This window comes from Salmo trutta, chromosome 12, assembly GCF_901001165.1.
Source record: "Salmo trutta chromosome 12, fSalTru1.1, whole genome shotgun sequence".
NCBI lineage: Eukaryota > Metazoa > Chordata > Actinopteri > Salmoniformes > Salmonidae > Salmo > Salmo trutta.
This window is the reverse complement of record NC_042968.1, coordinates 51485981-51630159: the sequence shown is the minus strand read 5'-3', so window position 1 is coordinate 51630159 and position 144179 is coordinate 51485981. Positions and strand designations below refer to the sequence as shown.

General features: G+C 42.8%; 3 protein-coding genes across 5 annotated transcripts; all 3 read right to left on the bottom strand.

Annotated features, from left to right (window-relative positions):
- Nucleotides 1-25242: 25242 nt before the first annotated feature.
- On the bottom strand, nt 25243-34698 carry LOC115202725 (uncharacterized). Its single transcript, XM_029766785.1, has 4 exons — nt 34460-34698; nt 33264-33306; nt 28241-28294; nt 25243-25837 (listed from the first exon to the last, which is right to left on the bottom strand). The coding sequence occupies exons 1-4, from the start codon at nt 34559-34561 to the stop codon at nt 25425-25427; spliced, it is 612 nt and encodes a 203-aa protein (XP_029622645.1). The 5' UTR covers nt 34562-34698; the 3' UTR covers nt 25243-25424.
- Nucleotides 34699-61884: 27186 nt separating this feature from the next.
- LOC115203764 (glutathione S-transferase theta-3) lies at nt 61885-66551 on the bottom strand. Its single transcript, XM_029768739.1, has 5 exons — nt 66292-66551; nt 63854-63941; nt 63509-63659; nt 62833-63009; nt 61885-62383 (listed from the first exon to the last, which is right to left on the bottom strand). The coding sequence occupies exons 1-5, from the start codon at nt 66401-66403 to the stop codon at nt 62186-62188; spliced, it is 726 nt and encodes a 241-aa protein (XP_029624599.1). The 5' UTR covers nt 66404-66551; the 3' UTR covers nt 61885-62185.
- A 13789-nt stretch (nt 66552-80340) lies between these two features.
- On the bottom strand, nt 80341-139712 carry LOC115203763 (protein zer-1 homolog). Of its 3 annotated transcripts, none has more exons than XM_029768737.1 (16): nt 139340-139712; nt 136213-136554; nt 135747-135897; nt 102510-102955; nt 101965-102132; nt 98555-98669; nt 97051-97197; nt 96559-96732; nt 92031-92246; nt 91854-91895; nt 91430-91549; nt 91113-91228; nt 90603-90791; nt 82246-82343; nt 81837-81939; nt 80341-81600 (listed from the first exon to the last, which is right to left on the bottom strand). In XM_029768737.1, the coding sequence occupies exons 2-16, from the start codon at nt 136377-136379 to the stop codon at nt 81543-81545; spliced, it is 2310 nt and encodes a 769-aa protein (XP_029624597.1). In that variant the 5' UTR covers nt 136380-136554; nt 139340-139712; the 3' UTR covers nt 80341-81542. The 3 variants fall into 3 exon arrangements, with proteins under 3 accessions (XP_029624597.1, XP_029624596.1, XP_029624598.1); XM_029768736.1 differs by having other exon boundaries at nt 136213-136557; nt 139340-139711; XM_029768738.1 differs by lacking the exon at nt 139340-139712 and having other exon boundaries at nt 135747-135920; nt 136213-136289.
- Nucleotides 139713-144179: the final 4467 nt, after the last annotated feature.

Sequence of the window (144179 nt, the reverse complement as noted above, 5' to 3'; positions counted from 1 at the left end):
GGTTCATGCTCTCATTTCACAGGCACGTACTGCTCACCTCACCCCAGCAAGGCTGCTCCATTACCACATGTGCTGTTAACAATGTCTCATGTCACACTGAAGCGCTGTAGCGTCCTCAACCCTGCCACTCTTTATCAACTGATGATGATGGTGAGCCCTGTAACTGTGCTGTCTTAGTTGACCAGGTCTGTAAGCCACGCCCTGATTTATCTGACATGCCTTTAATGAACTCTGATTTGGAACTATTTGTTGATGGTTCCGCTCAAAAATCACCTCAAGGTGAACCATTAGTGGCTTACGCAGTAACTACAGCTGCCACTACCTTAAAAAGTGCTAAACTACCACCCCATCTGTCAGCTCAGGCTGCGGAATTGTTTGCTCTTACTAGAGCATTTATTTTGGCTAAAAATAAAACCGATACAATTTATACTGACAGCAGGTATGCATTTGGGGTTGTGCCTGACTTCGGTACACTCTGGAGCAACGTAGGTTCCTCACCTCATCTGGTAAGACAATTTCACATTCTAAATTGGTTGAAAACTTGGAAACTTGTTGCACTTCCTGTCTCTGTTAAAAACATGTTTTTCCCTACAGCTAACGAAAGAAGGTGCCCCACAACCTAGACGAAAATGTACCAGCCTATGAATTGTCATAGGCAACCCCAGTGGCCATGGGAGGGCTAGGACCGGACTCAATGCATCATGTTTGTTGCTTTTGTGGTCAGTCTTCTCATTGCAGCTGTTGTAAGGGCCCTGGGAGAAGTGGCCACAATGCAACTGAAGAGTAACAGCATAGTCCCACGACGGGACTTTAATAACAGCTGAGCCAACAGCAGGCTCAGGACGGTAGTCCAGCAAACCATATCCACCACATTGTTTAAGAAGACAGAGATCGATGCATCAACGGATGAATGTCCTCTTTGTACAGATGAAGAGTGTACGTCTGTATAACTTTTCAATTGTTTAAATGATTCCCTTAAGAATGTTTTGCACCATGTGAAGGTGAAGTTAATTGGAAAGTTATTTAGAAAGTAAGAATTCACATTTTAAGTGGTTTGGACTGATTAAGATTTAGCAAAGTGAAAACGAACTAAATGTTTATGTTGTAAATATTTGTTAATGGTGTTAATACCGTGTTTGACTTATTGTGTGGGGTCTTTAGGATTTTATTTGAGTGGATTTTTCACAGGATAGAAATTATACACCTTAAAGGGCACACAAATGACATTTTCTGAAGTTTCTATTGCCAGTGTTTTGCTTGCACACGTGTTATTTATCCTGATAACAAATGTACTGACAAACCCAATGTAAACCTGGTACACAAATTGTTTGAAATGTTTTTAAATAATGTCTGAGGGTTTAGGGTAAACACCAAATGATTAGGAAAAAGTTTATAATTTAGCAATAGTCCTATGTGTGATTCGCAACATGACAAGGACAGAGTATGAGGGGCACCTGTCTCTAATCAATTTTACTATTCCTTGAATTACCTTATAGGATATAATTAAGTTAAGGTAGGAGCAGATTTGCCACTTGTGGGAGTTCCCATAGGGGTAAATACGACTATGCAAATGGACTTACCATTCTTAGTGGAGATACCATGTAACCCTGACCCCATGACATTCTATCTATTACACAACCACACAGGCCCACCGTCGTTTGCTAGGACAGGTAATACCGGGTTTGGAGGATGGATCATGCAACTGTGTCTGACCGTTGTTCTAGTCATTTTATTGATTTTGCTGCCCATCTTCATGTTGAAGTTTTTCTGCAATATGTGTTGAAAATTAGTAACAAATTCAAGGCCAAATGTAATGTTAACTGTTGCCATGACCAGGTCCAGAATGCAGGATGTGAAGGATTAGCTGAGCCACCCTTTACTGCTGAAGACAGTGATGTTTAACTTGTTGCATACTTAGAAATGTACCTGTTGTAAACAGAGGTTTGCTCTCACAAGGTCGGCTCAATGGGAGTGGAATATTGGCTGAACGCTCAGACTCTGTGATTGTCAGGTGTTCTCTCCTATGCAGCCGCACTCTGGGAGCAAACACTTTACTGAGAAAGAATACACTTGGCTATCTTTGTTATACCTAATCAACAGCAGACACTAGCGAGTTAGAACTGTACATGGTATGTGTAGAAGGTTCAAAGTTTTACTCATCTCAATGACCCAAAGGAAGGTTACTTACTTGGAAAACTAAATACCACCTGGAGGTTTTTGTCTTTTATAAAAGTTTTATAATGCTTAAGTGCTTATGTTTAATGTTGTATACAGTTTAACAATTATTTTATAGGAGACTGAGTCTCCTAAGGGGGGAATGTGAGAAATGATGTATTTACCTGCTTTGTTTAATATTAATAGTTAACAATTACAGTTGAAGTCGGAAGTTTACATACACCTTAGCCAAATACATTTAAACTCAGTTATTCACATTTCCTGACATTTAATCCAAATAAAAATTCCCTGTCTTAGGTCAGTTAGGATCACCACTTTATTTTAAGAATGTGAAATGTCAGAATAATAGTAGAGAGAATGATTTATTTCAGCTTTTATTTCTTTCATCACATTCCCAGTGGGTCAGAAGTTTACATACACTCAATTAGTATTTGGTAGCATTGCCTTTAAATTATTTAACTTGGGTCAAACGTTTTGGGTAGCCTTCCACAAGCTTCCCACAACACATTGGGTGAATTTTGGCCCATTCCTCCTGACAGAGCTGGTGTAACTGAGTCAGGTTTGTAGGCCTCCTTGCTCGCACACGCTCGTTCAGTTCTGCTCACAAATGTTCTATAGGATTGAGGTCAGGGCTTTGTGATGGCCACTCCAATACCTTGACTTTGTTGTCCTTAAGCCATTTTGCCACAACGTTGGAAGTATGCTTGGGGTCATTGTCCATTTGGAAGACCCATTTGCAACCAAGTTTTAACTTCCTGACTGATGTCTTGAGATGTTGCTTCAATATATCCAATTAATTTTCCATCCTCATGATACCACCTATTTTGTGAAGTGCACCAGTCCCTCCTGCAGCAAAGCACCCCCACAACATGATTCATGGTTGGGATGGTGTTCTTCGGCTTGCAAGCCTCCCACTTTTCCTCCAAACATAACGATGGTCATTATGGTCAAACAGTTCTAATTTTGTTTCATCAGACCAGAGGACATTTCTCCAAAAAGTACGATCTTTGTCCCCATGTGCAGTTGCAAACCGTAGTCTGGCTTTTTTTATGGCGGTTTTGGAGCAGTGGCTTCTTCCTTGCTGAGTGGCCTTTCAGGTTATGTTGATATAGGACTCGATTTACTGTGGATATAGATACTTTTGGGGGGGGGGGGTGGATCAGCTTAATATTGCAGAAAGAATGTTGATTCCATCAATGTAATTGTCTGCATCATTTCCAATCACTCATATTTTGAGGGTAAATACATGTATCCATATACATACACGCATGCATACATATACACATATATACATACACATACCTATATAGACATACATACTTTTTTTAGAATATACCTTTATTATTCCCCGCAAACCCTACCACCCTTCCCCCAAGTGGAGTAAACCAACTTAGGCTTCTGCCTTCAGTTTATATATCTTATACACATTTTACAGACACAATCTATTTTGCAATAGTTAAATTTTGTTTGTTTTTACTCCTTCCTCTATTTCTGATGTCCGTCCAGTTTGATTTCTATTTTCAACTGTGCCATTTCACAAAAGTTCTGAGCCTATATACATTTTACAGACCCCATATGTTTTACATTGGTTATCTTGTTATTGGTCCCACCCTTCAGCTCCATTCAACCCCTCCCATCTATCTCTCAACATCTTCCGTTTTGGATTTCTATTTGGCATATATTTTTCAACTGTGCAGTGATGCTTCACAAAAGTATTGAACCTTTCTATTCTCATAGCGTCTACAGATTGTAAATTAAAAATACAAAATGTTGCTAAAATAATTATTATATTATTGATTGATTGACTCTGGCTTTTCAAATCACCCAGTATTGCTATCCGCAGCGTTAGTTCTAGGCAAATGTTGCAATTCTTCAGCCATTCCTGGACCTGTGACCAAAAACGAGCTACATATGGACAATACCAAAATAAATTATCTAATGACTCTGCCTCCTCACAACAGAATCTGCAGAGCTGGGAAGATTGTACCCCCCATATATGTAACATTCTATTGGTTGCAAGAATTATGTATAGTAATTTAAATTGAAAAATGTGAAGTTTTGAATCCGTATCAATGGTTTGGCGGTGGGTCAGTCATGGTGTGGGGTGGCATTTCTTTGGGGGGCCGCACAGCCCTCCATGTGCTCGCCAGAGGTAGCCTGACTGCCATTAGGTACCGAGATGAGATACTCAGACCCCTTGTGAGACCATATGCTGGTGCGGTTGGCCCTGGGTTCCTCCTAATGCAAGACAATGCTAGACCTCATGTGGCTGGAGTGTGTCAGCAGTTCCTGCAAGAGGAAGGCATTGATGCTATGGACTGGCCCGCCCGTTCCCCAGACCTGAATCCAATTGAGCACATCTGGGACATCATGTCTCGCTCCATCCACCAACGCCACATTGCACCACAGACTGTCCAGGAGTTGGCGGATGCTTTAGTCCAGGTCTGGGAGGAGATCCCTCAGGAGACCATCCGCCACCTCATCAGGAGCATGCCCAGGCGTTGTAGGGAGGTCATACAGGCACGTGGAGGCCACACACACTACTGAGCCTCATTTTGACTTGTTTTAAGGACATTACATCAAAGTTGGATCAGCCTGTAGTGTGGTTTTCCACTTTAATTTTGAGTGTGACTCCAAATCCAGACCTCCATGGGTTGATAAATTGGATTTCCATTGATTCTTTTTGTGTGATTTTGTTGTCAGCACATTCAACTATGTAAAGATAAAAGTGTTTAATAAGATTATTTCATTCATTCAGATCTAGGATGTGTTATTTTAGTGTTCCCATTATTTTTTTGAGCAGTGTATATTTCACCCCCCCCCCAGTCCTTTTTCCACAAAACTTCATCTAAAATTGTTGAATGAGTTTCCTGTAAACAATAGATATTATATTCCTTCTCTTTTAGCCAGGTAAATACTGATCACCTTTTCTTATTATCTGCTAGGCCATTACAATTATAACTGGCTACACTTATTTCACCACTTACCATAATGAGACACAACTTTCAATTCTATTTATCAAAATATATGTTTGTAAACGTACCATTAAAAAGTAACATGATGATTGAGTGTCTATATAGCTGTACCATGATATTTGCATTGCTACTAAGTAAACCTCCAATTGGTCCCCACTATTCCACCCTCTAAAAGCCCTCCTCATCCCAAGTTGGGTTGTCATCCCAATGCCCGGCAGACCACCCCCAACCCCCCGTATCCCATAGCCCTGAAAAGACTGGGTTCCATCCTTCAAAAAGAGCACAGAGTGCCATTTACAGAACAGAAGTACATCAACTGCCAAATGCATTTCCATCGCCCTCACCTCGATTTGTATTATATATAGCCATCAAAAAAAAAAATATATATATATATTTTATTAATATTTGTAGTAATGTAGACAATTTCTGAAAAGGATTTTACCTCTCACCAGTCTCGCCATTATCAAAATTACATTATTACAAGCAATTATTATATTAGCAAACAATTGTTGTGAATCATCCTCTATTGTCCCTGACATCTTTTACTCCTTCGCAACAGTTGTGGGATAGGCACATTCACCCACACACTTATATACACTCAACCCTTTCCCCCCACACAACCATAGGCTTACATTCTCAATAGTTGCACCATCCCAGAGCCCAACTCAAGAAAGGTATTGATTTACAAATGCATATACAGTTGCAGCTGTATGAGAAGGCCTGCAAGACCGTGCAAAAAATGGGCAGAAATGGAGAGATTTTATTAACCATTGTCATGTCCTAGATGATGGAAGTCAAATGTACACCTTTTCCCTGAAACACCACAACACGGTCCCCCGTATTGACCATATTCCCAAGTGTAACAGTTGTTAAAGTACTGTGTGAATTTCACCAGGTTCATATATTAATATGGCATGTTGATTTGTTATTATGCATGCCTGCATCCTGGGAGTAGGGGAGTGTGTACTTACGTTTTGCCCTGCGTGCTCAAATCATTTTGATGCACTATGAGAGGTAGGCACGCTTTTTCTGTCGTCTTCAGAAAAGTTTGATTCTTTTAAGCACAAAGTCATACACACAGTGTTTTGTTCATGAATGATGTTGTATATTTAGAGGTTACTCATAAGTGGATGGTATTGTTAAGATGCACTTGTAACTGTACTTTTTAGGATGATATTAACATTCTGAATTCAACATGTGGTTAATAGCTAGCTAAGGTATTAGGAGGCTATTGTATGTGTGAACGATGGCTAGCTCCTCGAATGATCCCAGTCCCTTGTATTGTGCATCTGTTGTAGAAAGAGGCGACAATTCGCAGAACATATGTGCTCTACAAATGTTTTATTGTCTTTTGGATGCAGGCATGTGGTTTTATCTATGTAAAATATATGTTATGTGTTGATGCATAATAAGGAGAGGCTGTACTAATTTTTGTATTCTAAAATCATTTTGATGCACTATGAGAGAAATAGGCGATGATTCACAGAACATATGTGCTCTACAAATGTTTTATTTTATTTTGGATGCAGATGCAGGATGCAGAGAGGGAATTCTGCTTAATTAAAACTACCTGATCTCCAAAGTCCACGTCTATAGTCTCAATCAACCACACACAAAGCAGAGTTACAGCGGTGCAGTACAGCACTGGTTAAACAAGCATTTCCATGCAGTCAGACTTTTGATTTTGTGCCACCAGGGCCACAATAACATACCCCCTCTCTGAATGTCCGAGTGTGACCCCCTTCCCATGGGTTACTGCAGCTAGTGTTGCCAGCACTGCCACTGCCTGGGTGGTGGCACCCCACCGGAGTCCCCACCGGCTAGGTACAAGGTCGTCAAGGTTCTCATTAGCAGCTTTGAGAATTTCCTTGTATATTATGCTCTCCCTTTAGGGGGCTTTGGCTTTGCAGGACCAACCCTGCCAAGCGGGCTCAGAATCTTGAGGGGGCAGTGCTGCTCTAGGTCTCTGACCACATTTTGGCTGCATACAGACCGCTTACAGCAGGCCCATAAAACAGTTAGGGACTTCTCCTTAGTATCTGGGTCATTCAGGTGTGTGTCTAGGGTATAGGGTTGTGGACCGTTCCATCGATATAGGATGATAAATAAATAAATTAGATATAATTTGTTTTAAAAATGTAGTTCCCCATGATAGGACAATAAATAAATTAAATGTATAATTTATTTTAAAACTGTTCCACCATGATAGGACAATAAATAAATAAATAAATAAGACGTATAATTCATTATAAAAAGTATAAAAAGTATATCCATCATCTGAACAACATTGAAAGCTCTCTCACACCCCTGCTCACAGCAATACATTGGTTCTAGGATATGCAACCATTTCATTTCTCACTCAACGCCACACTTTCCCAAACATAACAAATAAAATATAAAATAAAACACACACCACACCATCCACACATACTGTGCCTTCTGCTTACTGAGTTTTTATCTTCACCATGTTGAATTAGCGCTTGTGTGTTCCAGTTAGTTATATTTGAAGATATATAGAAAAGCTGTAATTTTTTATTGTATTGTGACAATCCATAACCGGGCTAAAATTGTGTTTCATTATTTCCCTCATCTATGAAGACTTTGAACAACTGGTTATCAATATATAGTTTATCGACGATGAGAGCTACTCGTTTCCCTTTAATCTATTTTCTTTGAAAATTGGATACAGAACTTTACGTTGTTCTGCAATTTTCTTTGGGAACTGATCATTCATGCCAATTTTGGTCCCAGCAAGTCTTTTACCCAGGCTTTTAAACATTATTTTATCCTTTAAAGGAAGCAAGTTCGTACCTCTGTCCGAAGCGGTGTACACAATCGAGTTGGATTTTGTTGATAGCTTCGTGTGGAATCTGAAGCGCTGTAAGGAGGAACTCTCTAACTACAGATTCAGGAACTTCTTATTTCTTACCTGTAAGTACCAGATTCTCTCTCATGGATCTAGTCTGTATGTCAAGTAAGGCTTCTCTCTGGATATAGTAACTTTCTACCTGTTTCCTCCAGCATCTTCACAAGGTCCTTTGCTGCTGTTCTGGGATTGATTTGCACTTTTCGCACCAAAGTACATTCAATTCTAGGAGACAGAATACGTCTCCTTCCTGAGCGGTATGATGGCTGCGTAGTCCCATGGTGTTTATACTTGCGTACTATTGTTTGTGCAGATGAACGTGGTACCTTCAGGTATTTGGAAATTGCTCCCAAGGATGAACCAGACTTGTGGAGGTCTACAATTGTTTTTGTTGGCTGATTTCTTTTGATTTTCCCATGATGTCAAGCAAAGAGGCACTGAGTTTGAAGGTAGGCCTTGAAATACATCCACAGGTACACCTCCAATTGACTCAAATGATGTCAATTAGCCTATCAGAAGCTTCTAAAGCCATGACATTTTCTGGAATTTTCCAAGCTGTTTAAAGGCAGTGTCAACTTAGTGTATGTAAACTTCTGACACACTGGAATTGTGATAGAGTGAATTATAAGTGAAATAATCTGTCTGTAAACAATTGTTGGAAAAATTACTTGTGTCATGCACAAAGTAGATGTCCTAACCGACTTGCCAAAACTATATTTTGTTAACAAGAAATTTGTGGTGGTTGAAAAACTAGTTTTAATGACTCCAACCTAAGTGTATGTAAACTTCCGACTTCAAATGTATATGCTTAACAATAGTAGGACATTTTCTTAACTATTAATGCCATGCTTCTGTAAAGGGATGGTTCCTCTCTAGCTCCCTGCAGCTGGTCTGTGAGTATAGTCAAGGACAAGGTGTGACCCGAGATAGAGATAACCTGAGGAGTAGAACAAACCCCTATTTTTTTCGAATCATCTTTGCTTCTGAGAAACTAGGCCGGGGGGGTAAACAACACCCGGTGCACATAACCACAAGATAACCACAAGATGAACACAAGGTAGCTCATGATGCCCCGATCTGCATGGGAGGGGTGGAACCAGCCATGGCTAAGCATTTTTAGGTCTGCTATATAGGACCTCTGTGTTTTCTGTATTGTGAGCTCTCAGCCTTACACTCGAGTGTGGGGTTGACCAGCTACATTATTGCAATTCTTATTAAATAAAGATGATTGTTTGAAGAAATGACAGTCTCACTCACTTGGTTAGAATTTCCACCACAGCGGGCACCACACATGTGGAGATCACCCATTCACCTACTCTGCGTCTCACAAAGACATGGAGGTTGAAAGCAAAAATCTCAAATTTGGACTCATCAGACCTAAGGACAGATTTCCACTGGTCTAATGTCCATTGCTCGTGTTTCTTGGCCCAAGCAAGTCTCTTCTTCTTATTGGTGTCCTTTAGTAGTGGTTTCTTTGCAGCAATTTGACCATGAAGGCCTGATTCATGCGGTCTCCTCTAAACAGTTGATATTGAGATGTGTCTGTTACTTGAACTCTGTGAAGCATTTATTTGGGCTGCAATCTGAGATGCAGTTAACTCTAATGAACTTATCCACTGCAGCAGAGGTAACTCTGGGTCTTCCTTTCCTGTGGCAGTCCTCATGAGAGACAGTTTCATCATAGCGCTTGATGGTTTTTGCGACTGCACTTGAAAAAACATTCAAAGTTCTTGAAATTTTCCGCATTGACTGACCTTCATGTCTTAAAGTAATGATGGACTGTTGTTTCTTTTTGCTTATTTGAGCTGTTCTTGCCATAATATGGACTTGGTCTTTTACCAAATAGGGCTATCTTCTGTATACCAACCCTACTTTTTCACAACACAACTGATTGGCTCAAATGCATTAAGAAGGAAAGAAATTCCACAAATTAAGAAGGCACACCTGTTAATTGAAATGCATTCCATGTGACTACCTCATGAAGCTGGTTGAGAAAATGCCAAGCGTGTGTAAAGCTGTCATCAACTCAAAGGGTGGCTACTTTGAAGAATCTCAAATATAAAATATATTTTGATTTGTTTAACACTTTTTTGGTTACTACATGATTCCATATGTGTTATTTCATAGTTTAGATGTCTTCACTATTATTCTATAATGTAGAAAATAGTAACAATAAAGAAAAACCCTTGAATGAGTAGGTGTGTCCAAACTTTTGACTGGTACTGTATATATATTTTATATGTCCAAAAAATGGATGTAGCAACTACAGATTTCCCCTTTAAGTCTTTCAAAAATGGTGCGAATTTGAGCATGTGTTCATTTTTTATCAGCATGAATTAGATTGAGCAATAAAAGCCCCACTTTTATATCATAGGCTGGGATCCGCACTATGCAGCTGTTGCAAGAGCACATTTTTCACTGGCTGTCCACTGGTTTCAAAAACAATGATTGATAGGCAGCCTAAACTTCTTGAATTCAACCACTATACACATTTAGATTTGTGATCAGTCATCCACAACAACCCCAATCCGTAAGGCGCAAATAGCTAAATGAGAGAGCAGCAGTGTGATTCCCATCAATGCGCTGTGTAGATATCAATAATAAGTGATATACGTATCACCGTAGACTACATCAATGCTGTCATCCTTCCCTCCAAGCATTTATTCAAGTTGGATAATCTTTGGATGCCGACAGCAGTCGCTTGTGTTATTGACTGTACGTTTGTTTATCCCATGGGTAACTCTGTCTTGAGGTTTTTGTCGCACTGCTTTGCTTTATCTTGGCCAGGTCGCAGTTGTAAATGAGAACTTGTTCTCAACTGGCCTACCTGGTTAAATAAAGGTGAAATAAAAATTAAAAAATACTAAAAATAGCTTGGACTGTAGCCTACAAAGCATATTTCTGATTTCTGATTCCATGTGTTATTTCATAGTTTCGATGTCTTCACCATTATTCTACAATGTAGAAAATAGTAAAAATAAAGAAAAACCCTGGAATGAGTAGCTGTGTCCAAATATTTTGTGCCACCGACTTAGTCTGGTTTTAATTCCAATTTGTCTACAAATTAATAATTGAAATTGAAAAAGTGTGCCACCACCTAGTGGTGGTCTCAAAGACATGCAGATTTGGAATATAGTTACAACTGTCCCAGTGTCCTGGTAAGAAGATGGAAATGACCAATAGGAGACAAGTGTACAGAACACATGTTTATTGCCATGCTCAAGACAGGCAGACAGGGAGTGGACTAGTGAAGGTGTATAGTGTTGTATTGGTTTCTGTAATGGAACAGAAGAAATGAGGAAACAAATATTAAGCATAGGCAATAACTGTAGGTAGCATAGGCCTCAGGCTATAAGCGTTATAGCAAGTGTACATAGAGTATCAGCAGTTAGCGGCTAGAGGTAGCATGCTATGGGCTAACAATGCTAATAAGTAAACAAACAGCTGTCTTGGTAGAGGCTAGGGACATATGAGGAAGTGACATCACCGGTTGGTCATTTTAGATGAGTAACAAGAAGGACTAGCTGGTAGCCATCTTGGGTTATATTATGAATAAAAAAATATATAACAATTCAACAATAGAATTCACACATCGTATAATAAAATCTTGGTGCAAGTAATGGGCTCTGTTGAGTTATATCAGGTATGAAGGTAAAACCCAGATGCAGACAACGTCAAATTAACAAAGGTTTAATAATCCAACAGGGGCAGGCAATAGACAGGTCAATGCAGGCAGGGATCAGTAAACCAGAGGTGGGGCAACGGTACCAGACGGCAGGTAGGTTCAGGGTAGGCAGAGGTCAATAATCCAGAGGTGGGGCAAAGGTACAGGTCGGCAGGCAGGCTTGGGGGTGGGGGGCAGGCAGAGTGGTCAGGCAGACGGGCTCAGAGTCAGGACAGGCAAGGGTCAAAACCAGGAGGTTGAGAAAAATGGAAAAGCAGGCGCTGAGACAAAACCGCTGGTTGACTTGACAAACAAGATGAACTGGCAACAGACAAACAGAGAACACAGGTATAAGTACACCGGGAAATAATAGGGAAGATGGGCGACCTGGAGGGGGGTGGAGACAATCACAAAGGCAGGTGAAACAGATCAGGGTGTGACAAGTTACAAATAACATAAACACACCTCAACTGTCTAAATCTCAACGCTTGTATTGAGCAATTCCAATGATTATGTGAAAGTGCATATCACTTTTGAGCTATAGGGCGTCTATTCGGCGTTAGCATTTTCATGTTGTGATGCACCCCTTCAATTCGAGATATGAGCTTTTCATTACGAGGCACCCGATTAGACTACAATCACACCATTAAACGGTGGAAATCATCTTACCAATTACATCATTCACATGGTGATATGTGGTGCCACATATGGGGTACGTGATACCTTTGAATGGTGATTCAGAACCACACGTCGGACTGTGAAAGGCAACTCTTTCAATGCTGATTTTTTATGATTTTAACTGACACTGAGTGCACATGTCCATCAAAGAAGTCCATCTGTCACAGCTGTCATGGCCGGTAAGTTTCCATTTCTTTCTGCTCTGGCTAGCTAGCAAGCTTTTTTATTATTTGAAATGCTTTTTTTGGAAACTATTGTCCAAGTCATTATTACCAGGAGATTGATATAAGTGTAACCAACTTCCGCTACCAAAATCCTTTAGGTAAAGTTATTTTGCAAGCTAGCATAATCATTAGAAAATTAATAATTCACCTGCTCAGACCTTGCAATTGACATGATTTATTGATCACCCATTTAGATCTGTCTTTTAGTAGAAGCACGACAGAAATGAGAAAATTATTTACTTTGGCTGCATTTATAAACCATATAAAATTGCCTGTCTCCACTCCCCAGGATACTATTCAGTCCTAGTTAGGCGGGGTGCATACAGGCCTCAGTCATATATCCAAAAGCCTGTTTATTTTAAATGCTTATTCAGTAGCCCTCTCTCCTTCTCCCTTTAGATGTGAGGCTGGTCGAGGCTGAGATACAGTGTCCCAGAGGAGGAGTGCGGACAGGGAATAGAGCCCCCTCCACATGCTCATGGATCTGAACATCGGCCAGCTCAAGGAACACATTGGCGAAATGGACAGGAGAGTGGGACCAGGTAAGACATACTGATAGAAAAGTTATCGTCATTTTCCAAAAATGTTGAACTGTGAAAATACTATCCACTACAGGAGGGTTCACTCATCCCGTTCTCTCTCCTGTTCTCTCCAGTGTATACTCCTTCCTCTGAGCACAAGTTCAGACAAGGAACAGAACTCCCAGGCCACTCTGGTGGACATCAGGAGCGGACGCATCATCAAGCCTATCGGAGAGATGGAGAGAACTGACATCTCAGGGTCAGAAAGTGTGTGTTTTTGTGTGTGTGTTGGTATACTGATGGGGTCTGCTTGCTGTAAAGCCCTATCTAAAGCATTTACAATTTTCTGTCACCACTCTCCAGGCTGCCAGCAAGTCCCAGTGAGATAGGGCACGTACAGGCCAGATATCAGCAAGGATTGGAGGTAAAGCATCAAAATCATTGAAACCTGAAGGACATAAAATATGCTGGGATGCAACAGTCAGCTTGCCTCAGCTGTGGAGACCCTGAAGAATATTTTCAGGTGTGTTCAGTTGCAACATAAGCTGCCACATTAGTGGGAACTATTATTGTTGGCTTGCATTGCATTTGATGCAGGGCTCTTCAACCCTGTTCCTGGAGAGCTACAGCCCTGTAGATTTTCACTACAACCATAATCTAGCACACCTGCGACTAATAATTAGCTGGTTGATAAGCTAAATCAGTTAACACTGGGGTTGGAGTGAACCTACAGGAGGGTAGCTCACCAGGAACAGGGTTGTAGAGAACCTACAGGAGGATAGCTCTCCAGTAACAGGGATGTAGTGAAAACCTACAGGAGGGTAGCTCTCCAGATACAGGGTAGGAGTGAAAACATACAGGAGGGAAGCTCTCCGGGAACAGGGTTGGAGTGAACCTACATGAGGGTAGCTCTCAAGAAACAGGGTTGGAGAGCCCTGCTGTACAGTAAGTGTATTTGTGTGTTAATATTCTTCTTCCCTTCCTGTTCAGTGTTTAAAATGATGCCAGACACCCTTTTTCCTCCAAACATAACGATGGGCATTATGGCCAAACAGTTCTATTTTTGTTTCATCAGACCATTTCTCCAAAAAGTACGATCTTTGTCCCCATGTGCAGTTGCAAACCGTAGTCTGTTTTTTTATGGCGGTTTTGGAGCAGTGGCTTCTTCCATGCTGACCAGCCTTTCAGGCTATGTCGATATAGGACTCGTTTTACTGTGGATATAGATACTTTTGTACCTGTTCCCTCCAGCATCTTCACAAGGTCCTTTGCTGTTCTGGGATTGATTTGCACTTTTCGCACTAAAGTACGTTCATCTCTAGGAGACAGAAGGCGTCTCCTTCCTGAGCGGTATGACGGCTGCGTGGTCCCATGGTGTTTATACTTCTGTACTATTGTTTGTACAGATGAACGTGGTACCTTCAGGTATTTGGAAATTGCTCCCAAGGATGAACCAGACATCTGGAGGGCTACAATGTTTTTTCTAAGGTCTTGGCTGATTTTCTTTTGATTTTCCCATGATGTCATGCAAAGAGGCACTGAGTTTGAAGGTAGGCCTTGAAATACATCCACAGGTACACCTCCAATTGACTCAAATGATTTCAATTAGCCTATCAGAAGCTTCTAAAGCCATTACATAATTTTATGGAATTTTCCAAGCTGTTTAAAGGCACAGTCAACTGAGTGTATGGAAACTTCTGACCCACTGGAATTGTGATTGAGTGGTTGAAAACAAGCTTTAATGACTCCAACCTAAGTGTATTGTAAACTTCTAGGAATAAATGTCAGGAATTGTGGAAAACTGAGTTTAAATGTATTTGGCTAAGGTGTACGTAAACTTCTGATTTCAACTGTTGGAAATATTACTTGTGTCATGCACAAAATAGATGTCCTAACTGACTTGCCAAAACTGCAGTTTGTTAACAATACATTTGTGGAGTGGTTGAAAAATTTGTTATATGTGTAACTTGATAACATTTGGAGAGCCTGACACAGAATTGCACACTCACTTGTAAATTGTTGTCATTGAAACTCCTGTAAACCATGAAAATTGAGCACTGTTATCATATGCCATATCAGCTCCACAAAGGTTTAATTAACAATCTTTGGGGTGTAACATGTTGGGAAAAGTGATATTAGATAACCTGACATGAATACTCAACCCTAACCTGAGTTCTGTGTAAGCAGAAATTCCATGTGAGAATCACTCCATTTCAATGCATTTGGCAGGTTTTAGTACGGTATCATAATAAAACAAGTCATATCAGCTTTAAGGTTTTACAATCTTTGGGGTGTAACATGTTGGGAAAAGTGGTATTAGAGAGTCTGACATGAAATCTCAACAATAATCCTAACCAGAGTACTGTGTAACCAGTAAATGTGAGAATCGCTCCATTTCAGTGCATTCGGCTATGGGGTTTAGTACCTGATCATAATAAAAGTCATATCAGCTTAAAAGGGGTTCATTAACAATCTTTGGGGTGTAACATTTTGGGAAAAGTGGTATTTGAGAGTCTGACCTTTTTAACACATCACTGACCCTTTACCTTGAGTTCGGTGAAATTACTGTTTCAAGGCATATAGCTATGGGTTTTAGTACCCTGATGTTCGACTAGTACACCTTCCTACCATCAAGGTGCAGGACACCGTCTTTGCCAATGACAACCAAGAGGGGCATATAGCTTTGTGCCTGCCTCCAGTAGGCTACTGGTTGAGAGGGGTTGCATTCTGTTCTACTAGGCCCATCTGCACCACCAACTCACCCGACGTTCCTTTAGCAGGCTGGTGTTCAGGTCCACCAACGCTCTTAACCGCTAGGCTACCTTCTGCTCGCAGAGACCTTTCGATGCAAGGACCGACAGTTTTAAACATATGGCTCAGTTGGTACGAGCAAAACAAAAACGAAGAATGGGTTAATATTTTTATTTGGATTTATGATGGGGTAAGACAGCTGTCCTAAGGACAGACATCAATAAAAATGAAAAAAATAACTAGGGTTAAAATCAGTATCAGTAAATTAGTCTCAATTCAAGTTGATCCAACAAGTTGTGTGATATCCACTACTGAATTTAGTGTCAATTGGCAGGGATTACACCATGCATACAGTTAATAACCACATACATACATTGAAAGGGGAAATCTCCTGAGGACCTACCAGCTGACCAGGAGCACCATACAGTCCTTGGGATCTGACACTTGAGCAAACAGTCCATCACTGCAAGTGGCAGTAAATTGCCAACTTTGGCTTTATACCTGTTACAACAACACAGGTGGCAGTATGCACCATTTGAGCTTGTTTGCCAACTCATATAAGTAGTAGAAGAAGAAAATGGGCTACTAAAAATGGAGATTGCCTCAATGGTCCTGCCCGTGCGGTTACAGACACTATAATGGGAACAATATATGGATGCTTTCTCTATCCATCTCTGTGAGGAGAAGCCTATATCCTGTTTCTGTAGCCTGAGGCAGCCTGATGTACAAGTACAGGATGTTAGTATATCGCATGGTTGTACCCCCAATCTAGCTCCATAATGCTGCGTGCCATGCAGAGATGTACTGGGTCCCATTTTTTACAGTCTTTGGTTAACATGGCCGGGGTTCAAACTTCCAACCTTACAATCAGGGCGAACAGGGCGAACATTAACCACAAGCCCACTGATTTGGTCCCCCTGTCCATGCTCTATCATGGAGTGTCTGCCACCATCTGAGGAAGGGATTGTTATATTGTTACTGTACAGTAGGGCTCTCCAACCCTGTTCCTGGAGAGCTATCCTCCTGTAGGTTTTCACTCCTACCCCAGTGTTAACTTACCTGATGTTGCTTATTATCCAGCTAATTGTTAGAATGGCAGGTGTGGTAGATTTGGGTTGGAGTGAATGTCCCGACTTCCGCCGAAGTTGGTGCCTCTCCTTGTTCGGGTGGCGTTCGGCGATTGTCGTCACCGGCTTTCTAGCTGCCACCGATCCACGTTTCTTTTTCAATTTGTTATGTCTTGATTGTTCACACCTGGTTCCCATTACGTTATTATTATTTCCCTATTTAACCCTCTGGTTCTCATTATGTTTTGTGCATGATTGTTTCCTGGTTTTTGTGTTAGTCTTTCGTGTTAGGGTTGTTATCCATGCGTGGATTATTGGTTAATTATTTTTCAGAGTAAAGTACGTTATTTTACTCAGTTCTGTGTCCTGCGCTTGACTCCATCCTCACCTCCACACAACTGACACTTGACAGTGAAAAGTTACAGGAGGGTAGCTCTCCAGGAACAGGGTTGAAGAGCCCTGCCGTACAGTGTCACATCAAATGCAATGCAAGCCAACAACAATATTTCCCACTAATGTGGCGTCTTGTGTTGCAACTGAACATACACTACCATTCAAAAGTTTGGGGTCACTTAGACATGTCCTTGTTTTTGAAAGAAAAGCATTTTTTTTTTGTCCATTAAAATAACATCAAATTGATCAGAAATACAGTGTAGACATTGTTAATGTTGTAAATGACTGTAGCTGGAAATGGCAGATTTAAAAAAAAAATGGAATATCTACATAGGCGTACAGAGGCCGATTACCAGCAACCATCATTCCTGTGTTTCAATGGAACGTTGTTGGCTAATCCAAGTTTAACATTTTAAAAGGCTAATTGATCATCAGAGAACCTTTTTGCAATTATGTTAAATAAGCATGCCCCTTTAAAAATGTTGAACTAAGAACAGATATAGCCCTTGATCACTCCAGACCTGACTGCCCTTGACCAGCACAAAAACATCCTGTGGCGGACTGCAATAGCATCGAATAGTCCCCGCGATTTGCAACTGTTCAGGGAAGTCAGGAACCAATACACGCAGTCAGTCAGGAAAGCAAAGGCTAGCTTTTTCAAAGAGAAATTTGCATCCTGTAGCTCTAACTCCAGTTTTGGGACTCTGTAAAGTCCATGGAGAACAAGAGCACCTCCTCCCAGCTGCCCACTGCTCTGAGGCAAGGTAACACGGTCACCACCGATAAATCCATGATAATCGAAAATTTTAATAAGCATTTCTCTACGGCTGGCCATGCTTTCCTCCTGGCTACCCCAACCCCTGCCAACAGCCCCCCCCCTCCCCCCGCAGCTACTTGCCTGAGCCTCCCCAGCTTCTCCTTCACCCAAATCTAGATAGCAGATGTTCTGAAAGAGATGCAAAAACTGGACCAATACAAATCAGCTGGGCGAGATAATCTGGACCCGCTCTTTCTAAAACTATCCGCCGCCATTGTTGCAACCCCTATTACCAGTCTGTTCAACCTCTTTCGTATCGTCCGAGATCCCCAAAGATTGGAAAGCTGCCGCGGTCATTCCCCTCTTCAAAGGGGGTGACACTCTAGACCCAAACTGCTTTAGACCTATATCCATCCTGCCCTGCCTCTCTAAAGTCTTCGAAAGCCAAGTTCATAAACAGATCACCGACCATTTCGAATCCCACCGTACCTTCTCCGCTATGCAATCCGGTTTCCGAGCTGGTCACGGGTGCACCTCAGCCATGCTCAAGGTACTAAACGATATCATAACCGCCATTGATAAAAAACAGTACTGTGTAGCCGTCTTCATCGACCTGGCCAAGGCTTTCGACTCTGTCAATCACCGTATTCTTATCGGCAGACTCAATAGCCTTGGTTTCTCAAATGACTGCCTCGCCTGGTTCACCAACTACTTTGCAGACAGAGTTCAGTGTGTCAAATCGAAGGGCCTGTTGTCCGGAACTCTGGCAGTCTCTATGGGGGTACCACAGGGTTCAATTCTCGGGCCAACTCTTTTCTCTGTATATATCAATGTCGCTCTTGCTGCGGGTGATTCTCTGATCCACCTCTACGCAGACAACACTATTCTGTATACATCTGGCCCTTCTTTGGACACTGTGCTAACTAACCTCCAAACGAGCTTCAATGTCATACAACACTCTTTCCGTGGCCTCCAACTGCTCTTAAACGCTAGCAAAACCAAATGCATGCTTTTCAACCGTTTGCTGCCCGCACCCGCCCGCCTAACATCACTACCCTGGACGGTTCTGACCTAGAATATGTGGACAACTACAAATACCTAGGTGTCTGGCTAAACTGTAAAGTCTCCTTCCAGACTCATATTAAACATCTCCAATCCAAAATCAAATCTAGAATCGGCTTTCTGTTCCGCAACAAAGCCTCCTTCACTCACGCCGCCAAACTTACCCTAGTCAAACTGACTATCCTACCGATCCTCGACTTCGGTGATGTCATCTACAAAATAGCTTCCAATACTCTACTCAGCAAACTCGATGTAGTCTGTCACAGTGCCATACGTTTTTTTTTTTTAAACCAAAGCCCCTTATACCACCCACCACTGCGACCTGTATGCTCTAGTCGGCTGGCCCTCGCTACATATTCGTCGCCAGACCCACTGGCTCCAGGTCATCTGTAAGTCTTTGCTAGGTAAAGCTCCGCCTTATCTTAGCTCACTGGTCACGATAACAACACCCACCCGTAGCACGCGCTCCAGCAGGTATATCTCATTGGTCAGCCCCAAAGCGAACACCTCCTTTGGCCACCTTTCCTTCCAGTTCTCTGCTGCCAGTGACTGGAACGAATTGCAAAAATCGCTGAAGCTGGAGACTTATATTTCCCTCAATAACTTTAAACATCAGCTATCTGAGCAGCTAACCGATCGCTGCAGCTGTACATAGTCCATCTGTAAATAGCCCACCCAATCTGCCTACCTCATCCCCGTATTGTTTTTATTTACTTTTCTGCTCTTTTGCACACCAGTATCTCTACTTGCACATCATCATCTGCTCATTTATCACTCCAGTGTTAATCTGCTAAAATTGAATTACTTCGCTACTATGTCCTATTTATTGCCTACCTCCTCACGCCATTTGCACACACTGTATATATACTTTTCTATTGTGTTATTGACTGTACGCTTGTTTATTCCATGTGTAACTCTGTGTTGTGTCGCACTGCTTTGCTTTATCTTGGCCAGGTCGCAGTTGTAAATGAGAACTTGTTCTCAACTAGCTTACCTAGTTAAATAAAGGTGAAATAAATAAGAAAATGTAAGCACAGCTAAAAATTGTTGTGCTGATTAAAGAAACAATACAACTGGCCTTCTTTAGACTAGTTGAGAATCTGGAGCATCAGCATTTGTGGGTTTGATTACAGGCTCAAAATGGCCAGAAACATGGCCAGGGCTTTACTTGGCTCATTGCGCTCTAGTGACTCCTTGTGGTGGGCCGGGTGCCTGCAGGCTTACACCGATCGGCAGTTGAATGGTGTTTCCTCCGACACATTGGTGCGGCTGATTTCCGGGTTAAGCTGGCGGGTGTTAAGGAGCGTGGTTAGGTGGGTCATGTTTCGTAGGACGCATGACTCCACCTTCGCCGCTCCCGAGCCCACTGGGGAGTTGCAGCGATGATAAGATCGAAATTGGATATACAAAAAGGAGGGTAACAAAAACATATATAAAAATATTAGGAAAGTTGAGAAATAAATATAGTAGGCCTAGCCTATAGAAAGCTGATTGGATCCTCTTCTTTTTAATAGAGGCCATCAAACCGATGTTCTCTCATGCAATTGCAAAGCCAATAGAAATGTTGCGCAACATGAGCTCATGGGCTCTCATGAAGTGTTTGATTAGATCTTTCGATGACATTTGCATTGATGTCAGAGTGATTAGAGGGACAATAGAGTGCTAAGTACCAGGCAATTGGCAAGTTTGATAGGCTACTAATGACCATCAGCAGCATCAGAGCTTGGAGAAGCCTAATTACCGTGACTAAACGGTCAATCCATGTCTCAATTCTCTCAAGGCTTAAAAAAATTTCTTTACCTCTCTAGGGTAAATCGTCCCACCTACTCAACAGCCAGTGGAATCCCGTGGCGCGATATTCAAATACCTTAGAAATGCTATTACTTCAATTTCTCAAACATATGACTATTTTACACCATTTTAAAGACAAGACTCTCATTAATCTAACCACACTGTCCGATTTCAAAAAGGCTTTACAACGAAAGCAAAACATTAGATTATGTCAGCAGAGTATCCAGCCAGAAATAATCAGACACCCATTTTTCAAGCTAGCACATAATATCACATAAACCCAAACCACAGCTAAATGCAGCACTGTCATCAGAAGACACTCCTAGGACATTATGTTATACAATACATGCATGTTTTGTTCAATCAAGTTCATATTTATATCTAAAACCAGCTTTTTACATTAGCATGTGATGTTCAGAACTAGCAAACTTCCGGTGAATTTACTAAATTACTCATGATTAACGTTCACAAAATACAGAACAATTATTTTAAGAATTATAGATACAGAACTCCTTTATGCAATCGCTATGTCTGATTTTAAAATAGCTTTTCGGCAAAAGCACATTTTGCAATATTCTGAGTAGATAGCTTGCCATCACGGGCTAGCTATTTTGACACTCACCAAGTTTGGCACTCACCAAACTCAGATTTACTATAAGAAAAATTGGATTACCTTTGCTGTTCTTCGTCAGAATGCACTCCCAGGACTTCTACTTCAATAACAAATGTTGGTTTGGTTCAAAATAATGCATAGTTATGTTCAAATATCCTCTGTTTTGTTCGTGCGTTCAAGACACTATCCGAAGGGTGACGAAGGGTGACGCGCCCGACACGTTTCGTGACAAAAAAAAATCTAAATATTCCATTACCGTACTTCGAAGCATGTCAACCGCTGTTTAAAATCAAATGTTATGCGATTTTTCTCGTAAAAAAGCGATAATATTCCAACCGGGAAACCTTGTTTTCGTTCAAAGACTAAAAATCTAAAATGGACTCTTCTCGTGCACGCGCGCCCCTGTCTCATTGTTCTCTGATCGACCACTATCCAAATGCGCTACTGTTTTTCAGCAATGGGCTGCAAAGTCATCATTCAACGTTCTGCCGCCTTCTGAGAGCCTATGGGAGCCGTAGGAAGTGTCACGTTACAGCAGAGATCCTCTGTTTTCAATAAAGAGTGTTGAAGGCCAAGAAATGGTCAGAGAGGGCACTTCCTGTAAGGAATCTTCTCAGGTTTTTGCCTGCCATATGAGTTCTGTTATACTCACAGACACCATTCAAACAGTTTTAGAAACTTTAGGGTGTTTTCTATCCAAATCAAACAATTATATGCATATTCTAGTTTCTGGGCAGTAGTAATAACCAGATTAAATCGGGTATGTTTTTTATCCGGCCGTGCAAATACTGCCCTCTACCCTAGAGACGTTAACCTGTCTCCTCCCCTTCATCTACACTGATTTGAAGTGGATTTAACAAGTGACATCAATAAGGGATCATAGCTTTCACCTGGATCCACCTGATCAGTCTATGTCATGGAAAGAGCAGATGTTCCTAATGTTTGTACACTCAGTGTACATCAATCATTCAAAACATTAAGTTGTGTAGTGTGGACAGGCACTTTATTTCTCTGCAGCATATTCCTTTGTTGAGTATATAAAAAAAAGTTACCAGATATAATATACAAAATGCATGGTTTGATTTTTCAGCCCACATAAAATCCTGGCTTTACTGTAGTCTTCCTATTTAGATGCACTGTGCTAGAACCCTAACATAACTCTTTTGTCTTCAATGCAGACATTCAGTTTTGGGAAGACAAATTAGTCAGAAAATTTAAGAGGAAGAAACTTAGCTCATTGGCTGGTGGACATCCTATACACCCATCCCGCTTGCCTCGTGCCAGTGACTATATTCATGTCTATCACCACCACTGATCCTAACTACATTTTCTCTGTCACACATCATAAACAAGCCAGCAGTGTAACGCTGTCGTCGGAATGAGACCATAGCGCAGCGTGGAAAGTGTTCATGATGTTTATTTTCACCAAAACACTAAAACAAAAATACCAAAAATGAAACGAAAGCGCACAGTTCTGTCAGGTAAGATACAAAACAGAAAACAACTAACCACAAAACACAGGTGGGAAAAGGTTGCCTAAGTATGATTCCCAATCAGAGACAACGATAGACAGCTGCCTGTGATTGGGAACCATACTCGGCCAAAACAAAGAAATAGACAACATAGAATGCCCACCCCACATCACACCCTGACCTAACCAAATAGAGAAATAAAATGGCTCTCTAAGGTCAGGGCGTGACAAGCAGTGACCTATTGACAGCTCATAATAAGAGCACAGGTTTTTAAAAATGCTTTGATTGCCAGTGTACTGAAGATCAAAGCCATACATTCACCTATAGTTTAGGGTCTGGATACAATCCGTATCGCCGAAGTTCAGCGGTATAGAACCTGAAATTTAAAGGTAATTTCTTATTGAGCCGACATATGCAGTGTTTACCATGAATGCAGTCTCTACGAACGTGGGAACATTGCCTTTCAATTTAAATCATGCTGAAAAGGCTGTCGTGTCTGGACCATCATTAAATGTGAAGACTGTATATTATCAAATCAATTCTCTGTGTAATTTAATTACACAATTAAACTAATCATGTAACTTTAACTAGGAAGTCCGGGCACCATGGGAAAATGTTGTTTAGAGTGTTAATTTCCCGACTATAACTCTTCAGACATTTTCATATCTTATCAAAACAGTCGCTTATTAATGAATTATTACCTCATCAGTTCTCATTACTGAATGTCGCAAACCCTTGAATATCTGCACAAACCCTAGCATAAATTATGAATCAGTGGTTGAATTGGTTTAATTATTTATTTACTAAGTAATCAAGTCACAGAAATACAGAAATACATAAACACACTGTCACGTCCTGGCCAGTATAAGGGTTAATTGTTATTGTAGTTTGGTCAGGACGTGGCAGAGGGTATTTGTTTTATGTGGTTCGGGGTGGTGTGTTATTTAGGAGGGCATTTGATTGATGTATTCCGGGGTTTTTGGGCACTGTTTGATATTCATGTAATTCTATGTTTAGTCTAGTGAGTCTGGTTCTATGTTTAGGTAATTGGGGTGGAGACTCTCAATTGAAGGCAGGTGTGGTCTATTTGCCTTTGATTGAGAGTCCCATATATTAGGGTGTGTTTGTATTTTGTGGGAGATTGTTTCTTGTTTAGCATGAGTGAGCCTTTCAAGACTGGTTTGTTTGTTTGTTTGTTGTGGTGTTCACTTGATTATAGTTTAAATAAACGTCAAGATGAGCATACACAGTCCTGCTGCATATTGGTCTTCCTTTACCAACGACAACTGTGACACACACACAATTAGTTCATACATGGGGTATTACATGATACAAAGAAAAAGTCCCTAGCGGATGAAACCGATATGATGGCTTTGTAGACAAAGGAAAGAGGGTGTGGACCGCTCCAGAGCGCGAAACTCATAGCTGATAAATACACTCATAGCAATTGCTAATACCTTACATGAACGACCGCTCATTCGAAAAGACATTTCAATTTACAAATTTATGAGTGTATGTCTTGTCTCTCTCTGTGGTCGCCGTCTGTCTGCTGGAGAGAGTCAACAGAAAGTCTCTGGTTGTGTTCATAAGAGATCAAAGTCGTAGGTTGTTAGAATGTATACTTCAGAGTGCCATTCGGAAATCTTAGAATCAGATGCGTTTAGCAGACTAAAGTATTCACAGTTGAAGTCGGAAGTTTACACATACTTAGGTTGGAGTCATTAAAACTCATTTTTCAACCACTCCACAAATGTCTTGTTAACAAACTATAGTTTTGGCAAGTCGGTTCTACTTTGTGCATGACTCAAGTAATTTTTTCAACAATTGTTTACAGAGATTATTTCACTTATAATTAACTGTACCACAATTCCAGTGGGTCAGAAGTTTACATACACTAAGTTGACACGGCCTTTAAACAGCTTGGAAAATTCCGCAAAATTATGTAATGGCTTTAGAAGCTTCTGATAGGCTAATGCTACCAAATACTAATTGAGTGTATGTAATCTTCTGACCCACTGGGAATGTGATGAATGAAATAAAATCTGAAATAAATGATTCTCTCTACTATTATTCTGACATTTCACATTCTTAAAATAAAGTGCTGATCCTAACTGACCTAGGACAGGGAAACTTTACTAGGATTAAATGTCAGGAATTGTAAAAAACTGAGTTTAAATATATTTGGCTAAGGTGTATGTAAACTTCCGACTTCAACTGTATGCACCAACTCTTCTTAACTGTTTCGGCTGGGAAGCATGCGGACGCCTTTACACTGATATTCAGCTTAGAGATTGAATCTAGGCCAGTCGTGGTGACGTACTTGTTCCTTTCGTTGTTAAGTGTGGGCATTTGACTGGCATACAGACAGTGATTCCAAAGCTAGTAGACCTTGGCCCACACGCCAGGCCAGCTTGGCTAGTCAGAGCATCTAATGATGGTGATGCAGGTGGAGACTGGTCTCCTCTCATAATCAATCAGGGCCCTGTGGCTTGCCAGGACAGACAGTCTATTCTCCAGCCCCACCCACACAAGGACAGAGAAACTCAGAGGAGCGTCTTGCTCCTCGTCCAGCAACTGTCGTGTGTCGAAGGCACTGGCAATCTGGTCCGTCTGTTCCGAATAGGTGAAATCCAGCCTTAGCATTAGGTCTCTGGTCTCCTTCCCTGCTGGCAGCTTGAAGGTGACTTGGACAAAGACCAGGTACCAGCCTGACTCGGTTACCTGGATGTGGGTCCTACTCTTAGTCAGGAACATGCTGTCCATCTCTTTCCTCTCTTCCTCCCACTCCAGCTCACCTAGCTCAGCAAAGCTCTGTTTGGTGGGGAGAGCTGCGGCAGAGAAAACCAAAAAATAGGTCAACTTAGGGAGTAAGTAACTTTTAATATTCTTTTTTTTCTTCACACAGTACACACTGAGTATACCAAACATTAGAAACACCTTCTTAATATTGAGTTTCAGCTCCCCACTTTTGCCCCCAGAACAGTCTCAATTCATTGGGGTATGGACTCTACAAGGTGTCGAAAGCATTCCACAGGGATGCTGGCCCATGTTGACCCCAATGCTTCCCACAGTTGTGTCAAGTTGGCTGGATGTCCTTTGGGTGGTGGACCATTCTTGATACACACAGGAAACTGTTGAGCGTGAAAAATCCAGCAGCGTTGCAGTTCTTGACACAAACCGATACGCCTGGCACCTACTAGCATACCCCATTCAAAGGCACTTAAAACTTTTGTCTTGCCCATTCACCCTCTGAATGGCACACATACACAATCCATGTCTCAATTGTCTCAAGGGTTAAAAATCCCTCTTTAACCAGTCTCCTCACCTTCATCTACACTCATTGAAGTGGATTTAATAAGTGCCATCAATAATGGATCTATAACGTTTCAGGTAAGACCCAAGTGCAGATTGTGTTGAAGTAACAATGTTTATTACAGCAACGGGGCAGGCAAACGACAGGTCAAGGCAGGCAGGGGTCGATAATCCAGAGTAGTGGGTCAAAGGTACAGGACGGCAGGCAGGCTCAGGTCAGGTAGAGGTCAGTAATCCAGAGTAGGGGCAACGGTACAGGACGGCAGGCAGGCTCAGGGGCAGGCAGAGTGGTCAGGCAGGTGGGCTCAGAGTCCAGACAGGCAAGGGTCAAAACCAGGAGGGTGAGAATAAGAGAGACTGGGGAAAAGCAGGAGCTGAGAAAAACGCTGCTTGACTTGACAAACAAGATGAACTGGCAACAAACAGAGAATACAGGTATAAATACAAAGGGGATAATGGGGAAGATGGGCGACACCTGGGGGGTGGGGGTTGGTGGAGACAATGACAAGGACAGGTGAAACAGATCAGGGCGTGACAGGATCATAGCTTTCACCTGGATTCACCTGGTCAGTCTGTCATGGAAAGACCAGGTGTTCTTAATGTGTTGTATACTCAGTGTACATTTTGCTGTCATGAGAAAGATATACTGGTATAGTACACAGGAGGCTTTGGAGTTACTTAGTGGATATTATTCTGTTTCCTGTTTTCCTGAGAGCATGCTGGGATGAGCCATGTTTGCTGTGATGATTTTTATTATCTGACAAGGCAAACGCCAAATAACCCAAATATGCACCTAAAACGGTCTGGGTCAAACAACAACAGCCAAGGTAAGTTGAAAAAAGTAAAGAATGTTTGTATTTGTATTTTTGGTGAACTATCCTTTTTGAGTTACTTACACTACCGTTGAAAAGTTTGGGGTCACTTACAAATGTCCTTGTTTTTTAAAGAAAAGCACATTTTTTGTCCATTAAAATAACATCAAATTGATCAGAAATACAGTTTAGACATTGTTAATGTTGTAAATGACTATTGTAGCTGGAAACGGCAGATTATTTTTATAGAATATCTACATAGGCATACAGAGGCCCATTATCAGCAACCATCACTCCTGTGTTCCAATGGCACGTTGTGTTAGCTAATCCAAGTTTATCATTTTAAAAGGCTAATTGATCATTAGAAAACCCTTTGCAATTATGTTAGCACAGCTGAAAACTGTTGTATTGATTAAAGAAGCAATAAAAGTGACCTTTAGACTTCTTGCTCAGTTGTGCACCGGGGCCTCCCACACCTCTTTCTAGTCTTGTTAGAGCCAGTTTGCACTGTTCTGTGAAGGGAGTAGTGCACAGCGTTGTACGAGATCTTCAGTTTCTTGGCAATTTCTCGCATGGCATAGCCTTCATTTCTCAGAATGAGAATAGACTGAAGAGTTTCAGAAGAAAGTTGTTTATTTCTGGCCATTTTGAGCCTGTAATCGAAACCACAAACGCTGATGCTCCAGATACTCAACTAGTCTAAAGAAGGCCAGTTTCATTGCTTCTTTAATCATAACAACAGTTTTCAGCTGTGCTAACATAATTGCAAAAGGGTTTTCTAATGATCAATTAGCCTTTTAAAATTAGAAACTTGGATTAGCTAACACAACGTGCCATTGGAACACAGGAGTGATGGTTGCTGATAATGCGCTTCCGTACGCCTATGTAGATATTCCATGCCATTCCCTCTACAATAGTCATTTACAACATTAACAATGTCTACACTATTTCTGATCAATTTGATGTTATTTTAATGGACAAAAAATGTAAGTTTCTTTAAAAAACAAGGACATTTGTAAGTGACCCCAAACTTTTGAACGGTAGTGTATATTTAAGGAATAAACAGATACAGTATCAACAATGCAAAGTCATGGCTGGGTCACCAACCTTTAAAGAACACACTAGAATTGGAGGAGGGACTTCTGAGGAATTTGGCCAAGTCTGTGGGACAAAGAAGACACTTTTGCTTTTTATTTTCACAAATGCATAATAAAACTACAAACATGCTCACTCAAAAGTTCTCATTCTTCTTATGCAATTAAGGCTTCTTCAGTTATATACTGTACGATCCGTAGAGGTGCTGTCTTCATTATAAAAGCGGATAGTATTTCAAACACATAATTAGGCATCAAAGCTGAACTGAAATCTTATCAGAAACACATTGTGTCGTTGTCACAGCTTTCTTTTTCAGGTCAAACTGATGTCATTTGGACATTTTGCACAGAAAATCTTTCCCTTTGTTTTTGCGTTTATTGTATTTTCTTCCCAGTCCCTAAACCTCTTTGCTCTGCGAAAGATGACAGAGAACTCTACCGATGTCATCTAGATTGAACCATTCATTCTATCGATCTATTACATTATTCCATTGAGCAAGGGTTTATTTAGTCTTCTAGGGCAACATATAATGACAGAAGAGAAGCTACACGTTTCTAATTATAGACTAGTTGACTAACAAATAGGCTACCAAAATGTTGGAAACTATAAGCAGAAACATATCTAAATCAAGCAAAACAAAATCCTGCACCCCCTGTCAAAAAATTATTCTGCAGTCTTTGACTGTAGCATGTAGCTCATTTTCTATATTTGAGGGTTAGGGTTGGGTGCCGGCATCAGATATTCACTTCATCACATATAGTGGGGCGGTTACGGATGGGTTGTTAGCAATTACCAAACAGCTGACCTGCGCACCGCTAGTTTACATGTCCAAATCATTTGAAAGATTGCTCAGAAAACCAGGTCCTTTAATCAGCGTATGCTTACTTCAAATTTGACCTTACCTCAATTAAGATAAGCAGAGTAAGGTGTTTACTTGACTATTGTATAATCCGTTTAATATCTAATTATTACAGTGCATGTAAATATACTTTGATTTATACACTAGATGACTTGTAGGGGGCGCTGTGTTAAAGCCACCGTGACTCCATCTTGGCACTCCCTTACCATTCGTTTTTGGCACATTACAGACACCTTAACAACCTGTTTGGGATAGGGGGCAGTATTTTCACGGCCGGATGAAAAACGTACCCAATTTCAACAGGTTATTACTCTGACCCAGAAACTGGAATATGCATATTATTAGTAGATTTGGATAGAAAACACTCTGAAGTTTCTAAAACTGTTTGAATGGTGTCTGTGAGTATAACAGAACTCATATGGCAGGCAAAAACCTGAGAAAAATACAACCAGGAAATGAAAAATCTGGTGCCTGTAGTATTTTCAGTCATTGCCAATTGAACACACAGTGAGTTAGGATTCATTTTGCACTTCCTAAGGCTTCCACTAGATGTCAACAGTCTTTAGAAAGTTGTTTGAGGCGTCTACAATGAACAGAGACCGAACAAGAATGCTGGGAAGTTGGTCCCCCAGGGAAGGACATCACTTCATTGTCGCGCGTTCACGCGAGAGGTAGCTCTGTTCCAAAACATTTTTCAAGACACTGGTTTCGTCCGGTTGGAATATTACTGCATTTTCACATTCTAAGGCCCTAAAGATTGATGCTTTACAACATTTGACATGTTTGAACGAACGTAAATAGATTTTTTTTTACTTTTCGTCGTGAAATTTTCCGCGCGCTTCCTACATTTGGAGTAGCTGAACTGAACGCGCGAACAACATGGAGGCATTTGGACATAAATTATGGATTTTATCGAACAAAACAAAATTTACTGTGGACCTGGGATTCCTGGAAGTGCCTTCTGATGAAGATTATTAAAGGTAAGTGAATATTTATAATGCTATTTATGCATTTAGATGACTCCAAAATGGCGGCTATCTGTATTGCGTAGTGTATTCTTCTGTGCACAGTACTCAGATTATTGCAAAGTGTGCTTTCCCAGTAAAGTTATTTTGAAATCTGTCAATGCGATTGCATTCAGGAGATGTTAATCTATAATTCTTTGAATAACAGTTTAATATTTTATCAACGTTTATGACGAGTATTTTTGTAGATTGTTGTGCTGATTCACCGGCAGTTTTGGGGGAAATACATTTTCTGAACGTCACGCGCCGATGTAAAATGCTGTTTTTGAATATAAATATGAACTTGATAGAACAAAAAATGCATGTATTGTTTAACATAATGTCCTAGGAGTGTCATCTGATGAAGATTGTCAAAGGTTAGTGCATAATTTTAACTGGTTTTCTGCTTTTGGTGACGCCTGTCCTTGCATTGAAAATGGCTGTGTGTAATTTTTTGTCTATGTACTGTCCTAACATAATCTAACTTTATGCTTTCGCCGTAAAGCCTCTTTGAAATCGGACAACGTGGTTGGATCAAGGAGATATTTATCTTTCAAATGGTGTAAAATAGTTGATTGTTTGAGATATTGAAATTATTATATTTTTGCTATCTTGTCAAGCAATCCCGTTTCCGGGATTGAGAACGGGAAGGGGTCCCATAGAGGTTTATGCATTCTTTTAAATTATATTATGTGAGCTTAACATAAAAATGTATATCTATATTTTTGTTAACATATACTTTTTAGAGATTTCTATTGTTACTGGCCTTGAAACATTTAATTGCAATACTGTTGAATTCCAGTTTAGAACTGTGTCTACTGGAGAGTGCCAATATTACCGACAGGTGGCATCAACGCCTTTCAATGGCCAATACATAGCATCAGCAATCTAGGGTTTATATACAGTGCATTCTGAAAGTTTTCAGAGCCCTTGACCTTTTCCACATTTTGTTAAGTTACAGCCTTATTATAAAATGTATTAAATCATTTTTCCCCCTTATCAATCTACTTTCAATACCCCATAAAGACAAAGCAAAAACAGTTTTTTTGAAACTTTTGCAAATGTATTCAAAATAAAAAACGGAAATATCACATTTATGTAAGTATTCAGACCCTTTGCTCAGTACTTTGTTGAAGCACCTTTGGCAGCGATTACAGCCTCAAGTCTTCTTAGGTATGATGCTACAAGCTTGGCACACCTGTATTTGGGGAGTTTCTCCAATTGTTCTCTGTCAGGTTGGATGGGGAGCGTTGCTGCACAGATATATTCAGGTCTCTCTAGAGATGTTTGATCGGGTTCAAGTCCGGGTTCTGGCTGGGCCACTCAAGGACATTCAGAGACTTGTCCCGAGCCACTCCTTTGTTGTCTTGGCTTTGTGCTTAGGGTCGTTGTCCTGTTGGAAGGTGAACCTTCACCCCAGTCTGAGGTCCTGAGTGCTCTGGGGCAGGGTTTCCTCAAGGATCTCTCTGTACTTTGCTCCATTCATCTTTCCCTTGATTCTAACTATTCTCTCAGTCCCTGCCACTGAAAACATCCCCACAGCATGATGCTTTCACCACCATACTTCACCGTAGGGATGTTGCCAGGTTTCCTCCAGACGTGACGCTTGGCATTTAGGCCAAAGAGTTCAATCTTGGTTTCATCAGACAAGAGAATTTTGTTTCTCATGGACTGAGAGTCCTTCAGGTGCCTTTTGGCAAACTCCAAGCGAGCTGTCATGTGCCTTTTACTGAGGAGTGGCTTCTGTCTGGCCACTCTACCATAAAGGCCTGATTTGTAGAGTGCTGCAGAGATAGTTGTCCTTCTGGAAGGTTCTCCCATCTCCACAGAGGAACTCTTGAGCTCTGTCAGAGTGACCATTAGGTTTTTGGTCATCTCCCTGAGCAAGGCTCTTCTCCCCCGATTGTTCAGTTTGATGGAAGGCCAGCTCCAGAAACTTCCTCCATTTAATGATGGAGGCCACTGTGTTCTTGGGGACCTTCAATGCTGCAGAAATGTGTTGGAACCCTTCCCCAGATCTGTGCCTCGACACGATCCTGTCTCGGAGCTCTACAGACAATTCCTTCAACCTCATGGCTTAGTTTTTGCCCTGACATGCACTGTCAACTGTTGGACCTTATATAAACAGGTGTGTGCCTTTCCAAATCATGTCCAATCATTTGAATTTACCACATTTGGACTCCAATCAATTTGTAGAAACATCTCAAGGATGATCAATGGAAGCAGGCTGCACCTGAGCTCAATTTTGAGTCTCATTGCAAAGGGTCTGTCACGACTGTCTGAAGGATCGGACCAAAGTGCAGCGTGGTTGTAGTTCTACATTTTATTAAATCAGTGAAACTTATGCAATACACAAAATAACTGAATATACAAAAACAACAAACCGTGACGCAGAGAGAAACAAACACTACTCAAAAGATAATAACCCACAAAACAGGAAGAGAAAACCCCCTACTTAAATATGATCTCCAATCAGAGGCAACGAGGGTCAGCTCAATTGGAGATTAACCCAAACAACCCCAACATAGAAATAGAAAAAGTAGAACTTAAACATAGAAATAGAAAACATAGAAAAACATAAAACACCCCCTGTCACGCCCTGACCTACTCTACTATAGAAAATTACATCTTACTAGGGTCAGTACGTGACAGGGTCTGAATACTTAAATATATTTTTTACATATGTTTTTATTTTTAATAAATGTGCAAAAATGTCTGAACCTGTTTTCACTTTGTCATTATGGGGTATTGTGTGTAGATTGACAAGGATTTTTTTATCCATTTAGAATAAGGCTGTAATGTAACAAAATGTGGAAATGTGGGTCTGAATACTTTCCGAATGCACTGTAAATCATTGGGAAAAAAATATTTTCCGAAGACCAAAACTTCACAATGTCACCATAATATATACACAAACTGTTCCGAACGGTTTTCAGATGGGAAGCATGTGGGCGCCAGTGTGGGGGTGCAGTTTCCTGTAACTCTATAGGGGCCCAGGTGCCAGGCTCAGTAATTAATTTGTTAATAAGTGTCAGTGAGACAGAGAAATGTTTTAGCATAGTTTTAACAGACAAGAAAATATCTCACTGCCTTCAAACAAAATTATGGTTATGTCCGTTAAATTGCCAAATACATGTATAACTTCCCCTTCCCCTCACAGAATGAAGCTTACCATGAATTGGAATTACTCCAGCTCCTGACGGTGATTCACCATGCTAAAATAAAAAACAGGAGAACCAATTAACCAATCCTCTCAAGCGCTGTTACACCTCAAAGAATAGAACAATCATATCATATCCAAAATAGGAAAACATGTTGATGGAATATATTGCACAGACAATTCTAAATGTTATAATGTATTTCTTTTTAGAGAAACATTTAGGAGCCTGAATCGAATGAATCTATCGATTTTGCTGTGATTTGGCAAATAGGCCGTATAGAACCCCAACAGATCTATGACCAAATACAGCTTTGTATGTCTTGAGTCTAACTCTGGGCTTTGAGATGTTTATAGTATGTTTTTCCCTGGTGCACCAAGTCTCTTGTTACCTTATATAATATATAGAAATCATCTAATCTCAAAGCCCAAGAGTCAGACTCATGCAGTAACAAAGCAATTTTATTTTGAGATTGAACAGAAATTGTCAACTTTGCAGCACTAGAGAAGCATAGACTACATTAGAGTAAATACTTTAAGATTTATAGCCCAATGACCTCTAACAGCTAACTAATTTAAATAACGGTTCACGACAACTTCCTAATATTGAGTTTTACCCCCCCACTTTTGCCCTCAGAACAGCCTCAGTTCGTCGGGACCTGGACTCTCCAAGATGTCAAAAGCATTCACAGGATGCTGGTCAATGTTGACTCCAATGCTTCCCACATTTGTGTCAAGTTGACTGGATGTCCTTTGGGTGGTGGACCATTCTTGATACACACAGGAAACTGTTGAGCGTGAAAAACCCAGCAGCGTTGCAGTTCTTGACACAAACCGATGCGCCTGGCACCTGGTCCATTCACCCTCAATGACACACACACACAATCCATGTCTCAATTGTCTAAATGCTTAAAAATCCTTCTTTAACCTGTCACCTCCCCTTAATCTACACTGATTGAAGTGGCATCAAATATGGATCATAGCTTTCACCTAGATAGTCTATGTCATGGAAACAGCAGGTGTCCTTAATGTTTTGTACATTTAATGTAGTAAGTACAGCATTAATCAGCATAGCATTTACATTTTAGTCATTTAGGAAACACTCTTATCCAAATCAACTTACAGGAACAATTAGGGTTAAGTGCCTTGCTCAAGGACACAGACAGATTTCGGTTACTGGCCCAATGCTCAAAACCGCTAGACTACCTTACCTTAACAGAACAAATCCAGATCAAACACACTGCATTGACAATCAATGCTGCAAGGACCAACCCAACAAGTCGAAAGCCTGTGAGAGAAGTGTCATGTGCCATCCCCTTGGCATTCAGGCTCTTGTAGAACTGTTGATGTGACTAGAAATGAACCAGGTGTGACTATTGTAGGTCTCTGACTTTCTGCTACTATAGGATTTCCTATTCTGTGTTAAGGAGTTTCAGTAAGACTGATCGATAACTGACGCCTGAGAAGGAGGCGTGTTGCAAGTGTGATCATGTCAATAAATGCAGACATTTACTGACTCATGTATTTGGGAGCATCCTCTGAGAAATTCCTCTCACTTTTTACCATTCAGCTGACTCATTAAATTCATACATTTTGCTGCATTCATTTACATTTTTACATTTAAGTCATTTAGCAGACGCTCTTATCCAGAGCGACTTACAAATTGGTGCATTCACCTTATGATATCCAGTGGAACAACGCATTCCTGAGCAGAACTCGAGAAATAGTCTAGAGAACGCCTTTCCTAGCTTTGAAATAGATTAGAAATAAATAAAAATTGTGAACTAATTAATTATGAGGCTATGTTTATATTTGATCCAAAAGTGTAGATATTGCGATGTTATCATTACAGTACTCTAGCTGAAGAAAACACATTATAGACTTGTGGGAGTTTATGGTAAAAATGATCTGGTGAACAATATTTTTACTGAAGTTGCTCACCCCATCAAGAGAATGAGGTCATGACATATCAGTGTCTTAAGTAGGTGTGTGGGTGTAAGCAAATGCACACATGATATTGGAAGCTGTTTTTTAGGCTGAAAGACACTACATTGACATTTCCTTTTCTGGGGGGGAACTCATACAGTGACTCATACTGATCACATGAACAAACCTGTCAACTTTCCCCTCTGGAGGGGATTTATAAGAAATAACCCACCACTGTTCCCCCCACATGACCTTTCCAAGGTCTCTAAATTTGTTTTTTTCCCCGCAAGTGCTGTACAATGTTAGAGACGTCAATAAGCCACTTCCGTAATAGTTTGTTGACATTAGTAAACAATCATCAACTCATAACATAGTATGACGTTGCTAAGTGCAGATGAGGCCCTAACCATAAGATAGAGGAAATGGGTGGGCTTTGCCAGGAAAGAGGACATTGGGGTTAGATGCATCTACACATTCTGTATAATGCATAAACATTCATGGACTGTGAGCATACTCCATACCAACACAGAGACAAGAGTTGTAGCAAAATTGACAATGTTAATTGAAGTACACTACCGGACAAATGTTTTAGAACACCTACTCATTCAAGGGTTTTTCTTTATTTTTACTATTTTCTACATTGTAGAATAATAGTGAAGACATCAAAACTACGAAATAACACATATGGAATCGTATAGTAACTAAAAAAGTGTTAAAAAAATATATATATATTTGAGATTCTTTAAATCGCCACCCTTTTGCCTTGATGACAGCTTTAAACACACTTGGCATTCTCTCGACCAGCTTCATGAGGTAGTCACCTGTCTCAAGATACAACACTGCCCCTTTAAGACAAAAAAAAGCTCTTTACCTGACTGGCTTTCAAAAATGTCTAGAAATGTGCATGTTTTGTGCTCTTGTAGGAAACAATCATTCCTCTATTGCTGACTACAAATGATCTATAACTGGGCTAATAACTAACTAGCAAAGGATATGAACAAAATGTGCACACGTGGCTAAATGCAGCTCTTGCTTTGATCTCAAAACAAGCAAATCTACTCATGCCCAAAGCCAGTAGCGGACTGGCCACCGGGAGCACCGGGAGAATTCCCGGAGGGCTGGTCAACCTCTGGGCCAGTGCGCCACCTGCGTTATACATTTTTTACTACTAATAAAAAAGTTAACAGAAGGTTGAGCGACACTTTCCCCCAGGCCCGTTGGTCTATTCCAAATGAACGTCTATGCAACCCTTAGCCCCGCCCCCTTTGTTTCGCTCACACACACACATTGACACTGACAGTGACAGCTCGAAAACAAGCTACAATAGAAAATGGAAAAGCAGAGTAAAAAATGTAAGGTTGGGGCTGAAAAGTTAAGAGACAAGAGTCAAAAGTCTTCACTCAAATGCAAGTAAATGTAAAAAACTAACCGACTTATTCGGTAGTAGTAGTACTAGTGCCAGTGCCACCGACGCTAACATCGAAGTGCTAGACCAGCAAGAGGAAGATGCCACAACCCAGTTCGCAGGGTAAAAGAGTAGACGGAGAGGACAGCGAAGCCAAAGACAGTGCAGCCGAAGCAGTAGATATGTGCCTAAATGTGTTACAAATACAACATGTTATATCAGAATTTATGAGTAAAATGCAAATACTATTGGTCAGCTACTGCTGTGTAAATGTACCAGAAAGAAAGAATTGAGGTAAAGACGTACAGTAACTGGGTGTTCAAACCGGCTAGTGGGAAAAACTCTAATTTGATGCCTAGCAAAGCTCTGAATGCCTAGATGTTGCCGTTCTGTGGGGATTTTGTTGGAAATGGCAATCACTTGAGTATCAGTGATTTACTGCCGTATAATTTACTTAGCTAAAATAAGCATTTTCATTTGATTCTGATTGCTTTTGCCTTGTGTTCTAAACGCTAAATTGCATTTGACATTAATTAGCAAATTTTATTTCATGTCTATACAGCCATTGGTTGCAAATAGTGTACATATTGTAAAACCAATCAAGTCCTTTCCCTCTCAAATTCATATTTTGTGCGGGAGAATATGGCTACAGTGATTTGCTAGCTATGATCCTCATCGCCACGTTTCCTACCATTTCACCTCTTACTAGACAATGCATTGAAACTCATCACCATGTCAACAGTCCGGTGTGAACGGCGAGTAAAGCCACACAAAACAACGGGTTGTGTCGTCATTCATTCACTTGATATGAAATAGTGGGGCTGCTGCTGTGTTTTTGTAGTTTTTCAAAATTGGGCCTTTATTAGTTCATTTATATATTATTTTATTCATATCCAGGTTGATGACAGGTCCAGTCCAGTTTCAGTGGAAGTGAGGATCTTTGGGGTTGATGACAGGCCCAGTCCAGTTTCAGTGGAAGTGAGGATCTTTGGGGTTGATGACAGGCCCAGTCCAGTTTCAGTGGAAGTGAGGATCTTTGGGGTTGATGACAGGCCCAGTCCAGTTTCAGTGGAAGAGAGGATCTTTGGGGTTGATGACAGGCCCAGTCCAGTTTCAGTGAAAGAGAGGATCTTTGGGGTTGATGACAGGCCCAGTCCAGTTTCAGTGGAAGAGAGGATCTTTGGGGTTGATGACAGGCCCAGTCCAGTTTCAGTGGAAGAGAGCATTGAGGTTGATGACAGGCCCAGTCCAGTTTCAGTGAAAGAGAGCATTGAGGTTGATGACAGGCCCAGTCCAGTTTCAGTGGAAGAGAGGATCTTTGGGGTTGATGACAGGCCCAGTCCAGTTTCAGTGAAAGAGAGCATTGAGGTTGATGACAGGCCCAGTCCAGTTTCAGTGGAAGAGAGGATCTTTGGGGTTGATGACAGGACCAGTCCAGTTTCAGTGGAAGAGAGAGTCAGGGAAGGCCAGGATGCCAGACCAACTTTTGATTATTTCAAGAGACACACGTCATTTTTATGTTTCCACCCTATGCAGGAATCAAAAAACTCTGTTTTAAAGATGGCACCAATCGGAAATGGCTATCATACAGTTAAGAAAGCCATGCGTTATACTGTTCAACATACAAATCATTAAAATCCAGACGGAAAATATTTACACAAGAAGCAACCTAATATTACACAGTCAAACTCTCAGTCATAAACGCTAAACTCCCCTTCAGCCCTGATACCTCCCCACACAACTTTTCCAGTGTTGCATGGATTCCAGCCAGAGCACTAGCTGCTACTTCAACGGTAAGTAAATCGTCCGTGTCTGTTGATGAATCTGTTTTTCTTTTTATTCGGGTTAAAGTTATTTTGTGAGGTAGTCGGATCTTTCCATGATGGAGTATGTTGTTCCTCCATAGTGTAAAGCTGTTGGTACTTGTCGATTTCCCTCAGGATCTCCATAGTATCCAGGTTGGCTCTGTTGTTTTACAAAAAGATAACAATGAGTCTTTCCCACGACGACGACAGGTGTCTGTAGTACAGCCATCTAGCACTTGCTGAATCCTCGCAAAAAATGTAACCCAAACTTGCAGTCCCAGGTGTAAAGGCTAACCGCGTTGTGGAATCCTTAGCAACAAAACTTTAGTTCTGATTAAAATCTATTTAAATTTTTATTTTTTATTTAAACAACAAACCGAGTGTAGACAGTACAATGTTCTGTTGTGCGCTCTGATGATGTATCTGATGACTTATGGGCAGTTTTGTTACACCATACTTTGTTGACTACAAATTTCTTTACCCAACCGTGGGACAGACTGTTTGTTCCCACACTCGGGACTCTGACTCTCTATTGGTTACACCGACTTTTGGCCTCCCATCCTATTTTAATCACTTCTCGCCGGCTTTTTATTCATGTTACCTGATGAAATCGCTGTACAATATGATCTTGTTGCCATCTAATGCACATTCAGATGTCATAAATCAGCACTGCAGAGCTCTCCCTATACTATGCCGTGCCTTAATTGTATTACTGTTGATGATATCTGGAAATGTGCATGTACACCCTGACCCATCTACAGTTGCAAGGCCCCAATTCTGACTTGTGCTCTGATATCTGCTTCACTGATTTCTGCTCTCGTAAAAGCCTGGGTTTTCCGCACGTTAACAATAGAAGCTTATTACCTAAAATGGATCAATTGAAAGTGTGGGTTCACAGCTCCAATCCAGATATGTTGGTCACTGAGACGTGGTTAAGAAAGAGTGTTTTGAATACTGATGTTAAGCTTTCTGGTTATAACCTTTTTCAGCAAGACAGATCTTCCAAAGTTGGGGGAGTGGCAATCTTTACCAAGGATAACCTTCAGTGCTCGGTTGTCTCCACCAAGTCTGTCCCCAAACAATTTGATTAGCTGGTTTTAAGCATTAATCTTTCAAATAGCTCTTTGTTGACTGTTGCTGGGTGCTATCATCCTCCATCAGCACTGGCCTGTACCCTACCTGCGCTAAGCTCTCTCCTGGCCCCTTACACTAAGTCTGAATTTGTCCTGCTTGGTGACCTAAACTGGGACATGCTTAAGCCACCTGACCAAGTCCTAAAGCAATAAGACTCCCTAAATCTTTCTCAGATTATTACCAATCCCACAAGGTATGACTCCAAACACCCAGAAAAGGCTACTCTCCTCGATGTTATCCTCACAAATAATCCTGATAGGTATCCACTTGGTGTTTTCTGTAATGACCTTAGTGATCACTGTTTTACAGCCTGTGTTCGTAATGGCAGCTCAGTGAAACAACATGTCGTGATTGTCATTGACGCTTGCTAAAAAACTTCAATGAGCAAGCCTTCCTTCATGAACTGGCCTCTGTAAAATGGTATAGAATCAGCTCTGTCGAAGACTCTTGGACATTCATTTTTATTTTCAGTGGTATTGTTAACAAACACGCCCCCATAAAGAAAATGAGAATTAAAAACAAGACCGTGATCTTGCAGAGTTACTCCACCTCAAGAATTGCATTTGGTGAAAGGCTTGGCACACGCACACTCAAGCTGGCTGGCTCTCGTTCAGACAAATGAGAAATAAGTGTACTCAGGCTATCTGGAAGGCCAAAATTAGTTACTTTAAGGAGCAGTTCTCTCTCTGTGGGTCTAACCCTAAGAAGTAATGGAAAACTGTTCAAGACCTGGAGAATAAACCCTCCTCCTCACAGCTGCCCATGTCCCTGTAAGGGCCGTCGTCGGTGAAAGTAGGAGACCAAGGTGCAGCGGAGGATGTGTTCATCATTAGAGTTTTAATGAAAAAGCGAGCACTACAAAAATAAACAAAAGACGACAGCAAAACAGTCCTGTCAGGATTAACTCTACACAGAAAACACTAGACAGAAACAGTTCTGTCAGGAAAACACACTAACAGAATACAATCACTCACAAAAACCCAAAGGAAAACCAGGCTACTTATGTGTGACTCCCAAACAGCAACAACGAACTACAGCTGTGCCTGATTGGGAGCCACACACGGCCAAAAACAAAGAAATACAAAAACATAGAAAAATTAACAGAACGCCCACCCAATGTAACACCCTGGCCTAACCAAAATAAAGAACAAAAACCCCTCTCTAGGGCTTTACAGTACCCCCCCCCCCCCCCCAAAGGTGCGGACTCCGGCCGCAAAACCTGACTCTGAAGGGGAGGGTCCTTCTTGCGGCGGTCCTTCTTGCGGAGTGGGCCTTCTTACGGCGGTGGCTCAGGTGCGGGACGTGGCCTCCGCTCCACCCTCGGCGTCGCCCACGGAGGTCTGGCCCTGGGCGCAGGCACAGGACTCACCAGGCTGGCGGGCGGCTCTGGCGGCTCCGGACAGGCGGGCGGCTCTGGCGGCTCCGGACAGGCGGGCGGCTCTGGCGGCTCCGGACAGGCGGGCGGCTCTGGTGGCTCCGGACAGGCGGGCGGCTCTGGCAGCTCCGGACTGGCGGGCGGCTCTGGCGGCTCCGGACTGGCGGGCGGCTCTGGCGGCTCTGGCCCAGGACTCACCAGGCTGGGGAGACCCACTGGAGGCCTGGTCTGTGGAGGAGGCACATGCTTGACCAGTGTGGGGAGACCCCCTGGAGGCCTGGTCCGTGGAGGAGGCACAGGACTGACCAGGATGGGGAGACCCACTGGAGACCTGGTCCGAGGAGGAGGCACAGGATAAACCGGGCGTGGGGGAGCACTGGAGTTCTGGTACGTCGGCTCCTTACCCACACTCCAGGCTGAATGCCCACTTTGGCCCAGCACGGGCGGAGCGCAGGCATTGGGTGAACTGGAGCCTCCCAGCGCCCTGGAGACACAGTGCGCAGAGCCGGTGCAGGATAACCTGGACCAAAAAGGCGCACTGGAGACCAGGCGCGCTGAGCCGGCACAATCCGTCCTGGCTCGATGCCTGCACTCGCATGGAACTTGCGGAGGGCTGGCCTATAGCGCACCGGGCTATGCACACGCACTGGAGACACCGTGCGCTTCACAGCATAACACGGTGCCTTCCCAGTACCACGCTGCCTGCCGTAAGCACGGGGAGTTGGCCCAGAATTCCTTCCTGGTTCCGCCACACTCCCGTGTGCGGGGGGGGGGGGGGGGGGGCTGCCTCTCGTGCCTGTTGCGCTCCCTCTATTCGTACCAGCACCTCTCAGCTATCGCCGCCTCGATCTCCCACTGCGGGCGGCGATACTCCCCAGCCTGAGCCCACGGTCCACCTCCGTCAAGCATTTCCTCCCATCTCCAGGAATACTGAACGCAGCTCTCCTGGCGCTTCTCCTTCCTCCACTGCTTGGTCCATTGTTGGTGGGTGATTCTGTAACGGCTGTCTGAAGAGAGAGTAGACCAAGGTGCAGCGGAGTTAGTGTTCATCTTCAGGAATTTATTGACCGTAAGAACACTATACAAAAAAACAAGAAAACCAACAGCCCAACAGTACTGTCAGGTGCAAACACGAACGAGACAGAAAACAATCACCCACAAAACCCAAAGGAAAAATAGGCTACTTATGTGTGACTCCCAATCAGCAACAACGAACTTCAGCTGTGCCTGATTGGGAGCCACACACGGACCAAAACAAAGAAATACAAAACATAGAACGCCCACCCAATGTAACACCCTGGCCTAACCAAAAATAAAGAACAAAAACCCGTCTCTATGGCCAGGGCGTTACAGGGGGGTGTTATTTTACTCCTCCAGGCTAAGTTTCCCAGATGCAAGGATGAGAACAAACACTGAAACATTTGTTCTATTCCTTCAGGTTATCTCATCTATAGAATGCAGGCCCAGTTAGACCGGAGACATATGTTTCACATGCACCATTTATAATAGACTGGAATGTGGCTGTTTGAATTTTTTATCACCGAGACATCAATCAATTGTCAGCTTCAAGCTATCTCTAGTAAAACCTATGTCCTCGACACCCAGACTAGCTGCAGGAAGATAGAGTGGAGACCCTAAAAAACACATTATTCACATTAATAGGACTATTCAAGTATATATTGTTAACTATTAATCTCAAACAAATAAAGTGAATACATAATTTTTAACTCACAAATTCCTTCTCGCATCTACGCTCTCTCCACTTCTCAACTTTTGTCTTCACTTGTGGACTTCAGTGCACAATAAAACAGCTGTTTGTGACCAGGCGAAAAAATATTTCCAAGCCAAACTTTCAAACCAACCGCTACACACAGCCTACATCTTTGTCACTTAAAGTCAACATACAGTGCATTCAGACCCCTTGACTTTTTCCCAATTTTGTTAAGATACAGCCTTATTCTGAAATTGATTAAATTGTTTTTTTCCTCATCAATCTACAACCAATACCCCATAATGACAAAGCAAGAACAGGTTTTCAGAAATTTTTGTAAATGTCAAAATTAAACAAAACATTTATTTTTTAAGTATTCCGACCCTTAAATATAACTTAAATATCACATTTACATAAGTATTAAGACCCTTTACTCAGTACTTTGTTGAAGCAACTTTGGCAGCAATTACAGCCTCGAGTCTTCTTGGGTATGACGCTACAAGCTTGGCACACCTGTATTTGGGGAGTTTCTCTCATTCTTCTCTGCAAATCCTCTCAAGCTCTGTCAGTTTAGATGGGGAGCGACACTGCACAGCTATTTTCAGGTCTCTCCAGAGATGTTTGATTGGTTTCAAGTCTGGGCTCTGTCTGGGCCTCTCAAGGACATTCAGAGACTTGTCCCGAAGCCACTCCTGCATTGTCTAGGCTGTGTGCTTGGGGTTGTTGTCCTGTTGGAAAGTGAACCTTCGCCCCAGTCTGAGGTCCTGAGCGCTCTGGAGCAGGTTTCATGAAGGATCTCTCTGTACTTTGCTCTAATCATATTTCTCTCGATCCTGTCTACTCTCCCACTCCCTGCCACTGAAAAACATACCCACAGCATGATGCTGCCATCACCATGCTTCACTGTAGGGATGATGCCAGGTATCCTCCAGAAGTGACGCTGGAAGAAACCTGGCCTTCAGGCGAAAGAGTTCAATCTTGGTTTCATCAGACCAGATAATCTTGTTTCTCATGGTCTGAGAGTCCTTCAGGTGCCTTTTTGGCTAACTCCAAGCGGGTTATCATGTGTCTTTTACTGAGGAGTGGCTTCCGTCTGGCCACTCTAACATGAAGGCCTGATTGGTGGAGTGCTGCAGAGATGTGTGTCCTTCTGGAAGGTTCTCCCATCTCCACAGAGGAACACTGGAGCTCTGTCAGAGGGATCATCGGGTTCTTGGTCATATCCCTGACCAAGGCCCTTCTCCCCCGATTGCTCAGTTTGGCCGGGCGGCTAGCTCTAGGATGAGTCTTGGTGGATCCAAACTTCTTCCATTTAAGAATGATGGAGGCCACTGTGTTCTTGGGGACCTTCAAGGCTGCAGAAATGTTTTGTTACGCTTCCCCAGATCTGTGCCTCCACACAATCCTGTCTCGGAGCTCTACAGACAATTCCTTCAACCTCATGGCTTGGTTTTTGCTCTGACATGCACTGTCAACTGTGGGACCTTTTATATAGACAGGTGTGTGCCTTTCCAAATCATGTCCAATCTATTGAATTTACCACAGGTGGACTCCAATCAAGCTGTAGAAACATCTCAAGGATCAGCAAAGGAAACAGGATGCACCTGAGCTCAATTTTGAGTCTCATAGTAAAGGGTCTGAATACTTATGTAAATAAGGTATTTCTGTTTTTTATTTTTAATACATTTGCAAAAATGTCTAAACCTGTTTTCGCTTTGTCATAATGGGGTATTGTGTGTAGATTGATGACACATATTTTTATTTATCTATTTTAGAATAAGTCTGGAACGTAACAAAATTAGGAAAAAGGGAAGGGGTCTGAATACATTCCGAATGCACCGTATCTACTAGAACTAACACGTTAGTAAACCCACTACAATCATGCAGTACGCAGGTTGCAATGAGGAATCGACCCAAAAGCGTCCCTCTTCCGGGGAACGGAACTGAATAAATCGACCCAGAATCGGGTGTCAGACTCGACCCAGAATCAAAATGAATGACTGCCCAGAATTGGACCAAGTACATCGGGGCGTTTCCATTACACCGGTGGGCCCCGTGCCAATAAATGTTTAAAACCAAAAGCTTACCTTGACTTGGAAGACTTCCAGTGTTGGATAGCCATAGCCAGCTAACATAGCATCCCTCTCTGTTTGAAACAGGTGTTTGAGTTGGCTAAACTAGCTAGCTAAGTAAGTGAAAGTAAAAATATACACTGCTCAAAAAAATAAAGGGAACACTTAAACAACACAATGTAACTCCAAGTCAATCACACTTCTGTGAAATCAAACTGTCCACTTAGGAAGCAACACTGATTGACAATAAATGTCACATGCTGTTGTGCAAATGGAATAGACAACAGGTGGAAATTATAGGCAATTAGCAAGACACTCCCAATAAAGGAGTGGTTCTGCAGGTGGGGACCACAGACCACATCTCAGTTCCTATGCTTCCTGGCTGATGTTTTGGTCACTTTTGAATGCTGGCGGTGCTTTCACTCTAGTGGTAGCATGAGACGGAGTCTACAACCCACACAAGTGGCTCAGGTAGTGCAGCTCATCCAGCATGGCACGTCAATGCGAGCTGTGGCAAGAAGGTTTGCTGTGTCTGTCAGCGTAGTGTCCAGAGCATGGAGGCGCTACCAGGAGACAGGCCAGTACATCAGGAGACGTGGAGGAGGCCGTAGGAGGGCAACAACCCAGCAGCAGGACCGTTACCTCCGCCTTTGTGCAAGGAGGAGCAGGAGAAGCACTGCCAGAGCCCTGCAAAATGACCTCCAGCAGGCCACAAATGTGCATGTGTCTGCTCAAACGATCAGAAACAGACTCCATGAGGGTGGTATGAGGGCCTGACGTCCACAGGTGGGGGTTGTGCTTACAGCCCAACACCGTGCAGGACGTTTGGCATTTACCAGAGAACACCAAGATTGGCAAATTCGCCACTGGCGCCCTGTGCTCTTCACAGATGAAAGCAGGTTCACACTGAGCACGTGACAGAGTCTGGAGACGCCGTGGAGAACGTTCTGCTGCCTGCAACATCCTCCAGCTTGACCGGTTTGGCGGTGGGTCAGTTATGGTGTGGGGTGGCATTTCTTTGGGGGGCCGCACAGTCCTCCATGTGCTCGCCAGAGGTAGCCTGACTGCCATTAGGTACCGAGATGAGATCCTCAGACCCCTTGTGAGACCATATGCTGGTGCGGTTGGCCCTGGGTTCCTCCTAATGCAAGACAATGCTAGACCTCATGTGGCTGGAGTGTGTCAGCAGTTCCTGCAAGAGGAAGGTATTGATGCTATGGACTGGCCCGCCCGTTCCCCAGACCTGAATCCAATTGAGCACATCTGGGGCATTTACATTTACATTTACATTTAAGTCATTTAGCAGACGCTCTTATCCAGAGCGACTTACAAATTGGTGCATTCACCTAAGATATCCAGTGGAAAAACCACTTTACAATAGTGCATCAAAATCTTTTGGGGGGGGGGGTAGAAGGATTACTTTATCCTATCCCAGGTATTCCTTAAAGAGGTGGGGTTTCAGGTGTCTCCGGAAGGTGGTGATTGACTCCGCTGTCCTGGCGTCGTGAGGGAGCTTGTTCCACCATTGGGGTGCCAGAGCAGCGAACAGTTTTGACTGGGCTGAGCGGGAACTGTGCTTCCGCAGAGGTAGGGGGGCCAGCAGGCCAGAGGTGGATGAACGCAGTGCCCTTGTTTGGGTGTAGGGCCTGATCAGAGCCTGAAGGTACGGAGGTGCCGTTCCCCTCACAGCTCCGTAGGCAAGCACCATGGACTTGTAGCAGATGCGAGCTTCAACTGGAAGCCAGTGGAGAGAGCGGAGGAGCGGGGTGACGTGAGAGAACTTGGGAAGGTTGAACACCAGACGGGCTGCGGCGTTCTGGATGAGTTGTAGGGGTTTAATGGCACAGGCAGGGAGCCCAGCCAACAGCGAGTTGCAGTAATCCAGACGGGAGATGACAAGTGCCTGGACTAGGACTTGCGCCGCTTCCTGTGTGAGGCAGGGTCGTACTCTGCGAATGTTGTAGAGCATGAACCTACAGGATCGGGTCACCGCCTTGATGTTAGTGGAGAACGACAGGGTGTTGTCCAGGGTCACGCCAAGGTTCTTAGCACTCTGGGAGGAGGACACAAGGGAGTTGTCAACCGTGATGGCGAGATCACGGAACGGGCAGTCCTTCCCTGGGAGGAGGAGCAGCTCCGTCTTGCCGAGGTTCAGCTTGAGGTGGTGAGCCGTCATCCACACTGATATGTCTGCCAGACATGCAGAGATGCGATTCGCCACCTGGTTATCAGAAGGGGGAAAGGAGAAGATTAATTGTGTGTCGTCTGCGTAGCAATGATAGGAGAGACCATGTGAGGATTTGACCGAGCCAAGTGACTTGGTGTATAGTGAGAATAGGAGAGGGCCTAGAACAGAGCCCTGGGGGACACCAGTGGTGAGAGCACATGGTGCGGAGACAGATTCTCGCCACCTGGTAGGAGCGACCTGTCAGGTAGGACGCAATCCAAGCGTGGGCCGCGCCGGAGATGCCCAGCTCGGAGAGGGTGGAGAGGAGGATCTGATGGTTCACGGTATCAAAGGCAGCAGATAGGTCTAGAAGGATGAGCGCAGAGGAGAGAGAGTTAGCTTTAGCAGTGCGGGCATCATGTCTCATTCCATCCACCAACGCCACGTTGCACCACAGACTGTCCAGGAGTTGGCGGATGCTTTAGTCCAGGTCTGGGAGGAGATCCCTCAGGAGACCATCTGCCACCTCACCAGGAACATGCCCATGCGTTGTAGGGAGGTCATACAGGCACGTGGAGGCCACACACACTACTGAGCCTCATTTTGACTTGTTTTAAGGACATTACATCAAAGTTGGATGAGCCTGTAGTGTGGTTTTCCACTTTAATTTTGAGTGTGACTCCAAATCCAGACCTCCATGGGTTGATAAATTGGATTTCCATTGATTATTTTTGTGTGATTTTGTTGTCAGCACATTCAACTATGTAAAGAAAAAAGTATTTAATAAGATTATTTATTTTATTCAGATCTAGGATGTGTGGTTTAAGTGTTCCCTTTATTTTTTTGAGCAGTATATATATACACTACCGTTCAAAAGTTTGGGGTCACTTAGAAATGTTCTTGTTTTTGAAAGAAAAACATATTTTTTTGTCCATTAAAATAACATCAAATTGATCAGAAATACAGTGTAGACATTCTTAATGTTGTAAATGACTAGTGTAGCTGGAAATGGCAGATTTTTTTATGGAATATCTACATAGGCATACAGAGGCCCATTATCAGCAACCATCACTCCTGTGTTCCAATGGCATGTTGTGTTAGCTAATCCAGGTTTATCATTTTAAAAGGCTAATTGATCATTAGAAAACCCTTTTGCAATTATGTTTGCACAGCTGAAAACTGTTGTTCTGAATAAAGAAGCAATAAAAGTGGCCTTCAGACTGGTTGAGTATCTGGAGCATCAGCATTTGTGGTTTCGATTTCAAGCTCAAAATGGCCAGAAACGTCAGTCTATTCTTGTTCTGAGAAAGGAAAGCTATTCCATGCGAGAAATTGCCAAGAAACTGAAGATCTCGTACAACGCTGTGTACTACTCCCTTCACAGAACAGCACAAACTGCCTCTAACCAAAATAGAAAGAGCGGGAGGCCCCAGTGCACAACTGAGCAAGAGGACAAGTACATTAGAGTCAAGTTTTAAAAACAGACGCCTCACAATTCCTCAACTGACAGCTTTATTAAATAGTACCTGCAAAACAACAGTCTCAACGTCAACAGTGAAGAGGCGACTCCGGGATACTGGCCTTCTAGGCAGAGTTCCTCTGTCCAGTGTCTGTGTTCTTTTGCCCATCTTAATCTTTTATTTTTATTGGCAGGTCTGAGATATGGCTTTTTCTTTCCAACTCTGCCTAAATTTCTTTGCAATTTTTGATTTTAGATTCTTCAAAGTATCCACACTTTTCCTTGTTGACAGCTTTGCACACTATTGGCATTCTTTCAACCAGCTTCACCTGGAATGCTTTTCCAACAGTCTTGAAGGAGTTCTCACATATGCTGAGCACTTGTTGGCTGCTTTTCCTTCACTCTGCGGTCCAGCTCATCCCAAACCATCTCAATTGGGTTGAGGCTGGGTGATGGTGGAGGCCAGGTCATCTGATGCAGCACTCCATCACCCTCCGTCTTAGACAAATAGCCCTTACATAGCCTGGAGGTGTGTTGAGTCATTGTCCTGTTGAAAAACAAATGATAGTCCTACTAAGTGCCAACCAGATGGGATGGCGTATCGCTGCAGAATGCTGAGGTAGTCATGCTGGTTAAGTGTGCCTTGAATTCTAAATAAATCCCTGACAGTGTCACCAGCAAAGCACCCCCACACCATCACACCTCCTCCTCCATGCTTCAAGTTGGTAGCCACACATGCAGAGATCATCTGTTCACCTACTCTGCGTCTCACAAAGACACGGCGGTTGGAACCAAAAATTTTACATTTGGACTCCTCAGACCAAAGGACAGATTTCCAACGGTCTAAGGTCCATTGCTCGTGTTTCTTGGCACAAGAAAGTCTCTTATTATTATTGGTGTCCTTTAGTAGTGGTTTCTTTGCAGGAATTCGACCATGAATGCCTGATTCACGCAGTCTCCTCTGAAAAGTTGATGTTGAAATGAGTCTGTTACTTGAACTGTGAACCATTTATTTGGGCTGCAATTCCTGGGGCTGGTAGCTCTAATGAACGTATCCTCTGCAGCAGAGGTAACTCTGGGTCTTTCTTTCCTGTGGCGGTCCTCATGAGAGCCAGTTTCATCATAGCGCTTGATGGTTTTTGCAACTTTCAAAGTTCTTGATGTTTTCCAGATTGACTGACCTTCCTGTCTTAAAGTAATTATGGACTGTCATTTCTCTTTGCTTATTTGAGCTGTTCTTGCCATAATATAGACTTGGTCTTTTACCAAATCAGGCTATCTTCTGTATACCACCCTTACCTTGTCACAACACAACTGATTGGCTCAAACGCAATAAGAAGGAAAGAAATTCCACAAATTAACTTTTAACAATGCACACCTATTAATTGAAATGCATTCCATGTGACTACCTCACGAAGCTGGTTGAGAGAATGCCAAGAGTGTGTAAAGCTGTCATCAAGGCAAAGGGTGGCTACTTTGAAGAATCTCAAATCTAACATATTTTGATTTGTTTCACCCTTTTTTGATTACTATGTGATTCCATATGTGTTATTTCATAGTTTTAATGTCTTCACTATTATTCTACATTCTAGAAAATAGTAAAAATAAAGAAAAACCCTTGAATGAGAAGGTATGTCCAAACTTTTGACTGGTACTATATGAAATATAGCTATCGCTCTCTTTCTTGCTTCTCCTTAATATGTAAGAAATTGATTTGTTCAAAACTGTTCAACTACTGTCTTTCTCTCTCTCTTTGAGTCAACTACTCACCACATTTTATGCACTGCAGTGCTAGCTAGTTATAGCTTATACTTTCAATACTAGATTCATTCTTTGATCCTTCGATTTGGTGAACAACATGTCAGTTCATGCTGCAAGAGCTCTGATAGGTTGGAGGACATGCTCCGGAAGTTGTCATATTTACTGTGTAAGTCTATGGAAGGGGGTGATAACCAAGAGCCTCCTAGGTTTTGTATTGAAGTCAATGTACCCAGAGGAGGACAGAAACTAGGTGTCCTCCGGCTACACCATGGTGCTACCCTACAGAGTGCCGCTGAGGCTACTGTAGACCATCATTGCAAAACAGTGTGTTTTAATATATTATTTGGTGACGTGAATATATTTAGTATAATTTTCTAAAAAATAATTACTATATATTTTTTTCTGAAATTCACTGAGGAGAATGGTCCTCCGCTTCCTCCTCTGAGGAGCCTCCACTGGTTAGAACAAAATCATAGCGTTGCAACCTCATCATCATCCTTTGACGATGAGGGGGCATGTCATTCAGATTTTTTAGAGAGATTGGATAAAGGGGTTTATGGTCTGTTTCTAGGATCACCTTTGGTAAGCCATAAATGAAAACAGCCAACGACCAACCCTAGGGACTCCTTTTCTATTTGAACATAACACTTTTCAGCATCAGTCAAAGAACGGGCCACATAAGCCACATGCTTCCACATACCTTGATGCTCCTGAAGAAGCAGCACTGCTCCAATGCCATCTTTGGAGGCGTCCGTGGACACCTTAGTAGGCCTGTCAGGTTCGAAAAAAGTTAGTACTGGATCTTCAGCCAAAATGTTCTTTACATCGTTCCACTCTTTTTCATGTTCTCTGTTCCATAAGAACTCTGGCTTGTCCTGAATAAGTGTCCTTAAATTCACTGTTTTAGCTGACAGGTTTGGTACAAACTCCCCTAAATAATTGACCATGCCCAAAACACGCTGAATGCCTTTCCTATGTGTGGGATTAGCCATCGCCCTCCCTGCTTTGACCTTGGCATGATCAGGCTGCACACCCTCCGAGGACAGCTTATCCCCAAGAAATGTGATTTCCTTCACACAGAACTGGCATTTAACTCGATCTAGCTTCAAACCATGCTTCTGAACCCTCTGCAGATTATTTTTCAGCCGCTCATTGTGTTCCTGAATGGTGGACCCCAGACCACGGACCATGGACCATGGACCATGGATGGCCTTGTGAAAGAGCTCAGGGTCAGAACTTATGCCAAAAGGTAACGTCTTATAGGAATATCTTGACTGTCCACAGTATTAACTGTCCACAGTTTGGTGCTGGCTGCATCCAACTTCCCCTGCCTGAATCCATTTGAAGCATCCAACTTGGAGAAATAGTGTGCGCCAGCCATTTCACCAACTATCTCCTCCCTCTTAGGAATCTGAAAATGCTCCCTTTTGATGCATTTATTAAGGCCTTGGGGTCCATACAGACTCTCAGATCTCCATTCCTTTTCCGAACACACACCATGGAATTGACCCAGTCTGTTAGCTCCTCTGTTTTCACAAGCACATTGAGTTTTACCATTCTTCCCAACTCATTCTTTAGATCCTTCCGTAGTGGCACCGGAACTCTGCGTGGTGCATGAATCACTGGCTTGGCATTCTCTGTGAGAGTAATAGAGTGAATGAGAGGCAATGCTCCAAATCCTGTGAACACATCAGAATATCTTTGAGCAATCTCCTCACCATTTTGATTACTTGTCACCCGTTGAACACTGTGCAGCCAGTCAAAGTCATTAATGGTGTACACTTGCTTAACCAGTCCTAACATTTACATTTAAGTAATTTAGCAGACGCTCTTATCCAGAGCGACTTACAAATTGGTGCATTCACCTTATGATATCCAGTGGAACAACCACTTTACAATAGTGCATCTAAATCTTTTGGGGGGGGGGGGTTAGAAGGATTTCTTTATCCTATCCTAGGTATTCCTTAAAGAGGTGGGGTTTCAGGTGTCTCCGGAAGGTGGTGATTGACTCCGCTGTCCTGGCATCGTGAGGGAGCTTGTTCCACCATAGGGGTGCCAGAGCAGCGAACAGTTTTGACTAGGCTGAGCGGGAACTGTGCTTCCGCAGAGGTAGGGGGGCCAGCAGGCCAGAGGTGGATGAACGCAGTGCCCTTGTTTGGGTGTAGGGCCTGATCAGAGCCTGAAGGTACGGAGGTGCCGTTCCCCTCACAGCTCCGTAGGCAAGCACCATGGTCTTGTAGCGGATGCGAGCTTCAACTGGAAGCCAGTGGAGAGAGCGGAGGAGCGGGGTGACGTGAGAGAACTTGGGAAGGTTGAACACCAGACGGGCTGCGGCGTTCTGGATGAGTTGTAGGGGTTTAATAGCACAGGCAGGGAGCCCAGCCAACAGCGAGTTGCAGTAATCCAGACTCACATGCTGTATCTCCCAAAAGAGAATCATGCCCCTCTGGTACAATCACAAATGTAAGTGTGTGGCTTCTTGTTTTCCCCTTTACAGTTAGCCGACATAAACCTTTAGTCTCAATTGTTTGGCCATTGTACGCTTTCAGAGCCACATGCTTTTGCATGACGGCTGGTTTGTGCTTTAATTCATGAAAATCCCTCTCATTGACCACAAGTACTAAAACCCAGTGGTCACTAGCTACAGTATGGACCTGTGAGGATTCTTGTCCGTCCTCCATGCAATCCACAGTGCCCACAAACAAATCACTTTGTTCATTCTCCTCCATTTCAATGGTGTGAACATTTTGTCTCTCATACTTGTCCTTTGCAAAACACATTTTTCCAGAAAGATTTTTCCCCTTGCACTTGTTGCAACATTTTTCAAAGGCTGGGCACTTCCTGGCCTGGTGCCACAACTATTACAGTCATATTGCTTGAGACTCCTTTGGTCAAAGTCATATTACTTGTGGCTCCTTTGGTCAAAGCCATACTGCTTGTGGCTCCTTTGGTCAAAGCGCCCCTTTGTGTCCATGTCCACAAAATCCACTGCTGTGCTTTCCACCTCCACTGCAGTGTTTGCTGCTGTGGAGCTAAAGGTTTTAATATGCAATTGTGTCAGTTCATTCACCTGACATATTTTTACTGCAGTTGTCAAATGTAACTCACTTTCCCGCAGCAATCTTTCTCTAACTCTGGAGTAATTTATACCAAACACAATCTGATCTTTAAGCATAGGTTAGGTCTACAAAATGACACGTCTGTGCTTTTAATTTCAAGTCCGTAAGAAAGACGTCAAACTTTTCACCTTGCTGTTGTACACGAAAGCGACACACATAACGTTCATATATCACGTTCATCTCAGGTGTCATGACGTTGGCCTGTGGGTAAGGTTTATGCCCCCCCATAAATACCTTTCTCCCTTCCCCTCTCTTTCTGACCCTACTGAAGGACTGTTTAATAGCCTTTGTTAAATATAGATAGTCTGGGAACATCAAACAAATGGGGAAAAGGAACCATATTTTGGTAATGGAACCAGTTGGAAATATGCGTTGGCACTTAATGAGTATGGATGTCAGTTCGGTTGTCATCTGAGACATTATGACTGATGACAGGACGACATAAACTGTACCTGGGAAAGTCTACACCCTCTAGTTATCAGAGTCACATGGAATTGTTAAGCAATTGAAATGTTTGATATTAAAATTGTTTGTTAGGAGATTAAATGGAATTTTAGCTTCCAATTGAGAGAATTGGGTTTTCATAAGGAAAGTGCCCTGCTTGATCAGTGGCCCGACCCTGTGAAGAAACAGGGGTTATAAACAATGAGACACACCCTTCTCCCTCACCACTATATAAGACAATGACACAATGTAACCAGAGTTCCACTACGTGAGGTCTGCAGCCTCTGCATTAAAGGACACCCATGTCAAGTACAGAACTAAGCCAACCTCGGCGTGAGCTTTGGTTGTGAATGGTATGAACTTTGAACTTATTCACTACAGAAGTGATACTTCCTAGCCATTGAGTTAGCAGCGGCCGCTTTAGACGTGGGCTAGGAAAGGACGGACGACGGATCCAGTCTAACGCAGACAAAGATACTACAACGTATCCAATTTACCGACAAAGACATTCTTCCAAGGACAAGAAGATCTCTGTTGGCCAAGCCGGCCAGCATCTACGACCAACCTACCGAAGCGCAGCTCAGAGTAAATATTTATTGCATTTTACTTTTCCAAATGGGCGGTAATTTAGAATGCATAAGATACTGTATTTACGATAGCATAGCTGCTGTTTCTTTGTTCCTCAGTCTTCCTGCTCTTTCATTCAAGCCCAACCCCCTTTCTTTGTGTAACAAGCCGCCATGTCGGCTCCGTCCACCAGGGACGTTTTCTGTATAACATAATTTGTATTCTGTGTATATGTAAGTCTTATAAGAGTTTATTCGGAAGATAACAGCTCTATAAACGTTCTTCCGTGCTGCCCCGTCTTTCTAGTTAATTATATTTACATGATTAGCTTAATCAGGTAATATTAATTACAGAGAAAGGATTTTATAGAATAGCATGTCATATCACTTAATCCGGCATAGCCAAAGACACAACACAGGTGACCTATATGCATCAAACTGATTCAAACTCGTCTTTATCCTCCTCATTTGCAGACATGAAGGTATTGAATATATCGATTGTCTGTGGTCCCGCTATTGTAAGAAAGAGAGCAACTTTACGTTTATCCGGCTCCTTTTTAACTCCAATGACAGACATACAGTGCCTTCGGAAATATTCAGACCCCTTAACCTTTTCCATATTTTATTACGATACAGCCTTTTTCTAAAATAGATTTTTTTTAAATCCTCAGCAATCTACACACAATACCCGATAATGACCAAGCGAAAACAGGTTTTTAGAAATTCTTGCAAATGTATTAAAAATAAAAAAACTGAAATATCTTATTTACGTAAGTATTCAGACCAAGCAGAAATCAAGCCATGAGGTCGAAGGAATTGTCCGTAGAGCTTGTCCGTAGAGCTCTGAGACAGGATTGTGTCGAGGCAGAGATCTGAGGAAGGGTACGAAAATATTTCTGCAGCATTGAAGGTCCCTAAGAACACAGTGGCCTCCATCATTCTTAAATGGAAGAAGTTTGCAACCACCAAGACTCTTCCTAGAGCTGGCCGCCCAGCCAAACTAAGCAATTGGGGGAGAAGGGCCTTGGTCAGGGAGATGACCAAGAACACGTTTGCCAAAAGGCACCTAAATACTCTCAGACCATGAGAAACAAGATTCTCTGGTCTGATAAAACAAAGATTGAACTCTTTGGCCTGAATGCCAAGTGTCACGTCTGAAGGAAACCTGGCACCATCCCTACAGTGTAGCATGGTGGTGGCAGAATCATGCTGTGGGTATGTTTTTCAGCGGCAGGGACTGGGAGACTAGTCAGGATTGAGGAAAAGATGAATGGAGTAAAGTACAAAGAGATTCTTGATGAAAACCTGCTCCGGAGCTCTCAGGACCTCAGACTGGGGCGAAGGTTCACCTTCCAACGACCCTAAGCACACAGCCAAGACAACACAGGAGTGGCTTCGGGACAAGTCTCTGAATGTCCTTGACTGAACCCAGACAGAGCCCTGACTTAAACCTGATCGAACAGCTCTGTAGAGACGTGAAAATAGCTGTGCAGCAATGCTCCCCATCCAACCTGACAGAGCTTGACAGGATCTGCAGAGAAGAATGGTAGAAACTCCCCAAATACAGTTGTGCCAAGTTTGTAATGTCATACCCAAGAAGACTTGAGGCTGTAATCGCTGCCAATGGTGCTTCAACAAAGTACTGAGTAAAGGGTCTGAATACTTATGTAAACACAATTTTTCCGTTTTTTTATTTTTAGACATACGCAACATTTCTAAAAACCTGTTTTTGCTTTGTCATTATGGGGTATTGTGTGTAGATATGTAAGGCTCTGGGTGTAGAGGGTGCGAAGTCAGGCGCAGGAAGCAGAGAGTACAGGGTAGTGCTTTATTTGCACAAACAGCGAACATAAGCCACCCCACAAAAATACAGGGCGCACACAAAACAAATGCCGAAACACTGGGGACTGTAACAGTCCGGAGAAAACCCACGACCGAAAACACATCAGACACAAGCGTGCACAGTAGCAACACACAAACAATCCCGCACACAAAGCAGGCGGGCCTACTGGCTAAAATAACCCGACTAATCGGCCTAACACAAAACTGGTGAAACCAATAAACAGAAAGGGGGAAAAAAGGGAATCAGTGGCAGCTAGTAGGCCGGTGACGACAACCGCCGAGCACCACCCGAGCAGGAAGGGGAGCTACCTTCGGTAGGTGTCGTGACAGTACCCCCCCTGACGCGCAGCTCACGCAGCGCGCCGACACCGTCCTCGAGGACGACCCGGAGGGCGAGGCGCAGGGCGATCCGGGTGGAGGCGATGGAAATCCCTCAACAGTGACGGGTCCAAGATGTCCCCCACCGGTACCCAGCACCTCTCCGCCGGGCCATACCCCTCCCAGTCCACGAGGTACTGCAGGCCCCTCACCCGGCGTCTCAAGTCCAGATTGGCCTGTATAGTGTACGCCGGGGACCCCCGATGTCCAGAGGGGGCGGAGGGACCTCCGGCACCTCACCTTCTTGCAGGGGACCAGCTACCACCGGCCTGAGGAGAGACACATGAAACGAGGGGGTAATAGGAAGGGAGTTGTAATCTATAACACACCTTGTTTATCCTCCTCAGGACTTTGAAGGGCCCCACACACTGCGGCCCCAGCCTCCGGCAGGGCTTAGAAAACCGATCCACAACAACCAGGACAGTAGTGTTCCCCTGAGATGGGGGAGATCGGTCAGGAAGTCCACTGACAGGTGAGACCATGGCTGTTGTGGAATGGGGAGGGGCTGTAGCTTCCCTCTAGGAAGGTGCGTAGGAGCCTTACTCTGGGCGCATACCGAACAGGAAGAGATGTAGAACCTAATATACCTAGCCAAGGTAGGCCACCAGTACTTCCCCCTGAGACCCCGCACTGTCCTCGCCACACCAGGATGACCCGAAGAGGGTAGTGTGTGAGCCCACCGAATCAATTGATCACGAACACCAAGCGGCACGTACTTGCGACCCGTGGGACACTGTGGAGGCGCAGGTTCCACCCGTAACGCCCGCTCGATGTCCGAGTCCACCTCCCATACTACCAGTGCCACCAGCCTAGAGGCTGGAATGATGGGAGTAGGATCGATGGGCCGGTCCTCCGTGTCATAGAGACGGGACAGCGTGTCGGCCTTCGTGTTCAGGGAGCCTGGTCTGTAAGAAATGGTGAACCTGAATCGGGTGAAGAACATGGCCCACCTTGCCTGACGCGGATTCAGTCTCCTAACTGCCCGGATATACTCCAGATTCTGGTGGTCGGTCCAGATGAGAAAAGGGTGCCTAGCCCCCTCAAGCCAGTGTCTCCACACCTTCAGGGCCTTTACCACAACTAACAACTCCCGGTCCCCCACATCATAGTTACGCTCCGCCAGACCGAGCTTCTTCGAAAAGAAAGCGCAGGGGTGGAGTTTCAGTGGCGTACCCGAGCGCTGTGATAGCACGGCACCCACCCCAGCCACGAACGCGTCCACCTCCACTATGAATGCTAGAGAGGGGTCTGGGTGCGCCAACACGGGTGCATCGGTGAACAGCGCCTTCAACCTATTGAAGGCTCTGTCAGCCTCTGTTGACCACTGCAAACGCACTGGCCCACCCTTCAGCAGTGAGGTAATGGGAGCCGCTACCTGGCCAAAACCACGGATAAACCTCCGGTAGTAATTGGCAAACCTTAAGAACCGCTGCACTTCCTTCACCGTGGTTGGAGTCGGCTATTTATGCACGGCCTTAACGCGGTCACACTCCATCACCACCCCCGAGGTGGAAATGCGATAACCCAGGAAGGAGACGGCTCGTTTGGAGAACACACACTTCTCAGCCTTGACATATAGGTCATGCTCCAGCAGTCTACCAAGCACCTTGCGCACCAGAGACACATGCGCGGTGCAGGTGGCGGAATATATCAGAATATCATCGATATAGACAACCACGCCCTGCCCGTGCAGGTCCCTGAGAATCTCGTCTACAAAGGATTGAAAGACGGCTGGAGCATTCTTTAACCCATACGGCATGACGACGTACTCATAATGACCTGATGTGGTAGTAAATGCTGTTTTCCACTCGTCTCCATCCCAAATATGCACCAGATTATACACGCTCCTGAGGTCCAGTTTTGTGAAAAACCTTGCTCCGTGAAATGATTCCACCGCCGTAGCAATGAGAGGTAGCGGGTAACTAAACCCCACCGTGATGGCCTTTAGGCCTCTATAATCAATGCACAGACGCAGACCTCCCTCCTTTTTTTTCACCAAAAAGAAACTCAAGGAGATGGGTGAAATGGAGGGCCGAATGTACTCCTGTCCCAGAGATTCCGTGACATATGTCTCCATAGCCAACGTCTCCTCCTGTGACAATGGGTACACGTGACTCTTGGGAAGCGCAGCGTTTACATGGAGATTTATCGCACAATCCCCCTGTCGATGAGGTGGTAATTTAGTCGCGCTGTTCTTACAGAAAGCAATAGCAGAATTGGCATATACAGGGGGAATGCGTACTTCCATACACCTCCCTGAACACTCCTCTGACCTCCCCTGGAGAACCCCCTGTCTCCACGAAATCCTGGGATTGTGACTAGTCAGCCAGTGAACCCCCAGCACCACCGGAAATGCAGGCGAATAGATAAGGAGGAGACTAATCCGTTCCTTATGATTCCCCTGCGTTACCATGTCCAGTGGAACCGTGGCCTCCCTGACCAACCCTGACCTTAATGGCCGGCTATCTAAGGAGTGCACGGGGAAGGGGGGATTTATTGGCACTAGCGGAATTCCCAGCTTGATGGCGAGTCCGCGATCCATAAAGTTCCCAGCTGCGCCTGAATCGACTAGCGCCTTATGCTGGGAAGAGGGAGAAAAGTCACGAAAACAAATAAATACAAACATGTGACCAACAGGGGGTTCTGGGCGAGTTTGGTGCTGACTCACCTGGGGTGACCGAGAAGTGTTCTACCTGCCCTCTCGACTCCCAAACCGCCTCCTCCTCCGGTACCCCTCGGCACGGTCCCCCCTAACTCCAAAGGAATAGGGGCGGGAGTGCTAAGAGGTGGAACAGACAGGACCCTTTCCGAACGCCCGCAGGCAGCCAGCAGATTGTCCAGCCGGCGAGAGACATGTCTATCAGTTTGTCGAGGGAGAGAGCGGTGTCCCGACACGCTAGCTCCCTGCGGACATCCTACCGGATACTACACCGGTAATGGTCTATCAGTGCCCTGTCGTTCCACCCAGCCCCAGTGGCCAAGGTCCGGAAATCCAACGCGAAGTCCTGCGCACTCCTCGTCTCCTGCCTAAGATGGAATAGTCGCTCACCCGCTGAACTCTGGATAATGATCCTTCGCCGAGTCTGGGCCATTCCAGACCGCGTTGGCCCACTCCAGAGCTCGACCCGTCAGGCAGGAGACGAGGACACTCACACTCTCCTCCCCCGAGGGAGTAGGTCTCACGGTAACCAGGTACAGCTCAAGCTGGAGCAGAAACCCCTGGCACCCAGCCGCCGCTCCATCGTACTCCCTCGGGAGCGCAAGACGAAGCGCGCCGGAGCTGGACGCAGGGGGAGGAGGAGGTGGACTCGTCGGAGGAACCGGAGGTGGAGAGAGGAGACCACTCCTAGAAAAAAGTTGCAGTAATTCCAAAGGATCTATATTGTGACAGCTGTGGCTATACTTGTGATGGAAATGCCAGTTTGGTGACGGGGCACTGAGCAAACATTTAGCTTGATAAGTAAACAAAAGTCAATATGTTAAGTGGTATTTAAAGCTAGAGTCCTTAGTTGCTAAATCCATTTTTGGACTAATATATTAATGATATATACCCATTTATTCTGAAAGAATATATCCTGTAAATGTCTCATGAGATTAGTTCAACGGTCGTACACCATCAGAACCTGAAATGTAAGCTTGTTTTACTCCAATGTTTGTAAACAAAGTAAATATAAACAAACACTGTATAGCCCGAAAACATGGTTAAAACTATAATTTTGATATCATGGAATAGTCGGTCACTCCTTGCATTCATAGCTCTGTCTATGCATTTGAGTGATTACATTTCTCTAAGCCCATTCCTCAACATTTTACCAAAACAGAGGTGGTTGACAGCTTTATTTTTCAATTAAGGATTCTAGCTTTAAGAAATTATTTTAAAATCTGGTATTATTAGTCCTTATGCGACACTTACCTGATCACATATGCAATCACTAAAGCCTGCGTGATTCCGTTGAGGGTTCCAACCTTGAAGCTCCTTATGACAATAATTCTCAGCGTTGAATATTTAAAAAACATTGACAAGGGACGCACAACATCCCCTCTCTTCATCATGTTTGCTGCCTCATAGGATTCAAAACGCTATTTTGTATCCTTAGACAGAACCAGGATAGCCTGACCATTTTTTATATCATTCCTGCATGTCAGACGTTTTGGAACAATTGAACATTCAGCTGAACTTTCACTCCCACTGGAAGTTCCCAGTGCCTTTGTCTTCCGCATACATTTGGATTGTAGCGGCTCAGTTTTATTTCCCAATAATGAAACTGGCTACTTTGAGCAGACACAATGTTTCATATGGCCTACCATCTAGCATGGCAAATGTCAAATGAGTTCACAGCGCAGTAAAAGTCTGACTCAAAGATTGACAGGTCCATCATAGATTTGGTATAGGCAATAACCAATTTGCTTTGGACAAACTGTGGGTGGTGGTAGGTGAGTAGGCTTACTGCACACCAATCTGTTACATACAAATTACAATTTACTGAATTACATCTGTCTAGTTAGTAGACATACAATGTGCATGGTTGCTACATCACATTATGCCAGGCTCTTAGAATCAAATAATATTGGTCTCTTGACGACCAAATCAGAATTGACACAAGTCGCTTTTCAGATTTAAGGGGAAAGTGTACCACCTCTACCAAGATATCTAAACCTTATGGTACATGTGGTAGAGTGATGATCACCCATAATTGCAATTTGCAAGGTCAAGCCCCACTCAAGTTACTCCACCTCAACTGCAACACTGGTGGTAGCGGTGGGATAATCCCCCCAGTCTGTAAGGCTTGCTTTTGCATGGGGAATTTATTGAGAGAAAGGGAATAGCCTTGGGTTCATGTCCCAGGTCAGAAGTATAGTGTCAGTGACAAAACTCATGCGCTATACCTCAACCAAGACATATTGACCTTTTTGGCACAGATAGGGCAATCCCCACTCTGGAATACTACACAATCATAAGCACATTTCACAACATAGCAAGGAAACAATAAGACTGTTTAATTATAGAAGACCAACCACACTGGCCTTCTGGTGTTAAAGTTAGTGGAGTGTCAACACACAGAACATTGTTTAGAAGACACATCAGACACAATACTTAACTCTTCCCCTAACACAAATGCATGTGCTATAGGGCTATGGGTACAACTTCATGAGGTCGGGAGAAGGTAAATACCAGCTGTTGATTCCTTTCCTCTCTCCCATGAGATAAGGAAGTATCCCTGCCAACATTTCACAGAACGGCCCACGCACCATAACTTGCAGGAATTCCACACAGGGAGTGAGAGGAAAAGGTATCTCATATTTCAGCTCCCCATTGGGGTGCATGATAGTTTTACGCAACAGCTAACAAGGCACTATTGCGTGCCAGACTTCTCTAGTCTATGGTCAATTGTTGTGAAAGAAGAGCCAGTATGAGTAAATTGCACACAGATTCATAAGAATGTAGACAGCAAAAAATGGACACCCACCCAGTCAACTTTGAAACAGATAATATATTGTTTGCAAACGTTAAACCTGGTTGTCTGAATTCAATACGTTATTCAGTCAATCAAAAACAGTGAAAGCTTTTTAGAACATTAGAATAAAAATAATGTATGTAATTGGCACTAACAGGAAATGTTTTCCATAGAGGAAATGTAGCTGTTTTTGTTATTATGTTGTTATTATGTTGCATTATGTTACATGGTGCATAGTGGCTAAATAACAGATCAAGTTTGATTATTTCTCTGAGGACCAGCTTAATTTGAATTACTCTGCACTGTCATTGGAGCATTCAGAGGAAGAATCTCAAGATCTTGGGTTTGAAGACCTGCATCTTGCTGCTGTCCATATTCTTGACCATTTCCTGGGACGCAAGAATCCCCTGGTGAGCCTCATCGAACAGCTCCTTCCCGATCTCCGCCTGAACCCTGTCTCGCCAGGCACTTAGCTTAAGTCTCCCCTCAAACACATCCAAGCCGGAACCGACAGGCTGTGGGATACCAAAACGCAGAAATACACTCAGAAGGCCCACAATATAACAATATATTACAACAAAATTGATTGTTGTTAGGTTTGTGATGATTCATACTTGTTTCATATATCGATAATTGTTCTAGTTAACACTTGTGGAAACAAGCAGCTCCAAACCAAAGACCTAAGACACAGATTTAGTCATTGATTTGGACATTTCACTGCAGGTAGCTAAGGGGTTTTAAGAGTGTTTTTCCAAGAACCGAAAGGTCACTGGTTCGAATCCCCGAGACGACTAGGTGAAAAATCTGTCAATGTTCTCCTGAGCAAGGCACTAAACCCTAATTTCGCCTGTAAGTTGCTCTGGATAAGAGTGTCTGGTAAATGACAAAGAATGTCAATGTAAAACGTACTTGGTCTAATCTACTACAGTGAAGCAAGAAGAGACAAGATCTGCAAAAAATTCACCTGCATGATCTCAACAATGGCCACCAGGTCGGCCAAGGAGATCTGCTCTCCTGCGATAAAGGGCTTGTCCCCAATGAACTTTTCTTCAATGAGTTTCAGAGAGCCTTCTAGGTCCTCCAGGGCTCCATCCATCTTGTCTTTGGGGACCTCCACACCCATGATCTTTGGAATCAAGAGCTACAACACAGGCAGCCTTTTTATAATATAAAACACAAACGTGTTGATTTCCCGAAACTTGATATTATGCCATGAAAAACGAGAAGGCATGAGATCAACCTCATCTCTCAAAATCTAACATAACAGGTATTTGGACACAGAGGTACAAAACAGCTCTGCAGCAAATTCTTATAACAATGCTTGTAGTGGGATTTGTTTTCCATCAGTGAAACTCAAAGGGCCACAGTCTCATGCTTTGGCAATGTGTACGCTGTAGTCTATTTCTTCACAAACTACTGCCCGCGCACACACATCTAACATGGAACACTGGAAACATTTACCGGTTAATAATACCATTATTATTACCTAAATCTTCTTGGTGTGTGACTTTATTTGACCACAGGAAAAAAGGATGTTAATATGCTACTGAGTAAACATTGCTATCTAGGTTGGACTGAACAAAGTCCAAAGAACAATTTGAAAACAATTCTAAATCAAATCATGTAGTAGCATCACTTACCCTGAGCCAAAACATCTTTGAGCCATGCATACGTATGCCCATGTGCTGCCAGGACAGGTATTCATTGACACGGGCACGCTTTTGCAGATCGGCTGGATACCAGTGGTCTGAGGTCTGGTACTTTTCTGCCAGATACTTCAGGATGGCAATGCTGCAGAGATGATTGGCCCGTTTAGTCATTGAAACTCTTTACCTCACCACTGTATTAGAATCATTACTAAAATCAGAATGAGGATATGTTTAGCTACTCCAGGGATCACAAAGGATTTGTTAAGTAGTCTTATTACATTGCCTCATGAGATAAGGTAGAGATGGTTGATCTCAACTCAATGTTGTCATTCCAACCTTTCAGCCAAGCAGAAGTCTCCATCTCGGATTGCAGGAGCTTTCCTGATCATGTTGATCTTCCCAAACTCTTCTCCATACTGCTCTCCTGAAATGTAGTGAATGACAGAGATACATGACAGACTTACTTCTGTAATAAGCCACCTACACTGAGTGTACTGTACAAACCATTAGGAACACCTTCCTAATATTAAGTGTCACCCCCTTTTGCCCTCAAATCAGCCTCAATTTGTAGGGGCATGGACTCTACAAGGTGTCGAAAGCATTCCAACGGGATGCTGGCCCATGCTGACTCCAATGCTTCCCACAGTTGTGTCCAGTTGGCTGGATGTCCTTTGGGGGTTGGACCATTCTTAATACACACGGGAAACTGTTGAGCATGAAAAACCTAGCAGCGTTGCAGTTCTTGACACAAACCGCTGCACCTGCCACTTACTATCATACCCTGTTCAAAGGCACTTCAATATTTTGTCTTGGCCATTCACCCGCTGAATGGTACACATACACAATCCATGTCTCAGTTGTCTCAAGGCTTAAAAATCCTTCTTTAACCTGTCTCCTCCCCTTAAACCAGTCAAATCAAATTGTATTTCTCACATGCGCCAAATACCGTTACAAGCCCTTAACCAACAACAAAGTTAAGAAAATATTGACTAAATAATCTAAAGTAAAAAATAAAAAGTTACAATAAAATAACAATAACGAGGCTATATACAGGGGGTACCAGCTTTGCACACTGTTGGCATCCTCTCAACCAGCTTATTTCATGAATGAATTTCAATGAACAGGTGTGCATTGTTAAAAGTTAATTTGTGGAATTTCTTTCCTTCTTAATGCGATTGAGCCAATCAGTTGTGTTGTGACAAGGTAGGGGTGGTATACAGAAGATAGCCCTATTTGGGAAAAGACAAAGTCCATATTATGGAAAGAACAGCTCAAATAAGCAAAGAGAAACAACAGTCCATCATTACTTTACATTTCTTCAAGTGCAATCGCAAAAACATCAAGCGCTATGATGAAACTGGCTCTCATGAGGAACACCACAGGAAAGGAAGACTCAGTTACCTCTGCTGCAGAGGATACGTTCATTAGAGTTACCAGCCTCAGAAATTGCAGCCCAAATAAATGATTCATAGAGTTCAAGTAACAGACATATCTCAACATTAACTATTTAGAGGAGACTGTGTAAATAAGGCATTCATGGTCGAATTCCTGCAAAGAAACCATTACTAAATGACACTAATAATAATAAGAGACTTGCTGGGGCAAGAAACATGAACAATGGACAATAGACTGGTGGAAATCTGACCTTTAGTCTGATGAGTCCAAATTTGCGATTTTTGGTTCTAACAGCTATATCTTTGTGAGACGCAGAGTAGATGAACGGATGATCTCTGCATGTGTGATTCCCATGGTGAAGCATGGAGGAGCAGGTGTGATGGTCCTTTGCTGGTGACACTGTCAGTGATTTATTTCGAATTCAAGGCACATTTAACCAGCATGGCTACAACAGCATTCTGCAGCGATACGCCATCCCATCTGGTTTGTGCTTAGTGGGACTATCATTTGTTTTTCAACAGGACAATGACCTAAAACACCTCCTGGCTGTGTAAGGGCCATTTGACCAAGAAGGAGAGTGATGGAGTGCTGCATCAGATGACCTGACCTCCACAATCACCCGACTTCAACCCAATTGAGATGGTTTGGGATGAGTTGGACCTCAGAGTGAAGGGAAAGCAGCCAACAAGTGCTCAGCATATGTGGGAACTCCTTCAAGACTGTTGGAAAAGCATTCCAGGTGAAGCTGGTTGAGAGAATGCCAATAGTGTGCAAAGCTGTCATCAAGGCAAAGGGTGGCTACTTTGAAGAATCTCAAATATATTTTGATTTGTTTAACACTTTTTTGGTTACTACATGATCCCATATGTGTTATTTAACAGTTTTGATGTCATCACTATTATTCTACAAAGTAGACAATAATACAAATAAAGAAAAACCCTTGAATGAGTAGGTGTGTCCAAACTTTTGACTGGTATTGTATAGGTAGGAGTAAAGTGACTATGCATAGATAATAAACAGCGAGTAGCAGCAGTGCAAAAACAAAAGGGGATAGGAGGTCAATGTAAATAGTGCGGGTAGCCATTTGATTAATTGTTCAGCGGTCTTATGGCTTGGGAGTACAAGCTGTATCGCGGAGTTGAGAAACCCAGGACAGGGTTAGGGTAGACTAGACCTACAACAGACTAGGCTACTTGCGTGCAAGGAAGAATAGATGCCTACCTGACTTAAACTTCCAACTTCAGAAAAACACCTTTTCAGGCTACTTCTGTAAATGACTTTTTACTGAACTTTAGATAACCTTCTATTAACAGTGAAAATCTTCGAATGAAGTTGGCTACTCTAAAAGCACAGTCTCTAAAATAAAAACAATAACCTACCTTCCAAAAGTGAAACCTTCATAAAATCAAAAGAAATGTTGTTTTTCTTGGCAAAGATATACACAGAGCGACATGGCTGTGAGAAAAGGTCTAAATACATTTCTAAAGCCATCTTTAATACAAAGCAAAAAAAAAGATAGTCTTCACGGTCACGTTTTCTAAACCCCGACTGACTTCTAGAATTTATGGAACCGTTCTACTTCTATTCAGGAACTATATACCACACCCCTGGAGCGTGAGGCGGATCCCCGATCCTTCTCACTGGAACTCTGGTGCAAGCCCACTTTCCAGAACGCATAGAAAATGATAATGTAACTGACACTAGCGGTTCTGGGAGGGGGGGGGGGGGCAGTGCCCCTGTGACAACAATGTTGGACCCCTTGTGGCCCCCCTAAATGTGGAGTATGAAATCATTTTTACATAACACATTTTTGCTATCGTTCTTTTTTTACATCCGTTATTAGACAGTGGCAACGATGATGATTATGAACATGGTCTTTTGCCTGCTAATGCCTGCAATGCAGTGAAGAAAACGATATGACAACAATAATGTCTAATGTAACTGGCCCCTCTAACAGTACAACTTGCCCCAGCTTGCACCCCCCCCCCCCCCCCCCCCCCCCCAGTTAAAATGGTCTAGAACCACCACTGGTGACTGAGTGGTTAAAAATGCACACATGTAACACGAAACAAGATTTTCATCAATTGAAATGATTGCGTAACTGTAATGTTGCATGGACTTCCGTATAACTTAACTAGGCTACATGCAGACAGTTAGCTCATGATCTATGTAACATTGATAAAATCAAACTTTATTTCTATAGAACATTTCTTACAACAAATGCATTTCAAGGTGATGTGTAATTTATTGTGACCTACTATGAAAAACGTTACAAGAATTAAACTAAAATACAATTGTTCGGTTACCCTTTTAGTTGGGGTTGCCCTAAAATACAGTGTGGCTGCTTGTTGGCTACATCTGCTGGCCAACTAGGGGAGCAACAGCCTGACTTCTCTACAGCTCTGCAGCCTCTTCTCCGCACAACATCAGGCTATGTATGGTTGATTTCGCAAATACGGGCACTTTTGGATATTGAATGTTGTTGAAAATGCTATTTAAGCTATATAAAGATTTTTATCGGTTTCCACAAATACCCGAGGGGAAATGTCATTACCTCCAAGTCATAAAATATGCTATTTTAGTTGAAAAGGAAATAACAGAAATTGTGTCTAAGGTATTTTATATAACATTTCACATTATTTTTTAAGTCATGTTTTTATTTTTTATTTTTTTTTACTATTTTGAAGTTTTCCTAATTATATGTATTTGTCCTGTCTAAATGTCCATATATGCCTTGGTGATACTCAGAAACATTTCAATATGTTAAATTATTTTAGGAATTATCTTAATAACAAGCATATAAAAGGTTCACATATGGGAAAAATGCTGTGTATTTAACCCTCTGTTTCCCCTCATGTCCTTGTCGGAGATTGTTTGTGGTTATTGTGTTCGTGTATTTGTATAGGTGTGCGGCGAGTATGTGTACCCATGTTTATTTTTATGTACGTTGGTTTTTTGGAGTTTGTTTAATAATAATTAAACTACTCCAGTTACACCACGTTGGGTTCTCCTGCGCCTGACTTCCCTGCCACCTACACACACACACGAGTATGACAGGGCTTCAATGCATTAGGCAGAAATACATGTACAGGGTTGGAAACACTGGTTGACATTAAACAAATTATTATTCACTGGCTGCAGTCTACTGAGTCAGACTCATGAGCGACTGGAACAAGCTGCAGCAAACACACTGTGGATGCACAGAATCATCTAGAATATCATTGTATGCTGTAGCGTGGAATAAATTAACATTTGATCTTAAAAATCTAACCCTGAGACAGAAAAAATCCCGTATTTGGAAAATCACCCATATATAAAGCTGCAGAAATTCTCAGTAGGTTGGGTAGCTATGAAATTATGATAAGACAAACAACTTTAAAGTTGTTTGTCTTATGTGACCCTGTTTGAATGAGAACCTGTCTTTAGGATGACCAAAGTAAAAAGTAAAGATACCTTTAATAGAAAATTCACCCAGTAAAATACTACTTGAGTAAAAGTCAAAGTATCTGGTTTTAAATATACTTAAGTATCAAAAATAAAAGTATAAATCATTTCAAATTCCCTACATTAAATCAACCAGATGGCACCATTTTCTTGCTTTTTTATTTACAGATAGCCAGGGGCACACTCCAACCTTCAGACATAATTTATAAACAAAGCATTTGTGTTTAGTGAGTCCGCCAGATCAGATCAGAGGCAGTAGTGATGACCAGGGATGTTCTCTTGATAAGTGTGTGAATTTGACAATTTTCCTGTCCTGCTAAGCATTCAAAATGTAACAAGTACTTTTGGGTGTCAGGGAAGATGTATGGAATAAAAGGCACATCATTTTCTTTAGGAATGTAAAAATATAAATAGTAAAGTAAAGTACAGATACCCCGAAAAACTACTTAAGAACTTAAAATTTTTTTTTTTACTTAAGTACTTTACACCACTGAGGATGACACTAAGGGCCCATAATTATTTTTTCTCAGTCTTAAAATGTGCCAATTAAAATTGTTGACGTTGTTGCACATGATGAAATGCTACACGTTAGCTGTTTTCATTACATAACCTGGCACATTATGCCCTGTTAACCTGAGCAGGTGACAGTGATTATTTCCTGTAACAAATTCTGCATCAGCCTATCAAATATCTTAAACTTTAAAACCACCAATGAATGGCATTTCTTAAAATATGTAAACTTGGCCACCAGAAGGATATTTCAAACCTCAAAATTCAAGGTTTACTTTTGTTCCGCTTGGTCTGTCTCAAGTGTAGAGTGCCAATATTGCATGATGCACCCTTGACTACGCTACTAACTACTAACTTTAGACAAAATTCAAAAGGGCAAGTTTTTGCATATATGATAAAATCCCACGTTTTTGCTCATCCGTTTCTCACACATTCATGTACTTTTACCGAACAAAAGATAAAGGTCTATACAACATTTCAGTTTATTATACTTCATACAAAAAAAATTGTTGAAGAGGCTTTTGGACTTGTCAAATAGCTGTCATGTACCATCTTCATCATTGCTTCTGGGTGGCACAATATCAGGGATGTAGGTCGGGGTGCCTTGTAAGGATCCGACAGCGAGTGGGTAATCTGCCTCTACCATCAGTCCTATTAGCCAACGTGCAATCATTGGATAACAAAAAATAGACGAGCTACAAACTCGAATATCCTACCAACGGGACGTTAAAAACTGTAATATCTTATGTTTCACCGAGTCGTGGCTGAACAACGACATGGATAAAATACAGCTGGCGTGGTTTACGCTTCAGCAGCAAGATAGAACAGCTGCCTCCAGTAAGGCAAGGGGTGGCGGTCTGTGTCTAATATTAAGGAAGTCTTGAGGTTGTGCTCATCTGAGGTAGAGTATCTCATGATAAGCTGTAGACCACACTATTTACCAAGAGAGTTTTATCTATATTTTTCGTAGCTGTTTAGTTACTACCACAAACCGATGCTGACACTAAGTCCGCACTCAATGAGCTGTATAAGGCCATAAGCAAACAGGAAAATGCTCATCCAGAGGTGCTCCTAGTGGCCTGGGACTTTAATGCAGTCAAACATAAATCAGTTTTACCTAATTTCTACCAGCATGTTAAAAGTGCAACCAGAGTGGGGAAAAAAACTCTAGACCCCCTTTACTACACACACAGAGACACATACAAAGCTCTCCCTCACCCTCCATTTGGCAAATCTGACCATAACTCTATCCTCCTGATTCCTGCTTACAAGCAAAAACCAAAGCAGGAAGCACAAGTGACTCGGTCAATAAAGATGTGGTCAAATGACGCAGATGCTAAGCTACAGGACTGTTTTGCCAGCAGAGACTGGAATGTGTTCTGGGATTCTTCCAATGACATTGAGGAGTACATCACATCAGTCACTGGCTTCAGCAATAAGTGCATCGACAACGTTATCCCCACAGTGACCGTACGTACATAACCCAACCAGAAGCCATGGATTACAGACAACATCAGTTCTGAGCTAAAGGGTAGAGCTGCCGCTTTCAAGGAGTGGGACTCTAATCCGGACGCTTATAAGAAATCAGACGAACCATCAAACAGGCAAAGCATCAATACAGGACAAAGATTGAATCGTACTACACCGGCTCAGACGCTCGTCGGATTTGGCAGGGCTTGCAAACTATTACAGACTACAAAGGGAAGCACAGCCGCGAGCTGCCCAGTGTCTGCCCGAGCCTACCAGGCGAGCTAAATTGTAAGCAACACTGAAGCATGCATGAGCATCAGATGTTCCGGACAACTGTGTGATCACGCACTCCGTAGCCGATGTGAGTAAGGCCGTGGGGCCAGACAGATTACCAGGAAGTGTACAGATGATGCAATCTTCATTGCACTCCATACTGCCCTTTCCCACCTGGACAAAATGAAAACCTATGTGAGAATGCTATTCATTGACTACAGCTCACCATTCAACCCCATAGTGCCCTCACAGCTCATCACTAAGTTAAGGACCCAGGAACTAAACACTTCCCTCTGCAACTGGATCCTGGACTTCCTTCCGTGCTTCTACACCTGCATTACTTGCTGTTCGGGGTTTTAGGCTGGGTTTCTGAGCACTTTGAGTTATCAGCTGATGTAAGAAGGGCTATATAAATAAATTTGATGATTCCTGACGGGCCGCCCCCATGTGGTAAGGGTAGGTAACAACATCTGCCACGCTGATCCTGAACACTGGGGCCCCTCAGCGGTGCGTGCTCAGTCCCCTTCTGTACTCCCTATTCACACATGACTGCATGGCCAGGCACGACTCCAATATCATCATTAAGTTTTCCGATGACACATCAGTGGTAGGCCTGATCACCGACAATGATGAGATGGCCAGGTCTCTAACCTCCTCCCTATAGGCTGTGTAATGCCAGGATAACACCCTATCCCTCAACGTGATCAAGACAAAGGAGATGATTGTGGACTACAGGAAAAGGAGGACCGAGCACTCCCCCATTCTCATCAACGAGGCTGCAGCAGAGCAGGTTGAGAGCATCAAGTTCCTTGGTGTCCATATTACCAACAAACTATGATGGTCCAAACACACCAAGACAGTCGTGAAGCCTATTCCCCCTCAGGAGACTTAAAAGATTTGTTTCTCAGTTACACCAGCTCTGTCAGGAGGAATGGACCAAAATTCGTCCAACCTATTGTGGGAAGCTTGTGGAAGGCTACCCAAAACGTTTGACCCAAGTTAAACAATTTAAAGGCAATGCTACCAAATACTAATTGAGTGGATGTAAACTTCTGACCCACTGGGAATGTGATGAAAAAAATACAAGCTTAAATATATCTCTCTCTACTATTATTCTGACATTTCACATTCTTAAAATAAAGTGGTGATCCTAACTGACCTAAGACAGGGATTTTTACTGGGATTTAATGTCAGGAATTGTGAAAAACTGAGTTTAAATGTATTTGGCTAAGGTGTATGTACACTTCCAACTTCAACTGTATATCAGGGTTTCAGCTAGGAAAACTTGGCGACGGACAAATGACTGGGAAGATTTGTAATTTAACAGCATTTGAGACATTTACCAGTCATCCCTTTACCGAAAAAACAGGCTCCTGGCAAACAGTTGTGGCAAACGTTTGGCCTATTTGTCGCAAATTTGCAACAAGCTCATATTTTCACATGTAAATTTGCTTTTTGGCAAACTGTTGCGGTAAATTTGCAGCAACTTGTGAACTTCTGGCAAATTTGTGACGAACATTGTTTGCTGTAAACTCAGTATACGCAAATTAGATCAGGTTTTTGGTTAATGTGTGGTAACATTGAAATGTATCTAAATAAACCAAAACACATACTACTTTAAATGAACTTACTTCTCAAAGATAAAACGAAACATACTAAATGTAGTTAATATACTAAACATGTATTCAATGTCTTAACAGATCAAAATAAATTCTATACAACTTGAAATCATCAGCATGGTAATGATGAAAAGAGCAAAGACTGGATATTTCCCCCCAAAATATGCATTTAATCTTTTTATGTAGCTACAACATTTACATGAGATAAATGTGAACACTATGGGGACGTTGACCGTGGGATGTTTAAAGGGGCAACTACAGAATGTTTTACATGAGCCAAGTGATAACTGAGCAAAAGATTTCAACCAATTTAAGTTTAAAATATATTTTAAATTGCCGTAAATCGCACAAAAACTGAATCAAACCCAGTTCAGAACGACTGCCTTTTTGAGTGAAAGTATTTTGTCCAAAGCTTGTTGAATGCATGTACTGAAATCAGAAAACACAATTAGGATACACAAAAACAAAATTAGGATACTGATAACAATTACTGAAAACACTTTATTTTGCATCTTAAAAAGGTAGAAATTGAGATATGCCTAATACGTCAATTCATATTATTTTTCCCAGATTGGGTAATTTTGACAACCCAGCACTGGGTCAATATTGGACAAACTCAGCATTTGGTTATTTTGTGCTTCTAACCCAACCCCTTCGGTTGAGCGCTTGACCCAGCTGCTGGGTAAATTAGACTAAATTGCTGGGTTAAAAAACCTAATGTTTTGGGTTGTGATATAAACCCAGCAAATTGAGATTGGGGGAATGACCCAGCATCTGGGTAATTTATGTGTTCCTTGGGTTCTTTTCATTGTAATCCTAATTTCAATGTTGTTTCTATATTTTTGCATTCTATACCACCCCACCAACTCCCTTTCCTACACTCAAATAAGATACAATGTTGAATGTCAATTAATTCATTGTTATTGCCTGCATTTCAGAACATACATCATCACAGCGCCTCAGAATTGTCCACAATGTACAATAATATACTGTATAACATTTTTAAATAGCAAATTGAAACATGGCCATTTTGTGTAAGTATGTGTTATTTCTTAAGATAGGATTGATTAATGTATTTATATTATTATTTCATGAACCAAACAGTCCAAACATCAGACTAAATCCTCAACTCAACTTGATGTGCACACTCAGATTGAAATCTGAAAAAAACAAAGCATGCCTGCGAGAGAGAGTCTGTTTTAAGTGGTATTAACGCAGATCTGTCTCAGACAGTGCCAGAGCTAATCAATAGATTTTCACATTCACTGACACACTTCAGCCATCTCTCTTAGGTGACAGCACACACACACACCATGCTGTTTTTCCATACAATAATGGTCTACATTTTGGTCAAGTCAACACATTGTTACACAGAGTAGTGTCAAATATTACGTTTGAAGGTCACTAACTAAGGACATGGACTAATGACTGTCATTACGTCATTATTATTTCATTCATAAGTCCCTTTCACAATCCCCAAAATGTAACATTTATATTTAAAATAAATTGTTGTGATATAATGAAAGCGTACCAGAACGTGTTACACCCCTGAAAGGGTGAAAAATATAAATAAAACACATTTAGCTTCGGGTTTAAGTCAATTGTAATGAGTCTTTTCATGTAAAATTATAAACCGTTTACATTAGGTACAAAATAGTGCTTCAGATCACAAAAAACATTCACATTAACCTAAAGTGATCCATTGCTCCCATTCACCCGGGCGCACAGCTTCTCTCCTGCACGCTCTGACTTTGAGCAGCCTTCTAGCAAGCTAGCTAACAAAACGACTAATGGCTCATTTCCAGTTGGTCTCAACATAAAAATAACACATTTATATTGTTTTAAACATGTTTCTGCTGACTAAATAATACAGAGTAACATCTGTAACATTCTGACATTCTAGTCGATTCAGGCGCAGCTGGGAACTTTATGGATCGCGGACTCACCCTCAAGCTGGGGATTCCGCTGGTGCCGATAGATCCCCCCTTCCTCGTGCACTCCTTAGATAGCCGGCCATTAGGGTCAGGGTTGGTCAGGGAGGCCACGGTTCCACTGGACATGGTAACGCAGGGGAATCATAAGGAGCGGATTAGTCTCTTCCTTTTCGATTCACCTGCGTTTCATGTGGTGCTGGGGGTGCCCTGGCCAGTCACAATCCCAGTATTTCGTGGAAACAGGGGGTTCTCCAGGGGTGGTCAGAGGAGTGTTCAGGTAGGTGTATGGGAGTTTTCATCGGTGCCACGTCAGTGGAAAGTCCAGACCAGGGTTCCACTGTGTGCATTCCCCTTGAGTATGCCGATTTGGCTCTCGCCTTCTGTAAGAAGAGGGCGACTAAATTACCACCCCATCGACAGGGGGATTGTGCGATAAACCTCCAGGTAAATGCTACGCTTCCCAGAAGTCACGTGTACCCATTGTCTCAGGAGGAGACGTTGGCTATGGAGACATATGTCACGGAATTTCTGGGACAGGGATACATTCGGCCCTCCATTTCACCCGTCTCCTCGAGTTTCTTTTTCATGAAGAAAAAGGAGGGAGGTCTGCGTCCGTGCATTGATTATAGAGGTCTCAATTCCATTACAGTGGGGTTTAGTTACCCGCTACGGCGGTGGAATAATTTCACGGAGCAAGGTTTTTCACGAAACTGGACCTCAGGAGCGAGTATAATCTGGTGCGTATTCGGGAGGGAGACGAGTGGAAAACCGCGTTTAGTACCACATCGGGCCACTATGAGTACCTCGTCATGCTGTATGGGCTGAAGAATGCTCCAGCCATCTTTAAATCCTTTGTGGACAAGATTCTCAGGGACCTGCACGGGCAGGGCGTGATTGTGTATATCGACGATATCCTGATCTGATCGCCGCGCATGTGTCTCTGGTGCGCAGAGTGCTTGGTAGACTGCTGGAGCATGACCTATACGTCAAGGCTGAGAAGTGTGAGTTCTCCAAACGAGCCGTCTCATTCCTGGGTTATCGCATTTCCACCTCGGGGGTGGTGATGGAGTGTGACCGCGTTAAGGCCGTGCGTAATTGGCCAACTCCAACCGCGGTGAAGGAGGTGCACCCACTCCGCACCCACTACGCCCAGACCGTTACAGGAACTCCTTCAAGACAGTTGGAAAATCATTCCTCATTAAGCTGGTTAAGAAAATGCCAAGAGTGTGCAAAGCTGTCATCAAGGCAAAGGGTGGCTACTTTGAAGATTATAAAATATAAAATATATTTTGATTTGTTTAACACTTTTTTGGTTACTACATGATTCCATATGTGTTATTTCATAGTTTTGATGTCTTCACTATTATTCTACAATGTAGAAAATAGTAAAAAAAAAGAAAAAAAAAGTCCACCAGCGAAGGGAAAAGGTGATTGGAGAGAGCATAGATGCAAGAAGGAATTATACAATGAGAAAAGTGATCATGCTGTTTGTATGTGGCTGCTTTAAAAGTGAACTGTTCTTGCGGGTGATCAGGTGTGTTCTCATTCCGCCAAATTCTGTTGAAAAACTTTTCTTAAATAGAAGCAAACGGAATGAAACAGGGATAAACATACCTGGTCAGCTAGTATTCAAGAGTGTGCAAGGCAGTATTGAATGTGTCACTGTCACCTTGATAACTCAAATTCTCTCTCGACCTGTGCACCTACACTACCGTTCAAAAGTTTGTGGTCACTTAGAAATGTCCTTGTTTTTGAAAGAAAAGCAATTTTTTTGTCCATTGAAATAACATAAATTTGATCAGAAACACAGTGTAGACATTGTTAATGTTGTAAATGACTATTGAAGCTGGAAACAGCAGATTTTTTAATGGAATATCTACATAGATGTACAGAGGCCCATTATCAGCAACATTCACTCCTGTGTTCCAATGGCACTTTGTGTTAGCTAATCCAAGTTTATCATTTTAAAAGGTTAATTGATCATTAGAAAACCCTTTTGCAATTATGTTAGCACAGCTGAAAACGGTTGTTCTGATTAAAGAAGCAATACAACTGGCCTTTGGACAAGTTGAGTATCTGGAGCATCAGCATTTGTGGGTTTGATTACAGGCTCAAAATGGCCAGAAACAAAGACTTTCTTCTGAAACTCGTCAGTCTATTCTTGTTCTGAGAAATGAAGGCTAGTCCATGCGAGAAATTGCCAAGAAACTGAAGATCTCGTACAACGCTGTGTACTACTCCCTTCACAGAACACACACAAACTGGCCCTAATCAGAATAGAAAGAGGAGTGGGAGGCCACGGTGCACAACTGAGCAAGAGGACAAGTACATTAGTGTCTAGTTTGAGAAACAGATGCCTCACAAGTCCTCAACTGGCAGCTTCATTAAATAGTACCCACAAAACACCGGTCTCAACGTCAACAGTGAACAGGCGACTCCGGGATGCTGGCCTTCTAGGCAGAGTTCCTCTGTCCAGTGTCTGTGATCTTTTTCCCATCTTAATCTTTTATTTTTATTGGCCAGTCTGAGATATGGCTTTTTCTTTGCAACTCTGCCTAGAAGGCCAGCATGCCGTTTCCAGCTACAATAGTAATTTACAACATTAACAATGTCTACACTGTATTTCTGATCAATTTGACATTATTTTAATAGACAAAAAATGTTCCCTTCTTTCAAAAACAAGGACATTTCTAAGTGACCCCAAACTTTTGAACGGTAGTGTACGTCGTAACTTTAATTTGTAGGCTAGGTTGTAGCAACCTTGTGATGTGTATAAGGAACATTTTAGTATCATGTAGTAGCCTAAACCTATCGATGCTATATTGATCTGGGTGAATGGAATATGAATGACAGCCATCCAATATGCTGTAATAGAAATAAGGCCATGCTCATTAAAAATGAATCGCCCTCCCTCATCTTAAATGGCACCGACCGCCACTGATGTCACATCATTCATTGTGCAATCTCTCATTCATTGTGGGACATCCATTCCTTTATGGCTACAGTATGTGTCTCTCTCTGTAACAGTCATCAGCATTTCCCTGGATGTGCACAAAACAACTTGCTGCTACACTTTTTAAATTATGTCTCATGTTTTAATGCAACGGTTTAGAAATAAAGATACATGGGGACAACCACTGTGCGCACTCTCATATTTACGCACAGCTCCCCAATAGGGCATCCCCTCAAACTTGGGCTCTGATCTGACGTTTGCCAACGACTTGAAGTTTACTGTATATATCAGTACAAGACCTGTTCAAACTGCAGCAAAATGTGAGCATTCCTCAACTACTATGGTTTGCCATATAAGGTTGTGGAAGTCAACACTATCATGCGCACGGAGATCAAGGGGGAAGAAAGTGTGGTAAGCTTTACAAACTTTAAGCAAAATGCTATTAAAAAATATTTTTAGAAAATAACATTTTTTCAATTTAGTTTAATAAAACCCTCTTCCTTTACTTGCCTGTTTATCAGCAACTGAACAACTCCTCTGTCATCATCAGTGCAAAGACATGCATGGCTGACTAGTAGGCTAAATATATGTAATTTCATCAGACGAGGGTACAAAACATTAACACCTACCTAATATTAGTATGAAAAAGGACCAAAATGTATTCAGTCACTACTGTAAATTGCTCTGGATAAGAGTGTCTGCTAAATTACAAAAATGTAAATGTTAATAAATTAGCAAACATTTCTAAAAACCAGTTTTTGCTTTGTCATTATGGGGAATTGTGTGTAGATTGTTGAGGGAAAAAAACAATTTAATACATTTTTTAATAAGGCTGTAACGTAACAGAATGTGGAAAAAGTCAAGGGGTCTGAATACTTTCCGAAGGCACTGCATGTGAGCCCTGAAGCACTGAGTGGTGCAGTGCAGAGCCATTTATTGGATGCATTTGACAGCTCCCAGAAGCGCAAGAAGTATGAAAGCCATGACTTCTGTGGAGGCCGCATTGCAGTCATCAGCTTGACCATGCAGCGCCTTTTACCCAGAAAGACTCACAGCTGTAATTGCTGCCAAAGGTGATTCTAACATGTATTTGACTCAGGGGGTTGAACACTTATCTAACCAAGATAGTGTTTCATTTTCCATAATTATTTATTTTATTGAATTTCTTTTCACTTTGCTTGGACATTTGTATTTTGTGTAGATCATTGACAAAAAAACATTACAATTAAATCTATTTTAATCCCACTTTGAAACAACAAAATGTGGAAAAAGTCAAGGGGTGTGAATACTTTCTGAAGGCACTGAATATAATATAGCCCTAATTTCACTATTTTTCTGAATACATTGCTCTTATGAAGACTTAGAAGAGTGATGTCAAGTAAGGGTTACCTACATTTTCCTCAGATGCCCCACATTTACAACTGAATCGTCTCCTTTTTATTAACTTACTGTACAGTATGTGATATGTTCATTAAGTGCTAAAGAGCTGATGCTGCAGCCTGAAAGACCTATACAAATCAACCAAGACCCATCCTCCCTTTGGTGCTATGTAACTCTACCCATTTATTGAATATTAGAGAATCAAACATCAGCAAAATTCTTATGAAGTGAGGTTCTAACAACAATAATATGTTTTCCATTCCTACAGGCCTTGCCCAATTCAGCCTCCCATTTGGAAATAACCTCCCACCATAATTGTAAAATAACAATATAAATATGGTTGAATGAGGCATACAGTGCATTCGGAAAGTATTCAGACCCCAATACTTTTTTCCCCCAAAAAATCTTTACAGCATTATTTTAAAATGGATTCAATTGTTCTTTTCCACCTCATCAAACTACACACAATACCTTATATAGACAGGAGTGTGCCTTTCCAAACCGCATCCAATCAATTGAATTTACCACAGGTGGACTCAATCAAGTTGTAGAAACATCTCAAGGATGATCATTGGAAACAGGATGCACCTGAGCTCAATTTTGAGTCTCATAGCAAAGGGCCTGAATACTTATGTAAATAAGGTATTATATTTTTTTATGTTAAATACATTTGCAACAATTTCTAAAAAGCTGTTTTTGCTTTGTCATTATGGGGTAGTGTGTGTAGATTGATGAGGGGAAAAAAATATTTGAGCAATTTTAGAATAAGGCTGTAATGTAACAAAATGTGGAAAAAGTCAAGGGGTCTGAATACTTTCCGAATGCACCATACAAACATACAAAATCACATGAAAAAGTATTAAGACAATGTACATGGAAAAGCAAAGATGAATTAATTCTATATCTAATGGACCAGAGGGGATTTCTGTTCAAGAAGCGAAGGAAAAATCCATGTTTGAATGTGTTGGGACTTCATGTGAAATATCAAAAATAATAATACAACTAATGATCAATCTATGAACAGTAAGTGTAGTGTGGAACATATTCCTTCTAATGATAGGCTATTTATCTCTACTGACATCAAGGTCTGTAGGGGGAAATTAGTAATTAGTTCTGAACAAAGACCCATGGATGTCATCCATTTTAAGATGGAGCAACTGAAACATGGCCGCAAGTGGAACTTCCAGCAAGACATCAAAATCCACTAAGAAATTGTTAATTGGCCTCAAAATCAACATTTTGGAATAGCTATCTCCGTCTCTGGACTTGAAACCCATTGAAAACCTGTGGTTTGCATTGAAGAGGGCAGTCCATCAGCGCAGACAAAGGATATCAAGGATCTGGAAGGATTCTGTATTTAGGATGGGGATAAGATCCCTCCCATTGTGTTCTCCAACTCATAAAACATTTTAGAAAAAGTCTCTGTACCGTTATCCTCGCAAGGTATTGAAAACAGGGGTGTCAATCTTGACCCCTACCTTTGAGAAAAAAAATATTACTTGTTAAACAATATCTATTTCTTTGAGTAATTGTACTGGTATAAAATATAATTTCCCTTTTTTTTGCATAAAATATAGCTCAGTATTTTTATTATTTATTTTACAGTCATTTATGCTCATCTTTATCTAGGGTGTCAAAAATTTCTGACCCCACTGAATATTACAATACAGCATAAATTCTTGAATTAATGTTGCGTAAAAATCTGAGGTCAGCATTTTATGAACTAATCTTCACATTTGATGTTAGCTTTTGGAGACCAAGTATACCACCTTACCAAATCATGTGCAAATGTTAGGCTAAAGATTCCTTACATGGCAACTAAATGTTCAGAAATAAGATACAGGCTTTCCTAAATGTGTCAAATCTAAATATATGACACTAAGACTTTATGGTTGAGGGCATTGTATCCATATACACAAAAGACACAAAGCTAAAATCATCCACCTTCAGATTTTCCTTAACATTTAAGAACATGGGCATTTTTTGGTTGAGATTCCAAAACCCCTAACAGTATAGTCCTTCCTGATTTGTTTCTCATCATTCAGCTCGTTTGTGGGTTATATATGTAAGGAATGGGGAACAAAGCCTAGATTTACAGATTAAATCATAGGAATGTTTATAATCATATAGCAAAAAAACTGACATAAACAATGATGGGACAGATGGCAACTCCAAATACGTACAACGAAAAACAAAAAGTCCTTCCCCATGCCACAGGATCTAGGAAGACTTCTACTGGGGTCCTTGTCACGGCTACACACCTCCACGGTCACGCTCTCGATCAGTGTGGGATAGAGATACATCCACAGACATGGCAACTTCACTGCTCAATAACAACTGTCCACAGAGCAGTGCTGTTTGGGATAAAACTAATCAACCGTCCACACCTCATGGCGTCATCCATTTGAAATTTCTGCATCAGAAATTGCTGTGGACTGAGGATTCTGAGAAGGAGCATGATGGGCGTTGACGGCGCTGTGTTGGAAATTAAGCTTATACAACGGAGACCCAATATAACAGACTAAGGTGGGAAAAATACCATAACAACCTCCATTTTTGTTTCCTATTTTTCAGAGGCAAACATCTCCCTGGTGTTTTGATCCTTATTATAACACACATACGTCCTTCCACACACACACACACTCTTATTACACACACTCATTACACACACAAACACACTCTAGCACACTCACACCCAAACGAGGACAAGCACGCCCACCAAAAAGCAAAACAAATCAATAAATGAACACAAATACATTATACAAATTATGCTTATCATGTGTGTGCAACACACACACGCGCGCGCACACACACACAGACACACCAACTCCGTGCACCACATCTCAACTTCCTAATAGTGTCGCATAACAAGGTTCTGTCCAGAAAGCCTGGCTGAGAGGCAAAGAACAGTTGCTCTGCTCTACAGTAAATTGATGCACACAATTGACACTTGTGGTGAGAAGATAGTGAAGGGTTCCTATGAAGTTTTGCCTTTTTGTTCGTCTAGCGGTACTGCTCTCCTGACGTCGTCCTCTGTTGGCCATTGTCTACCTCGTCGTTTCCATGGGATCTTCTTTGAAGTTCTCACACTGCTCCATCACCTTCCTGAAACAGAGAGAGGGAGGCTTCAGCATTTTAATTTCATTCACCAGGGTTGGGCTCCATTCCATTCAAATTCAAGTCAATACATACATGGCAGTCCTCAATTTATGAACAAAATTTCAACTCATTGCTTGAAATGAAAGTAAATGCAATGTGATAGACCCCAAACTGATCAACAATCCCTCCATAAATATCGCATTGGTTATAAAATTTGGATGGGTTAATAGGTGAGTTCATACTGTGCCATGTCCTTGGTCTCTTCATGTGATGTCTGGAGCTCCAGCACCTTCTCCAGGAGAACAATCCCTCCTTCTTTTATCAGCAGAGGGCAGTACTTACTCGCTGAGGGAAGAGAGGAAGAAAATAAGTGAGAAAAACATTTCTCGAAAGCAAACATATTTCCCTGATGAGTGACAAAGTGTGGGCACTGGGCTGTATTCTCTTCAAATAAATACTCCAAAAGTCAATCCACATTTATTTTATTATTAATATAACAATATAAAGAAATAACTGACCCCAGGCCAGAGGTCTCTCAAATTGATACAGTGAGGCAAAGATGGATCCCACCACTGACACCAATAAGCAAGTTTACCCAGCAACTTGCTTACTGGTGTCAGAAGTGGGATCAGTCTTTGTATCAATACTCACGGTAGACCGACACCAGGTTGAAGAGTGCCCACGTGGCCCAGTGCTGACTGACTGGGGCGATGCTCTGGGGCAGCAGGCGCAAGATGGGTTCAAAGGATCTGAACAGAAAAAAGGGAGGGAGAAAGCCAGGTAGGTGTTAATTCAGAAACATTATTCAGAAAAGTGAAATCCACTCGCACATCTTGTAGTTGGAATCAGGGTGATATTTGTAACCTTAACAGCGGTGGCTTGCCTATACAGGCATTTTATTGAGATTGTGATCAAGAAAGTAATTGTATTAAAAATGCATAGTGCCTTCAGAAAGTATTCCTACCCCTTGACTTATTCCTAATTTTCGTGTTACATCCTAAAATCAAAATGAATTAAATATAATTTTTTCCTCACCCATCTACACACAATACCCCGTAATGACAAAGTGAAAACATGTTTTCACACCCCTGAGTTCACACCCCTGAGTCAACACTTTGTAGAACCACCTTTGCCAGCGATTACAGCTGTGAGTCTTGCTGGGTAAGTCTAAAGGCATCAGCATGCTTCAGTTCGTCTGGCGCCTAGTCGAAAGAGTGTGCTCGCATACTTCCTTAAAAGAGAAAAAGCGGCAATAGTACCGTTTGTCCATTTCGAAATGCCGTAGCCAGTATACACTTCGTCCAAACTCAAGAAATCTGTCATACATTTTTATGTTTTGCCGGGGGAGATCTTAGTCACACAATTTTATATCTAACTAAGATGTTTGGTGCAGTATTTCTAAATGAAAAAATGTGCACTGTAAAATCCCTACTGTGGACCAATCACTGACGAAGGGGACGTAGACTTCGGCTACCAACTTCAGCTGGCCTTCAGAAAAAATGTGTGCCCGAAAAGCCGAAAAAACCAAGTCCAAAACAAACAAAAAAGTCACAAAATGTTTCAGCTGGGAAGCATGCGGACGCCTTTAGAGCTTTCCAAACCTGGATTGTGCAACATTTGCCCATTATTTTTTCAAAAAGATCAAGCTCTGTCAAATTGGTTGTTGATCATTACTAGACAACCATTTCAGGTCTTGCCATTGATTTACAAGCAGATTTAAGTCAAAACTGTAACTTGGCCAGTCAGGAACATTCATGGTCTTCTTGGTAAGCAACTCCAGTGTACATTTGTCTTTTTAGATTGTTGTACTGCTGAAAGGTGAATTGATCTCCCAATGTTTGGTGGAAAACAAACTGAACCAGGTTTTCCTCTAGGATTTTATATGTGCTTAGCTCCATTCGTTTATTTGTATCCTGAAAAACTCCCCAGTCCTTGATGGTAACATTTGTCGTGACTTTACTTTCATTGATCTGATGACTGTTATTTATTTAATCCACTAACTATGTTTAATTCTTACACAATTAAATGAATTATGTTACAATGAACTCATTAGAATTTGTTTAAAGAGTTACCATCTGCCGAATTAAACTCTAAGATCTTTACCTATAACATCCATAAAACAGTAAACATATTAACCTGTTATGGATAGGGGGCAGTATTTTCACGGCCGGATAAAAAACGTACCCGATTTAATCTGTTTATTACTCCTGCCCAGAAACTAGAATATGCATATAATTGTTTGATTTGGATAGAAAACACCCTAAAGTTTCTAAAACTGTTTGAATGGTGTCTGTGAGTATAACAGAACTCATATGGCAGGCCAAAACCTGAGAAGATTCCAAACAGGAAGTGCCCTCTCTGACCATTTCTTGGCCTTCTTTAGCCTCTTTATTGAAAACAGAGGATCTCTGCTGTAACGTGACACTTTCTAAGGCTCCCATAGGCTCTCAGAAGGCGCCAGAACGGGGAATGATGACTCTGCAGTCCCTGGCTGAAAAACAGTAGCGCATTTGGATAGTGGTCGATCTGAGAACAATGAGACGGGCGCACGCGTGCACGTGAGGAGCCCATTTTACATTTTCAGTCTTTGAACGAAAACAACGTCTCCCGGTCGGAATATTATCGCTATTTTAGAAAAATTGCATAAAAATAGATTTTAAACAGCGTTTGACATGCTTCGAAGTACGGTAATGGAATATTTTGAATTTTTTTGTCACGATACGCGCGGGCGCGTCACCCTTCATTACCCTTCGGATAGTGTCTTGAACGCACGAACAAAACGCCGCTATTTGGATATAACTATGGATTATTTGGAACCAAACCAACATTTGTTGTTGAAGTAGAAGTCCTGGGAGTGCATTTTGACGAAGAACAGCAAAGGTAATCCAATTTTTCTTATAGTAAATCTGAGTTTGGTGAGTACCAAACTTGGTGGGTGTCAAAATAGCTAGCCTGTGATGGCCGGGCTATCTACTCAGAATACTGCAAAATGTGCTTTCACCGAAAAGCTATTTTAAAATTGGACACCGCGATTGCATAAAGGAATTCTCTATCTATAATTCTTTAAATAATTGTTATGTTTTTTGTGAACGTTTATCGTGAGTAATTTAGTAAATTCACCGGAAGTGTTCGGTGGGAATGCTAGTTCTGAATGTCACATGCTAATGTAAAAAGCTGTTTTTTGATATAAATATGAACTTGATTGAACAAAACATGCATGTATTGTATAACATAATGTCCTAGGAGTGTCATCTGATGAAGATCATCAAAGGTTAGTGCTGCATTTAGCTGTGGTTTTGGTTTTTGTGACATTATATGCTAGCTTGAAAAATGGGTGTCTGATTATTTCTGGCTGGGTACTCTCCTGACATAATCTAATGTTTTGCTTTCGTTGTAAAGCCTTTTTGAAATCGGACAATGTGGTTAGATAAAGGAGAGTCTTGTCTTTAAAATGGTGTAAAATAGTCATATGTTTGAAAAATTGAAGTTTGGGGATTTTTGAGGAGTTTGTAATTCGCGCCACGCCCTATCATTGGATATTGGCGAGGCGTTCTGCTTGCGGAACATCTAGATGTAAGAGGTTAATCTGGTTATTACTCCTGCCCAGAAACTAGAATATGCATCTAATTATTTTATTTGGATAGAAAACACCCTAAAGTTTCTAAAATTGTTTGAATGGTGTCTGTGAGTATAACAGAACTCATATGGCAGGCCAAAACCTGAGAAGATTCTATACAGGAAGTGCCCTCTCTGACCATTTCTTGGCCTTCTATAGCCTCTTTATGGAAAATAGAGGATCTCTGCTGTAACGTGACATTTTCTAAGGCTCCCATAGGCTCTCAGAAGGCGCCAGAACGGGGAATGATGACTCTGCAGTCCCTGGGCGAAAAACAGTAGGGGATTTGGAAAGTGGTCGATCTGAGAACAATTACAAAAAAAAATTGAACGTTTTGGGATTTTTGAGGAGTTTGTAATTCGCGCCACGCTCTATCATTGGATATTGGCGAGGCGTTCCGCTAGCGGAATATCTAGATGTAAGAGGTTAAGGCTAGAAGCACAATTCAACCACAGGAACGTTCCTAAGGTCTTCCCGATCTATGCAAGCCTAACCTTGGCCGTGTGGAATTAACAGTGAAAACAGGGTGAGTTATGTGGCTCTAGAAGGTTCTCAGGCCGAGAAACAGCCTTGTCCATTTGCAATAACTTCAATTCATTTTGAACATCGCGAAAATGACAACATTTAGAAAAGTCCCAGAATCACAAGATTAGGTGCATTGAAACAGCCTCGGCCTATAGAGACAGTCCCTAAAGTTTCTGTCTGATAGCACTTTCAGGGACCCCGTAGCAACGCCTGGAAAAGGTTAATTTTCAGCACTAATTAATCCTATCTCCATTAGCATAACAAATTTCTTTAAAAAAAAAATACAAATATAGGACTATGTTATATCGTTTTATAGATACACCTCTCCTGAATCGAACCACGTTGTCCGATTTAAAAAAGGCTTTACAGCAAAAGCAAAACATTAGATTATGTTAGAGGAGTATATCGTAAAAGTAGCCACATAGCCATTTTCCGACCAACCACATGCATCACAAATAACCAAAAAACAGCTAAATGCAGCACTAAACTTTGACAATCTTCATCAGATGACACACCTAGGACATCATGTTACACAATACATGCATTCTTTTGTTCGATAAAGTTCATATTTATATATAAAAACAGCATTTTACATCGGCGCATGACGTTGACTAACTATTTTCCCTCAAATGCATCTGGTGAAACAGCGCTACAATTTACTAAATTACTATTCGAAAACATTTTTAAAATGTAATATTGTCATTCTAAGATTTATAGATGAATATCTCTTGAAAGCACCTGTAAAGCCAGATTTAAAAATAACTTTACTGGGTAATCACACTTTGCGATAAAAGGGGATGCGATACTCAGAAAAATAGGCTACTGTTACAGGTCAGCGCCATCTTGGAACAATCGCATATCACATCTACTCTTGTATACTATTGTCAATAATCCCTTACCTTTGATTATCTTTATCAGAAAGCACTTCCAGGAATCCCAGGTCCACAACAAATGTATTTTAATTCGAAAAAGTTAATCCTTTACGTCCCAATAGCTTGTTCTTGTTAGCGCGTTCTGAAGGCTGCTCCAAAACTTCCGTCGGCTGCGGGACTTCTCTCTCAACATTTTTTTTAAAATTTAGGTTCGTTCAAACATGTCAAACGTTGTATAACATAAATCTTTAGGGCCTTTTTCAACCAGAGCTCCAATAAGATTCAAGGGGGACGCTTGCATTGTGTTTCAAAACGTTTCGAAAGGGGAGGGTAGCCAGGGGCGCCGGCGTCATAATGGTGATGGCCCTCTCCGTGTGACCACGTTCCACTGCGTCTCATTCATTCAGTTTTCACAGTAGAAGGCTTAAATCACTTTGTAAAGACTGGTGACATCTAGTGGAAGCAATAGGAAGTGCTCAATGAACCATTGCTCACGGTGTGATTTATAGGCAAGGTGCTGAAGTTGAGTCCGCAATTCAGAATTCCACATCCTGTTACGATCGGTCTCGGGGTTTTGACTGCCATATGAGTTCTGTTATACTCACAGACACCATTCAAACAGTTTTAGAAACTTTAGGGTGTTTTCTATCCACAAGTATTAATTATATGCATATCCTAGCTTCTGAGTTTGAGTAGGAGGCCGTTTAAAATGGGCACACATTTTTTTCAAATATCGCTGTAGCGCCCCCTATCCTAGGCGACCGTCAAGAGATTAAGGTCACTGCTCGGTCTCCGAATGACCTATCGACTCAGGATTCGGGGTCGCCTCAGCTAGGTCTACACATAATGTCAGAACTGGACCCGCAGCTTGAATGTAACTATGTTTTTGAAGTTTTTTTAATGGTTTTAACAGAAGGCGCAATGAATTGTGGGCCGGCTCTGAAATATGTGATAGTTGGCTTCTAAAAGAGTTGGACAAAGTGAGTTTGGTGTCAGTATGATATCTTATTGACTGATGGTTGACCTGATGGCAGTATAATATATTGGTATTGTACATTTTATATTGCAAATGGACAGTGTACATTTCCAATGTATTTAATGATGGATTTTCCATCAGCAAATGGACAGGCTGAAATCAGGCTGAAATCAACACCAACGAGCGATGGAGAGGAACCACTATCACTGCTTGGCCATCCCAATATTTTAGAGCATGTCCAATTCATGATGGTAAATGCCCATTGTAGGCCATTGCAAACGGACAGTTTATGTTTGTACATTTCCAATGTATTTAATGAGGGATTTTCCATCACCAAATGGACAGTGTCCATTACACATATGCTATATTGTCAGTGTGAACATGCTCTTCTGCAAGTTGGCAGTGTCCATTGCCAATGTATATCCATAAAAAATCAAACATTTCAAAAAACAGTGCAAAAAAAACACTTTTTATGAGGTTTAAAAATGTTGAGAAAAAAAATGAGATTTTGAAAATTTCACCCTTGGGACCTGACTTTGTGACCATTTCCCATATGAAAATCTGCGGTTTTGGGGATTTTTGGAGTATGACACTTGGCATTTGCCATGTTCCGCTTGCAATATGGTTTTGATAAACTGCCGTCCATTTGAGTGGTATTTGTGATAGTGTATATGGTTCGCCCAATGCCAATAAGATGCCATTCATTTTTGTCCATTTCATGGGGATCTTCCCTTACCGAATGTACTGTATAGACAGGTGTGTGCCTTTCCAAATCATGTCCAATCAATTGAATTTACCACAGGTGGACTCCAATCAAGTTGTAGAAACATCTCAAGGATGATCAATGGAAACAGGATGCACCTGAGCTCAATTTCGATTCCCAAAGCAACAGGTGGAAAAAGTGAAGGGGTCTTAATACTTTCCCAATGCACTGTACTACTCTGCCCCTCAGTGACAGCCAGCTCCGCCTCCGTGGGCACATAGGTCATGCGAACATTGCTTCCATTGTTTTGTCCCGGGATGGTATGTTGGTGGTTGGCGATATCCCTCCAGTGGTGTGGAGGCTGTGCGTTGGCAAAGTGGGTGGGGTTATATCCTACCTGTTTGGCCCTGTCCGGGGGTTTCATCGGATGGGGCCACAGTGTCTCCTGACCCCTCCTGTCTCAGCCTCCAGTATTTATGCTGCAGTAGTTTATGTGTCGGGGGGCTAGGGTCAGTCTGTCACATCTGGAGTATTTCTCTTGTCTTTTCCAGTGTCCTGTGTGAATTTAAATATGCTCTCTCTAATTCTCTCTTTCTCTCTTTCTTTCTTTCTCTCTCTCGGAGGACCTGAGCCCTAGGACCATGCCTCAGGACTACCTGGCTTGATGACTCCTTGCTGTCCCCAGTTCACCTGGCCGTGCTGCTGCTCCAGTTCCAACTGTTCTGCCTGCAGCTATGGAACCCTGACCTGTTCACCGGACGTGCTACCTGTCCCAGACCTGCTGTCCCAGAACTGCTGGAACCCTGACCTGTTCACCGGACGTGCTACCTTTCCCAGACCTGCTGTTTTCAACTCTCTAGAGACAGCAGGAGCGGTAGAGATACTCTCAAAGATCGGCTATGAAAAAGCCAACTGACACTTACTCTTGTGTTACTGACTTGTTGCACCCTCGACAACTACTATGATTATTATTATTTGACCATGCTGGTCATTTATGAACATTTGAACATCTTGGCCATGTGCTGTTATAATCTCCACCCGGCACAGCCAGAAGAGGACTGCCCACCCCTCATAGCCTGGTTCCTCTCTAGGTTTCTTCCTAGGTTTTGGCCTTTCTAGGAAGTTTTTCCCAGCCACCGTGCTTCTACACCTGCGTTGCTTGCTGTTTGGGGTTTTAGGCTGGGTTTCTGTACAGCACTTTGAGATATCAGCTGATGTAAGAAGGGCTATATAAATACATTTTATTTGATTTACCAGCTATTTGCTATGAGGGGGAACTGCCCCAATGAAATCGCAGTATATCATAGCATAAATTATAACAGCACAAAGTAAATGGACCGTCCGGGGTGCTCAAATGTGCATCCGTTCAGTCAGAACTTCTGGGTCTGCGCTACTCTCTTCCTCCCAATGAGTCTCTCGCGCCAGACGACTTACTTCTGCACGTGAGACTAGATCTGCTTTATCAGGTACAGATGGCCCTAAAGCAAAAAGCTAATTGTAAGTAACTTGTAAATAAATAATCATAACAGTCATGAGAGCTTGGGACCTGATAAACGGATCAACTACATCCAAGAAGAGTCCAAGGACAGAGGATACACTAGCTAGAACCTTCTCATCGTGGATCTGGTAGAACAAAAAGCATGGCCAATGTTATTGTTTCCCCCGATGTTGTTTATAAGGTTTTACCGTAGGTGACAGGGCGACATGTTGTGTGGACTAAAACAGCATAAACCAGGTGTATCACAAAGCATTACCAAATTAATTAGCCAGCTAAAGAACATTTTTGAAAAAGTTTGGTTGATTTATTGGTCAAATTAACCAGTTAGCTATCTACTTTTGATAAGCAGCAGCTAGCTAACTCCTAGCTAGTTAGCTCTCATGTCAAACTCAAGTCTTTCAAAACTAATATCTGACTAACTCGGAAATTAGAAGTTATTTCAGAATGAAAGTTAACTGGCTAGCGCATTATGCTTTGTGACATTATCTTAGCTAGCTATCCTGGTGCATTCATTCTTTCGTGAGCTGGCTGCTGTTTCTAAATAGCATAATCTAATCTGTTCGAAACAGTGGCAGCAGGTGCAGCAGTGGTCATTCGGTTTTTAACATGCAACGTGAAATAGGTGTATTTATGCTGTTATTCAAATGCAAAGATTGCTTTATATATCTTCTCAAAGAAACTATCGGTAGCTCGAAAACTTGGCATCATATTTCTGTCATGCTGCTTTGTTGACAACTCCAACCACCTTGGGTAATTCAGCCAATCAGCGGCCACCGCTGTGTCTCAAGAGGCCCATCTCAATTGAGCTCTCCGTTTACCTGTAGTTGATATTCCGGCGGGAGGTGACGTCCCAGCTCTGGATAGCGTCCATCATCTTGTCCATGACCGTGTCCCTCAGTGGCTCTTCCATGGCCCACGCCTCTGGCCCATCAAACACGATGTGGGACAGCACCCCGCACGCATTATAGGACACCTCAATCCCATCTGCCTTGCTGTCCAGCAGGTTACTGTCACCAGAGAACATTCACAGTAGCAAAGCAGAATCCAGCTTTATTTATCCAGGTTAGTGTCAATAGTATTGCAATCTCTATTGCAAGACGAACCTGGGTCCGTATGCATCAAGCGACTCATAGTAGAAGTGCTGATCTAGGATTGGGTCCCCCCTATCAATGTAATCTTATTCACTGTGATCCAAAAGGAAAAACTGATCCTAAATCAGCACTCCTACTCTGAGATGCTTGATACATACGGCCTCTGGTCCAAGATAGCAGCAGGATCAGACAAGACTGCATTTAACCATTTAATATAGACAAAGGACCTTCTCTTACCTGAAGACAGAGATGAACTGTGGGGTGAGGAGTTGTGGTCGCAGACCTCTCACTTCTGCCACATTACCCAGCAGCCCCAGCATGTTACGGTGGAGCTCCTGCTTGTCTGGAAACTCCTGAGAGCCAGGGGAGGACAAAGAGGACATACAAAAGCAACACACAGGATGATGAGACCGAGAATCTTCAGTGGAAAAGACTGTTTGAGTGGCAAAACCTAGCATTCCCTGACAGAACAGAATCCTTCAGGTGAAGAAAAAAGAGAGATGAGAGATTGAGTTTATGTTGCAGATTTAAACAAATCCCTGAGGTGTGCTAACCTTCAGGCAGTCCAGGAAGAGGCCCATGCCCTTGCAGTTAAGGAACATCTGACAGTTGTCTGGTGTCTCGTCAGTGATGTTCCACAGGGCACTCCAGGAGAACTCCATCACCTGGTCACACTGTAGAAAGAGCAAAAAAATGTGCTTGGTATTTGTTTTTATCCAAAGTGAACTCTAGGTAGCCTGCCAGGCAATGCCATTCGACACAATTCACTTGAATTGGCTTAACACGCAATGTTTCCTTAAGGATTGCATGTAAAAATACTATTAGGTCTGGAATGAGCTAAGACTCATCACAATCCAAATGTGATGTGGTTCAATCCAGTTTTACAGGTTCTGCCAGGTCATTTCAGACTTGTAGAATGGTAGGGATGCCCAAAATATGGATTTATGATTCACAAGAAATAATCCAAATGAGACTCACCATCCTGTCCTGTAGCTTTTTCTGGATGAGATTCAACATTGTCTGAGAAAAAAAAAGTGAGCATGAAAATCATACGTCACAACTTCACGAAGCATCAATAACCTACTGCGGGGTGTGTTTGAGAGAGAGAATCTATGAATCTGTGTATAAGTATATGGATACATCAGTCTTCCCTACCTTGACGAAGCCCATCTTGCCCACAGCCTCCTTGTGGTGGTTGTCCACCTGGCAGACCAGGGCGTTGCAGAGGTGCACGGCGATGCGCTGGATGGACTCATCCTGCCGGGCCGGCTCCAGGATCTTCAGCAGCAGCAGGTTGACCCGGCCGTACTGGAACTCCAGCTCCTCAGGGATGCTGAAGTTACACAGCGTCAGGCAGCAGTTCCTCTGGACCTGGGTAGGAGATTGGTGAGGAGGGGGGAAAGGGGGAGCTGAGTTGAGGGATATGGTGGAAACTCCTTCAGCCTTAGTTTATACCAATCCATTCCTTTAAAATTTGTGAAGGGAATAAACTTTGCTTTAACTTGAGAAGGGAAGAGACTACTAGGGTGACATGTTGGTTGGCGTGATGGGTCAGTTGACCCCTCCAGACCGGGGTTCAGATACTCTTTAAAATATCTCAATTTCACGTACATTCGAAGTAAGTATTCAGATGTCTTTTATTTGAAAAGACAAGTAGTTGGATGTTTGGTCCCGCTTTAAATGACTTTCACCTTATAAAGGCTTCATAAAGCCTTTATAATCCCTTCATAAGCACTACATAAATGTGTTAAAAAGCATATATAAGCGTATGCATGCTTCATAAATGTGGCATAACTGTGACAATCTCCAATGTCAAATGTGACATATGTTGAATATGATATAAACATGTGCTTTATAAAGGGTGACATGTTGTGCAAAAGGATGGGAAATGCTCTAAAGTGATGTCATGTTAGTCACATTACACCTAATCCCATTCCCAGACACTTCCGCCCTAATGCGTGGAAGGTCTGGTGGACCAACACATCAAACTTGGTCTTCATTAGTTAGTGTTAGGTTTAAAATCACATTTTAAGAAGATACATTGTGGAAATGGGCAGGATTTTGCCATAACTATGACTTTTTGACCTTGTTAAGTAGTGACGATGACAAATAATTTATTCAGTAAGGTCACTCTGATATCCCAGGCTTATATGTGCAGTCTTTGACACAATAATCCACTCCCCCACTGAAAGATCAGCCACAAAATGTTGGCACCATTGCAACAGGTTGTAATCAAGCCCTGGTCGCCAGCATGGGAACAGATGAGGAACAGAAGAGGAATGAACACCTGGTGCGGTAATCTCAGGTTGGACTACTCCAAATCATCTTGGTTTTGGCGCGCAAACACAATCTTTGCAGGTCCATCAACCCATTTAAATACCTTTCACACCCTACAGTAACCTGTCGATCATGAGAGAACCTTCATAAATGAGCAGAATGTTAATAACCTATTTATTGACACTTTTATGCAGCAATACTTAGTTTGAAGTGAGACACCTTCATTCATTCATAACACATCAACAAAGACTAAGGCATGACGCTGTACTTAATTTGAAGTCAGACCCCTTTGATCATTTATAACACAGACCTAAATGCCTTGTATCATATGACGCTGTATTTACTATAAGGTCAGACACCTTTGGTCGTTCATAACGCATACAAAAAGGCTTAATGATGTAAACAAATGTATTAACATTTAAGGATTATCACTAACAGCTAAAACAAATAAACATTAAATACATGTTTAAACCATGCATTTCCTTTAATTTGCACAATTTTTAAACAATACAAATACATGAAGTTTTAAAAAGTCCAGAAATGCAATTAATTACATTGAACATTAGACAGGGCTGTGAATAGTGTAGCTTGTCTCTGAGCTGGCGGACAAACGGTTCTTGCCTCTCTTCCTGCTGGAGGTGCTGCATGTTGGTTCCAACCTTAAAGTAACAACAAAGAAAGTTAGGTCTGTTAGGAAATGCCTTTGTCACATCATCCGGATAAGGGCATTTCTTATGCTGCGACAGAAACTCTAAATGGGAATATGGAAAACTGCATTCCATTCGTATTATTCCATTCCTCTTTAATTTAAAAATCTCATGACGTGACTATGAGACATGGCTGTATCTAGGGGGATTTGTATTTAGCTGATCCTACTAGCTAACTAAATTTCAGCTAGCTAGCAATTGCTATAAAGTCACCGAATTTATTGAAATAACGATTGAGGTAGCTACAGTATGTAATCTAACTAATACAAACTAACTTAAATTGTAATAAATATAAGTTCACTTACTTGTTTTCCGCTGTCCTGTGGCAGCACAAGTGGGGCATTTGATTTGCGAACTCGTCACATGATCAGCCTCTCATCAGCAACACAAAAAAATAACTTCCCGGGTCATGGAATTATGGATATTTTCCAAATAACAGTTACCCAAGTAATAGTAGAAAAATTTCAACATTTGTTCATATTTAAGTGACATTTTAATTAAATTGGGGTTTTAAAACCTGTTCCAATGCCAAATAAATGCCCCAAAGTAAATCATTGTATATGGAATACATATTGGCTTAGAGCAAGAACTATTCTGGGTGCAGAAATAAAATACTTGTAGGGAATACTCAGTAGGGTCTGTAAAATGTATACAGTTCCTTCGGAAAGTATTCAGACCCCTTTACTTTTTCCACATTTTTATTAAGTTACAGCCTTATTCTAAAATTGATTAAAATAGTTTTTTTCCCCCCTCATCAATCTACAAACAATACCAAATAATGACAAAGCAAAAAACATTTTTAGACATTTTTAGCAAATTTATTTAACAGAAACAGAAAAACCTTATTTATATAAGTATTCAGCCCCTTTGCTATGAGACACGAAAAATTGAGCTCAGGTGTATCCTGTTTCCATTGATCATCCTTCAGATGTTTCTACTACTTGTTTGAAGTCTACCTGTGATAAATTCAATTGATTGGACATGATTTGGAAAGGCACACACCTGTCTATAAGGTCCCACAGATGACAGTGAATGTCAGAGCAAAAACAAAGCCATGAGGTCGAAGGAATTGTCTGTAGAGCTCCGAGACAGGATTGTGTCGAGACACAGATCTGGGGAAGGGTACCAAAAAATTTTTGCAGCATTGAAGGTCCCCAAGAACACAGTGGCTTCCATTATTATTGGATCCAACAAGACTCTTCCTAGAGCTGGCCGCCCAGCCAAACTGAGCAGTGGGGAGAGAAGGGCCTTGGTCAGGAGGGTGACCATGAATCTGATGGTCACTCTGACAGAGCTTCAGAGTTCCTCTGTGGAGATGGGAGAACCTTCCAGAAGGATAACCATCTCTGCAGCATTCCACCAAATCAGGCCTTTATGGTAGAGTTGCCAGACGGAAGGCACTCCTCAGTAAAAGGCACATGACAGCCCGCTTGGAGTTTGCCAAAAAGCATCTAAAGACTCTCAGACAATGAGAAACAAGATTCTCTGGTCTGATGAAACCAACATTGAACTCTTTGGCCTCAATGTCAAGTGTCACGTCTGGAGGAAACCTGGCACCATCCCTACGGTGAAGCATGGTGGTGGCAGCATCATGCTGTGGGGATGTTTTTCAGTGGCAGGGACCGTGAGACTAGTCAGGATTGAGGTATAGATGAACGGAGCAAAATACAGAGAGATCCTTGATGAAGTCCTGAGCGCTCTGGAGCAGGATCTCAGACTGGGGCAAAAGTTCACCTTCCAACAGGACAACGACCCAAAGCACACAGCCAAGACAATGAAGGGTTGGCTTCGCGACAAGTCACAATATCCTTAGACGGCCCAGCCAAAGTCCGGACTTGAACCTGATCGAACATCTCTGGAGAGACCTGGAAATAGCTGTGCAGCGACACTCCCCATCCAACCTGACAGAGCTTGAGAGGATCTGCAGAGAATAGGAAAAACTCCCCAAATACAGTTGTGCCAATCTTGTAGCGTCATACCCAAGAAAACTTGATGCTGTAATTGGTGCCAAAGGTGCTTCAACAAAGTACTAAGTAAAGGGTCTGAATACTTTTGTAAATGTGATATTTCATTTTTAAAATTGTATTTTTTTCCCTAAAAATTGCTTTGTCATTATGGGGTATTGTGTGTCGATTGATGAGTAATATATTTTTTTTTTAAATACATTTTTGAATGAGGCTGTAACGTAACAAAATGTGGAAAAAGTCAAGGGGTCTGAATTCTTTCCAAATGCACTGTACATTCCACATTTGGTGTCTTTTGGCCCTATGGTTTAGAGATATACCAGAGGTACATTTAATTTGTTCAGCATGATGAGACACCTACATGCAAAGTTTGAAGTGTCTCAGTCAAACAGGTGATGGATGAGGATTTAAGTGAGACTGCTTATAACAGCGCCACCTATAGGCCAATCAGTGCCATTCTTTTGACCAAGTTACTCATGGCCTGTAGTTTCTTTGCCAATTAATATTTTTCTTCAAACTCTGCTTGAGTTATAACAAAGGTTTTGTGAAATACAATTTGGCAGATTATTTGGTTTTTACAAATAACCATTCAAATACTCAAATAAATTTACTTGTTTTGAGCTGTGTATATATATTTTTTTTAAACTCCAATACACAGAAATAGCATTTTAAATACCAGATTCTCAAATACACATGTATTTGAACCCAGGTCTGGACCCTTCCCTGTGACCTTACCGTGACCTCCTGGTACTGCTCCATGCCGTTGAGCACCACCTGGATGACCTGCCGGCGCAACCACACACTCTGGTCACTGCGGTACTCTGTGTTGGTCAGGTAGAAGAGGGCCGCGCTGCCCGTCACCTGGATGCTCTTGTCGTACTTGTGGCACTTCAGTGCAGCGATCACCAGCTGGTTGATCACGACAAGACAGAAGGGTTATAGCACAAGGGGGGTTTAGGAATAAAGAACGCAAACCCTTGAGGTGCTGAATAGGAATACAGGTAACTGAGAAAGATAAAAGAAAGCCGCACACTCCATTATTCTTTGACGTTCACTGCAAAATTATAAAGGAGTGTGCGACTTTCATTTATAAAGCAGAAAACCACAGGGGTGTGATAAGTAAATAAATGTCCGGGCTCTTACGCTCTCTAAAGCATTAAAGAAGCATTTATTTGAAGAGAAATGCTGAGACACCCTACTTCAATTTAAACCAAAAAAGCCCCTAACCTGCAGTGCCCGCAATAGCTGGCTGCAATGCTGTATCCTGGCGATATCAAACAGCTGGTTGATCGCTCGGTGGGCCAGCTCCGGGCGGAACTCTGTGTAGACCTCGATGGCATTCAGGACCTGGTCTTCATTCTTAGAGCCTGTGACCTGAACACAGACATGATAGACAGATGATGTACTTAAGGGGCAATCATCAACTGCTACATATATTATTTTGACTTATGATATATACCCATTGATTCTTGAAAAATATAACTTATGCATGCCTCATGAGCTTAGTTCAACTGTCCTACCCCATCAGAACCCAAAATATGAACATGGTTAAAACTAGAAGTACATTTCCTGAATAAAATTTAGTGTGCATGCTAGCTTGTGAGGGATCGATTGACTGATAGGATTGCCTGAACATGTGAAACTTCGTTTGGTACATTAGCTTGAACGGTTCCAGACAATGTTGGTGGGTTATTTTATGCAAATGTATACAAAATGTATATCGTTATAGTTGATACATGTTCTAGAATTTGAAGTTAGGATAGCCTGAACATGAGAAAGTTGGTTTGGTGTCTCTAGCTTGAACGGTTCAAGAGTTACTGTTGATTTTGCTACACCCACAATAACATCTGCTAAATAAACTACATGACCAAATGTATGTGGACATCTGTTCGTCAAACATCTCATTGCAAAATCATGGGTTAATATGAAGTTGATATGGAGTTGGTCCTCCATTTGCTGCTGTAACAGCCTCCACACTTCTGGGAAGGCTGTCCACTAGATGTTTGAACATTGCTGCGGGGACTTGCATCCATTCAGTCACAAGAGCATTAGTGATGTCGGGCACTGATGTTGGGCGATTAGGCCTGGCTCGCAGTGGGCGTTCCAATTCATCCCAAAGGTGTTTGATGGAGTTGAGGTCAGGGACCGGTGCAGCCCAGTCAAGTTCTTCCACACCAATCTCAACAAACCATTTCTGTATGGACCCTGCATTTGCATTGCGCATGGTGATCTTAGGCTTGTGTGCGGTTGCTCGGCCATGGAAACCCATTTCATGAAGCTCCTAACAAACCATTATGTGCTGACGTTGCTTCCAGAGGCAGTTTGGAACTCGGTAGTGAGTGTTGCAACCGAGAACAGACAATTTTTATGTGCTACGCATTTCAGCGCTCGCCGGTTCCGTTCTATGTGCTTGTGCGGCATACCACTTTGCGGCTGAGCTGTTGTTGCTCCTAGATGTTCCACTTCACAATAGCAGATTGATGATGTCTAAAGTAGACATCATGCAAAACTACTGGTGTAGCCAACCCTCTTAGAGACTGACTGGATGTGCTGGTTCAACCCTCCTCTAGAATTTTTTCCAGCTCTGTAGTAACACAGCTAATTTGGCTAATCATGGACCTGAACGAAGACCTTGATAAGAAAATATTTGAATTAGGGGTGATAGTGATGAGCTGGAGCAAAAGCCTATGCACACAGTAGTTCTCCAGGACCGGGGTTGGTCAAACTTTACCTTGTAAGCAGGGATGTGTGTCACATTACAAAGGGTGGTGTTGTAGAGCCCCAGAAACTGCAGAGGCCTCTTTAGCTCCTGGAAAGGGTAGATGCTGCTCTTGCAGGGCTCGATACTAAAAAAGAAAAAGAAGACATGAGTCCGTCATATTTACATAACATGGAAAACGTACAGAGAATACATCAACCAGTCCTACTATTTACATAACAAAGGATGATGCTGAAATCCACATGAACATAGAGCAAACATAAACTCTTCATAAGCACTACATACAGTTGAAGTCGGAAGTTTACATACATTTAGGTTGGAGTCATTAAAACTCGCTTTTCAACCACACTACACATTTCTTGTTAACAAACTATAGTTTTGGCAAGTCGGTTAGGACATCTACTTTGTGCATGACACAAGCAATTTTTCCAACAATTGTTTACAGACAGATTATTTAACTTATCATTCACTGTATCACAATTCCAGTGGGTCAGAAGTTTACATACATTAAGTTGACTGTGCCTTTAAACAGCTTAGAAAATTCCAGAAAATGATGTCATGGCTTTAGAAGCTTCTGATAGGCTAATTGACATTATTTGAGTCAATTGAGGGTGTACCTGTGGATGTATTTCAAGGCCTACCTTCAAACTCAGTGCCTCTTTGCTTGACATCATGGGAAAATCAAAATAAATCAGCAAAGATATCAGAAAAAAAATTGTAGACATCCACAAGTCTGGTTCATCCTTGGGAGAAATTTCCAAACGCCTGAAGGTATCACGTTCATCTGTACAAACAATAGTACGCAAGTATAAACACCATGGGACCACGCAGCCGTCCTACCGCTCAGGAAGGAGACGCGTTCTGCCTCCTAGAGATGAACGTACTTAGGTGAAAGAAGTGCAAATCAATCCCAGAACAACAGCAAAGGACCTTGTGAAGATGCTGGAGGAAACAGGTACAAAAGTATCTATATCCACAGTACAATGTGTCCTATATCGACATAACCTGAAAGGCCGCTCAGCAAGGAAGAAGCCAATGCTCCAAAACTGCCTTAAAAAAGCCAGACTACGGTTTGCAACTGCACATGGGGACAAAGATCGTACTTTTTGGAGAAATGTCCTCTGGTCTGATGAAACAAAAATAGAACTGTTTGGCCATAATGACCATCGTTATGTTTGGAGGAGAAAGGGGAGGCTTGCAAGCAGAAGAACACCATCCCAACCGTGAAGCACGGGGGTGGCAGCATCATGTTATGGGGGTGCTTTCCTGCAGGAGGGACTGGTGCACTTGACAAAATAGATGGCATCATGAGGAAAGAAAATTATGTGGATATATTGAAGCAACATCTCAAGACATCAGTCAGGAAGTTAAAGCTTGGTCGCAAATGGGTCTTCCAAATGGACAATGACCCCAAGCATACTTCCAAAGTTGTGGCAAGTGTCTTAAGGGCAACAAAGTCAAGGTATTGGAGTGGCCATTACAAAGTTCTGACCTCAATCCTACATTTGTGGGCAGAACTGAAAAAGCATGTGCAAAGCAAGGAGCCCTACAAACCTGACTCAGTTACACCAGCTCTGTCAGGAGAAATGGGCCAAAATTCACCAAACTTATTGTGGGAAGCTTGTAGAAGGCAACCCAAAACGTTTGACCCAAGTTAAACAATTTAAAGGCAATGCTACCAAATACTAATTGAGTGGATGTAAACTTCTGACCCACCGGGAATGTGATGAAAACAAAAAGCTGAAATAAATCATTCTCTCTATTATTATTCTGACATTTCACATTCTTAAAATGAAGTGGCGATTCTAACTGACCTAAGACAGGGAATTTTTACTAGGATGAAATGTCAGGAATTGTGAAAAACTGAATTAAAATGTATTTGGCTAAGGTGTATGTCAACTTCCGACTTCAAATGTAGATGCTTTGCGTGTCATCTAAACTCAGCAAAAAAAGAAACGGCCCTTTTTCAGGACCCTGTCTTTCAAAGATCATTTGTAAACATTAAAATAACTTCACAGATCTTCATTATAAAGGGTTTAAACACTGTTTCCCATGCATGTTCAATGAACCATAAACAATTAATGAACATGCACCTGTTAAACAGTTGTTAAGACACTAACAGCTTACAGACAGTAGGCAATTAAGGTCACAGTTAGGAAAACTTAGGACACTAAAGAGGCCTTTCTACTGACTCTGGAAAACACAAAAAGAAAGATGCCCAGGGTCCCTGCTCATCTGCGTGAACGTGCCTTGGGCATGCTGCAAGGAGGCACGAGGACTGCAGATGTGGCCAGGGCAATAAATTGCAATGTCCGTACTGTGAGACGCCTAAGACAGCGCTACAGGGAGACAGGACGGACAACTGATCGTCCTTGCAGTGGCAGACCACGTGTAACAACACCTGCACAGGATCGGTACATCCGAACATCACACCTGCGGGACAGGTACAGGATGGCAACAACAACTGCCCGAGTTACTCCAGGAACGCACAATCCCTCCATCAGTGCTCAGACTGTCCGCAATAGGCTGAGAGAGGCTGGACTGAGGGCTTGTAGGCCTGTTATAAGGCAGGTCGTCACCAGACATCACCAGCAACAACATTGCCTATGGGCACAAACCCACCGTCGCTGGACCAGACAAGACTGACAAAATGTGCTCTTCACTGACGAGTCACGGTTTTGTCTCACCATGGGTGATGGTCGGATTTGCGTTTATCGTCGAAGGAATGAGCGTTACACCGAGGGTCTGTCATGTTCTGGGGCGGTGTGTCACAGCATCATCGGACTGAGCTTGTTGTCATTGCAGGCAATCTCAACGCTGTGCATTACAGGGAAGACATCCTCCTCTCTCATGTGGTACCCTTCCTGCAGGCTCATCCTGACATGACCCTCCAGCATGACAATGCCACCAGCCATACTGCTAGTTCTGTGCGTGATTTCCTGCAAGACAGGAATGTCAGTGTTCTGCCATGGCCAGCAAAGAGCCCAGATCTCAATCCCATTGAGCACATCTGGGACCTGTTGGATCGGAGGGTGAGGGCTAGAGCCATTCCCCCCAAAAATGTCCGGGAACTTGCAGGTGCCTTGGTGGAAGAGAGGGGTAACATCTCACAACAAGACCTGGCAAATCTGGTGCAGTCCATGAGGAGGAGATGCACTGCAGTACTTAATGCAGCTGGTGGCCACACCAGATACTGACTGTTACTTTTGATTTTGACCCCCCCTTTGTTCAAGGACACATTTTTTCATTTCTGTTAGTCACATGTCTGTGGAACTTGTTCAGTTTGTCTCAGTTATTGAATGTTGTTATGTACATACAAATATTTACACATGTTAAGTTTGCTGAAAATAAACGCAGTTGACAGTGAGAGGACGTTTCTTTTTTTGTTGAGTTTATAAGCTAGTGTCATAGAAGCAGCTCACCTTGGACGTCCCATGGCCTCCTCGAAGTGTGGGACTGTGCAGTTGTTCAGCATGATATGGCCTGAGATGTCCAGTGACACCAGGTTGACTAGGCCCTGCACAATGGCTGTCAGGATCTTACGGGTCATCTTGAACTTGGAGGTGCGCTCTCTGGAGATATCCAGGTGCCTAGGGAACATAGAAAGAAGGGTAAAACATTTTTTACAAGTCTACTGCACAACGAGTGATGTTTGCTTGATTTAGATAATTCAATTTGAGAAGCTAAGAGTTCAAGATAATAAATTCATCATCATGATGAACAGTTCTTGTTGATTCATTATTGCTCAAAACCCTACATCTATAATCATCACCTAGCCATGATCTAGGACTTAAAACAAACAATGATACACACACACAGTATCCTGCAGCATATCTTGAACTCTCAACTTGAACTCTCTAAATCAAGCAAATTCTGATGGTTATTCCAGAACCAAGGTGCCCGAAAAAGAAAAATTTTTGAGGCAGTTATCAAGATTAAACCCTTTACCTCACCCTTCCCAGCTCACCTGAGGTGTCCCAGCTCCACCACTGTGTTGATTATCTCCTCGGAGAGGTCCACATTGTAGAGCACTAGTGAGGCCAGCCTCTCCTTCCAGTGGGCCAGGAAGGCAGCCTTGGGCAGCGGCACCCCGGACAGGTCTAGGGAGGTGAGGGCCGGCAGGGGCTTGAGCAGAGCCTCAGCGTCCACCTCCTCAGGCAGACCCCCGAGGTTGAGCAGCCGCAGCCGGTTGAAGCCCTGGAAGCTGAAGTCTGTGTCCGGTGCCTGTCTGGAGGCCGGCCTCTCTTCCTCCTCTTCCTCGTCGCATGCCAGTGGGGCACCACCCTTGCGATAGAAGATGCGGCTGCAGCCGAACAGGCTAAGGGAGACCAGAGTCTGGCGGAATCTGGTTAAAGTCCTGAGGCTGTGAGCTGATAGGTTGTTGCAGTAAGTGAGGTGGAGCTCTATCAAGTCCTGGTTGGGGCAAAGAGTGGCTGTGTTAGTTCAAAACAAACGTTGAAAGTCACTGTTTCATTGTTTAGCCTATGTTTCCGGAATTGGTGATGTAGAAAGGCAACATTGACCTGTTTTGGTAACACTTTACCGAAAGCCTGCAGGTATAATTCTTTATACAGTACCTTCGGAAAGTTTTCAGACCACTTTACTTTTCCCACATTGTTACGTTACAGCTTTATTCTAAAATGGATTAAATAAAATAAAAAGTGTCATCAATTTACACACAATACCCATAATGACAAAGCGAAAACAGGTTTAGACATTTTTTGCAAATGTATTAAAAATAAAAACAGAAATACCTTATTTACATAAGTATTCAGACCCTTAGCTATTAGACTCGAAATTGAGCTCAGGTGCATCCAATTTCCATTGATCATCCTTGAGATGTTTCTACAACTTGATTGGAGTCTACCTGTGGTAAATTCAATTGATTGGACATGATTTGAAAAGGCACACACCTGTCTTTATAAGGTCCCACAATTGGCAGCGCATGTCAGAGCAAAAACCAAGCCATGAGGTCAAAGGAATTGCGCATAGAGCTCTGAGACAGGATTGTGTCGAGGCACAGATCTGAGGAATGGTACCAAAAATGTCTGCAGCACTGAAGGTCACCAAGAACACAGTGGCCTCCATCATTCTTAAATGGAAGAAGTTTGGAACCACCAAGACTCTTCCTAGAGCTGGCCACCCGGCCAAACTGAGAAATCGGGGGAGAAGGACCTTGGTCAGGGAGGTGACCAAGAACCCAATGGTCACTAACAGAGCTCCAGAGTTCCTCTGTAGAGATATGAAAACCTTCTGGGAGGACAACCATCTCTGCCGCACTCCACCAATCAGGTCTTTACGGTAGAGTGGCCAGGTGGAAGCCACTCCTCAGTAAAAGGTACTGTACATGACAGCCTGTTTGGAGTTTGCCAAAAGGCACCTAAAGACTCTCAGACAACGAGAAACAAGATTCTCTGATCTGATGAAACCAAGATTGAAGTCTTTGGCCTGAATGCCATGCGCCACGTCAAACCTGGCACCATCCCTAAGGTGAAGCATGATGGTGGCAGCATCATGGTGTGGATATGTTTTTCAGCAGCAAGGACTGAAAGACTAGTCAGGATTGAGGCAAAGATGAACGGAGCAAAGTACAGAGAGATCCTTGATGAAAACCTGCTCCAGAGCGCTCAGGACCTCAGACTGGGGCGAAGGTTCACCTTCCAACAACGACCATAACCACACAGCCAAGACAATGCAGGAGTGGCTTCGGGACAAGTCTCTGAATATCCTTGAGAAGCCCAGCCAGGCCCCGGACTTGAACCCAATCGAACAGCTCTGGAGAGACCTGAAAATAGCTGTGCAGTGTCACTCCCCATCTAAACTGACAGAGCTTGAGAGGATCTGCAGAGAAGAATGAGAGGAATTCCCCAAATACAGGTGTGCCAAGCTTGTAGCGTCATACCCAAGCAGACGAGGCTGTAATCGCTGCCAAAGTTGCTTCAACAAAGTAGTGAGTAAAGGGTCTGAATACTTATGTAAATATGGCATTTCAGGATCATTAATATGAGTTAATAATAAGATGATAAGGGAGGTCATGCATGCTCATGACAAGCCTTAAAATACATTATAACTGCATCATACCATACACTGGTGAAGAGCCAATTGACCTTTTATGAGTACCTGTGAGTGTGTGCGTGAGCGAGTGACACACACAGCTTTTAACCCAGGCAGTGTGTGTGTACCTTTTAAAATGGTTGTGAGTGTATAGCCTATATATGGCTCTTATAAATGGCCTAACCCCACTTGATCCCTCACGAAGATCTGAAAGGCTGAGAATAGTTGAAATATATGGCCGCAATTTGATTGGTTTAATTATATAGGGGCAATTTGAAAATGGATTTACAAATGACCTTTTTGAGTTGCGTTATGTTATGAATTTCCCTTCTGCTGGTGGGGTGTACTGTACAAGACAAAACCCTTTGGTATCAATTATCACGTCTAGCCTTACAGTACCAGCTGAACTAACGCTGTCGGACATTAAGGGGTTTGTGAACCGAGACCTTCCAGCCTTGACCCTGCTATTCCTGTAACGGCCGTCGTTAAAATGAGACCAAGGTGCAGCGGAGGATGTGTTCATCTTTCAAGATATTTAATGGATCGCATGAACACTACAAAATAAACAAAACGACCAGCAACAGTTCTGTCCGGTTACACACTAAACAGAAAACAATCACCCACAAAAACCCAAAGGAAAACCAGGCTACTTATGTGTGACTCCCAATCAGCAACAACGAACTACAGCTGTGCCTGATTGGGAGCCACACAAGGCCCAAAACAAAGAAATACAAAAACATAGAAAAATGAACATAGAACGCCCACCCAATGTAACACCCTGGCCTAACCAAAATAAAGAACAAAAACCCCTCTCTATGGCCAGGGCGTTACAGTACCCCCCTCCAAAGGTGCGGACTCCGACCTCAAAACCTGACTCTGAAGGGGAGGGTCCGGGTGGGCCTTCTTACGGCGGCGGCTCAGGTGCGGGACGTGGCCTCCGCTCCACCCTCGGCGTCGCCCACTTAGGTGGCGCCCCTGGCCGCGCCGGAGGACTGGTGGGCGACCCTGACTGCGCCCGCCTGGCGGGCGATTCTGGCTGCGCCCGGCTGGCGGGCGGCCCTGGCGGCTCCGGGCTGGCGGCCGGCTCTGGCGGCTCCGGGCTGGCGGGCGGCTCTGGCCCAGGATTCACCAGGCTGGGGAGACATGAAGGAGGCCTGGCTCCGGGCTGGCGGGCGGCTCTGGCCCAGGATTCACCAGGCTGGGGGAGACATGAAGGAGGCCTGGCCCTGGGCGCAGGCACAGGACTCACCAGGCTGGGGAGACATGAAGGAGGCCTGGCCCTGGGCGCAGGCACAGGACTCACCAGGCTGGCGGGCGGCTCTGGCGGCTCCGGACAGGTGGGCGGCTCTGGCTGATCCGGACAGGCGGGCGGCTCTGGCGGCTCCGGACAGGCGGGCGTCTCTGGCGGCTCCGGACAGGCGGGCGGCTCTGGCGGCTCCGGACAGGCGGGCGGCTCTGGCGGCTCCGGACAGGCGGGCGGCTCTGGCGGCTCCGGACTGGCGGGCGGCTCTGGCGGCTCCGGACTGGCGGGCGGCTCTGGCGCTCCGGACTGGCGGGCGGCTCTGGCGGCTCCGGACTGGCGGGCGGCTCTGGCGGCTCTGGCCTAGGATTCACCAGGCTGGGGAGACATGAAGGAGGCCTGGCTCTGGGCGCAGGCACAGGACTCACCAGGCTGGGGAGACCCCCTGGAGGCCTGGTCCTGGGAGGAAGCACAGGATAGACCAGGCTGGAGAGACCCACTGGAGGCCTGGTCCGAGGAGGAGGCACAGGATAAACCGGGCTGTGGGGGAGCACTGGAGTTCTGGTACGTAGGCTCTTTACCCACACTCCAGGCTGAATGCCCACTTTGGCCCGGCACGGGCGGAGCGCAGGCATTGGGTGAACTGGACCCTCCCAGCACCCTGGAGACACAGTGCGTAGAGCCGGTGCAGGATAACCTGGACCGAAAAGGCGCACCGGAGACCAGACGCGCTGAGCTGGCACAATCCATCCTGGCTCGATGCCTGCACTCGCATGGCACTTGCGGGGGGCTGGCCTATAGCGCACCGGGCTATGAACGCGCACTGGAGACACCGTGTGCTTAACCGCATAACACGGTGCCTGATCAGTACTGCGCTGCCTCCAGTAAGCACGGGGAGTTGGCTCAGGTCTACCGCCTGACTCCGCCAATCTCCCCGTGTGCCCCCCAAAAAAATGTTGGGGGCTGCCTCCCGTGTCCGTCGCTCTCCCTCTGCAAGTAGTTGCAGTGGTCAAATAATTGATCCCATGTCCAGTCAATCCTTGACTCCAACACCTCCAGCGACCAGGATGCCATGACCTCCCGAGCACGCTGCTTCATCCCCTCCTTGTGCTGCTCCTTCCTTCGCTGCTTGGTCCGTTTTTGGTGGGTGATTCTGTAACGGCCGTCGTTAAAATGAGACCAAGGTGCAGAGGAGGATGTGTTCATCTTTTCAAGATATTTAATGGATCGCATGAACACTACAAAATAAACAAAACGACCAGCAACAGTTCTGTCCGGTTACACACTAAACAGAAAACAATCATCCACAAAAACCCAAAGGAAAACCAGGCTACTTATGTGTGACTCCCAATCAGCAACAACGAACTACAGCTGTACCTGATTGGGAGCCACACACGGCCCAAAACAAAGAAATACCACAACATAGAAAAATGAACATAGAACGCCCACCCAATGTAACACCCTGGCCTAACCAAAATAAAGAACAAAAACCCCTCTCTATGGCCAGGGCGTTACAATTCCCCTCATAGTTGTGTTACTGTCAATTTAAGCAGTGGAAACACTACTTCATTAGCCTGTTAACACCTGTAGCTGAACTTCCAAATAAACAGTGGAAAAAGAGACAGGATTCACCTAACTGAAGGGTTCTAGCATTAATTCCAGCAACATTGCAAACTGTTTTAAAGACTGATGGTCCGGGTCTGTTAGTGCTCCAGTCCTCCCTATCATAATTAGCAACAGCAGACATGAGAAGCATGTTACGTCCCGCAGAAGTGCAGCAAAGTACCCTCATTTATGTTTCTGTAACTCCCCTGAATGTCTGTCAATCCAGGAATACCTCTGTCAATCCAGCAGCTAGTGGTTCTCTCAACAAGTGCTATTAGTTCTATTGTGAATTTCACAAATATGGAGACTAGCTAGGTTTTCAAATCACGTAGAGGGCTTGGGCTGTTGAACGTAAACGTGCAAAGCTTGATGTCAAAGATGGACCTTCTTGATGTCTGGATGCATGATGTGGCATCATGATCTATAAGTGTCACTATCCCCAAAAAGTTTGAGTGTTTGGTTATAGGTTATACGCATGTGTTTGTAGCGGGGATTTCCCACCCCCCTGCTGCAATAACAGATGCTGTTGATAATATTTCTGAATATTTAAAACCTTTCTGTCATCTGAATTAATTATTTTAGGAGATTTTAACCTGTATTGTTTTACCAAGGCCACTGATCATTTGAAGAATATTTGTCGTCTTGGCTTTAACCTGACTTAGGTTAATGTAAGAAACCCAGCAAACTCCTCACTAATTTTGACAAACAAGTACTTATTTGCCTCCACAAGTACTTACTGAGTGGTGTCTTTGCAATGACATCAGTGATCACTGTCCTATTCTATGTATTCAAGATACCAAACAGAAAAACATTGTTCTTCGCATAATGTTTTTTAAATTTTTTATTGCTCTGAGCTTTCCTTTATCAGCTGCATGCTGGACCCTGAATTGGCTCTAGAACTTAATCTATTTTGATCTCTGGCAGACAAACACACCCCCTTTAAACCCCTTCGAGTTAAAAATAGAACAATTCATTGGTTCTCTATAGAACTTTCAGATCTCATTATGATGCAAAAAATCAGGCCTGGGCCAAGGCTAGAAAAACTGACTCGATAGCTGATTGGCAGTGTTTCAGGCAATTGAGAAATAGATGTACTTCCTCATTTAAGAAAGTTTGGGAATTTGGGAAAACCTTAACGCACTGAGACGTGGAAATTCCTTTCCTGACTAAGCAAGTTGTGTCAGACTCTCGCATCATTACTGAGAAAAAGGAGATAAGTGATCCTTTTAGTCAACATTTTATCTCTGCAGCTTTTTATTTGATCCTTTCATGCTGCAGCTTTCTGCTCCCCTGACTGTAGAGTCATTGACATTTTTTTATCTGATGATAATCTTGGGTACTTTCCCCAGGGATTGAAAGGCAGACCATGTCCTCCCTCTCCACAAAGGTGGTGACCCCTCCGACCTAAATAATTATCGCCCTACCTCGAAATTATCTTGGCTAGCAATGTTTTTAAATCATGAATCAACTGTCAGCTTAGATCCTTCCGAGCCACAAGATGTATTCTAAGTGTTATTAAACAGTCTGGTTTCAGGCCAGGTCATAGCACCATCTATGTTACAACCTTGGGTGTTAAATTATGTAGTAAAGGGTATGGATCGGAGGAAGCAATGTGCTGCCCTGTTTATTGACTTATTGAAAGCTTTTGACATTGCTGACCACTATATTGATTCAAAGATTGTCTGCAATCAGTATGGATCAGAAAAAGACTTGACAGACAGGACACAATGTGTTTTTGTGGTGGTGTTAAGTCAGGTTTTGACATTACAAAAGGTGTCCCACAGGGATCGATTTTAGGTACTGTACTTTTTTCGGTTTATATAAACACACCATTTGTTTTGTTTTTTACATACACCTGTATGCAGATGACACTGTTGTGCATGCTATTGCCGCTGTGGTTGACCAGGCTCTTTTGGAGATTTAATCTGCCTTCATTGTTTTGCAGAAAGCCTTTGTTGAAATAAAATTGGTACTTAATGCAAGTAAAACACAGTATATGTAACGTTGTGCGCTGAGAGTCAGGAAGCAAGTTCAGGGAGAGAGTGTTTTAATAAAATAAATGGAACATAATACAGACATGAAACTGAAACAGAAGCAATGGCGCCTGGGTAAGGAACCAAAGGGAGTGACATATATAGGGAAGGTAATCAGGGAAGTGATGAGTCCAGGTGAGTCTGATGATGCGCAGGTGCGCGTAACGATGGTGACAGGTGTGCGCCCTAACGAGCAGCCTAGAGGCCGGAGAGGGAGCACACGTGACACATGTTATTCTCCAAATCACATAAAAATGTATTTGATGATTTATGCCCTCATTGATCGTGTCCCAGCTTATTAATATCTAGACATCTGGATTAACAAAAAGGTATCTTAAAAAAATTCATGTTGATGAGTTAGTCATGAAATTAAGAATTGAAATGGGCTTATTTTATAGGAATAGGCCATGTCTTTCATTAAATAGCAGAAAACAAAATCATGCAGTTGACATTCATAACGGTTATAGACTATAGGGATATTGTCTATGTGAATGCAGCTGCCACTGTACTGAAGCCATTGGACGCAGTTTATAATAGCACTCTACACTTTATTATCGGAGATAGGTTCAGTACACATCACTGCATTCAGAAAGTAGGCTGGCCCTCTTAGAAGTGTTGTAGATGGATGCAATGCGCTCATTTGTTTTGTGTTTTTTTGTATAAAGCCCTCCTGCATAAACTCCCACCATACCTTACTTCATTGTTAACTTATAGACTTATGAGATACCATACCCGGTCTCAGGGATGGCTAACTGGAGATCCTTTCTATCTCCACCGAGTTGGGTAGATCTGCTTAAAAAGAAATTGCACCTTACACGCGGAATGATCGCCAATGCACTTTAGAATTGGAGGAATTGGTGCCTCTAGGGCATTTCAGATAGCTGGGATCTTTTTACTGAAGAATGTGTCCTTTTTATGATTGTGTTTTGCTTTTCATGCATTGTTGTTTATATAGATATGCATTTTAATGTGTATATACATATATGGATGTGTCATTTAATGTGTATATTTTATTTTATGGCATCAAATCACCCTGGAAAGTCCACCAAAGCGAGATGGCGCTGTCGAGCAAGATGAAGCATCATTGAGCAAGCAAACACTGTTGAGAAAGCACAGCGGATGGGTCCCGCAAGCAGAGGATGAGTGCAACGAGTGCACAGACCAGGCAAATATAAACATTTTAAAACATTAAAATACATTCATAACACACTAAATGTGTGCCCTCAGACACATACTCGACTACCATATATCTACAACACAAAATCCATGTGTACGTGTGTATAGTGCATATGTTATGTGTATGTATGCATGTCTGTGCCTATGTTTGTGTTGCTTCACAGTCCCCGCTGTTCCATAAGGTGTATTTGTATCTGTTTTTTAAATCTGATTCTGCTGCTGCATCAGTTACCTGATGTGGAATAGAGTTCCATGTAGTCATGGCTCTATGTAGTACTGTGCGCCTCCCATAGTCTGTTCTGGACTTGGGGACTGTGAAAAGACCTCTGGTGACATGTCTTGTGGGGTATGCATGGGTGTCTGAGCTGTGTGCTAGTCGTTTAAACAGACAGCTCGGTGCTTTCAACATGTCAATACCTCTCACAAATACAAGTAGTGATGAAGTCAATCTCTCCTCCACTTTGAGCCAGGAGAGATTGACATGCATATTATTAACTTTTGCTCTCTGTGTTCATCCAAGGGACAGCCGTGCCGCACTGTTCTGAGCCAATTGCAATTTTTGTAAGTCCCTCTTTTTGGCACCTGACCACACGACTGATAGTCCAGGTGCGACAAATAGTCCAGGTGTGACAAAACTAGAGCCTGTAGGACCTGTCTTGGTGATAGTGTTGTTAAGAAGGCAGAGCAACACTTTATTATGAACAGACTTCCCATCCTAGCTACTGTTGTATCAATATGTTTTGACCATGACAGTTTACAATCCAGGGTTACTCCAAGCAGTTTAGTCACCTCAACTTGCTCAATTTCCACATTATTTGTTACAAAATGTAGTTGGGGTTTGGAGAATGATTTGTCCAAAAATACAATGCTCTTTGTTAAGTGTTGCAGTCATTTCAGGTGCTGTAGTAGCTGAAGTGTAAATCAAATCAAATTGTATTTGTCACATGCGCCGAATACAACAGGTGTAGACCTTACAGTGAAATGTTTACTTACAAGCCCTTAACCAACAATGCAGTTTTAAGAAAATACCAACAAAAAAAAGTATGAGATAAGAATAACAAATAATTAAAGAGCAGCAGTAAACATCAATAGCGGGGCTATATACAGGGGGTACTGGTACAGAATCAATGTGGAGGCTATATACAGGGGGTACCGGTACAGAGTCAATGTGGAGGCTATATACAGGGGGTACCGGTACAGAGTCAATGTGGAGGCTATATACAGGGGGTACCGGTACAGAGTCAATGTGGAGGCTATATACAGGGGGTACCGGTACAGAGTCAATGTGGAGGCTATATACAGGGGGTACCGGTACAGAGTCAATGTGGAGGCTATATACAGGGGGTACCGGTACAGAGTCAATGTGGAGGCTATATACAGGGGGTACCGGTACAGAGTCAATGTGGAGGCTATATACAGGGGGTACCGGTACAGAGTCAATGTGGAGGCTATATACAGGGGGTACCGGTACAGAGTCAATGTGGAGGCTATATACAGGGGGCACCGGTACAGAGTCAATGTGGAGGCTATATACAGGGGGTACCGGTACAGAGTCAATGTGGAGGCTATATACAGGGGGTACCGGTACAGAGTCAATGTGGAGGCTATATACAGGGGGTACTGGTACAGAGTCAATGTGGAGGCTATATACAGGGGGTACTGGTACAGAGTCAATGTGGAGGCTATATACAGGGGGTACTGGTACAGAGTCAATGTGGAGGCTATATACAGGGGGTACTGGTACAGAATCAATGTGGAGGCTATATACAGGGGGTACCGGTACAGAGTCAATGTGGAGGCTATATACAGGGGTACCGGTACAGAGTCAATGTGGAAGCTATATACAGGGGGTACCGGTATAGAGTCAATGTGGAGGCTATATACAGGGGGTACTGGTACAGAGTCAATGTGGAGGCTATATACAGGGGGTACTGGTACAGAATCAATGTGGAGGCTATATACAGGGGGTACTGGTACAGAATCAATGTGGAGGCTATATACAGGGGGTACTGGTACAGAATCAATGTGGAGGCTATATACAGGGGGTACTGGTACAGAGTCAATGTGGAGGCTATATACAGGGGGTACCGGTACAGAGTCAATGTGGAAGCTATATACAGGGGGTACCGGTATAGAGTCAATGTGGAGGCTATATACAGGGGGTACTGGTACAGAGTCAATGTGGAGGCTATATACAGGGGGTACTGGTACAGAATCAATGTGGAGGCTATATACAGGGGGTACCGGTACAGAGTCAATGTGGAGGCTATATACAGGGGGTACTGGTACAGAATCAATGTGGAGGCTATATACAGGGGGGTACCGGTACAGAGTCAACGTGGAGGCTATATACAGGGGGTACCGGTACAGAGTCAATGTGGAGGCTATATACAGGGGGTACTGGTACAGAGTCAATGTGGAGGCTATATACAGGGGGGTACCGGTACAGAGTCAATGTGGTGACTATATACAGGGGGTACCGGTACAGAGTCAATGTGGAGGCTATATACAGGGGGTACCGGTACAGAGTCAATGTGCGGGAGGACTGGTGTCGAAGTAATTGAGGTAATATGTACATGTAGGTAGTTATTAAAGTGACTATGCATAGATAATAACAGAGAGTAGCAGCAGTGTAGAGGGGGGGGGCTTGGCAATGCAAATAGCTGTTCAGGAGTCTTATGGCTTGGGGGTAGAAGCTGTTTAGAAGCATCTTGGACCTAGACTTGGCTCTCCGGTACCGGGAACAGGTTTTTTTCTTCTAGTTAGGCTATATTGATCTCTGGCTCCCTCTAGTAATTTGTGTCTTAATTTTTAATTGCAGTGCTTAAATTTTTTTTTCAGATAAGCTCAGTAGCCTACATATAGTTGATTTTATTAAAACATAGGGTGTGTCTATATATGAAGAAAATTTGACCAATCCATTTTTGTTTTTTTGTCGGGGACAACCCTAATCACCACACCGGCTGCCAATCATGTCACCCGACACTCACTTGGAGCCATTCAGTGTTGTTGTTTATGTATGTAGCTAGTTGGCTAAGCTGTAGCATTAGCAAGGTCTTTCAAAAGGAGACAACTCATAAATGCGGCAATTCGGGAGATTCTGACAGTGAGGAGTTACCCCCCAAGCTTGTGGCCATTGAGCATCCTGAATCTGAGGACCCATAGCCCACTGACAAAGTCCCAGGTTCTTCTGAAGATGCTGGTGGTGATGTAGGCAGATCAACAGTCGGTGAAGTACAGTAGGTTGGCGGTAGCTGGAAGACCTCTAGCCATTTCATCCCTCCTGGCCCTGCTGTTGGCTTTGATGAGTCCCAGTCTGGAGTGCAAAGCCCCCTTTTTTGTAATTGGACAGACAGTTCACATAAATTAAATCCAGTTCCATTATGCAATTATATTGACAATATCTTATCCACTTCCTCACTCCCCAATCATCCTCTCCACTCCCTACTCCCTCTCCAAACAGTATGTTGCTAGCATACAAAAGCTGTCTTCAATCTTCGGCACAAAATATGTCCAGTTCCACTTATGATGTTGGCAAGTTATGTTCAATACCGTGTGAGTGTGGTTTCTGAAAGTACAGAATAAAACAGGACTTATTAGCAATTAGAATACAATATCAGGATATAGCAATAAAACAATATTACAAGTAACATAATAATTGAAGAGCTCCACAAGGGGGCAGGGCAGAGCTATGTAGGCCAAATACAGGCCAATGCAATGGTCATGATAAGGCCAGCCTGGGCAGCTTCAGGATACAACATAAGCTAATACTTATTTGATCCCATTAGCATTTAACATTGTTTTACAGAACTAATAGAAAAACGTAACTACATAAGCGCAATTGAGTATAACACCAAAGAGGTTATGAAATCAGTACCTTGTGTGGCCGTGGTTATAAAGGGACACAGAATACATTATGTTCCACACATAAATACGGTGTGCTACAGTAGAAATTACATAACACGATATACAGAAATTGGATAACAAGGTAATAATGCACTTACTTTGACACGAACGCACACAGGAATTATTAGTAAGGAAAACAACAATGAGGCAATGCGGACACCAGGGGGAAACCGTTTGGGCAGGTTCTGTTCTGACTGGAGATGTGCAAATGTTTGCATACAGTAAATTAATTCTAACATCACACGCATTAGAATCCTCACTCTGGGGGGACCGTTAGAGACATTTGAAATAGAGAACGACCGATAAATTGGCCAAGCCAAGATATCAGGCCGATATTGGCCTTTTCTCTATCTATCGGCCCTTCTCTATCGGCCTCTACATAGCAAAGATGCTGCTATGACAGCCGCCCCTCAACCCCTGAGCCACAAGCACTGCACAAAATCTTCATCAGCAGAGGCAAGCTAGCTCATTCTCCAACAGAAAGGAGCAGTATTGAGAAATGGATGAATTGACAGTGACCTAAATCAAACTCCTGTTGAAAATATTAGTTTAGTTTTTCACTATTAATAAGGCTCGTGTCGACGTCCCGGGACATGCATGCAATAAGCAAGCTAGCTAAGCAGATAGCCATGTGACCAGTTAGTAAAGATTACAATAACTAACCCTTTAATTTGTTGTGTTAGCTAGCTGGCTAGATAAACATGGTGCTAAGATATTAGATAGGAGCTAATTGCCAACTTTTTGTTCTACCAGATCCACGATGAGAAGGTTCTAGCTAGTGTATCCCCTGTCCTTGGAATCTTGCTGGTTGTAGTTGATCCGTTTATCAGGTCCCAAGCTCTCATGACTGTTATGATTATTTATTTACAAGTTACTTACAATTATCTTTTTGCTTTAGGGCCATCTGTACCTGATAAAGCAGATCTAGTCTCACGTGCAGAAGTAAGTCGTCTGGCGCGAGAGACTCTTTGGGAGGAAGAGACTAGCGCGCCAACATAGCTAGATAACTAGCTAGCTAGCTGATTATCATTTTGAACGCTGTCTGTGTGGGTGGACTATTTCAGTTTGTCCGTGATGTATACACCGAGGAACTTAAAACTTTCCACCTTCTCCATTACAGTCCCGTCAATGTGGATGGGGGGGGTGCTCCCTCTGCTGCTTCCTGAAGTCCACGATCATCTCCTTTGTTTTGTTGACGTTGAGTGAGAGGTTATTTTTCGGGCCCTCGGAGTGTAGTGTCAGGACAATAGCCTCTCACTCAACGTCAACAAAACAAAGGAGATGATCATGGAACTCCCCCCCATCAACGGGACAATAGTGGAGGAAAATTTTGAGTTCCTCGGCATACACATCACGGACAAACTGAAATGGTCCACCCACACAGACAGCGTGGTGAAAAAGGCGCAACAGCGTCTTCAACCTCAAGAGGCTGAAGAAATGTGGCTTGTTACATAAAACACTCACAAACTTTTACAGATCGCAATCGAGAGCATCCTGTCGGGCTGTATCACCGCCTGGTACGGCAACTGCACCGTCTTCAACCGCAAGGCTCTCCAGAGGGTAGTGAGGTCTGCACAACGCATCACCGGGGGCAAACTACCTGCCCTCCAGGACACCTACACCACCCGATGTCACAGGAAGGCCAAAAAGATCATCAAGGACAACAACCACCCAAGCCACTGCCTGTTCACCCCGCTACCATCCAGAAGGTGAGGTCAGTACAGGTGCAACAACGCTGGGACCGAGAGACTGAAAAACAGCTTCTATCTCAAGGCCATCAGACTGTTAAACAGCCATCACTAACATAGAGAGGCTGCTGACTACAAACAGACTTGAAATCATTGGCCACTTTAATAAATGGATCACTAGTCACTTTAATGCCACTTTAATAATGTTTACATATCTTGCATTACTCATCTCATATGTGTATATATAGTATTTTATACCATCTATTGCATCTTGCCTATGCTACTCTGTCATTGTTCATCCATATATTTACATGTATATATTCTTATTCCATTCCTTTACTTAGATTTGTGTGTATTAGGTAGTTGTTGTGGAATTGTTAGATTACATGTTAGATATTGCTGCACTGTCGGAACTAGAAGCATAAGCAGTTCGCTACACTCGCAATAACATCTGCTAACCATGTCTATGTGACCAATAAAATTTGATTTGGGATTTGATTTAAATGTACACGCAGAGCTAACAATATGCATGTCAATCTCTCCTGGCTCAAAGTAGTAGAGAGATTGACTTAATCACTAGTTCCGGACTTGTCTCCGTTCTGTTTGTTGTTACTTGGCTATCTGCCAAACTTTTCATTTTTTACTTTTAATACATTTACCTACATCTTAGTTTTTTCATCGCTAAAGTTTTTTCATTCAACTTTCTCACCCCGGACGCTTTATCTGGGCTCCCAAGTGGTGCAGCGGTCTAAGGCACTACATCTCAGTGCTAGAGGCGTCACTACAGACCCTGGTTCGATTCCAGGCTGTATCACAACCGGCCACGATTGGGAGTCCCATAGGGCAGCACACAATTGGCCCAGCGTCGTCCGGGTTAGGGTTTGGCCGGGGTAGGCCATCATTGTAAATAAGAATTTGTTCTTAACTGACTTTCCTAGTTAAATAAAGGTTAAATAAATAAATAAATCTGGACATGGTTCGACAGGACCTCCACCACCCAAAAAAGCTAAGTAGCAACATAAACACTTTGCTATTCTAATAATTGTAGTCGCTGTACACATAATATCCAGGAGAACTATGGTCTTATGGTGAGGATAGCCATGTTGCAATCGTTAGGCAAGGGCAATTTAAGTGTAGGAAAGGATGAAACAGCGTCTGTGCCACCAGTAAGTACAAATCCCCCCCCCCACACAGTCCCCGCAGCCTCTTCTGGAAAGAAAGCTTGACCTGCTCAACTGGTGTCGCTCATTCAGCCGACAGAAACTTTCATCCGGTTCTCCCCATTAAGCAACGAATCGGAGTCAGAGGCCTAGCTTTCTCAGGTCTCTCCTCCAACCGTTACGGGGTCTGAGCTGCTTAAAAATAATCATACAGCGATCATACACTGTTTACCAGGGGGCAGGGCTACCGACGTTAAGGCTTATCAGAAGATGGTGCTGGCTAAGGCTAAAACTGGTGAGTGTAGAGAGTATAGGGATATTGTTATCCACGTTGGCATCAACGATGTTAGGATGAAAAAGTCAGAGGTCACCAAGCGCAACATAGCATCAGCGTGTAAATCAGCTAGAAAGATGTGTCGGCATCAAGTAATTGTCTCTAGCCCCCTCCCAGTTAGAGGGAGTGATGAGCTCTACAGCAGAGTCTCACAACTCAATCATTGGTTGAAAACTGTTTTCTGCCCCTCCCCAAAATATAGAATTTGTATATAATTGGTCCTCTTTCTGGGACTCACCTACAAACAGAACCAAGCCTTGCATGCTGAGGAGTGACGGATTCCATCCTAGCTGGAGGGGTGCTCTTATCTTATCTACGAACATAGACAGGGCTCTAACTCCTCTAGCTCCACAATGAGATAAGGTGCAGGCAGCAGGGCGTTAGCCAGCTTGCCAGCATAGTGGAGTCTGCCACTAACACAGTCAGTGTAGTCAGCTCAGCTATCCCCGTTGAACCCGTGACTGTGCCTCGATCTAGGTTGAGCAAAACAAAACATGGCGGTGTTCGCCTTAGAAATCTCACTGGAATAAAGTCCTCCTCCATTCCTGTCATTATTGAAAGAGATTGTGATATCTCACATCTCAAAATAGGGCTATTTAATGTTACATCCCTCACTTCTAAGGCAGTCATAGTCAATGAACTAATCACTGATCATAATCTTGATGTGATTGGCCTGACTGAAACATGGCTTAAGCCTGATGAATTTACTGTGTTAAATGAGGGCTCTCCTCCTGGTTACACTAGTGACCATATCCCCTGCGCATCCCGCAAAGGCGGAGGTATTGCTAACATTTATGACAGCAACTTAAAATGTACACAAAAAAAAAATGTAATACTGTTTTCATCTTTCGAGCTTCTAGTCATGAAATCTATGCAGCCTACTCAAACACTTTTTATAGCTACTGTTTACAGGCCTCCTGGGCCGTATACAGCGTTCCTCACTGAGTTCCCTGAATTCCTATTGGACCTTGTAGTCAAGGCAAATAATATTCAAATTTTTGGTGACTTTAATATTAACATGGAAAAGTCCACAGACCCACTCCAAAAGGCTTTTGGAGCCATCGACTCAGTGGGTTTAGTCCTACATCTGCATCGCAACAAATAATCTGCTCAGACCCCAACCAAGGATCATTGAAAGCTGTGATATCAGACCACCCAAAGATTCATAGATGCCCTTCAAGACTCCCTCCACCTACCCAAGGACGTCAGAGTACAAAAATAGTTTAAACACAAACTGAGGATCTAAATGTAACCTTGCGTAATACCTTAGATGCAGACGCACCCCTAAAAACCAAAAACATTTGTCACAAGAAATTTGCTCCTTGCTATACAGAAAATACCCGAGCCTTGAAGCAAGCCTCCAGAAAATTGGAACGGAAATGGCGCTCTATCAAACTGGAAGTCTTCCCGACTAGCTTGGAAAGACAGTACCACGCAATATCAAAGAGCCCTCACTGCTGCTCGATCATCCTATTTTTCCAACCTAATTGAGGAGAATAAGAACAATCCTAAAATTATTTTTGATACTGTCGCAAAGCTAACTAAAAGCAGCATTCAACAAGAGAGGATAGCTTTCACTTCAGCAGTGAACTTCTTCGATGAAAAGATCATGATCATTAGAAAGCAAATTTGAATCTGCATATTTCTCCAAAGCTCAAGTTTCCTGAGTAAAACAGAACTGCCAGGACCTAGGATCAATGGAGACACAAGTTTTTTTAATCCTGTATCTCTTGACACATTCATCAAAATAGTCATGGCCTCTAAACCGTCAAGCTGCATACTGGACCCTATTCCAACTAGAATCTCCCATTCCTCTCAAAACATTTTTTTAAAAGCTGTTGCGTAGCAGCTCACTGCCTTCCTGAAGACAATGTATACGAAACGCTTCAGTCTGGTTTTAGTCCCCATCACGAGACTTCACGAGACTGCACTCGTGAAGGTGGTAAATCACATTTTAATGGCTTCAGACCAAGGCTCTGCATCTGTCCTCATGCTCCTAGACCTTAGTGCTGCTTTTGAAACCATCAATCACCACATACTTTTGGAGATATTGGAAAACCTAATTGGTCTACACGGACAAGTTCTCGCCTGGTTTAGATCTTATCTGTCGGAAAGATATCAGTTTGTCTCTGTGGATGGTTTGTCCTCTGACAAATCAATTGTAAATGCCGGCATTCATCAAGGTTCCGTTTTAGGACCTCTATTGTTTTCACTATATATTCTACCTCTTGGTGATGTCATTCGGAAACACAATGTCAACTTTCACTGCTATGACGGACGACACACAGCTGTACATTTCGATGAAACATGGTGAAGCCCCAAAATTGCCCTCCCTGGAAGCCTGTGTTTCAGACATAAGGAACTGGATGGTGGCAATTGTTTTACTTTTAAACTCGGACAAAACAGAGATGCTAGTTCTAGGTCCCAAGAAACAAAGAGATCTTCTGTTGAATCTGACAATTAATCTTGATGGTTGTACAGCCTCAAATAAAACTGAAGGATGTTGGCGTTACTCTGGACCCTGATCTCGCTTTGACGAAAATTTCAAGAATATTTCAAGGATAGCTTTTTTCCATCTTCGTAACATTGCAAAAATCAGAAACTTTTTGCCCAAAAATAATGCAGAAAAGCTAATCAATGCTTTTATCACTTATAGATTAGACTACTGCAATGCTCTACTCTCTGGCTACCCGGATAAAGCACAAAATAAAACTTCAATTAGTGCTAAACACGGCTGCTAGAATCACCGTGGACTATACTCAGCCTTGTCTCAGGGTAGTAAATTGGTAGTCTGTTGATATCCCTCGAGTGTTGTGGGGGCTGTGCTTTGGCAGAGTAGGTGGGATTAAATCCTGCCCCAGACAGGGCCACAGTGTCTCCCAACCCACCCCTTTCTCAGTCTCCAGTATCTATGCTTTAATAGTCTATGTGCCGGGGGCTAGGGTCAGTCTGTTATATCTGGTGTAATTTTCCTATCTTATATGATGTCCTGTGTGAATTTAAATATGATCCCTCTAATTCTCTCTCCCTCCCATCCCGGAGGACCTGAGCCCAAGGATCATGCCTCAGGACTACCTGGCCTGAAGATCCTGGCTGTCCCCAGTCCACCTGGTTGTGCTGCTGCTCCAGTTTCAACTGTTTTGCCTGTGGCTAGGGAACCCTGACCTGTTCACCTGACGTGCTACCTTGTCCCGGACCTGCTGTTTCCAACTCTCTCTACCGCACCTGCTGTCTCGACCTCTGAATGTTCGGCTATGAAAAGCCAACTGATATTTACTCTTGAGGTACTGACCTGTGCACCCTCTACAACCACTGATTATTATTTGACTGTGGTGGTCAACTATGAACATTTGAACTTGGACACCCATGAATACCCCACAAGACATGCGACTAGAGGTCTCTTCACAGTCCCCAAGTCCGAAACAAATTATGGGAGGCAGACAGTACTACATTGAGCCATGACTACATTGCTCGTCCATATATTTATATATTCTTAATTCCATTCCTTTACTTAGATTTATGTCCATTGGGTATATGTTGTGAAATTGTTAGAGATTACTTGTTAGATATTACTGCACTGTCGGAGCTATAAACACAAACATTTTGCTACACCCGCAATAACATCTGCTAACCACGTGTATGTGACCAATAAAATGTGATTTTATGATTTGATTTGACATGGAACTCTATTTCGCATCAAGTAACTCATGCAAGCAGTACAATCAGATTTAAAAAACAGATAAAAATACAACTTATGGAACAGCGGGGACCGTGACGAGACAAACACATGTACACATGGATTTTGTGTTAAGATATGTGGTAGTAGAGTAGTGGCCTGAGAGCACACACTTAATGTGTTATGAAATCTGTTCTGAAATGTATTTTAATGTTTTAAAAATTGTATAACCCCCCGCCCTCAGGGCAACAACAGAGGGTTAAGCCTCGCCCCACCATAGAGCTCATGACCCTCTTCAACAAATAGAAGAGGGGCTTACAGCCACAACCTCTGCTGTTGTAATTCCCTTCTGCCAGCGAAAAGTCAGAGAGTGAGTCACAGGATCAAGTTGCCGGTTCAAGATCTGGAGTCAGAAAAGGAGTTGCAGGTTCTAGATCAGGATGGATCACAAGATCAGTCACCATCACCACTGTCTCACTTCACCATAACCTTATCGGCCTCTTCCTACACTATGACCAAAATCACCTCCACAGACCAGTGGGGCCCAAACTCAAAACCCACCTAGAGTGCATTCGGAAAGTATTCAGACCCCTTTCCTTTTTCTACACTTTGTTACGTTATATCCTTAATATATTTTTTTTTTTTTTTAAAACATCATTCTACACACAACACCCAATAAAGACAAAGCAAAAACCTGTTGTCATTTTTGCAAATGTATAAAAATAAAACAGAAATACCTTATTTAGTATTCAGACCTTTTGCTATGAGACTCAAAATTGAGCTCAGGTTCATTCTGTTTCCATTGATCATCCGTGAGATGTTTCTACAACTTGATTGGAGTCCACCTGTGGTAAAATTAAATTGATTGGACATGATTTGGAAAGGCACACACCTGTCTATATAAGGTTCCACAGTTGACAGTGCATGTCAGAGCAAAAACCAAGCCAAGAGGTTGAAAGGAATTGTCTGTAGAGCTCCGAGACAGGATTGTGTCGAGGCACAGATCTAGGGAAGAGTACCTAAAATTTCTAGGGGACTTTCAATGCTGCAGAACACAGTGGCCTTCATCATGGTTTGGAACCACCAAGACTCTTCCTAGAGCTGCCGCCCGGTAAACTGAGCAATCGGAGGGAGAAGGGCCTTGGTCAGGGAGGTGACCAAGTACCCAATGGTCACTCTGACAGAGCTCCTCTGTGGAGATGGGAAAACCTTTCAAAAACACAACCATCTCTGCAGCACTCCACCAATCAGGCCTTTACGGTAGGCCATCACCTGGTCAATACCATCCCTACGGTGAAGCATGGGTGGCAGCATCATGTTTTTCAGCAGCAGGGACTGGCAGACTAGTCAGGTTCGAGGGAAAGATGAACAATGTACAGAGAGATCCTTGATGAAAACCTGCTTCAGAGCCCTCAGGACCTCAGACTGAGGAGGAGGTTCACCTTCAAACAGGACAACGACACTAAGCACACAGCCAAGACAACGCAGGAGTGGCTTCGGGACAAGTCTCTGAATGTCCTTGAGTGACCCAGCCACTCACTGTGTTGTGAATTCTGTAGTGAATTAATTGTAATGTTTAGCAGCAGCTAATGGGGATCCATAATAAATACAAAATATAAATACAGAGTCTGGACTGAACCTGATCGAACATCTCTGGAGAGACCTGAAAATAGCTGTGCAGCGACGCTCCCCATCCAACCTGACAGAGCTTGAGGGGATTTTCAGAGAATAATGGGAGAAACTCCCAAAATACAGGTGTGCCAAGCTTGTAGCGTCATACCCAAGATGACTCGAGGCTGTAATCGCTGCCAAAGGTGCTTCAACAAAGTACTAAGTAAAGGGTCTGAATACTTATGTAAATGTCATATATATATATATATATATATTTTTTATACATTGCAAAGATTTCTAAAAACCTGTTTTTGCTTTGTCGTTATGAGGTATTGTGTGTAGATTGATGATGGAAAAACAATTTAATCCACTTTAGATTAAGGATGTAACGTAACAAAATGTGAAAAATGTCAAGGGGTCTGAATACTTTCCGATGGCACCGTTTGAATTTACCTGCCAGCAAGGTTCCGAACCAACCTCTGCACCAGTGGGGTCTACAAACAAGCCACTCAGCCGATGTTGTCGAAGTATGTTGCTGAACCCACCTCAGACAGAACTGCAAAATCAGTCCCAAATTCCAACTCAACTTCCACTGTTTACCACCGGGGTCCAGAACCAATACCCACACCAGCCTTCACAGTCTGGTTTGTAACCTAACCAATCTCAGCCTTCTGGGCCACACCCAACATAAAAAATTGCCAGGGGGCCCAGTCTGTCCCTGGCTCTGAGCTGCCAGCATGCACAACCTGGCCATCAACTCCAATGCTGGAAGAGGCAACATAGGAGATGAAGAAGGTAACCTACTGCCTCTGTCACAGAATCTCCCAGCACCAAGCTTCCTGATGCCACCCAATTCCAGACCTGGCAGGACCGCCTAAAAGCCACAGAGAAAGTGGTTGACGAGGCAGCTGGCACCAGGGCTGAAACACAGTGCTCTAAAATCAGGAAAACACATCTCCAAAAAGTAATCTCACTCTTTCACCTGAGTTCAACCGGGCTCCTAGAGAAGAGGGACCTCCAAGGCCCCTTCCTGTAGCTTGCAAGCTAACTTCACATCATCTTCCAGTGACAGGGAGGTCAGACACTCATAGTGCTGTTCCAACCAATGGCAAACCATAGCCACATCCTCCAATTGCCATTCAGGCTTGCCGCCGTCCTCCAGAACCATCACCCCATGGTGCTCTCTGCCTCAAGCGATCTACAGGGCATTTGGAAAGTATTCAGACCCCATGACATTTCCTACATTTTGTTATGTTACAGCCTCATTCTAAAATGGTTAAAACAGTTTTTTTACCCCCTCAATCTACACACAATACCCCATAATAACAAAGCAAAACAGTTTTTTAGAAAGCCACTCCTGCATCGTCTTGGCTGTGTGCTTAGGGTCGTTGTCCTGTTGGAAGGTGAACCTTCACCCCAGTTTGAGGTCCTGAGCGCTCTGGAGCAGGTTTTCATCAAGGATCTCTGTACATCTTCCCCATGATCCTGACTAGTCTCCCAGTCCCTGCCGCTGGAAAACATCCCCACAGCATAATGCTGCCACCACCATGCTTCACCATAGGGATGGTGCCAGGTTTCCTCCAGACGTGACGCATTCAAGCCAAAGAGTTCAATATTGGCTTCATCAGACCAGAGAATCTTGTTTCTCATGGTCAAGAGTCCTTTAGGTACTTTTTGATTTACTCCAAGTGGGCTGTCATGTGCCTTTTACAGAGGAGTGGCTTCAGTCTGGCCACTCTACCATAAAGCCCTGATTGGTGGAGTGCTGCAGAAATGGTTGTCCTTCTGGAAGGTTCTCCCATTTCCACAGAGGAACTCTAGAGCTCTGTCAGTGACAATCGGGTTCTTTGTCACCTCCCTGACCAAGGCCCTTCTTCCACGATTGCTCAGTTTGGCCAGGCTGCCAGCTCTAGTTAGAGTCTTGGTGGTGGGGACCTTCAATGCTACATAAATGTTTTTCTTCAGATCTGTGCCTTGACACAATCCTTTCTCTGAGCTCTACGGACAATTCCTTCGATCTCATGGCTTGGTTTTTGCACTGCCATGCTGTGGGACCTTATATAGACAGGTGTGTGCCTTTCCAAATCATGTCCAATCAATTGAATTTACCACAGGTGGACTCCAATCAAGTTGTAGAAACATCAAGGATGATCAATGGGAACAGGATGCACCTGAGCTCAATTTCAAGTCTCATAGCAAAGGGTCTGAATACTAAGGTAAATAAGGTATCTGTTTTTTATTTTTAATACATTTGCAAAAATTTCTAAAAACATGCGTTCACTTAGTCATTATGGGGTATTGTGTGTAGATTGATGTTGATGGATTCTGGATACCAACTCCTAAACTTGGGATAGGGTTAATTATCAGGTATTCTATTGAAATATTGAGTGCTAAGGTTTAGAGGGTCTACACTAGAAGATAATGGTTATCTGTAGGAGGAAGGTATATGGTGGGTACAATTAAGCTTGGAATGTGCTGAGTGCAGGGAAAACGATCACGTGGCAGGCATTGATAAGGGGAGAGAGCCATGGATTGGTGATGAAGGGGGTCGAGGTCAGGTCACGTTAAGGGAGAAAGAAAAGTTGATGGCTGTATCACTTAGTTTCCTGCCTAGCAGTAAAGATACAATGATTGTTCAGATGTGTAGGAGGAGACTCAGCCTAGGAGAAAGGGTTAAATATCAGTGCTTGTGTTAAAATGTTTTTGTCTAATGCAGCTGTATTGATCCTCTGGGAGGAATAAACTTGGTTTGAGCTTTCATAATGTCCGCTGAGTTTTTACTCTGGGAATTAAAACCTAACAATGTGAAGAAATTATAATGTAATAACTAATCCATTTTAGAATAAGGCTGTAATGTAACATAATATGGAAAAAGGAAAGGGTTCCGAATACTTTCCGAATGCACTGGCGTCATAGCCAAATCCACTTTTGGGACAACTTCATACTCACCTCAGACCAGAGGCCCGTCTGATTCCCTTGCCTGAGGTCAAGGATGACGCGCATTAAACCAGGCCGCTTTGAGTCTTTGAGGAGTAAGAGCAAAACCAGCAAAGACCGTTTTCTTTGGAGGCGGCTGTAGAAAAGGCTCTAATTTTTCTTATACTTTTTAGGAAACTGTCACTTTAATTAGACTTTTTGGTTAACTTTACCTTTAAATGCAGGCACCTCTGAGCCATAGAGATGTATAGAGATTGCATGGTATCAACGCTGCCCATGTCAAGATATGCTTTTGGGCACTAGAGACCTCTATACATCTCCATGCTCTAAACGCACCTGTAGCCAATTCCCTTAATAAATACCAAAGTTCTTTGTCTTTTAGTTCAGTGTCAAACAAGCCATGCCTTGGAAGAACTCTCCAGCATTTACCCCTTTATCTGTGTGTCCAATATCCAACCACAAACATATGGAAATGCAATGGATCATTGTTTGGGACAAATAAATGGAAGCTAAATCTCTCTAAACTGGAACCTAAAGTCTCTCTCCCTATCCTTGTTCTCTTACTGAAAGGGACACCTGCAACCTGTATCAGCTCCTACGTCACCCAGTGCATTCTTAAATAAGCAACCTGCCTTAACACACAGTGACGTCTGCCATTCCATATTGAGGAAAACATGCAACAGCTCTGTGCCATTTTCTCTTTCCTCGATTCCTTGCCTTTTTTTGTGCCTCCTCCTAAAACCCCATCGGAGAGGACCCAAGGTTCCTCCCCTCAGACCTCCAATGGGTTTTGAGATGGAGGCGAGTAGCGAGGAAGTTCATGTCATTTTAGGTGGAATCTTATGTGAATGATACATTTGTATTTTTTTTGCACGTATACGCTACATATACACAGCACAAAAGTATGTGGACACTCCTTCAAATTAGTGGATTTGGCTATTTTAGCCAAACCCGTTGCTGACAGGTGTACAAAATTGAGCACACAGCCATGCAACCTCCATAAAGAAAAATTGGCATTAGAATGGCCTTACTGAAGAGCTTAGTGACTTTCATCGTGGCTGTGTCATAGGGTGCCACCTTTCCAACAAATCAGTTCGTCATATTTCTGCCCTTCTAGAGCTGCCCCGGTCAATTATAAGTGCTGTTATGGTGAAATGGAAACGTCTAGGAGCAACAACGGCTCAGTCGCAAAGTGGTAGGCCATACAAGCTCACAGAATGGGACCACCGAGTGTTGAAGCGCGTAGTGCGTAAAATCATCTGTCCTCGGTTGTAACACTACCGAGTTCCAAACTGCCTCTGGAAGCAACGTCAGCACAAGAACTCATGAAATGGGTTTCCATGGCCGCGCAGCCACATACAAGCATAAGGCCACCATGCGTAATGCCAAGCATCGGCTGGAGTGGTGCAAAGCTCGCCCGAGTGATGAATCATGCTTTACCAGTCCGACGGATTAATCTGGGTTTGGCGGATGCCAGGAGAACGCTACCTGCCTGAATGCAGTGACAACTGTAAAGTTTGGTGGAGAAGGAATAATGGTCTGGGGCCCTTTTTCATGGCCCCGGAGAAATCTTAACTCTACAGCATACAATCACATTCTAGACAATATTGTGCTTCCAACTTTGTGGCAACAGTTTGGGGAATGCCCTTTCCTGTTTCAGCATGACAATGAATCCGTGCACAAAGCGAAGTCCATACGGAAATGGTTTGTCGAGATTGGTGTGGAAGAACTTGACTGGCCTGCACAGAGCCCTGACCTCAACCCCATCGAACACCTTTGGGAAGAATTGGAATACCGACTGTGAGCCAGGTCTAATCGCCCAACATCAGTGCCCGACCTCACCAATGCTCTTGTGGCTGAATGGAAGCAAGTCCCAGCAACAATGTTCCATCATCTTGTGGAAAGCCTTCCCAGAACAGTGGAGGCTGTTATAGCAGCAAAAGGGGACCAACTCCATATTAATGCCAATGATTTTGGAATGAGATATTTGACAAGGAGGTGTCCACTTACACTGCATGGCCAAAAGTATCTTAAATCAGCCCCCCCAAAAAATCTGCCAATTTCTAAAATGTACATTTCTGTAAACATTTCTGTGAAACTGTGTACGTTTTACTTGTGGATTTTGAAAATAAAAAATTAACTCAAGCTATGTCAATGTGTTTGTCTACATGCTGCCATTTTAAAAACAATGCAGACATTGGAGTAAACCTATTACGGGTTAAGACAAGTAACTATGATTAAGGGCAAACATAAGCTTGAAAGCTGAGTTTGAATAAGACATCCGATTAAAACATTGCATTTATAACAGTTGGTTTTACTATATCTAATAAATAACCGAATCATTGATGGAGTAATAGATACAATAAATGCATGTCTTTAGTCTGCCCCTGCAAGCCGGTCGGCATATGTGTCATGACACTCTCTCATCTGATTGGTCGAGTAGGCGGGCCTTCTGACTTTGTGGCTGTGGTAACTATTGATGACCCACTGGACAGGTCAAGGGCAAGCATTTGTTAGTTCGTCCATCACTCCAGTGTAAGTGACCATTCTAGACACGCACCGCCTCTAAGCCCGTCCCCCACCAGCCTGAAATCCAATCGGGAAAAAAAGACCCAAAGATACCAAGACTTGAGAGAGCAACTTAAGAAATTGAGAGTGAAAACTTGACAAAGACGTGATTATTGTTCAACAATTTGATGCTTTCAAATAAAAAAAATTTGCATGTTTCTTTGCTTGCAGTTTATATTTTTGGATTCAGGCATTTTTCTTTTTGATCTGCGGCAATGATGTTCTGCTCGCCCAGTCACACTTGCAAGCTCAAGTTTGGCATGTCTGCTCGCAGACCAAATTTCTGCGCTCTCCCTCTGTGCTCTCGACTCAGCGTTTGCTTGCTCAACGTTGTTTCATCTTGCTCGACAGCGCCATCTCGCGTGCAATGAACTTTAGAGGCTGATTTGACGCCATAGTATTTTGATATGTATTGTTGTGATATACAGGGCTCATCTGGAAAAGAGACCTTGGTCTCAACATTTCCTCCCTGTCAAAATAAAGGTTAAATACATTTTACAAAATGGTGCATGAATGTCAAAGAATTAAGGAATTAACCTACTACAGAGTGACACCGTAAAGGCAGCATAGCATAATCACTCCGGTAAATTCTGTAAATATTAGTAATATTGTGTTGTTTTTGATTGCATTTTTTAAATTAGTATTATTAACAGTGTATTTCATTTTAAAACTGTCAAGTAAGATCAGAAGCATGGTTGGTTTGGCAAGCTAGCTAACTGGCTAGCATGTTATGTTTTTAGAGTGGAGAAGCCCTAAGCAAGAGGACAGCAGAGATGTGGACAAATGCTCGGGAAGACTACAGGCTGCTTTAGAATACCACTGAGGTGCAGTGAGCCTTCCTGCGGCCCCATTGGCTGCTGGGGCATCACCTAGGTGGGTGCTGCGTGCTTTCTAGCTACAGAGACCAGACTGCTCTGTTTAACGGCTCTGGACCACAGTCATCATTGCTCCAGGACCAGACTGACCCTGATTGAGGCTCCCGAGGCTTACCCCTGGTTATGACCGTGATGCTCTCTCCCAAGAACATTTAGCATTTTGACTTGTTTATTTAATTATTTGTTTATTTATTTAGGCATGGACTGTACACTGCAATTCAGTTTTTAGCTGCCAACGTTGTACACCATGACAAACTAAACTCTGAATACAGGGTGACCACTTGGTCCCTGTCCTCCAATTGGGAGGGTTGGATGACATAATGGCAGCGGATATCCTACACAAGGTGACAGGTGTCCTTTACCAAGGTCTCCCCCAACCATTATATACAATGTATAGGCCTTCATGTCAAGGTCTATTACTATATAAACTGTGTCAACACTGGACAGTTGGTTTGAATCTTTGCATACAACAGTTATTATACAGTGAGTCGTTTTGCACTACATTTTGTTATGAATTAATGCATTTTTGCTAATGAATTATCCTTATTAACATGACAGTTGAATTATTAGCATTAGTATTTTTCTCACTATGTACAATGTACAAAACATTAGGAACGCCTTCCTAATAATTGCACCCTTTTGTCCTCTGAACAGCATGGACTCTACAAGTGTTCCACAGGAATGCTGGCCCATGTTGACTCCAATGCTTCTCACAGTTGGGTCAAGCTGGCTGGATGTCCTTTGGAACAGCATTGCATTTCTTGACACACTCAAACCGGTGCGCCTGGTACCTACTACAGTGGTTCCTCCTTTAAAAGTTGCGAGCTTGCACCGGGGGACTGAGATGTACCCAGCGTCACGGCTTCATTGCTCCAGACCACCACAAGGGCGAGTTAGAGCACTCATTATGCATTTGGGTCCCAAGGTTTTTATATGACCAATCATATCGAGTGGTTCCAAAGACGAATTTGACGCGGGCCACCCATCCCTGGGTGAAGATGGCTGACAAAACATTACGGTGGAACCTAATGTAAGTAGTTATGTCATAACGAGTCAAGCAAAAAAATTAACAATTGAGAGGAATAGGTTAGTTAATGTAGGGACAAACATTTGTGCATATTTTTTTGTCACAAAGTTAATTTACGGAAATCGCTATTTAGCAAGTTAGCTGACTAGCTAACATTAGCCAGCTAGCTAGCTAGTGTTATGACAGGAGAATTCATTTATAATTTGTGTTGTTTAATGTTTTAGGGACTCCTGAGAAAACCAGCAAACCAGGCTGTCGTCATGTGAAACAGTAGATGTAAAGAATCTAGCTAGCTAAAGATTTACTGCAAATTGAATATACAATTGTGTAAGCTTGCCTTGCAATGCAGCTGAAGTAACATATCTAGCTAACTATTTACTTGCTTATTATGTAGTGGAGGATACAATAACTGTATACCTATGGATGTGTAGCTAGCTACAGTAAGTAGCCGATCTGTATATGGACCCTAAAACGTTTGGTATGAATATTAGTTCAGAACCTATCTATGAACCTCAGCTATCATAGTTGTTGTATCAACTTCAAGTCTGAATGGCATTAATGAAGCCTATGGATAGAGTATAATATAATAACTTTATTGTGCCAAGGATGCAAGTCCTATATACATGTACTGTAGTTATTACCACGCATGAGATTCCCACATTGTAGCCTGTACATTGAATATATTCACTGATAATGTACTCTTCCTTGGCAAATAAAGGTGTGAATCTCTGAGACATTCTTTTTCAGTCATTTCAAACTCCATTATTTGAATGATGCCGTGTCTGCATGCATGTATTACAATTATACACTTCAACAGTGTTTACCACTCATGCTCCTGGGACATCAATGATTTCACATTGTAACTATGCAATAGACTGGAAACATGATTTAAGTAAAGGCTGATTTGTAATTCATATATACAGAATAAAAACTATGCATTTCTAACTCCATTTGCATTAATCTGAGGACACAGGATAGTATTTCAATGAGATACTTAATTTCAACCAGTGGAGAATGTGAAACGCTTTATTGAAAGAAGTTTATGATCCAGGTGTTATAAATACATGCATTATAATTATGATAATTATAATATTATAAATACAAGTTCAATCTGTACTTCAATGCACATATGGTGTGTATTATAAAATGAGGAAGAGAGAGGTGTAGAAGACAGAAATGGAAATAGGTAAGAACAGCGGCAGACAGCATACGATTAATGAATTACAGTGCTACCCTAATATTCTCTCAGTTCATAACCAGCCTTGGGCCCCCAGTTGGCCCGAAGGTTATCTTAAGAGCGGGTGAGGTGGCAATGATGGGACTGGCTTCCTCTCTCACATCAAAACATACCTGCAGACGAGAGACAGGTGGATAGAGAGAGAGCATGATTAAGCTTTGTTTTTTTATTCTAACACGGTCAGTCATCATAATCATCAGGAGGTGAAATGCAAAACTGACCTTGGATCATTAACTCTGGGACTACTACATCTCTGTCTGTATTTCAATGTAAAGCATCTCCTTAATAATACTTCCTGTTGACCCGACCAAGTGACCTCTCACCTATGATCATGCTGTGCCCTCTGTGTCAGCCAGTTCAGATGCAGGAGGGGTTCACCAAAACAGCTGATATAACCTAGAGGATTTAGGGAGAAGGGGGAGAGGGATGAAGTGAATTAGAGAGACTGTTATTGTGTGTGTGTGGTCTTACCTGGTGTCCACACTAAAGTGGCTACAGAGTACTTTATGCTGAAAAACAGACACATGAGGACAAACAATAGAAGATAATGTCAATAGAAGATACTGTATGTGACGCAGACACCTATCGGAGTGTACCTGAAACATTTAAATATAGAGGGCTATGTGTCTCCCCACTTGGTTATTGCAAGGCTAACCCCAGGGAAATCATGACTTGGCAGCAACAGATAGTCCAGTGAAAATGGCTGTGTTTTTGTGGTGTAAATCTGAAAATTAGCAGCTGACATCTTAAGGGTTTTTTATTAATGCATGTGAGACAGGTTCCATGTACAACAAGACAGGCAGAGATGGAGAGAGAAAAAGAACACAGAACAGTTTATTTACCTCTGGTTGTGGACACTTGCCAGCAATAAAGCTTCCACGGCCTGTTCCTCGGACAGTGAACATCTGGAAATATCTACATTTTTGACCCCTTGATCAGCTCGCTCTCTGAAAGTAAAGAAAATAGTTATTGTTTTCATATCTACAAAAAATAAGCTGAGATATGACCGTTCAATATAAAGCAGCAGATGTCATTTTCAGGATACATCAACGCAGCACAGAAAGCTTTACATCAGACTGGTATTGTGGTTGTTCATTAGGTGGTGGGAAAAATGCAATGATACCTGCACCATCTACACGCTGCAAAAACTCTTCGTGACAGACAGTGTTCTTTCATCCATCTGTAAAAAAAGCTAACCGTTACACTGTCATGAAATATGATTATATATCGACTATGAAACAAATAGGACATGGCCTGCTTATGAGTTGCCATGAAAGAAAGTTAAAATAATTCAATTGAAAATGGCGAGAACAAAAGCATTTAGCTACGAACGCCTGATTAGCTTGAGAATAATAATTGCATGGTTTATGATTCTATGGTATGCATGTATGTAATATAGTAGAATGTTATGAACATGCACTGAATCGTAGGAGCTAACTACTAGCTATATAAAAGTTGGACTGAAGAACGCCCAGTGCTGCTTACCTGAGATGCCATCATCACACAGTCCTTCTTCGTAGGTGTCCGCTATGACTTCCTTTGTGTCGGAAAAAAGTTGCTTTCAGAATAATTATTTTTGATTGAAAATAAAGTTTTGCTCTCGACAAAAAGACAACTGTACCTCCTTAGCATATAACAATTTGCCTGTGAATAACCACACCTTCATACAAACGTGCTACTGTATGCAGAATTTTTGACGCACAACCGAAGATGCTGCCATATCCTGCCAGCATGCCCATAACTGAGCCACTGACGCGCAGAATGATGACGGGTGGAAGAGGCAAAGGAACTAGATGGGAACAACAACAATTTGTTGCAAGTTGGCTAATAGCTGAACAATAGACTATGCAACCTTCACTAAAGAATAGTCTAATAGCCGAGGTAGGTGTGAAAAAAAAAAAAATCCTGTCACAGACCAGATTTGCCCTAATGACCAAGGGATAGCTTGCTACTCAATGCAATAGAGTAATGACTTTTCAAATAAGTTACCTTACACGTTATGTTGGCTGACAATTTGTTAGCTACGCTGTCCTTACGAACCACATAGCATATCATTACAGCAGTATGTACCGGTATGTTAGCTACCTACCTAACGTTAGTAGTTATACAAACTTGACAGAATATTAACTATAGGCTGACTACCCAACGTTTATTGATTTGATTATTCCCGTCATTCTTAGCCTAGCTAAATGGTATAGTCGGTGTGCGTTCTCAATGGACATTTGGGTGCTTTCGTAAATTTGCTCTGGCTATCTACACTAATTTCAGAGCACTCTCATCTGAGTGTACCAGAGCACAGGATAATGAACTTACTCAACACCGGTTGAATATGGCCGGTGTCAGTAAAGTCGGCAAAAAAGCATAATTAAATTGTTTCCAGCAGCACAGTCACCAACGCTCCGGTTAACACGAAAACTGCCTGACTAGCTCTGCTAGGGCGAGTAAATTTGTGTCTGGAAGTAGCTAGCCAACGTTAGCTTGGGTGCTTGACTGCCATTGTAAGACCAGAATGCTCAAATCAACCCTACTCCTCGGCCTGAACGTCCAGTGCGCGCACCGAGAGCTCAACAGTCTGAATTTACAAACTGACAACGCTCAGAATTTATGAGCGTCACGTTGTACAGCGCCATATTTTCTGTTCCATCCTAACAGTAACTCAAGAGGGTTTTTCATTTTTCATAGAATCACCGTAATATTAAACAAATTAATTAAGCAAGTACCAGTCAAAAGTTTGGACACGCCTACTCATTCCAGTATTTTTACTATTTTCTACATTGTAGAATAATAGTGAAGACATCACAACTATGAAACAACACCGGTCTCCCGTGTGCCCTGCATTCTGTAGTACAGACATGGCCTGCTCTCCCTTATGTAAGGAATTAGGTACTTTCCCATGTTTACTACAGTATGCATTGTAGACTGCAGAGTAGCCTAATAAACAAATAAACACATTTCGTAAAAAAATACTCTTTCAAATTGCAGATGTTTATTTAGTTATGGATCCATAACGAATTACTATGGGAATAAATATCACCGATTTACAGAAATATTGGAACAAAGTTGTCTCTTGAAGGTAAACAATTTAGAATCCTCCAATCCTGTAGCCTACTCTCTACCGTCACGTTGTACAGCGGGATATTTTCCATTCCATCCTAACGGAAACCCTGAGGGTTTCGTTTTTCTCTGAATAGAAACACCATAATATTAATCAAATTAATTATGCCAAATTTCTTAAAATCAATCCCATATACTATGTTATTGCAAAAAAGGTTTTAAATTCTCTGGTAATGCCAATACGGAATAGTATCAAATGCTTCTCAAAGATGCCCTCTGGTGGTCAAACTAGAAATAACTTGCAGTAACAAAAAATTGCTGACAATTTAATGACGTGCCACAGAATTCAGTGGCAGCACGCAAGGTGTGCCGCAGTATGACGCAACTTTTAAAGGAGGAACCACTGTACCATACCCCATTCAAAGGCACTTAAATATTTTGTCTTGCCCATCCACCCTCTGAATGGATGAATACACAAACCATGTCTTTAACCTGTCTCCTCCCCTTCATCTACACTGATGAAACTGGATTTAACAGGCGACATCAATAAGGGATCATAGCTTTCACCTGGATTCACCTGGTGAGTCTATGTCATAGAAAGAGCAGGTGTTCTTAATGCTTTGTTCACTCATTGTATGTGCTTTTTTTGAATTAGTAAAATTTTGTCATTGTACATAATTATACTTTTTGTTGCATCAGTGCACCTGGCTGTTGTTTTGGTCCTGATTAGAAAGAAGGTATTGTCATGGCTTATTTGTTTAGAGGTTAGCTTAGGCCTAAGGTACTTGGAGAAACCATTCCAATGCCCTCCAGAAGGAAACACTGCCACCCCACCTGTTTCATGCATGAAAAACACAGCAGGGGCACTTGTGGGATTTCAATGTATTTTTTTATGCACCATTATTCTACCTATAGCCTGCTCTCAGATCTATTTGTACTGTATAGCCAACTCCTATGGTCCACAGGGGCTATACAGCACAAACAGAACTGGGACCAGACTAATCTACCTCCACAATGTCCCACCTGTTTCCCAATGGCCTCCAGGTCCCTGTCACGCACAAAGTCCTCCCTCAGCTGTACCCGGGTGAGCCTGGTGCTGTGCGGGTCCGAGAACAGCTGGAAGAAGCCGTCCTGCGGCTCAAAGTTACTGTCCATATGGACCAGCTCCATGTATCTGAAGATGGATACATAAAACAGCTGAAAAATAATTATTCAAGACATAAGATCAAATTGATATACAGTATCAAACTATGGTTGGCATTTGACAATTCATTTACATACATTATACATTGAGATTTGAAGCAAGTCATAAATCAGTGCTCATGAGCTGCTGCTAATAAAGTGATTGATCGTGAAAGCACCCTTGACACCTCATAAGACCATAGCAACATAATGTGAAAAATTAGACAAACCAACAAGCAAAACCAGTCTGACATTGCTTAATTGAACATTAGGATTAGCACCCATTACAAATCCCAATTATACGTACGTGTTGACCAGCTTGTCACAGATCTCGCTGGGCAGGAAGATGTCTGAGCGCAGGCAGAGCTTGTTCCTCTCTCCCAGGTAGCACATGGTCCTCCTCAGGTTCCTCAGGCAGAAGGCTGTGGTCAGTGCCATGAGGCTGTCGGGGTTGTCCCCTGCCTTGGCTGCCATGTCGGCTGCTGCTTCTCACTTCCCCTCTGTTTGACAACAACAGGGCAAAGCAGGTGGCCTCAGGAGGTAGGTGCCGGGCAGCTCTCAAAGGGTAAGCATCGGGATAGATGAGGTGGTCACAAAAGAGGCAGTGTGCTCAAGACCTCCCTAACTCCGGGGTTAGGTCTACAAGAAGCTGCTGGAGACAAAGACAAGTTGTTCTTGTTAGGATACTTGACATTGCTTTGATAGAAATATCAAAAAGTATATACTTCATGTTTAGGGAAATGGCAATTACAGTCTAACGATGCACGTTATTATCATAAACTCATTGTTAACACTGTAAATCGTGTCATAAAAATGTATGATTAAGACAGTAAACAAAGTATTTGGCTAGCTAGTTCGCTAAATAAAGCAAGCGTTTCCATTTGAGCAACACCTAAACAAGTGGGACTTGGCAGGTGAAATTAATACCAGTTTGTCTGCTACATGGCCAAACTAAATGGATTTAGGAAAACCCAAATGGCAACACATGTAATGACAAGCTTCGCTTCCATAACATTAACGTGGTTCTTTCAATTAAGAATGTTTGCGGTAACAAGCTTAAATATTTAGCTAGATAGCTAACTGCTTAGCTACTTCTGAATCATTAACGTTAGCTAGGTACATTTGATGGCAGTACTTAACTAAGTTACCGAACTAGAAACACCTCGACAAATTGATCAAGTTCAAATGAGTATGTCAGCTAGCCACGTCATGGAAGGGGTGAAGTCAAAACATTTTTGCTAAGGCAACTACACTGCTCAAAAAAATAAAGGGAACACTAAAATAACACATCCAAGATCTGAATGAATGTAATAATCTTATTAAATACTTTTTTCTTTACATAGTTGAATGTGCTGACAACAAAATCACACAAAAATAATCAATGGAAATTTGGAGTCACACTCAAAATTAAAGTGGAAAACCACACTACAGGTTGATCCAACTTTGATGTAATGTCCTTAAAACAAGTCAAAATGAGGCTCAGTAGTGTGTGTGGCCCCACGTGCCTGTATGACCTCCCTACAATGCCTGGGCATGCTCCTGATGAGGTGGCGGATGGTCTCCTGAGGGATCTCCTCCCAGACCTGGACTAAAGCATCCGCCAACTCCTGGACAGTCTGTGGTGCAACGTGGCGTTGGTGGATGGAGCGAGACATGATGTCCCAGATGTGCTCAATTGGATTCAGGTCTGGGGAACGGGTGGGCCAGTCCATAGCATCAATGCCTTCCTCTTGCAGGAACTGCTGACACACTCCAGCCACATGAGGTCTAGCATTGTCTTGCATTAGGAGGAACCCAGGGCCAACCGCACCAGCATATGGTCTCACAAGGGGTCTGAGGATCTCATCTCGGTACCTAATGGCAGTCAGGCTACCTCTGGCGAGAACATGGAGGGCTGTGCGGCCCCCCAAAGAAATGCCATCCCACACCATGACTGACCCACCGCCAAACCGGTCATGCTGGAGGATGTTGCAGGCAGCAGAACGTTCTCCACGGCGTCTCCAGACTCTGTCACGTCTGTCACGTGCTCAGTGTGAACCTGCTTTCATCTGTGAAGAGCACAGGGCGCCAGTGGCGAATTTGCCAATCTTGGTGTTCTCTGGCAAATCCCAAACGTCCTGCATGGTGTTGGGCTGTAAGCTCAACCCCCACCTGTGGACGTCGGGCCCTCATACCACCCTCATGGAGTCTGTTTCTGACCGTTTGAGCAGACACATGCACATTTGTGGCCTGCTGGAGGTCATTTTGCAGGGCTCTGGCAGTGCTCCTCCTGCTCCTCCTTGCACAAAGGCGGAGGTAGCGGTCCTGCTGCTGGGTTGTTGCCCTCCTACGGCCTCCTCCATGTCTCCTGATGTACTGGCCTGTCTCCTGGTAGCGCCTCCATGCTCTGGACACTACGCTGACAGACACAGCAAACCTTCTTGCCACCGCTCGCATTGATGTGCCATCCTGGATGAGCTGCACTACCTGAGCCACTTGTGTGGGTTGTAGACTCCGTCTCATGCTACCACTAGAGTGAAAGCACCGCCAGCATTCAAAAGTGACCAAAACATCAGCCAGGAAGCATAGGAACTGAGAAGTGGTCTGTGGTCACCACCTGCAGAACCACTCCTTTATTGGGGGTGTCTTGCTAATTGCCTATGATTTCCACCTGTTGTCTATTCCATTTGCACAACAGCATGTGAAATTTATTGTCAGTGTTGCTTCATAAGTGGACAGTTTGATTTCACAGAAGTGTGAATGACTTGGAGTTACATTGTGTTGTTTAAGTGTTCCCTTTATTTTTTTTACCAGTCTATATGAGCTAGCTGAGGAACGCTCAACTCAATTCTCGTATATCGAGGCGGAGTTGAGTAACGTTATTGATAACTTTTTCCTCATTTGCGTTGTTCAACTTTCAAGCCGTTATGTCTCCATTTGAGCAAAACCAATTAGGAAAAAGTCGGTGCTTGTATTCGATAAAATATCTTATTAGAAGTATGAATTTCAGCAACCCGCAAAACGGCCTCAGTTGTACAGGACCAAAATAAGTACATGTAAAAATTACAATTCTGAAAACGCTTACAAGTATCGACTAGGGACTCAATGTTGTTGCTAGCAAATCGCGCAACGGGGTTGAGAGTTCGGTCATGACCTCAGCTAGATGAGCGTACAGTGCGCTATGGCCGGCTAACTAACTACTGTAACGTCAGCTGTATCAAAAGTGTCAAGTACGAATGTATATTTATGTAGTGTAACCTACAACCATGACATATAGCTATTTTGCTAAATAACGTTAGTTAGCTACATCAAATCCATTGCTGGCTAGCGCAGCTACTATAACTCGCGTTAATTAGATTCATTAGCTAGTTAGTGAATAAATGTTTGGCGATCTAGCTACTTTATGCAGGATTTGTCAACATTGCTCATTTGCAGTTTATCGGACACTGTCATACCTTAGCTTTGCACACGGGTAGTTCTTTGGTTGATTCAATTAATTTATTGTTTTATCATTTATATTCTCCTCTGTTTCTTGTGTTCGTCTGTTGTCAACAAAACAACCTCCTCTTCCGGTTCATCTGTGTTGTTATGAATTGCTTCCTGCTTCAGGGGAAGGTTATGTTAATTATTTCCCATTGAATTTTAAGAAAGCATATTGTTGCATGATCACTGTTAGTTAAATCCTCTCCACATTTTGGATAAGGAAGGTAGCTGACTATTTGCATTGACACCCTTATTGTATTCTTATCTATTATTATTTTTTGCACTGGCTCGATGTACACTCACTTGACTCTAACCACACACACTGTCCAGTGGAGGCTGCTGAGAGGAGGACGGCTCATAGTAATGGCTGGAATGGAGTCAATGGAGGGATATCAACCACATGGAAACCACATCTTTGATGTGTTTGATACCATTCCTCCCCTCAGCAGCCTCCACGGAAACACAGACACACACGCACTCTCTGTTTATTATCTATGCATAGTCAATTTACCCCTACCTACATGTACAATTACCTCGACTACCCTGTACTCCTGCACATTGACTCGGTACAGGTACCACTTCTATATAGCCTCGTTATTGTTATTTCAAATCAAAGTGTATTTGTTATTTACAAGCCCTAACCAACAGTGCAATTTTTAAGTAAAAAAATAGGTATTAGGTAAACAATAGATGAGTAAAGAAATACAAAATAAAATAAATGACTAAAATGACAGTGAAAATAACATTAGCATGGCTATATACAGGTGGTACCGGTACAGAGTCAATGTGCGGGGGCATCGGTTAGTCGGACTAATTGAGGTAACATGTACATGTAGATATAGCTAAAATGACTATGCATAGATGATAAACAGAGTAGCAGCAGCATAAAAGAGGGAGTTGGCGGGTGGGGGGACACAATGCAAATAGTCCGGGTAGCCAATGTGCGGGGGGCACTGGTTAGTCGGGCTAATTGAGGTAATATCTACGTGAATGTATTTTTATTGTGTTACTAGTTTCCTTTCGTTTATTTAGCAAATTTGTCTTACTTACTTTTTTAAAAACTCTGCATTGTTGGTTAAGGGCTCCTAAGTAAGCATTTCACGGTAATACAATTTGTTTTTATTAGCTATCTCAAACTGATGAGTTTTAATGAATTTGTAGCCAGGTCTGACATAGCACACACTACACAAAATATGTGCATAGTTACTGCAATAAGCTATTCTAATTATTATTTACATAAAATAATGCAAAATAGAAGAATAACGATTGATTATGGTGACATGGCATAACAAAAAAAATAGCAGGGGTAATCCTTGCCCTAATTCATAAGTCAAATTCCGTTAGGCCATTGGTACACTTTTTTTTAATATATTTTTTTATTTCACCTTTATTTAACCAGGTAGGCTAGTTGAGAGCAAGTTCTCATTTACAACTGAGACCTGGCCAAGATAAAGCAAAGCAGTGCGACAAAAACAACAACATAGAGTTACACAAGGGATAAACAAACGTACAGTCAATAACACAATAGAAAATATGTATACAGTGTGTGCAAATTAAGTAAGGAGGTAAGGCATAGGCCATAGTGACGAAGTAATTACAATTTAGCAATTAACAAATCAAATTTGATTTGTCACAAATTGGTTAGGGCATGGTTAGCAGATGTTAATGCGAGTGTAGCGAAATGCTTGTGCTTCTAGTTCCGACAATGCAGTAATATCCAACAAGTAATCTAACCTAACAATTTCACAACAATTACCTTATACACACAAGTGTAAAGGAATGAATAAGAATATGTACATAAAAAAATATATGAATGAGTGATGGTATAGAACGGCTTAGGCAAGATGCAGTGAATGGTATAGAGTACAGTATATACATATGAGATGAGTAATGTAGGATATGTAAACATATAAAAGTGGCATTGTTTAAAGTGGCTAGTGATACATTACATCAAGATGGCAAGATGCAGTAGATGGTATAGAGTACAGTATATACATATGAGATGAGTAATGTAGGGTATGTAAACATTATATGAAGTGGTATTGTTTAAAGTGGCTAGTGATACATGTATTACATACATTTTTCCATTATTAAAGTGGCTGGAGTTGAGTCAGTATGTTGGCAGCAGCCACCTAATGTTAGTGATGGCTGTTTAACAGTCTGATGGCCTTGAAAGATAATCTGTTTTTCAGTCTCTCGGTCCCTGCTTTGATGCACCTGTACTGACCTCGCCTTCTGGATGATAGCGGGGTGAACAGGCAGTGGCTCGGGTGGTTGTTGTCCTTGATGATTTTTTTGGCCTTCCTGTGACATCGGGTGGTGTAGGTGTCCTGGAGGGCAGGTAGTTTGCCCCCGGTGATGCGTTGTGCAGACCTCACTACCCTCTGGAGAGCCTTACGGTTATGGGCGGAGCAGTTGCCGTACCAGGCGGTGATACAGCCCGACAGGATGCTCTCGATTGTGCATCTGTAAAAGTTTGTGAGTGTTTTTGGTGACAAGCTGAATTTCTTCAGCCTCTTGAGGTTGAAGAGGCGCTGCTGCGCCTTCTTCACCACGCTGTCTGTGTGGTTGGACCATTTCAGTTTGTCCGTGATGTGTACGCCGAGGAACTTAAAACTTTCTACCCTCTCCACTACTGTCCCGTCGATGTGGATAGGGGGGTGCTCCCTCTGCTGTTTCCTGAAGTCCACGATTATCTCCTTTGTTTTGTTGACGTTGAGTGTGAGGTTATTTCCCTGACACCACACTCAGAGGGCCCTCACCTCCTCCCTGTAGGCCGTCTCGCTGTTGTTGGTAATCAAGCCTACCACTGTAGTGTCGTCTGCAAACTTGATGATTGAGTTGGAGGCGTGCATGGTCACGCAGTCGTGGGTGAACAGGGTTCAAAATACTGCATAGTTTGCTAGGAACGCGAAGCGAGGCGGCCATCTCTGTCGGCGCCAAAAGTACACTGGAGTGATAGATGTGCAGATGAGGATGTGGAAGTAGAAATACTGGTGTGCAAAAGAGCAGAAAAAAACAAAAATGGGGATGAGGTAGGTAGTTGGTTGGATGGGCTATTTACAGATGGGCTGTGTACAGCTGCAGCGATCGGTAAGCTGCTCTGACAGCCGATGCTTGAAGTTAGTGAGGGAGATATAAGTCTCCAACTTCAGTGATTTTTGCAATTCGTTCCAGTCATTGGCAGCAGAGAACTGGAAGGAAAGACGGCCAGGTGTTGGCTTTGGGGATGACCAGTGAAATATACCTGCTGGAGCGCGTGCTACGGGTGGGTGTTGCTATGGTGACCAGTGAGCTGAGATAAGGCGGAGCTTTACCTAGCAAAGACTTATAGATGACCTGGAGCCAGTGGGTTTGGCGACGAATATGTAGCGAGGACCAGCCAACAAGAGCATACAGGTTGCAATGGTGGGTAGTATATGGGGCTTTGGTGACAAAACGGATGGCACTGTGATAGACTGCATCCAATTTGCTGAGTAGAGTGTTGAAGGCTATTTTGTAAATGACATCGCTGAAGTCAAGAATCGGCAGGATAGTCAGTTTTACGAGGGTATGTTTGGCAGAATGAGTGAAGGAGGCTTTGTAGCGTAATAGGAAGCCGATTCTAGATTTAATTTTGATTTGGAGATGCATAATATGAGTCTGGAAGGAGAGTTTACAGTCTAGCCAGAAACCTAGGTATTTAGAGTTATCCACATATTCTAAGTCAGAACCATCCAGAGTAGTGATGCTAGGCGGGCGGTCGGCCGCGGGCAGTGATTGGTTGAAGAGCAAGCATTTAGTTTTACTAGCGTTTAAGAGCAGTTGGAGGCCACGGAAGGAGTGTTGTATGGCATTGAAGCTCGTTTGGAGGTTTGGTAACACAGTGTCCAAAGAAGGGCCAGATGTATACAGAATGGTGTTGTCTGCGTAGAGGTGGATCAAAGAATCACCTGCAGCAAGAGCGACATCATTGATATATACAGAGAAAAGAGTCTGCCCGAGAATTGAACCCTGTGGCACCCCCATAGAGACTGCCAGAGGTCCGGACAACAGGCCCTCCGATTTGACACACTGAACTCTGTCTGAGAAGTAGTTAGTGAACCAGGCGAGGCAGTCATTAGAGGAACCAAGGCTGGTGAGTCTGCCGATAAGAATACGGTGATTGACAGAGTCGAAAGCCTTGGCCACGTCGATGAATACAGCTGCACAGTACTGTTTTTTATCGATGGTGGTTATGATATCATTTAGGACCTTGAGCGTGGCTGAGGTGCACCCGTGACCAGCTCGGAAACCGGATTGCATAGCGGAGAAGGTACGGTGGGATTCGAGATGGTCGGTGATCTGTTTGTTCACTTGGCTTTTGAAGACTTTAGAAAGGCAGGGCAGGATGGATATAGGTTTGCCGTGACACTTCAACACTGCCCAAATGCTCTGTCCAAACGCAAATATGCCTTGCATGGTATACAGTTTTGTAATGGTTTGGAACATAACTTTCATATGAAGGATAAAATATTTTTCAAATACAAAAAAAGATACACTTACAAACTTTATGCAGTTTCTTCTTCTTCTATGATATAATGGCGGTCCGCAAACCAACGTTAAAGGTGTATGCCGCCACCTACTGTGCTGAAGTGTATGGTCAATCACGGTTTACAACATTTCTAAATCCTCCTACCCAACTCAACAAAAAGAGCCCAACTAACTTATAGGCCCTCTAATAGGCCCTCCCCATCCCCAAATCCCTTCCAAACGCCCCCAACCCCGTCCCACTTCAATGACCCTACACTTCAATCTTTACCTCTCTTCAACATACTTACAACAATATAACAA

Bases quoted from the DNA above. Each gene is read 5' to 3' on its own strand.
- LOC115202725 (XM_029766785.1), bottom strand. From the start codon at position 34,561: ATGGCACATGACACTTCTCTCACAGGCTTTCGACTTGTTGGGTTGGTC. The intron at 33,307-34,459 runs GTAAGGTAGTCT...TTTTTATTTTAG, and splicing joins TCTGGATTTGTTCTGTTAAG to CATGGTGAATCACCGTCAGG. The intron at 28,295-33,263 runs GTAAGCTTCATT...TTTGTCCCACAG, and splicing joins TGGAGTAATTCCAATTCATG to ACTTGGCCAAATTCCTCAGA.
- LOC115203764 (XM_029768739.1), bottom strand. From the start codon at position 66,403: ATGGCTTTAGAAATGTATTTAGACCTTTTCTCACAGCCATGTCGCTCT. The intron at 63,660-63,853 runs GTTGGAATGACA...TCATCTCTGCAG, and splicing joins GACTTCTGCTTGGCTGAAAG to CATTGCCATCCTGAAGTATC. The intron at 63,010-63,508 runs GTAAGTGATGCT...CCTGTGTTGTAG, and splicing joins CAAAGATGTTTTGGCTCAGG to CTCTTGATTCCAAAGATCAT.
- LOC115203763 (XM_029768737.1), bottom strand. From the start codon at position 136,379: ATGGCAGCCAAGGCAGGGGACAACCCCGACAGCCTCATGGCACTGACC. The intron at 102,956-135,746 runs GTGGGACATTGT...TGCCCCAACCAG, and splicing joins TGGAGGCCATTGGGAAACAG to GACTTGATAGAGCTCCACCT. The intron at 90,792-91,112 runs GTAAGAGAAGGT...CTCTGGTGACAG, and splicing joins CAGTTCATCTCTGTCTTCAG to TAACCTGCTGGACAGCAAGG.